This window comes from Eucalyptus grandis, chromosome 4 (genome assembly GCF_016545825.1).
Source record: "Eucalyptus grandis isolate ANBG69807.140 chromosome 4, ASM1654582v1, whole genome shotgun sequence".
NCBI lineage: Eukaryota > Viridiplantae > Streptophyta > Magnoliopsida > Myrtales > Myrtaceae > Eucalyptus > Eucalyptus grandis.
Window position 1 is genome coordinate 35,842,189 of NC_052615.1, and position 117,308 is coordinate 35,959,496.

The 117,308-nt window shown below is 41.4% G+C and overlaps 12 protein-coding genes and 1 non-coding gene across 24 annotated transcripts; 7 read left to right on the top strand and 6 right to left on the bottom strand.

Moving 5' to 3' along the window:
* Nucleotides 1-6,317: 6,317 nt before the first annotated feature.
* Nucleotides 6,318-9,141, top strand: LOC104442179. The gene is made up of 2 exons (XM_010055524.3): nt 6,318-7,278; nt 8,759-9,141. The coding sequence occupies exons 1-2, from the start codon at nt 6,565-6,567 to the stop codon at nt 8,918-8,920; spliced, it is 876 nt and encodes a 291-aa protein (XP_010053826.1). The 5' UTR covers nt 6,318-6,564; the 3' UTR covers nt 8,921-9,141.
* Nucleotides 9,142-10,867: 1,726 nt separating this feature from the next.
* Nucleotides 10,868-14,275, top strand: LOC104442181 (phosphatidylinositol 4-kinase gamma 4). The gene is made up of 2 exons (XM_010055525.3): nt 10,868-13,025; nt 13,644-14,275. Exons 1-2 carry the CDS (start codon nt 11,619-11,621, stop codon nt 14,040-14,042), a joined length of 1,806 nt encoding a protein of 601 aa, XP_010053827.2. The 5' UTR covers nt 10,868-11,618; the 3' UTR covers nt 14,043-14,275.
* Nucleotides 14,276-22,831: 8,556 nt separating this feature from the next.
* On the bottom strand, nt 22,832-28,431 carry LOC104442182. Its single transcript, XM_010055526.3, has 5 exons — nt 26,043-28,431; nt 25,139-25,782; nt 24,376-24,586; nt 24,037-24,254; nt 22,832-23,671 (listed from the first exon to the last, which is right to left on the bottom strand). The coding sequence occupies exons 1-3, from the start codon at nt 28,378-28,380 to the stop codon at nt 24,509-24,511; spliced, it is 3,060 nt and encodes a 1,019-aa protein (XP_010053828.2). The 5' UTR covers nt 28,381-28,431; the 3' UTR covers nt 22,832-23,671; nt 24,037-24,254; nt 24,376-24,508.
* A 23,820-nt stretch (nt 28,432-52,251) lies between these two features.
* LOC104442183 (isoleucine--tRNA ligase, chloroplastic/mitochondrial-like) lies at nt 52,252-54,724 on the bottom strand. Of its 4 annotated transcripts, none has more exons than XR_005550456.1 (4): nt 54,391-54,724; nt 53,488-53,642; nt 52,788-53,087; nt 52,252-52,620 (listed from the first exon to the last, which is right to left on the bottom strand). XR_005550456.1 is itself a non-coding variant. In XM_039311290.1 (4 exons), the coding sequence occupies exons 2-4, from the start codon at nt 53,840-53,842 to the stop codon at nt 52,447-52,449; spliced, it is 354 nt and encodes a 117-aa protein (XP_039167224.1). In that variant the 5' UTR covers nt 53,843-54,086; nt 54,391-54,724; the 3' UTR covers nt 52,252-52,446. The 4 variants fall into 4 exon arrangements, 3 of the variants coding, with proteins under 3 accessions (XP_039167224.1, XP_010053829.2, XP_010053831.2); XM_039311290.1 differs by lacking the exon at nt 52,788-53,087 and adding an exon at nt 53,818-54,086; XM_010055527.3 differs by lacking the exon at nt 52,788-53,087.
* A 9,671-nt stretch (nt 54,725-64,395) lies between these two features.
* On the bottom strand, nt 64,396-66,298 carry LOC104442184 (aspartyl protease family protein 2). The gene has a single exon (XM_010055530.3). The coding sequence runs from the start codon at nt 66,155-66,157 to the stop codon at nt 64,700-64,702; it is 1,458 nt and encodes a 485-aa protein (XP_010053832.1). The 5' UTR covers nt 66,158-66,298; the 3' UTR covers nt 64,396-64,699.
* Nucleotides 66,299-69,338: 3,040 nt separating this feature from the next.
* On the bottom strand, nt 69,339-71,167 carry LOC104443225 (cytochrome P450 703A2). The gene is made up of 2 exons (XM_010056561.3): nt 70,178-71,167; nt 69,339-70,106 (listed from the first exon to the last, which is right to left on the bottom strand). The coding sequence occupies exons 1-2, from the start codon at nt 71,165-71,167 to the stop codon at nt 69,444-69,446; spliced, it is 1,653 nt and encodes a 550-aa protein (XP_010054863.2). The 3' UTR covers nt 69,339-69,443.
* A 1,600-nt stretch (nt 71,168-72,767) lies between these two features.
* TRNAQ-CUG lies at nt 72,768-72,839 on the top strand. Its single transcript has one exon. It is a non-coding gene; the product is annotated as a tRNA-Gln (tRNA).
* A 1,439-nt stretch (nt 72,840-74,278) lies between these two features.
* LOC104442185 (exportin-2) lies at nt 74,279-78,812 on the top strand. Of its 2 annotated transcripts, none has more exons than XM_018872400.2 (3): nt 74,279-77,367; nt 78,259-78,325; nt 78,424-78,812. In XM_018872400.2, the coding sequence occupies exon 1, from the start codon at nt 74,412-74,414 to the stop codon at nt 77,361-77,363; it is 2,952 nt and encodes a 983-aa protein (XP_018727945.2). In that variant the 5' UTR covers nt 74,279-74,411; the 3' UTR covers nt 77,364-77,367; nt 78,259-78,325; nt 78,424-78,812. The 2 variants fall into 2 exon arrangements, with proteins under 2 accessions (XP_018727945.2, XP_010053833.2); XM_010055531.3 differs by having other exon boundaries at nt 78,436-78,812.
* Nucleotides 78,813-80,744: 1,932 nt separating this feature from the next.
* On the bottom strand, nt 80,745-84,717 carry LOC104442186. Of its 6 annotated transcripts, none has more exons than XM_010055537.3 (4): nt 84,381-84,717; nt 82,543-82,694; nt 81,802-82,292; nt 80,745-81,500 (listed from the first exon to the last, which is right to left on the bottom strand). In XM_010055537.3, exons 2-4 carry the CDS (start codon nt 82,663-82,665, stop codon nt 81,008-81,010), a joined length of 1,107 nt encoding a protein of 368 aa, XP_010053839.2. In that variant the 5' UTR covers nt 82,666-82,694; nt 84,381-84,717; the 3' UTR covers nt 80,745-81,007. The 6 variants fall into 6 exon arrangements, with proteins under 6 accessions (XP_010053839.2, XP_010053838.2, XP_010053834.2 ...); XM_010055536.3 differs by having other exon boundaries at nt 80,745-81,497; nt 82,396-82,694; nt 84,381-84,716; XM_010055532.3 differs by having other exon boundaries at nt 82,396-82,694; nt 84,381-84,716.
* A 3,634-nt stretch (nt 84,718-88,351) lies between these two features.
* LOC104442188 lies at nt 88,352-89,615 on the top strand. Its single transcript, XM_010055539.3, has 2 exons — nt 88,352-88,690; nt 89,257-89,615. Exons 1-2 carry the CDS (start codon nt 88,438-88,440, stop codon nt 89,292-89,294), a joined length of 291 nt encoding a protein of 96 aa, XP_010053841.2. The 5' UTR covers nt 88,352-88,437; the 3' UTR covers nt 89,295-89,615.
* A 1,685-nt stretch (nt 89,616-91,300) lies between these two features.
* LOC104443226 (probable alkaline/neutral invertase F) lies at nt 91,301-95,407 on the top strand. The gene is made up of 5 exons (XM_010056562.3): nt 91,301-91,392; nt 91,547-92,203; nt 92,987-93,424; nt 94,016-94,574; nt 94,776-95,407. Exons 2-5 carry the CDS (start codon nt 91,547-91,549, stop codon nt 95,066-95,068), a joined length of 1,947 nt encoding a protein of 648 aa, XP_010054864.2. The 5' UTR covers nt 91,301-91,392; the 3' UTR covers nt 95,069-95,407.
* Nucleotides 95,404-97,918, bottom strand: LOC104442189 (pyridoxine/pyridoxamine 5'-phosphate oxidase 2). 2 transcript variants are annotated; one of them, XM_010055542.3, is made up of 7 exons: nt 97,730-97,918; nt 97,580-97,629; nt 97,413-97,470; nt 97,191-97,223; nt 96,931-97,026; nt 96,305-96,472; nt 95,404-96,218 (listed from the first exon to the last, which is right to left on the bottom strand). In XM_010055542.3, exons 1-7 carry the CDS (start codon nt 97,868-97,870, stop codon nt 96,117-96,119), a joined length of 648 nt encoding a protein of 215 aa, XP_010053844.1. In that variant the 5' UTR covers nt 97,871-97,918; the 3' UTR covers nt 95,404-96,116. The 2 variants fall into 2 exon arrangements, with proteins under 2 accessions (XP_010053844.1, XP_010053845.1); XM_010055543.3 differs by having other exon boundaries at nt 97,726-97,869.
* A 12,580-nt stretch (nt 97,919-110,498) lies between these two features.
* Nucleotides 110,499-112,410, top strand: LOC120292443 (probable alkaline/neutral invertase F). Of its 2 annotated transcripts, none has more exons than XM_039310621.1 (2): nt 110,499-111,222; nt 111,323-112,410. In XM_039310621.1, the coding sequence occupies exons 1-2, from the start codon at nt 111,184-111,186 to the stop codon at nt 111,851-111,853; spliced, it is 570 nt and encodes a 189-aa protein (XP_039166555.1). In that variant the 5' UTR covers nt 110,499-111,183; the 3' UTR covers nt 111,854-112,410. The 2 variants fall into 2 exon arrangements, with proteins under 2 accessions (XP_039166555.1, XP_039166554.1); XM_039310620.1 differs by having other exon boundaries at nt 110,499-111,079.
* Nucleotides 112,411-117,308: the final 4,898 nt, after the last annotated feature.

Genomic DNA, 117,308 nt, shown 5'->3' on the forward strand with positions numbered 1-117,308 from the left:
CCAATTTCTTCTCCAGCGCTTTCAGTCCGTCCGTCGTCAGGCTTTTCCATGTTCTCCATACTGCGAGCAGGGAAATGGTGTTGGTGGAATAGGCAACCCGTGAATCTTGGATCCAAGATCCCCCCTTCATCGCATGGCGATCCTAATGACATTCAAAACCTCAGGCATGAATTATTTTGCGCAGAGTGCTAGTCCTCCAGCTTCTTGGCACCCTAAAAATATGTTCCTCGCCACTCTTTGCGTCAACCCTGACAATCCATCTGCTATTCTTAGTCTTTGCTGGCCCACCCTCTTCCGCTTCATGATCATTTCCTCCACCACTTCCGTCGTTCTTCTGTGGCTCGTCCGCCTTCTTTATCACAGTTACTTCCATGCCTTCCCCTATGGGATGTTTTGTTGACCTCACGGCAACTTTATTCGGCACTCCCTTTACGTGTCCCTCCAATCCTTTCGTTTTACCCACCAAGTTGTTTGCCACCACCACCGACTTGCTAGGATTGACGTCCAGCAACTTGAGCAAGTCAGCATTGTGCTCTGAGTTGCAATCGACAAGAGAGAAGTCGATGTTCTTGTATTTAGGGAGTAGCTCAAAGGGGTTCCCGGTTTTGAACTCGACCATGTCTTTGAGACCTGTATCTTTAATTACTCTCTTCGATTCGGCGAGCACCGGCTCTGGGACAATGCACACAAGCTTGCCACCAGTGTGTCGGGCAGCAGCTGCTAAAGCGATTGTGGACGGGGACACACCAGAGGCAACCTCCACCATGAGTTTTGCCTTCATTCCTGCTGCTAAGGCTGAAATAAATTCGGTGCTCCCAAGCTCCGGGGTAACTGGTCTCCAGGAATTGGATGGCCGTATTCTACGATCGCTACACTGCACATGGTTGTGCAAATTGAGTTAGCTCTAGCACAACGCTTAAGTTCACGACAACCCAAATTCCAAATTGGCGGTGATGTGGAATATCACGGCTAAGATTGAGCTCGGAAGGAAATGACATCAAAACATGGCTATTCACAAACTCTACGGTTGAGCGTTTCTTGGTTTTTCACCTTTTCATAAGACCAATTAGTTCTTGGCATTTTCTACATTTTCACAGAAAACTAAGAACTAATTTCCATTGGTTGTCTTCTGAATGGTTGAAGACCTACCTCAAAAAATTGAAAATCCAGAAAAACCCAGAAAAGAAACCTGAATGAGATTCTTCTACAAGACATTTGATCCCTCAATGGGATATCCCTCGTAAAGAATTCATGGATCCCAAATACTTGAGAAGTCGATTTTATCGAGCAACAATTATCTTATCTGATCGAATGACATGCACCTTTCTTTTTCCCAAGAAGCAAAAAATCAAACGATAATTCAAAGAGGGAAGGAAAATGAAAATACCAGCTTGATGGTGTCGAGAAAAGCTCCCTTAGCTGATGTTGCCGACCACTCCATCTCCAGGATTGTTCTTTGAACCTTCAAACGTCTTTCCAGGAAAGAGAAAGTGCATTTGCAAATACTGATGATGATATCAGGATTGAGACCACTGAATTTATTTCTGAGTCCTGGGAAAAAATTCGACGCTGCTAAGGATTTCTCTCCTACCTCGTTTTTCTGGGAATTTTTTTTCCCTGTTTTATAGGGAGTTGGTCTTGTCTCTTGGGAGACCAAACAGCAAATGCAGATAGATCTCGTTACCGCTCTCGGTTCGCTTGGTTTTAACGGCAACACGGATCCAGCATAATACGTCAGTTAAAACCGTGGCCACATTGAAGGAAACAAACTCTATATTTGGCATTACTCAAATTACAGTTGTGAGAAAAAACTAATTGCCGTTCCAATGTCTATTCTGTTGCTGAAAGGATAACAGCACCCCCGTTGGGGCCGGATAAGATGAGAACCAGTCCTACGTCGTCAGTTATTTTACACTTTTTACACGTTTGTTGACCGGCAATGCCGTGGTCTCATCTCGGGTAATTCGGGAATTCTTGTTACGGGTAATGTTCATGACTACGACAACGTTATGTTGTTCCTCCGGCTCGTCCCCTTTCTAAGACAGCATCCTTAGTGAGCTTGAGCGCTTCCACGATGTCATCGCACAGCCGATGAGGATCGGGTATGGTGCCTTCATCGGCCGATACTACGAAAGTCATCTTGTTCGCATAACTTTGGAAGTTTACCATCAAGCCCTGCAATATAGGGACATCCGGACTGATGTATTCATGCTTTTTACGAACTAATTTCATGACAGAAAGCAACCATGACTGGATGGACGTGCATTGGAAATCTATAAGATCATGACATATGGAAAAATATGGAGGGTTGATAATAATGATATGAAAATCTCTTGGGGCGACAGAAGTACGCACGTGTGGTTGACCATAACAACCCGGCGCGAGGTAAGCCAATGGATGTCCATAGAAGCCTATTTCCTCCAGAGGTCCGACTAGATTTGAGAAGCACATTGTTGTATGAGTAATAACCCTGTGAGAGAGAGCGCTTGCTGCCTGCCCAACATGTGAAGCTAAATTTACACTCGGAAGCAATTAAGGCGACTTCGGAACAAGAAATAGATGGAAACTGGTCTGAACATTAGCAACTCCTATATTTTTGTGACAATACCTTAATGCCAGAAAAGCTTGAGAACCACCTCGGCAATGGAGTGAGTAAATATAGCTTCAAGAGAGTGCTTCTTCCTATTGATGGTAGCCTTGGCTTCACGGACATAATCCAAAGGATTGCTATGCAATGCAATGGTGATGGGGACGAGGACATAGCCAATCCTATTTCCCCACTTGACTTCGGTGTCCTTCTTCATCATAGCAGCTAAACCCTGCAAATTTAGTCTTGCCACAACAGATGAAACTGCTATTTTTGAGAAAAGCCGAGTTATAATGGTATCTGACAAACTAACGTCGGCTGGGAAAAGAAGATGCAGTAACCTGGATTCCTATGGATGGCCTCAAATTAATGAGCAGAGTCGACCTCAGGCGAAGATTCTTTGGAAGGTCATTTCTGATCTTGGTTGCTCCGTGCCTCTTCTTGGTCTCAGCTGCTCAATGCAAGCTTATGATAAAACAAATTTTTCTTCAAACATAAAGGCGTCACACAGATATTTTGTCCTACTTAACTAAGGATACTTTTATGGTTAAATAGACCAATCTCAATGGAAATACGAATAATTACACTTAGGAAGTGATAATATTTGCCTCTTGCTTAAGATTAAATGCAGATTACAATATGATGACTATAGTTCTTAGTCAGGGAGGCTGACCATATCGCAAGTGGAGATACTGGGATAAACCTGCCTGAGTAACTCCCAATGCAACGTCATTCACTGTCTGCAAAATCGAAATTCATGATTAGGGGATGTACAATTCTCCACCTCCTTCAGTCTACAAAGAGTATGGGCAGTGTGGGATCAGAGTCAAGCTCCTAGAACTCACAGCATTCAAAGCATTCTTCACCATCTTTATATCCTCTAAACTCACAGTCCTGTACACAAACCGTCGAGGCATAAGTTCAACGCCTGGGGGGCCCTTAATAGGACTCTCGCTGTCCTTCAAGAACAGCACAGTTGCCCCAAACATGATAGTGTCAACCGCAGTATTCCACAACAGCACCAAGAACCAGCATACCCCTAGCAACCACCCCCAAATCCTGCCATAATCTCTCTTTTCCTTACTCTTCTTCACTGGGATTGTAGGCAAAGCCTCTGGATCAGAGATTTTACGAGTACAAGCAAGCAATAAAGACATGAGAGAAGTCCCATCTCCGAGCGAGTGGTGGATCCTAAAAACTCCAACTGCCTCGGCATCAGAGGTTTTAACATTGAGGATGTGGATGTCCCACAGAGGCTGTGTCTTGCATATGGTGGTTTTGCTGAGATTGGAGACATAATCCTCGATGAACCGTTCAGGTGAATCCATTCCTGGCTTAATCTTTGGAACTATAATGTGCTTTTCCAAGTCCACATTTGTTGGAATCCATCTGAACTTCCCTTTTTCCTTTTCATCCTCAACCTGTGGTTTTTTCGGAATTCTTAATCAATAATTACTCAAACTACTTGAGTGTTAAATCTTGATCTAAAATGCAAGAACTAGAAACTCATCATGTATCGCTAATGCACGTTGAGACTCTGAGAGAGAGACAGAGACAGAGACAGAGTTCTCATAAAGCATGTTGCGGAGTAAAGATTGAGCATCCCTGATGAAAATATATTTTCTTTTACTGGTGCTTGTTATCACGAAGCCGAAAATACTAGGAAGAACTTATTTTGAATAATACTGTCCATAAATGATGAATCAGTGATTTTTATGTCAAGAACTTGGAATTTAGAATATAGATAACTTGCATACTTATAATAAATACTTTTCATGCGTGATAATACAATGTGAGGAAGTCACCTGCAGACTGGAGAAGCGGGGGTGTTTGAGCAAAGTGTGGACGAGGTTAGACTTGATGACAGGGAGGTCGATTGGAGTTTTGCAGCCCATGACGGCTACTATGTACACATTGAAGTTTGGTTCATGGAACATCTGAGCTGATGGGCTCAAAGGCTCTCCCTCCTCCACAACTCCACCGCTTCCTTCATCTCCTTGTGTCTCGTCCCATCTCCTAGTCGTTTCAACCGGCTTAAGATTGGGTTCCACTTTCCTCTTCCACGTAAAACCTTCTCTAGGAGACATTTTGGGACCAAAAAACTAGCTGTTTTCCTCTGTGATATGTTCAGCAAAACAAGAAAGTGCGCACTTTGATCTTCGGAGAAGACCCTGCAAGGTTACTGTTGAATGGTGAGAGGCTAAATCTTCCTAGTTCTTGAAGAAGTTTCTCTTCCTGCTCCTGAGTCTTGGCATATGCATGTGGGAACAGCTTGTGCAAATATCATTTCGATGAGTGACATTTTGTGTGTCACTGGCAGATTAGAGCTGACACCTCATTACAAAATGGTGCCACCACAGCACCCCGACCGAGCACCGCTCTGCATGATCTGCTTGGCGTCTCTCTCTCTCTCTCTCTCTCTCACGCGCGCGCGCAAAATGCCAGCCTCAGCTCTTCCTTTTCTTCTGACTCGCGCTGCAGCAATTTTGGTTGGATTGGACATCAAGTGGGGGCATGCAGCGAGTGCTTAAAGCTCCAACCCAGAGTCCATCAGAGGCTCAAAGATGAAACTGTATCATACTCAACATTCTTCATTCAGTGACAAACAGCACGTATCTGCTCACTTTCAATAAAAGACGTAATCAAGAAATAATTTTCGATGCATTTAGCTCAGTTATGGGCCGGGGCAGAAATCCTTCTGGAGCATTTCTACTTTCTTGGCAAATGATAATTACATAAGCTGTGGTCTGATAAGAATTTCTTTTTGAAGTCTTGGTCTGGCATCAGCCTTGCCATGTCCAACGTGAACTTACGATAAATTGAAGCTGCTGGCACAGTCCAAAATTGAGAAAATGCAGAGTACAGTCCATTCTCATCCAGCCAATCATCTGTCTAGTGAATAATGATCTAGTCTCAGATCTAATTGGACTTGCGTTTGGTTTTTATTCAAAGTAATGACTTAAATTGGCTTTACAATATCGATTCACCTGATGTGCTAAAATTAGTGATCTTATTCGCGCATGCAACAAGAGTTTATGAAATCAATTGACAATTCAATTTTCGTGAACTTGTATTAATACCTTCATCAGAATCATCTATGAATTTGACAGTGGGATCCTACCGTGGGGCTCAAGTGATTGTGGAAAAGCAAACCAAGATCTGAATAGATAAAAGTTAGGTTCTTGAACAGATTTGGTCCCCACTCTCATAAGGCCAAAAATACCAACTACCCCATCTACAATTATCCGGAAAATGATGCAAATGATATCTGTGACTCCTAAATTTTTTATTTATTTAATATGATCTCTAAACTTTAGCTTAATTACAGTATAGTCTTTGAACTTTTGATCCCTAAACTTTTGGTACATATTCAAATATTCATGATCTTAAATTAATGAAAGAATTACATTGAACATTTTTTTATACTTCAATGACTACAATGAACATGTATTTTAAAGACCCTGTTAAACAAATTAAAAGTTTAATGACCACGTTGAACATTAAATTAAAATTTAGAAATCACATGACATATTACGTCAAAGTTTAGAAACATTTGTTTCATTAACCCCCAGATTTACCTTGGGCAAGCATTCCGCCGGATGGAGGATCCAACGAATCACTCACTAATCAAATATGAAATGGAGTGGTTTGTCCAGGAATCTAGCCAAGAATTTCCCTACTGGAATATATACTCGTCTTAGTTTATGAATGTCGACCGCCAATGGGAACGGTCCACTCGGACTTGGGCACAAGGGTAACATCCTGAAGCATATTCCTTCACCGAAAATATGCATCATTCCCAGCTTTTCTTCATCACGGCGATGGCGTACCCTTCATGCCACTTTCTACTCCCGGGCCGATCTCGTTCCTCGGCAGGCGCAGAAATGGGAGGCGCGTAGATTCGGCTTCCCGGCGATGGTGTAAGGTCGTGCCTTGTCTGAGATGCTAATTGAACTCCAGAGCAGAAGGCCCTTCTTATGGAGACCGCCGGCGTCCTGTTCAGACCGTCGTTGTTCACGCCTTTCACCTTCAATGCCGTGAGCGCTGTCCGGAAGCCACTCGGTCCGAGGAGCCGCTCATTCACTAGTTGCAGGAGACCCAGGATCTCTTCTGTCTCCGTTTCTTGTAAATCTCCTCCGGACGAAGGAAGTTCCGATTTTGATGGCAATAACACGAGTTCCCCGTTGAAACCCACCTGGGTTTCGGTCAGAGCCTTCAGAAGGATCAAAGACTTTGCGTATTCGTGCACCCGGAAGCTGGTTTCTAGTGGGCAAGAACGTGGGGAGCCGGAGGAGGTTGCGGACGGTTGCGGTGGTTGTGGATATTTACAGAATGGAGGGATAGGGATTGTTTTGCTGACTTTGACTTACAGTGCGAAGGTCAAGATCAGTCCTTTCGTCGCGACATTGGCCGCGAACCCGACTTTTGTTTCGGGTCTGTTGGCTTGGTTTTTCGCTCAATCGGTGAAGGTGGTACTGAATTTCTTTGTGGAGAGGATATGGGATTTGAGGTTTTTGTTTGCCTGTGGAGGCATGCCCTCTTCTCACTCGGCTTTGTGTACTGCTTTAACTACTTCGGTGGCGCTGTGTCATGGCATGGCGGATTCATTGTTTCCAGTTTGCTTGGGGTTCAGCTTGATTGTTATGTATGATGCCATTGGTGTACGGCGACATGCTGGCATGCAAGCTGAGGTGAAGTGTCTTTCTTGTTCTCTCTGTTCTTTGGGTCTACTTGCGGTACGGTTATTTAGTGAAGAGGTTCTAGTCTTGAATCTTGATAGCAGTGTGGATATTTGGAAATTCTACCTTTGTATGTTCGAGTTTCTTTTTTGCAAGACTCTTCTTCCATTGATCGATCCATCGAATGTGTTGCTTTTATGAGGAAATTGCTTAATCCAACCTTTGCCAGGACTTTTGTTGTCTTTTGGTGTAGAAATTTCCGCCATTGCCTCTCTATGTGATTTTCTTGGGTGTTTACCTCATTGTACATAATTATTGCATAGCTTTTCTCAAGCTTAATCTTCATAAAAAATGCTTTTTGGTGCTCTGTGCTCGTCGCATAACCAGGAATTATATCAGAAGTCCATTTTTCTTCTTGCTTAACCAATGTAGTGATAGGCTTCTCGTAGTGAATAATCTGGAAATGTTAAATGAAATGGGACATCATATGGTCTTTTTGTAGCATTCACTTGGTTTTCCAAGATAAAAGATCGGAGGTTATAAGAAAAAATTTCATCTGCTGTTTTTCACCTTTTTATCTGTGTACACTGGTAGTTCATTGCGCTTTTTAATTCTGCGGTACAATGTTTGATGAGGTTATAAAAGTGCAACAAATTGGCTGAGGTCTACTAATCCATGAGACATAAAACCTTATCACGATGGTTCTCAAGCCTAGGCCAATGGAAGAGAAGTGAGTGATTGATTATTTGCTGGCTAGAATTAGAAATATAGCAGCTCAGGCTGAACTCAGTTTTTGGGTCTTCAACACCTGATGCCGTTATGGCATCCATTGAGCATTTTTTTGGTCAAGTATCAGCAAGTCTATAGGTTCTATTAGTTGAAGTTGAACAATAGCTTCGTGCTCTTTCATTGCATTAAGGGCTTATGTTATCCACTGCTGTCTGGTGGATTATACAGCATGTGGCCTTGGAGCATTACTGCTTCATAGGTAGATTTAGATTAGGAGTCCTTGTGAATATTTCATTTTCTTGCCACCAAAGAGTGGTGGAGTGCGCAAATTTGCTTGTACATAAAGATGCATATCTTTAGTTAGATTGATGGTACCTGCTATGGTCATGTTTGCTTTCAACGCTGCATACAATCTGAATGCTTGAACTGAGAGGAGGATCTCTTGCTTAGCTACATATAAATTATGAAAGCATTCATTTGTACCGTGGCACTGCACCGTTTCATCTGATTCACTGCTTAAAAATTAAAAATTGCAAACCAATTTCCTCCCTATGTGGCATTTCTCTTTTAACAATCCACTAACATGCAGATCTCATCAGAAAGATCTTGCTGGCATGCACGAAATGATTGTTTGGTTGCACAATCTCTGTGATGCTTTAAATTGATGCTTCGGCAGGTTTCACTGATGGGTGACATCGTAGGTGCTCACTGATGAATTTGGTATTATCCTGTCAGCTGATCACTTTGTCCCGTGTTGTTACAGGTTCTGAACATGATAGTCGAGGATTTATTTCAAGGGCATCCTATTCGTAAACGAAAGCTCAAGGAGCTATTAGGCCACACACCATCACAGGTTGTCGCTGGAGCTCTGCTCGGCTTCGTGGTTGCCTGTACCTGTCATTGGGCATGCTCGGTTGCAGCCTGATCCATCGGAGAGCAACTTCAGTGTGATATAAATTTTGATTGATTGATGGTTAGCGATCAGTTTGTGTACTCGGCTCCTCTTCATGTTCCATCAGGTCAAAGCAATATATCATACTTCATCAAAAAATCAAAATTTGATTCTTGTTTCCCCTCTTCCTTTGGCGAGACATTCTCCTGAACATTGATCAAGCAATTGAGCAAGTGAAGATGACTGTTCATAGAGGCATAGAAATGGGGCTTCTTTCTGTCTGTGAAGATGACTGTTCATAGAGGCATAGAAATGGGCTTCTTTCTGTCTGTCTTTTCTGCTTTGAACGTAGAAAATTCGGCCACGGACTGCTCGGCTCCACCAAAAACTATAGCCAAAACCGAACTAGTCCACAAACCAACAGCACTCCAAGCCCAGTTAGACATGATGTAACTGGTGACGTTTCCAAAACTAGAGTCACCCCAACATGTTCCACAATATGAAGGTCAATCTAAGCTGAATAACCAAAACCGAACTAGTCCACGAATCAACAGCACTCCAAGCCCAGTTAGACATGATGTTATTGGTGACGTTTCCAAAACTAGAGTCACCCCAGCAACACGTTCAACGATATGAAGGTCAATCTAAGCTGCTGCCTGATGGGTCTGCATGGTCCTCAGGACCACCGATTGCTTGTTCAAGAATCTCTGGTCTTGTACAATCTAGTTAACCATGCATTCCAAACCGGTGCAATATAATATTATCGTCGGCAAGTCGCTCTAATTTAGCCCCGACAGAAGGGAAAAGAACTTAAAAAAGGGGAATTTGCTCATTCTCTTGATACAGCAACCTCATCGTACGATTCACCATTAGGCCAAATCGAAAATTAGCAACTACCCATTGGGAGAAGATGTTTCACAAGCTGGGAAAGTTTTTCTTTTGGCTAGTCAAGGCTAATTAACAAGCAGCATCGAATCTGGTAGTGCGCAAGAATATACCTTCTCCTCATTTTAATAGCTTACGAACTTTCGAGCGACCTTCCCAATTTTTTTTCTTTTAATAATTGCTCATAAGAAAGGAGGAAAAGATGAAACAGTGCACGTGTGTCCACGTCAAGGTGGGCCCGCAAGACAGAACCGTAAGTTAAGATGCGTTTAAAGGTTTAAGATGCATTTGTTTGTTTTCATTAAAAAATTATTCCTATAACGAAATAAAAAAACTATTTTGTTTTAATAATTTTTTACTAGAAAAACGCGCGTTTAGTAAACTTGTTTCGAGAATAAAAAATAAATAGAAACATATTTGGTAAATTTATATTCTTTTTTTGTTTCTTTTAATTTTTTAAATATTTTTATTTTATTTTTCTTTCTTTTTTTTTCTTCTTTTTGGTAGACTCGCCTAGCCACGGAGGCGGCGCCGCCCTAGCGAGGCCGAGCGTTGTCGGCGTGGGTGAGGCTCGGCCCGCCTGGCGGGCGAGCTTGGCCTCGCCCGATCCAGCGAGGCCGAGCCTCGCCTTCGCCGGGGGCCGAGATTGGCCTGCCCGTCCGGTGAGGTCGTCGGCCCGACGGCGAGGCTCGCGGATTTGGGCATGGCCGAGGTTGGCGCAAGGTCACCAGGCCAAAGAAAAAGAAGAAGAAAAGAAGAAGAAAAGAAAAGAGAAGAGAGAGAGAATTTGTTCTTTAGAAATGTTTAGGAACAAAAAAAATAATTTTTTTTTTTCTTATTTTCGTTCCAATTTTGTTAGGAAACAAAAAAATAAATTTTGAACAAAAATGTAAACAAACATTTCTGTTTTTTTTTTGTTTTCGGGAACAAAAAAAATAAAATTTTTGTTCATAAATAAAAAAAAAGAACATAAACATGGACGCCCTTAGAGGGAGTATCGTCGTCATTCATTCCATCGGTGATGAAAAGTCTTGGTCAAAGGCACACAAAGTCTTTGCTCAAAAAAAATTAAGGCACACAAAGTCTGCATCTTTCAACGCGTGTATTCTCCTGCTAAGGCCGCCACCTCCTGCTGCACGCTTCCCTCTCTCTCTCTTTCTCTCTTACCCTCCTCTGGTGTCGGAGATCATCGCAACCCCCATCTTTATTTTTGGGTGGGGACCGGGATAAGGCAGTCAACACGAAACATCCAAAATCGCTTGTGGTTCTTTGCTAAAATTGGCGTGTGATTTAAGCAGAGGTCCCGTGTTGCTTCTCCCTTCGGTTCTTCCTGTCCGGTGAGAATCCTCCTCGTGCCTTTCCAGTGCTAGGTCTCGATTCGTGCCCGACATCGTGCGTGCCCGGTGGGTTCGTTCGTGTCTCTGATTTTCTTGATCTTTAGCTACTTGCCGGAGGTTTCGGGGGCATGTCCATTGCGATTCTGCCGTAGAATGAAGCCCTGAAGGTTGAAATTCCCTTCTCTTTCGTGGGTTCCGCGAAAGTTTTCGTTTTTCTGCGTCTTTTTCTCATTGATGATCTGCCCTTTTGGCGACTACACATCCGATGGATTAACAATGAAACTTTGGATAGATTGTAGCAACCTCCTTTGCCTCTTTTCTTTTGTCCTAGTTCTTGTGTAGGTTTTTAGGCTCGAATTTCCTCGATATTTTGATCATCTGGGCTTAATCGGATGATCAGATTATAATTATGGCGATTCGATGGATTTATAAGGGAGAAGTGTTGTAAGTCGATTTAAAGCGGGAAGCTTTATTTAGGCTCTTCAAACCGTAGGCGAAGGGTTTGCAAAATGTCATCCGCCGGTGTTGCTGTGAGTCTTATCCGCAATGACTCTTTCGTCTTCCCGAGTCTGTTTGATCACCAATCGTGTGCATCCACCAAAGAACCGATATTGATTTACATCACCTGTCCTGGGTTGATAACGCCATTGCGAGTGCGAGAGACCGATTCGATTGAGTCCGTGAAACTGCAGATCCAGAGCTGTAGAGGTTTTGTCACGAGAAATCAAAAGTTGGTCTGTAGGGGCCGAGAACTCTCGAGGAATAATTCTCTAGTTCGGGACTATGGTGTGGAGGATGGAAATGTGCTGCACTTGGTGCTCAGGCTTTCGGATCTCCAGGTCATCCATGTAAGGACGACATGTGGGAAGGAATTCACTTTCCATGTGGAGCGGAACAAGGATGTTGGGTACGTCAAGCAACAGATTGCTAAGAAAGGGAGAGGTATCATTGACTCTGATGAGCAAGAAGTTGTTTGCAATGGAGAGAGAATCGAAGATCAGAGACTTATTGAGGATCTTTCTAAGCAAACCGGTGCGGTGATACATTTGCTGGTTCGGAAACCTGCTAAGGTTAGACCTAGGCCTGTTGATAAGAACTTTGAATTGTCTATTGTAGCAACAGAATTGAATGATAGTAGAAAGTATGATGCTGGCAAAGAGAATGACCAGCGACAAGGTGGTGTTTGGGAAGAGTGCAACAGGAAAGAGGGTGAATTTGATGGACACTTGGTCAATGGGAAGCCTCCAGAGAAAAAAATCTGCTTGGAGCCAATTCTTGTTAACCCTACAATTAAATTGTCTACTTTCATGTGGGATATGATCAATTCGTCCTTTGAGGGAATGGAATGTGGTTATCAGCCAGTAAGGTCCATGGAGGGTACAGGAGGAGCTTATTTCATGCAAGATTCATTTGGGCAGAAGTATATTTCTGTTTTTAAGCCAATTGATGAGGAACCCATGGCTATCAACAACCCTAATGGTTTGCCTATGTCTGAAAATGGTGAAGGACTTAAAAAGGGTACAAAGGTTGGAGAAGGAGCCTTTAGAGAAGTTGCGGCTTACCTTTTGGATCATCCAAAGACTCGGCGTCGGTGCCCTACATTTTATGGCATTGCAGAAGGTTTTGCTGGAGTTCCGCCTACTGTAATGGTTAAGTGCTTGAATACAGGTTTTAACCATGCAAACAATGTAAGTAAGAAGATTGGGTCTTTGCAAATGTTCGTGGAGAATGAGGGCAGTTGTGAGGACATGGGACCTGGGTCCTTTCCTGTGAATGAAGTGCACAAAATCTCTGTCTTGGACATAAGATTGGCTAATGCAGATCGGCATGCTGGAAATATTCTCTTGAGTAAAGAGGGAGACAGGGGCCAACCAGTCTTGATTCCAATTGATCACGGATACTGCTTGCCTGAAAGTGTAAGTGCTCTCAACCTCTTTCATCCTTTAAGCTTCCATCTAATTTCAATAATACGCACTTGGCTATCTGGTTCCTTTTTTCATATGCCGCTATGTTAAGATGCAATAGATAGGTGCTTGTGCTTGACATCCATTGAACCAAGTTACCATGTACCAGTTGATAAAAGAGACGGATAGATTAACATCTAGATGAAATTAATCAGATATTTTAGTAATAGTCTGGGTACTAACGTTCAACTAAGATTTGTTGCTACTTGTGGTTCTGCAAATGATGCTTGAGACTCAAGTGCCTTCTGGAACATAAAATCACTCCAAGTATTAATTCACTCACAATCATTATTATTATTATTTTTAACTTGTTTAATTTGTTTCTTTTGCAAATATTGGGTGTATTCTTACGAGATCCTAAATTTGAATAGTAGTAGTTCTTAACCTGTATTCACTGGAGCTTGCCCGGTAGTTTTGTCTATCAGTGTAATATATAAAGAAAGAGCAAGTACTTTATGCTATCACCTTGGTAGCCTAAATGGATTAATTGAATTCATAGCCTTCTTTAAATAAGCTAATCCATCTTTCTTGTTCACTCACTCATATATAATTTTTTGCCTCCACCTACAGTTTGAAGATTGCACATTTGATTGGCTGTACTGGCCACAAGCTCGCCAGCCTTACTCACCTGAGACAATTGACTACATAAGATCTTTGGATGCTGAAGAAGATATTGCCCTTTTGAAATTCCATGGCTGGGACCTTCCCCTTAAATGTGCCCGTGTGCTCCGCATATCAACGATGCTGCTGAAGAAGGGAGTAAAAAGAGGCCTCACTCCCTTTGCAATTGGGAGCATCATGTGCAGAGAGACCTTGAACAGGTGGTCCACAATTGAGGAGATTGTGCAGGAAGCAGAAGAATCTTTGCTCCCTGATAGCAGCGAATCTGCATTTCTTGATGCTGTATCCCAAGTGATGGATAGCTACCTCGATGAGATTGCCGGTCACCATCCTGGATACTCAAAGTAGTTGTTGATATGTACTGACCATATGGCGTTGTACATATGTATATGTACATGAGGACAAGCGGGTCCTTTTATCGTTTTCTTATAACCGTTTGTTTCACGGTTCTTTCGTACTTCTTTATTTCACTCTAAGTGCACACAGTTCGTGTCCTTAACTGTAGTTGTTTAGGTGCTGATTAAGATTCTTTGTCGTACATTTATTAATTGATTTCTGGATTTATGTTGATTCTCTCTTAATTTTGGCCAATATCGACTATCATTTGGATAGTTTTTCGGCGAAAGCCACTGACATGTGTCACGGGTCGGTCGATTACGATCTATCAGAACACCGTGCAGTCTTAGGATTATCGATCCCAAGTCAGCCTTACACATGCACAAACACAAGGGTTGGATGAGCAAAGAGAAAGTATGTTCACTTGTGAATGAGCTAGTTACAATGAGGGAGAGGGATCCCTATTTATACAAAGGTAGGGTTGTATAACAGCCATTGATCATCCCTTCGATCCAACGGTGAAGTTTGAATTTGTATCATCATTATAAGGCTATACAATAGGTGATTCAATGGCTGTAGCCCTTGGGAAGTCCATAGGCGTGTGTCAAAAGCAAGATCAAGATGAAGGCAGGAGGCAGGAGAGCCGCTTGACACAAGAGTAGTTGAACGGTTGCAGGCTGCATGTGGGTTGGCCGAACATTGCTCACGGGTCATCCATGGGTCATGCATGGGCCTTTCTCCGCATCGCGCAGGGTTTGTGCGCGGATCGGGATTGTTCGTTGTTGTGGGCTGTTCTTCGGTTGCGTGGGTTGTTCTTGGATCATGCTGTGCGCGGATCGGGGATTGTTCGTGGGTCGGTTGTGGGTTGTTCTTGGACAGGCCCTTGTGCGTGACACAGCCTATCACAGACGTCTTGGATCATGCTTTGTCTGTGGGCCGTGTCATTCTCCTCCACTTAATTAGGCGATGCCCTCATTGCGTTTGTGACATGGAAAGTTTCAATGTGTTTCTTGAACTGCCATAGACCATCGGAGGGTTCCCAATTTGCTTCACTCTCGGGAAGGCCCGATATTCCTTCTTTGGCCCACAATATCTCTTTTGTATGGTCCGCCATGATACATTCAATGTCCCAATCGTAGGAGGTTTTTGCTCCAAGGGGCGCTCGCTGTGATTCGCCTTGATCCAAATCATCCTCGTCCACATGGAAAGGCTTCAGCATCCTCATATGGAACATAGGGTGTACCTTGAGTTTAGCCGGCAAGTTCAGCTTGTGTGCCACCTTCCCAATCAATTACAACACTCGAGAATGGGCCTTTTAGTGACGGATCGGCCCTTTATGCACATCACGGTACGAAAGAACCAAGTGCAATTTGGTCAACATCAAGTCCCCGACTTGAAACTCTATGTGCTGTCGCTTCTTGTCGGTCCACTTCTTCGTGCACTTTGTGGCTCTATTCAAGCACGCTCGCACCAAGTCTACACTTTCATCTCATTTCTCGATGAACTTGTGTCATACCCCAAGGTGATCGCGCTCGATGTAAGCGGTTGTTGCTTGGTCACAATCTTGCACGGGCTCTGGTTCGTGGACTCGCTTTGCTACAAGTTGTGGGAGAATTAGGCCACGTCGATTAGCCATGCCTAATTCACTTGCGTGTTGCTCACGTAGTGCCAGAGGTAGATTTCTAGCAATGCATTCACCTGCTTCATCTGTCCATCGGTTTGGGTATGCATGCTTGTGGAGAAGTCAAGGTTCATCCCCAGCAACTTGAAGAGCTCAATCCAAAACTGCCTAGTGAATTGAGGATCGTGATTGCTCACGATTGTGTGTGGAACGCCCCAATACTTCACGACGTGCTTGAGTAATAGCTTGGCTGCTTGCTTGGCTGGGCGATCTTTTGTGGTTAACACGAACATCACATACTTAGAGAATCGATCTACCATGACCATGAAGGTACAATGCTCTTCGGACTTCGGCAAGTTGACGATGAAGTCCATGGAAACGCTCTCCCATGGACGTTCCGGGATAGGCAACGATTCAAGGAGCCTCGCTGGTGACCGTTGCTCTATCTTGTCTTGTTAGCACACAAGACATGTCCGCAAATAGGCTTCATTGTCGTCTTGCATGTACAGCCAATAGTTTTGATCCTCGACGAGTGCTTGGTGGATTCCTGGATGACTCGCCCATTTAGAATCATAGCACTCGTGAAGGACTTCCTTCCGAAGTTTCCCGTGGAGCGACACATAGAGTCATTGTCCTTTGGTGTAGAGGAGATCGTCCTCATACCAGAACCGCCTTGTCTTGCCCTCTTGCGCGTATCAAAGGAGGGCTTGGGCTGTTTGATTGTGCTTCAGCCCCTCCTTGATACGGTCGATCTATGGACAATCGGGTTGACTCATCACGTTGGCCAGCTCCATCTTCCTGCTTAAGGCATTAGTGACGGAATTGGATTTTTAAGCTTGTATTCCAGCACATAATCAAACTCGGCCAGGAAGTCTTGCCACCAAGCTTATTTCGAGCTGAGCTTCTTCTAAGTTTGGAAGTAGCTCGTAGCCACATTGTTGGTCCTCACAACAAACCGTGATCCCAAGAGGTAGTGCCTTCACGTACGAAGACAATGCACCACTGCGGTCATTTCCTTCTCTTGGACCGTGTATCGTCACTTGGTATTGTTCAATTTCCGTGACTTAGAGGCAACCAGGTGCCCCTCTTGCATCAAGACACCACCGATAGCAAAATTAGAAGTATCGGTTTCTACCTTGTACGGTTTGGTGTGGTTGGGCAACACTAGCACCGGTTCTTCAGTCATAGCCCGCTTCAACCGATCAAACACATCTTGACACCGATTCGTCCACTTCAACGGCCTTTTCTTCTTCAACATATTCGTGAGTGGCACGGTGAGGCTCGAATATCCCGGATGAAGCACCGATAGTAGTTTGTGAGACCAAGGAAGGATCTCAGCTTGTCACCTTGGTTGGCGGTTCACATTCAATGATGGCACGAATCTTGACCGCGTCCATCCGCACTCGTTCGCCCTCGACGATGTGCTCAAGGAATGAGACTTCCTTTTGCGCGAAAGCGCATTTCTCACACTTCACATATAGATCATTTTCTGGTAGGAGCATGAAGACTCGTGTCAAGTGATCAACATGTTCCTCGAGCGTCTACAACGATGTCATCAAGGTAAACCACAACGAACCAATCAAGGAATGGGTGAAGTACCTTGTTCATAAGAGTGCAAAATGTGGCTGGCGCGTTGGTCAAGCGAAAGGCATGACGAGGAACTCGTACGATCCATAGTGGGTCATGCACGCGGTTTTCGGCTCATCCGTCGGCAATCTGGACTTGGTAGTACCCCGATTGAAGATCTAGCTTGGAGAACCAACGGGCTTCCCCAAGCTGGTCAAACAAGTCTGCAATGAGAGGAATCGGGTATTTATTATTGATGGTGAGCTTGTTCAGTGCCCAATAGTCGATGCACATGCGGAGGGATTCGTCATGCTTTTGGGAACAAAACTGGAGCACCGAATGGAGTCTTGGAGGCTCGAATATACCCCGCATCAAGCAACTCTTTGAGTTGTTTTCGTAGCTCTTCCAACTCGGGTGGAGCCATGCGATAGGGTGCCATGGCCGGCGGTTGAGCATCGGGCATGAGCTCGATCCGGTAGTCTACTTCTCTCGTAGGAGGCAGCTTCTTGGGTAGCTTGGGCGGCATCACATCTTGGAAGGCATCGAGGGACTCGGGTCACCTCTCCCGGTACCTCACTTTCTTCCGCGCCCTCATCCTTTAATGCTGCCAAGAAGGTTACCTCGCCTTTCCGTAACCCCTTTGTCAGCTACATGGCCGATAGCATCTTCCCATTGTGTCCCAACTCGCGGTAGATCGGATCATGCATCGGCATCGCTTATCTAGGATGCAAATACAATCCGCCAAGGGCATAACACCCGCATTGATCCGATCGAGGAACACTAAACCAAGCACGAAATCATAGTTGTCAAAGGGGATTACCTCGATATCCTCTTTATTGGTCCATGGACCAAGGTGCAGCTCCACGTCCCTAGCCATGCCGCTAGTCAGGACTTTCTTGGAGTTCACCGTTTTGAGCCAACCGGCGTCACTTGTCTCAACCCAAAGATTTAGCTTCTTCATGGCCTCTTTGGATATGAAGAGGTCGGATGCCCTAGTATCCACGAGCGTACTCATCGTGGTACTACCGATCTTCACATCCACGAACATCATCTCTTTGGGTTCCTTAGTCTTCTTGGCCTTGATCGACCCAAGGATTTGCAACAATCCCAATTGTGCCTCCTCTCGCGGTCCATCCTCTTTGCACAAGGCCGCCGGCTTTTTTTCTTTTCAGGCAATCTCAGGCCATGAGTGGCATGTCGCAAAAGAAGCACTTGTAGGTGCGTACCTTGCGATGATATCCTCCGTTACTTGACTTAGATTGAGTCCTATGAGGGACCGAAGGTGGTTTGCCTCCATTCGGACGGTTGTACCGACTCCGATCTCCCCCACCATTGGCCCTTTTCCATTGGCCCTATTTTCTCGGCTTAATTAAAAGTAAAAGGGACTCTATCATGAGGACGATGGTTTGTATTCCACGAGGGACTCGGCCACGAAAGTAGCCGTTTGAGATCCATTACATTGCATTGTTTGAGCTCTTGCTTGACCCATGATTTGAGTTTGCTCATAAACTGATGGAATGCCTCCATCTCGGTCATGGATGGGATTTGGAGCAGTAGCTCCGAGAATCGCTTCACGTAATCGCGGACTCCACCTTTTGTTCTAGGCACTTGAGTTCCCCGTGAGCTTCCTCCTCCGCATAAGCGGGATAGTAAGTTCGCCGAAATTCCTCGACGAACTGAGCCCATGTCATGATAGGGTCGTCATTCCTATCATTCGACCTACAACGCCACCACAATAACATGTCATCAACTAAATACATGGCTACGAGATTTACCCGAATCATGTCGTCGGTCATCCCCATGGTCTGGAAGTAGCATTCTAGGCACCACAGGAAGTTGTCCACGTCCTTTGCCATTCGTGAGCCCTTCAACTCTTTCGGCTTGGGCGCATCGGCGCGCGGTTGCATAGTAATCACCCCATTCACGCGTGCAGCTTTAAGCTCGGCCATCTCCGTGTGCATGGCCACCATCGCGGCCTCACAAGTCTTGTCCTACTACTATAACTCGTGTGTGAGGGATCCCAACTCCTCGACACGAAGCTTTCCCATGCTGGCTTGGAGTTCTTGCATTTCGGCCAAGAACTCCTCCCTACTGACTGCCGCTCCTTTGATAGTCCGGTGCAAGTTGTTCATTAATGCTTGGACGTCTATGACGGTCTCTTCTAAGACCGTCATTCGGTTCTCTAGATCCCCCTTCGAATCCTCCAAGCTCGAGACAACACGGTTCTTCTTCAACCAAGTGGCCTTCTTGGCTGGATGCCCATGATCTTCTCGATCATCGCCTTGAACAACGGGGACATCGACACGAGGATCATCCATTGTGCATGGAATGAAGGCTCTGATATCACTTGTCACGGGTCGGTCAATTACAATCGATCACAATACCGTGCAGCCTTAGGATTATCGATCTCAACGGGTCGATCAATTATGATCGATCACAACACCGTGCGACCTTAGGATTATTGATCCCAAGTCAGCCTTACATACACACGCACGAACACAAGGGTCAAATAAGCAAGAAGAGAGTATATTCACTTGTGAATGAGCTAGTTACAATTAGGGGGAGGGACCCCTATTTATACAAAGTTCAGGTCGTATCACAACCGTTGATTGTCCCTCCGATCCAATGGTGGAGTTTGAATCCGTATCATCATTACAAGGTTATATAGTAGACCACTCAATGGTTGTAGCCCTTGGGAAGCCCATGGGTGTATGCTAGAAGCAAGATCAATTTTGATTTTCAACATAAAACGGTGACATCCAAGCCTAACATGAGAACAAAAATTCAGTAGCAATCAATGAATGGTCGTAGGTTGCATGTGGGCTGGCCGACATACATTGCTCAAAATATCACAAGTCGCACAAACAAATCAAATGAGGTGAAATGAGGCACCATCCACGGTTCCGGTCCGGTTCCGGGCGGTGGGTCGTGCATGGGCCTTTCTCCATATCGCACTTGGGTTGGCCGTGCGCAAATTGAGGATTGTTCATGGGTTGGTCGTCGGCTGTTCTTGAATAGGCCCTTGTGTGTGACACAACCTATCACGGATGGTCTTGGATCATGTTTTGTCCATGGGCTGTGTCACATGTGTCCAAGTCTGGCATGGAACTGTGTTTTCAAGATGGCCGATTGTATTAAAATGTGGTCATTGCTGTTTTGTGTAGTGCTGAATCAGCATGTTACGTCTTATTCCTATTGTCACTCCGTGCTGGCAATTGAAACGTCATAAACTATCCATATCTAGGGGTGAGCGGTTTCCGGTTCTTTACAGGTTCCGCTTGGAACTTGGAACCTACGCTCGGGTACAGGTTCCTCATTTTTTGGAACTTGGAACCTACCTGTTAGAACCAAGAACCTGGAACTTATCTTGTCACAGGTTCCAAGGTCGGTTCCAGGTTCCAACAGGTTTCAATAGGTTCTTTATTTTATTTTTTTCATTTTTAGTTAAAAAAATGGAAATGAATGCAGCAATAATAACGATATAGCCATGAATCTTGCAACCTAATGATAGAACACACTTCACATGCTAAACCGACTTGAAGCTACTGAAGATGCCTAATAAACTGATGATTACTCTCATTTAGACATTGCAAATAGCAAACCAGCTGGTAGGCAAAATTGGGCACTTACATCATTACTGCATACATACCACATAAGTTAAAATTCCTCAGAATTGACACAACTAAAAGCTCCCCAATGTCTGGAAGGAAGACCACTAATAATCACTACCACACTATGAGAACAAGCACCGTGACCTCAACAAGCACTGGACAGGAAAAGCAGGTCCAACACAAGCCTATAAGTCTCATCTAAATAAGAAGATAAGGCCAATCATTACGTTGAACACAATGTGTTGTAACAACGACAAGCTTAACAAGACATAAAGTTGAAGCAACATTAAAATTCACTAAAATCCCATCCCTAATACTATCAAAACCACATGAAGCAACAGAAACTACCACAATTCGCAGATCATCAGATATAAAAAATGCTCGTGCTCGAGAGTAACAAAGCAGCACAGCTATTTGCTTTCTTAAAAGTTTTCAATTCGCTTAAAAGCAATAATTAGAAAAGCATCGAGAGGTCTCTTTCGCAACAACTAAAAAACTCTAACCCAAAGCAAAAGCACCTCCTCCCATGAAAACACCTCAGAACCCTAGCTTGATGCGGCGCCAGTGCATGCGCTTTGCGTTGTACCTGAACGATTTTGGCGACAAAAATTAGGCCACAAAAAAATAAAATAAAATAAAAGACAGCTTTTTGGGACAAAACGTGAAGGAATTGGATACGAACCGATGGTGTTGTCGGTCTCGCATGCGAATCCAGTGAGGGATGGGTCTGTTCGCCTCATCTTCTTCGCCAGCTTCTTCTTGATCTGGCGACGGCGAGCACGCGGCGACGGTGGCACGACGGCGACGAAGGCATGAGTCTCACGGCACCAACGGCGGCATGAACGGCGCACCAAAGACGGCGGCGGTCGCGGCTCAACCCACGGCCAAGGGGGAAGAACTCAATTCGGGCGGAGGTGGTGACAGTTTGGAGCAACGACGGCCCAAACGGCCGAGCAAGCGGCAGCAAGAGGTGGTGACGGTGGCTTGGGGACGGCGGCGGTACCTCACGGTGGCGCGGACGGCGAGACAGCTCGTCGAGCTCAACGGCGAGACGGCTCGTCGGACGAGCAGTGGGTGGTGGGGGTTTGGTGGCCAAGAGGTGGTGGTGAGTAGGGCGTGGGGCGGCGGTGTGGTGGTGGGTGAAGCAGCAGCCGGTGAGAGGAAGGAAGAAGAAGAATAAGAAGGGGGAGGGGGGTTCGACCGAGAGAGGGAGAAAGAGAAGAGAGAGAGAGAGAGAGGAAAAGAAAAAGTGGGGGCAGGAAGTGACGTGAGGAGGAAAAAGGGGAGAAAAGAGAGAGAGAAAAAGAGAAAAAGGGGAGAAAAGAGAGAGAGAGAAAAAGAAAAGAAAGGGGAAAATTGAACAGGGGGGAATCGCGTGGAAGGGATTAGGTTTTTTTTTTTTTTAAAACTTGGCCGTTCCAATTCCCGGAAAAAGAGAACCGGGAACCGGAACCGGAACTAGTCCCCTTAGAACCGGGAACTGAACCGGAACCTTGGGTTCGGTTCTCCGGTTTCCGGTTCTATCCGGGAACCACGCTCACCCCTATCCATATCGTGTTCAAACCCATCTTAGTTCGTCAGTTTTACTGCTAGTTTTATGATATTAAAGGGTAGCGATGCTACTCGACAGCATTGGGTCTGCGTGTCACCATTTCACTTATTTTTAATTGCCACTTGGTATTTGGTCGTCTATCATGCCCTATAAATTGGAGAGCAGAGGTGTTCAGACAGTCGACTCCCCATCCTTGGAAAGCATATGAATTACAGCCTATCCCCTTTGTAGCGTGTAAACACACAATGATCGCAAGGATAAATTTCTCATTTTGAAGATTCAGAAAAGGTTTTAGTCATGAATTATAGGTCTTTAGAAGGAACCGAGAGCAGCATGACATCCCCTTTTAACTACAGCTTCGTATAAATCTCCAGGAGGCATTATTGTGAAGATATCTCAAAATTGACCAAATCATATGTCAGACCTCCTGGAATGAAACGAGCACATTAAGTTCAGAAAATGAATGACTTCGCTTCACGCATGAAGGAGAGTGACACCAACAATCTAGAAACTCAATAAATAGATCGTGTGGTTATACAGTCAGCTCTACAAGAAAGTAGTGTTCTCGCAGGTACACTCGAACTTGGCCAAAAGGCTGAGAAAGTATGGTTATGTTCAGGCAGCTAGTTAGTCTACACTGGCTATGTTCTGGCTCAAACGGCAAAATTGCACTGCAAGGCGGGATCTTCTTCTCTTCATGATGAATCCGGCGGATCCAACCAAACGAAATGCCGTTGAAAAAAAGGGATATAGAACCCACGCCTACATAAGGTCCACAAAGTCTAGACTTCACCTTATCCAAATAACACTATTCAGCATCCAACGGTGGTGACCCAATATTTTGAGCTATCAACATGTGGTAATTGATATAACTCCAAGCCAACAGCATGAGAATCTTCTTTTAAGGATGCAGAGTCGATGCTAGTTTCAGTCAGATACCATCTTCAAAGCAGGATAGCTGCAGTCATAACTTCACATGAATCAGGCCTCTGATTCAGAGGAAGCATGCGTGTGCAAAAGCAACCAATTTTGCACTTAAATTAGCAAAGTTTGCACAAACAAATAATAGACTGGTTAGCAGATTAGCTGGGTCTTGATGAGGTGGCTCAGGAATGACTGATGCGACATCCTGAAATAAACACAGAATTCTGGGTAGCCACAACCCTGCAAATGAGCTGTAGCGGCTGTGGATTCCATGAATTAATAGTCATGGTCATTATCTGTAGAATAAGCAGTTCACTTTGTTTTCCTATTACGGCTCGGTTTCTTTCTTGCCCGCTTTAATCTTCTCCTGAAAAAGGAAATAAGAATCAAACATGAACTGCTTCAAAAAACATGATATTTATCAGATTGTGCGTGTGGTAATAAAAAAATTTATGAGGTGAACCAACTGTACTGCTCAATATTCTATATAGGACCAAAAGGACTACGAAACCTTCAAAAGCTGAATGTAATTGAAGTAGCAGTGCCTCAATGCCAAACATGCGAAACTACGTTTGCAAACATGCGTAACGTTGCAAACATGTAACGTTTGCAAACATGTGCATAACGTTGCAAACATGCGTAATGTTTGCAAACATGCGTAACGTTGCAAACATGCGTAATGTTTGCAAACATGCGTAACCTTTGCAAACATGCGTAACAAACAGAAATTACCTCTTAGAGGGATTACTGTTGGCACCAAACACGCCCGTCATCAATGCACCTATATCCACAGAACGTTCTTGCATGATCTTATCATGGTATATTTTGCTCCCAATCTCAGTAATTTGTTCTTCTACTTCCTCCAGTGGTTGATCCACATTTAACTGGATCTCTCCCTTTCTGACAACAGTTACCCCGAAGCCATTTGCTTTGGCTTCTCGAAAAGCATCCTGAAAATGTAAAAGAGTTCCAGTTCCTCAACAGATGATGATGCCACACACCTCAAAATGGTTCAAATAAACGGATAAACTTTGTTATTATATTTGGAATACACAAAAAGAAGAAAGTGACCTTGGGTGGGAGAGGAACAATGAATGCTTGACCATTTTCTAGCATGTCCATGTGAGCTTGAATAATGTAGCACAGGTTCTTGCAATCACCAGCATCTTCAAAAGCAATTACATGATGTGGCTTTGGTTCCAATTCAAGATCTGCAGCCATCTCCAGTGAGTAGAACCCAACTTTCTGCTCCCCATTTTAGATGCGTATACAATTCGATGCACTGAAAAAACAAGCAGAGAAAAGCACTTTCATTACTTAATACATCCTGCCAAAAATGAAAGAGAACCATATATAATTTTATGGAGGGTTCTTTGTCCCCCCTCAAAAAAGATTAATCTTCAATATAATAAAATAAAGGAACAGCAACATCTTGTGACACATATATTCCAAAAATCATCAAAAGTAAACTCTGTTTACAGGCAAAACAAAATCTCATCACAGATATCCCGAATTAAGGTTCAATGTTCTAAATCTGGTATACCAACTTACTGATATTGTAAAAGATAATTAGTGCTGGTTTTTGAAAGTATCCATTCATAGATTTCCACAGATTCATTAAACAACTGGGATTTATGTGGACTGTGGAACTCAATTTTTTCGCATATCACAGGCTATTAATTAGCTATACAACAGTGGAATGAAAGTAACAAAATGACACCGTGTGGAGAATCGGTATGCTCCACTCCGCAAAGACTCACATCATCCTGTATAACATTCTAAGGATTGGCAGCACATATACAATTGGAAAGCAATAGGAGAATTTGAGTCCTACCAATACATGCGGAAGATCTAGCCACCATAAGTAATCTTCGTCCTTGTCTTCTGCATACTCTCGATATTTGCTTACTACAGCTTGAGGTCCAAACAATTCCATCTCTCTTTTGAGTTTGTTAAGTTTTTTCCCTATATATTCCTTATTTCTCTCAGGTAATTTATCCATTAGTTCAGCAGCTTCCTGTATTTCCTTTTCAGTGATCCACCGATCCAGATCCTTCCCTATATCCTTCATGACAGATTTAACTTCTGGGTCCGTCTCTGCATTGTAAGAATCCAAAAATCCTCGAGACCACTTTTTTGTATGTTGCCAGTACTCCTTTCCTGATTTTTTACCAGTTCTAACAGAACCATCACTGCCTTCTATGAGGATCTTGGTCTTTTTTGGATCCTTACTCTGGATGTTATTTACACTGTTGACTGTTAAGGAAGATGTGGCATTCCCATTCCCTTGGGATCCAGCAGAATTATCAACTGAATTCTTTTCATCCTTCTTCATAAGAGGTGATACTTGAGTTTCTCCAGTCATTGATGCCTTCTTTTCCTTCAGATGTCCATTGACAAAGTCGGGTTTCCTTTCCACTGGAGGTTCTTTCCAGCGAGGAATAATCTTTTCCACTGGATCATATATGCTGATGCCATCTAAGAAAGAGGTAGAAAGAAGTTATCATCCAAACTTAAATATGTGTTAATAGTATCGATGGCAACAGTCAATAAAGCCCTAACAGTTTTATGGAAAACCAATACAGGATTTTCTCTTATGTTTTTTCGAAAAAAGATGCAAAGGTACTACTCTAAGGCTCTCACGAATGCTAATGTTGCATGCTCATAAATTATCTCTGATAGTCCTCTTCATAAGATAGATGTACAATGGAAAAGCTGAAATGTAGACCAATGACTACCTGCTCCATAGTCAAGATTTTCAATATTGGAATGGAGGTACTCATGCACTTTTAATAGCTCTTCATTCACTTTCTCAACTTTCTTCTCAAGACCCGCAAAGAAAGCACGCTTATCTTCAGCGTCCATGGAATAAAATGGATCCTTTCCTGTCAACTCATTTTCCCGAACTTGAAAAACAATTTCCCGAAGATTATCATCTTTCATCCACTCGAGTTCACCATTATCTTCAATGAGGTGAAGCTCAGTCAAGTCGATACTGGCATCTAAATGCTGATTTACTTTTTCTCTTGCAGTCACGTAATTATTCCTAAATCCATCCCCAATCTTTCCCAGGATGGGTTCAACCACATTAAAATTTTCCTCGATCCAGTTTTGAGATTTTTCCGATGTATCAGCCTCAGAAGTCAAGCCATTAGCTTCGTGTTTCTGACAAGTCAGGGAATTGCGGACATCATAAGCTCCACGTTCTTCACCATGGCTTGCCATATTATCAACCATTTCTGGAATAGATTGTGATTCCTCAGTAATCATATCTCCGTGGATGTTAGCTTTCACCATGGAATCTGGTGTTTCTCCAGACATGCCAACTCTAGCTGATTGCTCACTGATGTTGGTTGTCTCTCTTAAACTGCTGTTAATCTCACTTTCTCCCAGATCCTTCTCTTTAACATCCTCACCTTCTTGTATACCGAATTTGTTGGAAAGATACTCCGTAGCTTCTGTCACTGACCGTATGATCTTTGGTTTCCTTCTGACAGCATTTTCTCGGTGTACTTCACCACCAAGAGCATCTAAGGACTGGATTTTGCGTGCACTGGTCAGATCTGATATGCACTCAGTAGCTTTGTCTTGCCTGCAGCTTCCAGTATCATTATAATCTCCCATGGCTGAAACATTAGAAGCTATGATGTCTCCATTTCTTTCTGCCAATGATCCATTATGGGATCCATCGATATTTCTTTTTGGTTCAGCTGTTGATATCACATAGGATTCATTAGCTGGCATGCTCCCTCTGGCATGTGCATGATGGTTAACTGGAGAACTTACTCCATCTTCATCATGCTGCTTGATCGACTCCTTTACACTGGATAACAACTCTTTTCCCTGCTTCTCTCGTTCATAACCTCCAATTACAGAACTCTCTCGACCCTCAGTTTCCCTAGCTCTTTTAGCCAGTTCTCTTATTTCCTTGATTTTACCATCAAATCCAACAGCTAACCCATCCACAAGATTAGAACAGTCCTGCTTGTGCTCAGCCAATTCACCGCTTGAAGTTTTTGCTTGCCGGATACTGGCTGCAAGCCCGTGCTTATCTAGATGCGGCCTTTGCATTAGAATATTTGGCGTTTCTGAAGCTTCTCTAACGATCTTCAAATGCCCCTTCTCCAAACTTTCCCTCTCCTTTCTCGCCTTCATCTTCCTCCTCATCATTTCCTTCTCCAGTTGTGTGAACTGCACCTCTCTCTTGCGCAAAGCGAAAAACCACTTGACAGTGCTTAACACAAAGACACCACACAACACCATGGTCCCAGCTCCCAACACTTTAGCCCTTAAAGCAGAATGCAATGGAGGATTCGGAACGGTGCTAACAAAACCAGATTCTGCATCCGCAACAACGAATTTAGCCACCGAGCTGTTCCTTGGAATCACATTGCTCCCGCTCTCCATCTCCCTAGCTAAACCCCTAGCACGGGCGATCTTCGAATTCCCTTCACTCGAGCCCTCGTGCTCGGGCAAGACCACTCTGCTTCTCCTCAATATCTCGTCCCCATCAACCGCGACACGCTTAACATTCCCATCGGAATCTTGAAACACCGTAAATATAGGAGTCGAACCGACCCCCCACAGGTCAAGATCGTTCTTATACTGATCGACCCAGTTCTCCAATCTACTCCACAAAACCGACTCACCCAACACCCCGCGTTTCGATTCCACTAGACCCGCAACTCCGTCGCCGCAATCAAAAGGAACGTCTTCCCGAGAACCGCTCTCGAGGAGAGTGTCACTCTCGAGAATGCCGTCAAAAGTGAGGTCGGGACGACGCACCTTTTGGTCGTGGAGGAGCTTCTCCCTGAGGTGGTTCCGGCGCCGCTTAGCTCGACGGTCCGACAGGGCCGCGACCGCGACCGGCAGGCGTCGGGAACTAGAGAAGGGTAGGCAGAGCGGCGGCGGAGAGGAGGGGGCTCTGCCGATGAACCGGGAGCTGGGGACTCGGAGAGTGCGCGGCGGGCGGCGGTTCCAGCTCGCGATGGACGATTTGGGGACGAAGAGGAGCGGCGCCGCCGCGGAGGAAGCGGCGGCGGCGGGAGTTCTGAGGAACGGAAATGGAGAGTCCATCGACGCCGCCGTGAAGGGTTTTGCGGGACGGGATGGATGGAGGGAGGGAGGGAGGGAGGGAACCGCTAAACCCCGCTACTGCTGATGAGTCGGTTGGATGACGATGATGATGCCGCCGAGGCCCGCCGGAATCTGTCCTTTGGCCTTTTTTTTTTTTTTTTTCAACCAATAAAATTTACATAAAAAATGGGGGAAATTTCCAAAAAAATGAACTCGAAATGTTATCATTTATTTCAAATAAAAGTTTTAAGTGAATCTTATTTTAAATAAGAACTTGGAGTACCATTACTTTCTCAAATAAATGCTTGAAATGAATTTTATTTTAAATAAGAACTATGAAATTATTATATTTATTTCAAATAAGAATCTAAAGTGATTATGTCTTTCGATGATCAAGGAAATTTTCATCATTTATCGTGTTCTTTTTTTTTTCCCTAGTTACTCTTCCTTCTTCGGGCGAGGGTCAACCCCACTCGATTCGATGAGGGCCGTTGGCCACGGGCGAGAGATGGCCTCACCTAGGCGAGGCAACCTTTGCGTTGGAGAGGTCACCCCTCACTACCATTCGTGAGGTCAACCCTCACCCACTTTAGGTGAGGTTGACCCTTAAGATCTCGTGAGAGCTAGGGGTGTGCAATCGGACCGGATATACTCGGGAACCGGACCGGTCCACTCGGAAAACAGGGTCGGGAACCGGTTCTCGTTGAAATCAGTCCGGGAACCGATTCCCAAAATTCAGAACCGGTTTAAATCGGTCCGGGAACAGGTTCCGAGTAATTACCCACCCAAAAACAGGCTCCCGAACCGGTTTTGTAAGTAGAGGTCCAAAATCATTTTATTTCCCCCGATTTTTATTCATACTCCCGCAATCACATGATGTTCTTCCTCTTCACTCTCTCAAAAATGCACAGCACTCCTCCTTTGTCGTTCATTTTCCTCACTTGCTTACCTCTCTCATAGGCTCCCTCTCACACTATTCGATGGATGGATGGTGTTTGTCGCCGCCAAATTTTTCTGTATCACATGGATTGGCCTACCTAATTTATGTTTGCATAAATAAATAATTTCATGTAGTAGTTGTGGGAATAAGACTAATATTAGACCCATGTTTATTACTAATTATTTGCCTTATGATTTTATTTAATATAATTAGCATTGTGGATCATTAATTTTTCGTTTAGTAAAAAAGTTCAGGCATTTATCTATTACAAGTGCTTAATATTTCAATACAAATTAGGAATATTACGTTATTTTCTCTCATATTAATATAAAATTCGAAATCATATGGGATATTGGGAGATTGCAAAACAAATTTCAGTGAAAACATGGTTGACCATAGAACAAAACCGGAAAAATAGGGTAAGTTGGGTATAGGGTCCAAAACAAATAGGGTCGGGTATATGATCCAGAAAATGGGAATCGGTTATAACAGGGTCGAATACAGGGTCCAGGTCTAGACACTACCCACCCTTAACTCGATCACCCCTAGTGAGAGTGGCCTCACCTGCTGCCAACGAGTGCTTGTAGGCTCTTATATGCCCTTCTTAGTAGCCGATGAGGTCACTGAGCCCTTACCGACCTTTGCTAGCAGCCATCAGTTGACACTGGAAAAGGAAAAAGAAGAAAAGAGAAAAAAAAAAAAAAGAAAATTTGGTCGAAAACACCTTTCATAGATTGGAAAATTTAGCCATCGATCGGCGAGATCAGACTTTTATTTGAAATAACTATGGCTACTTCAAGCCATTATTTAAAACAAAATCCTCTTCAAGCCATTATCCGTAAATGTTAGTACGGTTTACTATTTGATAAAATTTTATTAAAAAACAATGAAAGGGGAAAAAAGAAATAATAAAGAAAATAATATAAAAAAGAGGAAAATAAAATAAAAATAAATTAAGGAATAATGTTATGAGAGATTTTCATCATCTTCGTTTATGAACATTTAGGTTTATTTATAATGATATGCCGTTTATATAAAAAAAAAAAAAATGTAAATAATATGATGTGAATATATCCGACTTTAATACTACGATTCATCAAATAATGAATAAGATATATAAAAAAAAAAATCATAAGATTTCATATCCTATCTTATCTAGTCCTATCCTGATTAGAAATCCGGACGACCAAACGTAACCTTTGGGTTTTTTTTTTTTTAAATTTCCCAAAAATGGGGCATTTATAATCTAAAAAATTTACTTTTAAAGAAAAAATAGAAGTTAATACCACAAAAAAAATAAACTATGCTGATTGTAACACAAATATCTCAAACTTTTTTGTGTCTCTGAAAACCCTAAACTTGTCATTATGACACAAATATCCTAAATTCATTTTTTGTATCATAAAAGCTGGACTTACACTAGTGGATAAATATATCTTAGATGAGATTATATATATGTCACATATGTAAAAGTTTGGGTTTCTTCTTAGCACGAAATTTTTTTTGGAAATATTCATGTCACAATGGGCAATTTAGAGTTTTAGTGACATAAAAAAAGTTGAAAGTATCCATGGGCATAGTTGGAGAATTTTAATGATATTTGCCGGCGTGAGGTCGACCTCGCAGGGGGGCCGGCGACGCTCTGGCGAGGTCGCCGACCATGGCCAAGGCCCGCGACTGGCCAAAGAAAAAAGAAGAAGAAAAGAAAGAGAAGGAAAAAATAGGAAAGAGAAAAATTGTTTCTCGGAAGTGTTCCTGGGAATAAGAAATAAGTTTTTCTTATTTTTTATTTATGTTCCAAATTTGTTCTCGAGGACAAAAGTGTAAACAAACGTGTTTATGTTCTTTTTTTCTCCCCGAAACAAAAACAAAAGAACAAAAATTGTGTTCCGAGGAACAAAAACAACCCAAACAAACAGGCCCTTAATAACTTAATAACCGAGGTGGCAAAATGGGTCAATGATTTCTTTCTGACTCATCTTTTATAGCAATGGGTTGCATGTAGGTTATATTGACATAAAGGCCCATCTAAAATGGGTCAAAAAAGTTTTAAGTTGAGTTATATGGGTGAAAAATGGGTTAGAATGCCTAACCCATTTTCGACATTAAGTGGGTAACCTAATAAAGGGTGGCAAAATGGGTCCATGATCCACTTTCTAAATTATATTTTGTATTAATGGGTTCCATACTAGTTATAAAGACATAAAAGTCCATCTAAAATGAGTTCAAAAAGTTTCAAACTAAATTATATGAGTCGAAAATGGATCAAAATGTCTAACCCATTTTTCAACATTAGGTGTGTAATTTAATAACTAGGAGTAGCAAAATGGATCATGACTCACTTTCTAACTCATATTTTATATTGGTGGGTTGCATGTATGTTATAAAGATATAAAGGCCCATCTAAAATAGATTCAAAAAGTTTTAAACTAAGTTATATAAGTCAAAAATGGGTCAGAATATCTAACCCATCTTCAATATTAAATGGGTAAAGGGGTGACAAAATGGGTTTATGATTCACTTTATGACTCATATTTTATATTAATGGATCACATGTGGGTTATAAAGATATATAGTCCCATCTAAAATGAGTCCAATAATTTTTAAGCTTCTAACCCATTTTCAACATTATTTGGATAACCTAATAAACAAGGGTGGCACAATAGATCCATGATCCACTTTCTGATTCATATTTTGTATTAATGATTGCATGTAGGTTATAAAGATATAAAGACCCATCTAAAATAGATTCAAAAAGTTTTAAGCTAAGTTATATTGGTAAAAAATTTGACCCATTTTCTACAGTAAGTGGATAACCTAATAACTAGAGGTAGCAAAATGGTTCCATAACCCACTTTCTGACTCATATTTTATATTAATAGATTGCATGTGGATCATAAAGATATAAAAATCCATTTAAAATAAGTCTAAAAAATTTTAAGCTGAATTATATGGATCGAAAATGAGTCAGAACGATTGACCCATTTTCAATATTAAGTAGGTAATCTAATAACCGAGAGTAGCAAATTGGGTCTATGACTCATTTTCTGACTCATATTTTGTATTACGAGTTGTGTGTGGGTTATAAAGATATATAGGTCAATCTAAAATGGGTCCAAAAAATTTTAAGTTAAGTTATATAGGTCGAAAATGAGTCAGAACGTCTAATCCATTTTCGATATTAAGTGGGTAACCTAATAACAAGGGGTGACAAAATGGGCCCATGACTTACTTTCTAACTCATATTTTGTATTAATGGGTTGCATATGAATTATAAAGATATAAAAGCCAATCTAAAATGAGTCCAAAATTTTTTAAATTGAGTTATATGGGTTGAAAATGAGTCAGAACATCTGACCCATTTTTGACATTAAGTGAATAACCTGATAATCAAGGGTGACAAAATGGGTCCATGACCCACTTTCTAACTCATGTTGTATTAATGAGTTGCATATGAGTTATAAAGATATATAGATCCATCTAAAACGAGTCTAAAAATTTTTAAGCTAAGTTATATGAATTAAAAATCGATCAAAACATCTAACTCATTTTCGACATTAAGTGGGTAACCTAATAACTAAGGGTGGCGAAATTGGTCAATGACCCACTTTTTGACTCATGTTTTGTATCAATGATTGCATGTAAGTTATAAAGATATAAAGACCATCTAAAATGGGTCCGAAAAGTTTTAAGCTGAGTTATATGGGTCGAAAATTTCACCCATTTTTGACATTAAGTGGGCAACCTAATAAACTAGAGGTGGCAAAATGGGTTCATGACCCATTTTCTAACTCATATTTTGTATTAATGGGTTTTATGTGGGTTATAAAGATATAAAAATCGATCTAAAATGAGTCCAAAAAGTTTTAAATTGAGTTATATGGGACATTAAGTGGGTAATCTAATAACACAAAGTTTCCTCAACTCATAGAATCCACTCGATGGCAACACTTCATTGCTCGCTTCTGTCGCCGGCCTTTGCCGCTCGCCTCTCTTCTCCTCGTTGAGGTCTAATATTAGTACACCATTTCCATCTCTCTGTCTTCGTTTCTTTCCTTGTCTCAATCTTCACTAAGAGAATTTTTGGGTCATGGAGCAAGTAACTGCGTGAGCAATGGGGTGTTTGCTCAAAAAATGTCAAAGCGTCCGAGTTACCTTCTATGTTTTGGAATTTCATATTCGTTTTTTGGGAATCGTGCGCTTTGCATTCGTGAGTTTATGCCGGTCACTCTCACTGATGATTGTGTCTTGAATTCTGACTCATATCTTGTATTAATGGTGAAGGCTTTATTAGTATTGGGCTTAAGGCCCGTCCGCCCAAGTTGGCCCAGAAAGCCCGGCCCACGGGAATAGGGCCCGTGGAAGGAGAGAGGTATAAAAGGGAGGAGAGAGAGAGAGATGGCACCTGTTGGAAACAAAACGTACGTACGATTTTCTCCCACGCTCTCTCTCTCTCTCTTCAAAAGACAAAAAGAAAAACAGTAAGGCTTCGGCAATTTTTCTTCCCTTCATTGCTTCATCGGATCGAACAGGCCAGATTTTCTTCCTCCTATTGGCGTCGGTGTCTAATCTGTGGTTTAAAAGGTACGCTCGAATCCGTGGTGTGCTTTAGGATCGGTGATACGTGTTGTTTTCCCGGGCTCGTCTTCCGCATTGATTTAGGGGTTTGATTTAGTGTCGAATCCGGTTTTCGATGATCCGTTATTCCCAACATTGGTATCAGAGCTCTAGTTCATGTTTTCCCAACCTGTTTGACGTTTTTTTGATTGATTTTTCGCAAAAGCAATTCGGCCATACGGATCGGGCGAGAAATCCCGACACCCGAGCGCTGTTCGGCCATTTTTCCGAGTTTTCGTAAGTCGAAATCGCATTCTAATGGCATAGGAAGGAAGGCGATGTCGAGACGAGTCTGGTGATACGTCGAGCGCCGCCGGGAGACGCCGCACGCGCCCGGAAGCGCTGGCTCGCCCAGCGCGTGCGACACACGCGCCGGTCGGCGAACCGGCGCGTGCTCGCCGCCGGCCGGTGAACCGGCACGCGCCGGTCTGCGGACCGACGCGTGCTGATGTCACCCAAAGGTCAGTAACCGCTAAGGTGACGTCATCGATGACGTCAGCACGACGACGTTTCGCCGGGCAGTCACCGGCCGGCAACCTGACCCGAGGACGCCGGCACGCGCGCGGCACGTGCCGGATGACATCTGCGTGACGTCATCCCGCGTACGCATGTGGCACGTGCCGTCGGTTCGCCTGAACCGGTCCGACCGGTCCGACGACCGACGACCGTTGACCGTTGACCACCATTGACCGTTGACGATCGTTGACCGTTGACCGTTGACCAAAAAAAAAAAAGGAAAAGAATGTGTTTCTTTTTCAATTAAGTCTATGTGGATTATAATGTGATCCCTTATTTGTTTTGCATTTGTTGCGGGAACAATGCCTCCCGAGATTGCGCACACCTATTAGCGCGATTCCGATGAACAAAAGGATATCTTTGTCTAAGTTGATAGATGAGCGCCGATCATCAATGGGAGAGTGGAGACTTAATTGATCATGTCCTTGAGGTCAATGGGAAGATTCAACAGGTCATATGGAATGGTCGTCTTATGCCACAGTCAGAGATGGTGCGATTTTTCATAAATACTCTTCCACCTGAATGGCAAGATATGTTGAATCGCATATGGGATGTCAACGGAGCTGCTTCCTATAAGAAAATTGTGATGGATTTTGTAAAAGAATATTACTGTATTGTTACAAGGGAAAAGATCAAGAAATTGAACAAAAGAGGATCTTTCCCAGTTCGTGTGCTGGCTTGGTGTTAGATGTATTGGCTGTTATCTTAGTTAAGTGTGCTTTGTGGACATTTTATGTATTTTTTTACTACCTAATTGTGTTAATTGAAAGCATTATTGTTTTATTGAATGTCTATTATATGTTGCTTTATGTTATTGCTGGTTGCTGTAGGTAATTAGTTGTGGGTAGTTTTAGAAGTTTTTTATAACTTCATAGAATTGATTTTGCATAAAACAATCATATTAATGATAGTTTTAAGTTAGGATTTTTTGGAGGATGATTGGAAACATAGTAACCTTTTGATTCTGAAGTCTTACTTGAAATTATTCATTAATATGATGGGTCTATGCAAATAGGGATGCATAAATGATAGGCATTAATAATTTGTGCATATATGTCTGATGTGTTCAGATCAATGGCTTCAGCCACGAAGAGTATAGTTGCCGAGCTGAACAAAGGTGAAAAGCTCAATGGTGACAACTATGAGATATGGCACATGAAAATCAATATGTCTTTGGAAGAGCAAGAGGCACTTGAGGCTCTTAAACGACCATGGTAGAACCGAAGAAGGAAATACTGCACAAAGCACAAAAGAGATAAGGAAGCTTTTGCTACATGGAAACGAAAGAACTCTCTTGCTCGCATCACGTTCTTTGGCGAGCATGGAAAATGACGTCATGCGAGAGTTTCGGCGTTTTGACAATGCCAAGGAAATGTGGGAGGCATTGGCAGCTAGATTTGGTCATACTTCGGTGACTAGACTAAGGCAGCTCACTATCAGGTTTGACTCTTATAAGAAGCCTCATGGTTAGACCATGAAGCAACATCTTAGAAAGATGTCAAACATGATAACCGAGCTGAAAGATGCTGGCCATGTCCTCACGGATGAGCAGCAAGTGCAAGCGGTGATTCGTTCCTTGCCTCGAGTTGGGAGCATATGAAGGTGCACCCGACTCATAATGAAAATATCAAAACCTTTGAGGATGCAATGCGTCATCTTGAGCTGGAAGAGGACCGCCCTTTGTTGGCGGTTAAGCCGGATCTTGAACTCTATCATGCTAGTTCTAGCTCAAATGGAGCTTCGAGCTCCAAGCGCAAGCGCCCTAACTGGTTTGATAAGGGGAAAAGCAAGGAAGAAGCAGGTCCTTCAAGGAAGAAACCCAAGTTTAACCAACATGAAAGAGGGAAGCGTTCTCGCATGAAAAAGCTTGCAAGGGTGAAATGCTACAACTGTGACAAGAAGGGTCACTATGCTCGGGACTGTCGTGAGCCAAAGAAGGTATGCACCCCTTGTACTTTTCAGAATTTTGCTTTTGTGTCGAGTTATGTGTTCTTAACTGAGTCTAATCCTTTGTGGACTGTGGATTCAGGAGCGACGGACCATGTAGCGAAGGATAGAGGATCCTTCATAGAATTCCGACGAGTACCTACTGGAACTAAGTGGATCTATGTGGGAAACAACTCCAGAGCTGAAGTGAAAGGAATTGACACCTGCCAACTGAACATGCGTGGTGGACGCACTTTGTTCCTTCATGATGTGTTGTAGCTCCGGAGATTCGTCGGAATTTAATGTCTGTTTTAGTGTTGGTTAGACTAGGTTTTAATATGAACTTCTATAATAGAGGTGTGGATTTGTTTTTAGATACAAATTACTATGGTCGTGGTTATTTTCTGGATGGTTTTATTGTATTAGATATTGATTATGTTAATGCTAATGTTTGTTATTCCCTTCTCACGTCTCCTAATAAATATGATAATGATGTGAATGTGTGGCATGCTAGACTTGGTCACATTGGCCAACAGCGTATGAATAGACTAGCCAAAGAGGGCTTGTTGGATAATATTGAAAAAGTCGATTTGTTCATATGTAAGCATTGCCTAGAAGGGAAAACGACAAGGAAACCATTTGGAAAAGGAAAAAGAGCTGAATTTCCTCTGCATTTAATCCATTCGATGTCTGTGGTCCAATGAATGTGAAAGGAAGGCATGGGGCTGTTTATTTCATCACTTTTATTGATGATTATACTCGATTCAGATATGTCTATTTGATTTCTCATAAATCTGAAGCAATAAGTTGTTTTAAAAGGTTTATGAACCTGGTAGAGAATCAATTAGACAAGAAAATAAAAGCATTGAGATCCGATCGAGGTCAAGAATATTTATCTAATGAGTTCAGAAAATTATGTGATGAAAAAGGAATAGAAAGACAGTTGTCTATTCCATATACTCCTCAACAAAATGGTGTTGCGGAGAGAAGAAACAGAACCCTTTGGAAATGGTTAGGTTCATGATGGCGCATGCTAACTTACCTATTACCTTTTGGAGTGATGCGTTGTTAATCGCTGCCTATATACTTAACCGTGTGCCTTCCAAATCAGTTACTTCCACTCCATATGAGTTATGGACAGGTAGAAAACCGGACTTAAGTTTTCTTAAGCCATGGGGTTGTGCCGCCTATACACATGAGTCATCTCACAAATTTGGGAAATTGGGTTCTAGAGGAAAGAAGAGTATTTTCATAAGGTACTCTGAACACTCGAAAGGATATGTGTTCATAGGTGAGCAGGAAAGTGGGATTATAACTGAGTTTGAATCACGAGATGTCACATTCTTAGAGGATGAATTTCCTAAGAAGGGCGAAATATGGGAAGATTGTTCCCTATTTGAGACCTTGGATCAAGATAATGATGTTAGTGGAGTTCGTCCAAGTGGGAGTAATATGAGAAGTGATGAATTAAATTCAACTCATTCTCAATTGCAACCACATGATGAGACGACATCATCATTACCTAATCCAAGTGGGAGCATGATGGGGGATGATGTGCAAAGTGTACAATCTCCCATACGGCGAACAAGTCGCCAAAGTATTCCCTATCAACGTTTTGACATTGAAGGGGAAACTTTTATGGTTGCTCCACAAGATGAGGATGAGCCAAGAAATATTAATGAGGCTCTGAATTGCCCTAGTAAGGAAAAATGGATTAATGCAATGGAAAAGAAAATAGAGTCAATGAAATCAAACCAAGTCTGGGAACTGGTTGATCTTCCAAAAGGACGCAGAGCTATTGGGAACAAGTGGGTTCTCAAAATAAAGCGAAAGGCTGATGGCTCGATTGAAAGGCATAAGGCTCGCCTTGTGGCGAAGGGATATAATCAACAGGAAGGAATTGATTATGAAGATACGTTTTCTCCTATAGTGAGATTTACCTCGATTCGCATTATTCGGCAATAGTGGCTAGTCCGGATCTTGAGTTACATCAAATGGATGTAAAGACTGATTTCCTCAATAGAGAATTAGAGGAAGAAATATATATGGAACAACCCGCTGGTTTCATAGTGAAATGCCAAGAAGAAAAAAGTATGTCGACTTTTGAGGTCGATATATGGTCTTAAGCGATCATCAAGACAATGGTATATACGTCTTCATAATGCCATAATGGCATATGATTTTACGATGATTGATGAGGATCATTGTGTATATATCAAAAGATCCAAGGATCAATTTGTGATCATATCATTATATGTTGATGATATACTAATTGCCGGAAGCAATATGGAGTTTGTTAAGACTGTCAAGAGTTGGTTGTCTTCCAACTTTGAGATGAAGGACATGGGGTGAGGCTGCATACATTCTTGGAGTTAAGATTTCAAGAGATCGTTCGAAGAGATCATTGTCTCTTTCACAAGAAATCTATATAAATAAGGTTCTTGAACGATTTCGTATGCAAGATTGTAAACCCATAGACACTCCTATTGCGAAAGGTGAATGATTGAGCCATAGGCGTGTCCGAGGACTCCACAAGAGAAGGAACAAATGAAACATGTTCCTTATGCTAGTGCTGTTGGGAGCTTGATGTACGCTATGATGTGTACAAGACCCGACATATGTTTTGCTGTGGGAATGGTGAGCAGATACTAATCCAATCCAGGTCCAGCACATTGGAAGGCCGTTAAGAGAGTGCGAGGTATCGAAGGGAACTGCGATTACAAGTTGAATTATCAAGGAAAGGATCTCGCGACTTGAAGGCTATTCAAATGCTGATTGGGGAGGAGATTTAGATGAAAGGAAATCTACCTCAGATTTGCTTTCTTGCGAGCAATGGCGCCATATCATGGAGTAGTAAGAAGCAAACGTGCATAGCCTTATCCACGATGGAAGCGAGTTCGTGGCATTATCAGCAACGGTACAAGAAGCAGTTTGGCTTAAGAGATTCTTGGATCATTTAGGTGTTATTGAGAAAGCTGCAAATCAATTATTGGTTAACTGTGATAGCCAAGCAGCTATAGCATACACCAAAGATCCAAAGTATCATGGCAAGACCAAACATATAGATACAAAGTATAACTTTGTAAAAGATATGGTTGCACGAAAGGATGTGAACTTACAGTACATATCTACGCATAGAATAGTAGCAAATCCTATGACAAAGCCAATACCTAGAGATGTGTTTTGTGGTCATGTAAAATCTCTAGGATTGCGTAGAGTCTAATGTACTGGATTGTAATTTCCCTGAGTTGTTCACATTTATGAACTAGTGTTGTTTCATTATTAATGCCTATGAATCTTTGTTTGATCTGTATGCATCTTAATGCTCAGTGCATTACTTTATATTGAGAAAGTATGTTGGACAAATAAAAGATTAGCCCACTCACACGGGTAATCGCCTCTATTTATTGTGTGATAAATAGAGATGAGACTGTTTTTAAGCTTATTATCTAGGTGATAATCGAGAGCTCAAGCTTAAAATACGTATGTCGCCTTAACTGAGTGTTAAGATGAGGACATAATACTTACTATGTCCAAAAGTAAAATACCCCACATATTTTACTTTATCTATCTAAGATGCCAGATGTGAGTTCTGATGAATTTTGTGAATGAGTAGATACGTGAACTCAAGTTAGACATTGGGTATGTCCGGACTATCATCGTACGGTATTGAAAGGTGTAGACATACGCTCCATGGGAAAGGAGTTAATACCGTAATACGTATTTCATACTACGTATGCATGAGCCGACCAATAAGAGTGGCAAAAAGGTTTGATCTCAACTTTTATGACGTGTGAGACTCTTGAGGAAAAGAGTTCCTCAATTTTAGTGCCCTCATGACTTTTACTTATTCTCAATGTTTCTATTTAGTGTTTGCTATCTTAGGATGTTGCCAATTGTTATGAGTTGATTCGATCTAATGGGACATTTCTAGAAAAGCAAGCTGAACTGAAATTGAGAGTTTGAAGGAAAGAGGAAGATCGATTTTGGAGAATCACATTGTAGTTTTTGTATTCTTTGGTTGACCAATTATGATTGTCTTTGTGATAACTGTAATTGTGAATATAATATATATATATATATATATATATATATATATCATGTTTGAAAGAGATTAAGAGAGATATAAATGTGATCGATCGATCTAGGGTACGCATACTAAGTCTACTCGGAGTGTGACGCCCATTATGAGCTGCTATATATTCCTAACAGATGTATAGCAACGAGCTCTCAAAGTATGCTGGTCGCACGGATTATTCACCGGTATGAATGTTGAAAAGAGGTAAAGAGAATCCTATTCGGCCCACCATGTGCGAGTGGGAGATGAAGGCTTTATTAGTATTGGGCTTAAGGCCCGTCCGCCCAAGTTGGGCCCAGAAAGCCCGGCCCACGGGAATAGGGCCCGTGGATGGAGAGAGGTATAAAAGGGAGAGAGAGAGAGAGATGGCACTGTTGGAAACAAAACGTACGTACGCTTTTTCTCCCGCTCTCTCTCTCTCTTCAAAAGACAAAAGAAAAACAAGAAGGCTCGGCAATTTTTCTTCCCTTCATTGCTTCATCGGATCGAACAGGCCAGATTTTCTTCCTCCTATCGGCGTCGGTGTCTAATCTGTGGCTTAAAAGGTACGCTCGAATCCGTGATGTGCTTTAGGATCGGTGATACGTGTTGTTTTCCCGGGCTCGTCTTCCGCATTGATTTAGGGGTTTGATTTAGTGTCGAATCCGGTTTTCGGGAATCCGTTATTCCCAACAAATGGGTTTCATGTGGATTATCAAGATATAAAACCCATCTAAAATGAGTCCAAAAATATTTAAACTGAGTTATATGGATCGAAAATGGGTCGAGAATCATTTTCGACATTAAGTGGGTAACCTAATAACACAAAGCTTCCTCAACTCATATAATCCACCCCATGGCAACACTTCGTCGCCCGCCTCCGTTGCTGACCTTCGCCACTCACTTCTCTTCTCCTCACTGAGGTCTAATATGAGTAAGCCATTTCCATCTCTCTGTCTCCGTTTCTTTCTTTATCTCGGTTTTCCCTTAGAGAATTTTGGGTCATGGAGCAAGTAATTGCGTGAGCGATGGGTGTTTGCTCGAAAAATATCCAAGCGTCTGAGTTGCCTTCTATGTTTTAGAGTTTCATATCCATTTTTGGGAATTGTGCACTTTGCATTCGTGAGTTTATGCCGATCACTCTCACGATGATTGTGTCCTGAATTCTGATGCTTCGAATTCGCTACATCATGCGCTTCTCTTGGCTTTTGTAAAATTTTGAAGTGGGTTCGGTCTGCTTTGATTGTTGGCATGATATATTTTCATGGGTGCAATCTAATTCCCGAGTTTTCCTCTTGAGGTTTGCATTGCAATGCTCTTTGTGACTAAGCTATAGTTGTAGGACGCAAATTGCGTAACCCCAAAATCTCCATAACTAGAACAAGAACATGCATAATTGAGTAGAAAGATTAACGCACCTGTTTTGGGATCCATTGTTCTTGAAGCAGAAGCGAAAACACAATGTTCCACGTGCAAGTCATTCTCCTATATTGTCCTCTGTATCATTGACTCAATGAGGCGGCCCCCTCACGTGTAGCGTTAGGTAAACATCCATTAAGTGAGGATACATGTGAGAATTAAGGTTAGAGGAGAGACTTGAGCATTATTTATAGAGTTTCCAGCCAAGCCCCCTCATTACGGGCCAGGCTCAACTCAGCCCACACTAGCTAGTCCCATATTAGACTAATTAAGAAACCTTATATCTCACATTAGACCAGCCCTGTTTTACAGTAGCCGTAAAAACTCTTATATTCTCCCACTTGGACTATATTAATTGAAATCGTACCTTATGTGCGCACATTGGTCTAGAGATAACTCTTAATAGTCAATCATATCCTATAAAGTCTTAAACACCGAATCATGGCGGTAACTGCATGTATACACACAGAGCCTTCCATGGTCACGAGTGCTCTCAACTTTATTGATATGGATTCAATATGGTAGTGTGGCAAATGGATAATATTTCTCATAGAGAGATTCCATTTGTCAGTCACCATTCTCTTTCCTTAGGCGACACAATAATTTGTATCACTAGAGAATGCTTTATGATTCCAATGAACCCACATATGTCTTGTTCTTACGGTTAACCTTTATTTATTTATCACAAGACATATGCACAAGGCTAATAACCGGATGCCCGGATGCCCGGATGCCCTTAGCCTTCACTCAAGGCTTAAGCAATACCTTGAGACTTTCAACAATATATATATTCAATATAATAACAATCCATTCAAAAATATTTTATTGAATGCAAAAGTTGACACACACACACACACACACACACACACATATATATATAAATATATATATAAATATATATATATATATATATATATATATATCAAAGTGTTACTAAAGTGTAACAAAACATATGTAAACTTTATTCAAAAAATAAAATAAAACACAGTTCCCACTAAATAGCAGCATCCTAAGATACTCCTAGGCCCATACTAATGACATGTCGATCAAATACACATGGGCGTAAACCTTTACTTAGTGGATCTGCAACCATATCATCTGTAGAAATATAATCTATTGCGACGTCACCATTCTACACTGATTCCTTTATAGTCAAAAACTTGACTTCCATGTGTTTAGACCCCTTGAGACTTCTGTTGTTATTAATAAACAACACTGCAGAGTTATTTTCACAATATAACTGTATGGGGTCTATCCATAAAATCAAAAATTGATAACTCCCTAATGAGGTTTCGAAGCCAAATAGCTTGAGTAGCAGCTGAAAAACATGCTACAAACTCCGCTTGCATGGTAGAAGAAGATATGGATTTCTGTTTTTCGCTCTTCCATGATACTGCACCTCCTACCAACATGAATATGTATCCTGTCGTTGACTTCTTATCATCTTGACAACCAGCAAAATCTGCATCTGAATACCCTGCTAGTTGCAAGTTTGGAACATGTCTATAAATCAACATACAATCTTTTGTTCTCTTTAAGTACCTTAAAACCTTATTGGTAGAAACTCAGTGATCGCGTCATGGATTAGCATAAGATACGATATCTAGAAACTCAGTGATCGCCATGGATTAGATTGATATCTGCCTAGAAGCCTTGTTGCAAAAGCAATATCTGGCCTAGTGCAAACTTGAGCATACATGATACTTCTAAGCACACTAACATAAGGTACATTCTTCATTTGAGCTTTCTCAAAATCTAAATTAGGGCATTGTGAAAGACTCAATTTATCACCCTTGACAACGGGAGCAATACCTGGTTTGCAATCCTGCATACTGAATCTTTCTAAAATGCGATCAATATATGCCCTCTGAGACAAACCCAATGAACGGCGTGAGCGATCCTTATGGATCTCAATGCTAAGAACAAAAGACGTCTCACCAAGGTCTTTCATATCAAAAATTTTCGATAATCTCCGTTTTGTCTCATGCAGTAAACCAATGTCACTACTAGTAAGCAAGATATCATCTACATAAAGTATGAGAAAAATATATTTCCTCCCACTGACCTTTGTGTATATACACTGATCTACTTTGTTCTCAATAAATCCGAATGAAGTAACAACACTATGAAACTTGAAATACCACTGTCTAGAAGCCTGCTTAAGGTCATAAATAGACTTTTTCAATCTACAAATAAGCTTACCTGAGTCATTTGCTGCAAAACCTTCAGGTTGCACCATATAAACCTCTTTAGCAAGGTCTCAATTTAGAAAAAGCAGTCTTAACATCCATCTGGTGTAATTCCATATCGAAATGAGCTACCAATGCCAAGATCATTCTAAAAGAATCTTTAAAAGAAACTGGAGAAAATGTTGCTTCATACTCTATTCCTTCTCTTTGAGTGAAACCCTTAGCTACCAGTCTGGCTTTAAACTTTTTAATCTTTCCTTTGGTATCCCTTTTAGTCTTGAATACCCATTTGTAGCCAATAGGCTTACAACCTTTAGGTAATTCAACAAGCTTCCAAACACCATTATGTTTCATAGATTACATCTCATTTTTCATCGCATCTAGCCACAAATCTGATTGAGGACATGAGATGGCATCCGTATAAGTTACCGGATCAACGACACAACCACTATCATAATCATGTTCTCCTAGGTAGACAACATAGTCTAGTGGTATAGCTGAACGGCTTTCCCTAGTTAATCTTCTGAGTGGAGCTACATCAACCTCATTCTGAATTTGAGGAGCTTGAGGAATTTCATTAATAACTGTCTCAACAATAGGATCTTAGGCCACAACAGGCTCAATTTGTGGCGCAAAAGGCTCCATAATTGTCTGCACAGGATGAGACAGAGATCCAGTAATCCCCACCATACTATCATCTTCGATAGCTTGTGAGCAGCTACCATTTTCAGCTACATCAAATTCTAAAAATTTTGCAGTCTGAGATTCCATAATTCTTATACCTCTATTAGGGTTATAAAACCAATACCCTTTGAATGATCTGGGTAAGACACGAAGTAACACCGAGTAGTTTTGGAATCCAGCTTACTCAATGTTGGATTATATAACTTTACTTCTACTGGACATTCCCAAACTTTAAGATGATTCAAGCTAAGTTTACGTCTAGCCCACAACTCAAAATGAATCAATGGAACCGCTTTAATAGGAACGCGATTTAGAATATAAAGAGCTATTTTCAAAGCTTCACCCCATAGAAAATTAGGTAAATTGGTCCTACTAATCATACTTCTCATCATGTCCATAAGAGTACGATTGCACCTTTCAGCTACACCATTTTGTTCAGGACTTCCGGGCATAGTAAACTGACCTATTATCCCAAAATCCTCTAAGTATTTAGCAAACCGCCCTTTAAGTTGACCAGCATCACCGTGCCTATCAAAATACTCACCACCACGATCAGATCTGACAATCTTTATAACTTTTCCCAATTGTTTCTCCACTTCAGTCCGAAAAATCTTGAATTTATCAAGAGACTCAGACTTTTCTTTAATCAAGTATAAGTATCCATATCGGGAATAGTCGTCAATAAATGTGATGAAATAAAAATTTCTGCACAAAGTAGCCATGTATGATCCACTAATATCAATGTGAATAACCTCCAACAAGTCTGAACTTCGTACAGCAGATTTCTTCTTAATCTTAGTCATCTTACCTCTGCAATAGTCTACGCAAGTCTCATGATCACCTTTGAGAGTAGGCACGATATTAGCCTTTATAAGCCTTTCTACTCTTTCTTTAGAGATGTGACCAAGGCATTTATGCCACAATGCATAAGACTGTTCCTTAGGTAGAGGTCTTTTAGAAACAACTTTTCAACGTACATGTCGTTGGGAGATAAACTTAATCGATATAATCCATCGGATAAATTGCAACACCCATTCTTATTTGAATCATAAAACATGGAAATAGTACTACTCTTTATTTCAAAAGAGTATCCACACATGTCCAAACAAGACACAAAAACTAAATTCCGCCTAAAAGAAAGTATGTAAAAAGTGTTTATTAACACCATTCGAAAACCAGAATCTAAAATCAAAATAACATCTCCCACGAACTCGACGTCAACTCCAACGCTGTTTTCAACAGTGAGCTTTGATTCATCCTGATTTGGTGTCTATCGGTTTATGAACCCATGTATGGTAAATGCAACGTGATTAGTTGCACCACTATCTAGCCACCGGGAATTGGTCGGAACTTCAGATAAATTAGATTCATAAACAAATGCCAAAGAATCATTATCTTTAGGCTCACTCTTAGTTCTCTTAGACAACCAAGCCTTAAACTTGCTGCAACGTTTCTTTACATGTCCTCTCTCCCTACAAAAGTAGCAATAAACAACATCCTTCTTGATGAATGTTTTCTTGGGACCCAAACTGTTAGAAGGTCCAACATCTTCAGAATTTCCTTTATTGTTGGAAGGTCCAGTAACTTCATAATTGCCCTTATGAGTATAAGTTTTCACATTCTTTCCCTTATCACTGCTAGAGTTAGAAGCATAAAGGGCAACGTGTCATTTATCTTTCTTCAATTTTTCTTCCTCTGCCACCAGCCTTGCAATTAGGTCATTAACTGACCGGGTTTCATCTTGGGAACTATAAGTGGTCTTGATAATCCCAAAATCAGGAGGAAGTTTATTTAGAGCTTGATGCACAATGCAAGCAGTGGGAATAACAACATTGAGAGCCTTAAGCTTTGTCTGCAAATCTACCATCCTCATAACATAATCTCTTACTCCACCAGAACCATCATATTTCATAGTAAATAGTGTTTGCATGTGTATTCCTCTCTCAGCATTAGGTGAGACACGGTTTCTAGCCATTAAGGCTTCCATCATCTGCCTAGCAGTATAGTTTGCAGGCAAATCACTTTTCAAGTGTTTCTAAATGGAATGCTTTATCGACAGTAAGCAAATTCTATTGCTCTTTTCCCATACAGTAAAATGAGTTTTTTAAGCTTCTGTACTCTCAACAGTAAGATTTGCCGGCCGATCGACAGTAAGAGCCATATGAACATTTGTCATCTCCATATCAAACAAAAAATCTTCTCTCCATTTCTTAAAATTTGAACCAGCAAAAACCTCAATAGTGACGGAGTTACCGTTTATAGAAAATGTGACTGAAAGACAAGCAGTATATATAATTAGCATCATGTGAGCATTGTGTAACTTGACGTACAAATATACATCCAGAGAGTTACATGCAAAATCACATAATCACCTTTGGGCAGAATACATGACATGCAATTATACACTCACCACATGATAAGGGTTATGAGAATATATTCCAATCTTCGTGAATTCATCACCTTTGGGCATATGAATCATTAGGATCGATCACTCCTCCACCACACTATCATGTATCCCTCCATGAACTAATACACAATCACCTCCTTTGAGAGTATGACTATGCATTAGACCAGGAAACATCCCAATCAATATACGAGATCGAAATTTCTCAAACCCAATCAAGTGTGCCATTTTGGCGGTCACAACTCAATTGAATCTTTGAAACTCTCTCATACCAAGGATATAATCTTTACATCTTACATAAACCATATACATATGATTTAACTTTAGTGATAGGGGCATCATATCACTCAAATCACATGCTATGCTAATTACACTGCCTTATTCATTAATAAAATACAATAAAGTTTAATTTTTATTAATGAATTACACTTTTATAATGTTTATGTGATAACATATCAGTAACCCAACACATGTATTTCCATAAAAACACATAAAATACAAGAAAAATACATAAAAATACATTAGAAATTCACGTATTTAGGGCTTTGTATGTATTTTCACATCCATAAAATCATCAAATATATAAAATAAATATACCACAAGATAGCACATGGCAATCCGAATCCAACGCCACCAACCACGCACCGAACGGACCCTCCACGCACCCGCACGCGCTGCTTGAGTGCGTGGTGCGTGGAGCTCATGCGCGGCACGTGTTCGATGCCCAGGAGGCGCGTGGCCGTGCGTGGGGGCGCTTGCGGCCTCCTCCAGCGACGCGCCGCCTATGGTTCTCTTTGTCTCGTTGAGCCCAGTCCGAATATATAATTTAATTTAATTTTTATTAAATGAAAAATCTCGAAAATCTCAAATTATGGCAAAATCATTTGCGTTCGTGTTCTAGGGTTATGGAAGCTCTGATGCCACATGTAGGGCACAAATTGCATAACCCCAAGATCTCCATAACTAGAACAAGAACATGCATAATTGAGTAGAAAGATTAACGCACCTGTTTTGGGATTCATTGTTCTTGAAGCGGAAGCGGAAACACAATATTCCACGCGCAAGTTCTTCTCCTCTATTGCCCTTCGTATCATTGGCTCAATGAGGCGGCCCCTTCACACGTAGCGTTAGGTAAACATCCATTAGGTGAGGATACATGTGAGAATTAGGGTTAGAAGAGAGACTTGAACACTATTTATAGAGTTTCCAACCAGGCCCCCTCATTACGGGTCAGGCTCAACTCGGCCCACACTAGCCAGTCCTATATTAGACTAATTAAGAAACCTTATATCTCACATTAGACTAGCCTTGTTTTACGGAAGCCGTAAAAATAGTAAATTACAATAACAATTAATGTAGTCAACATTAAGAAAACTCCTACAATAGTTTTCCTAAGTTGTTAGGTTAATTGGGCATGGCCAAGATCTATGTAGCACGATGATTTTGCCAGTATGGGTCTCTCTTGTTCAGCGTAGCTAGTAATAATCTTTTATTTGAAAACAACTACTTGTGCAAGTTTACTATTTTATGAGATGGTGCATGATGTGTGCATTCATTTGGCTAATAAGGTATAAGGTATCATTGGCATCGGTTTGGTTACGCTACATTTGAGAGAAAAAAGAGGTATCTTGCTCTTGATTGACATTTTTGCAATATTGGGCTTGTGATAGTATCATGCAAAGGTTGAAGGAAGTGACTTCGATTTTACTTTTTGAAATCTATCACTTGGTTGTTGTTGTTCGTTTGGTTGCATGTTTTCTCTCCCTGTACTTTACTCTTAAAAAGGGAATAAAAGTTGGGGATGTTTGTTTTTGTTGTTTTACAAGAGCTCCCATCACTAAGTGTGGGGTTTGTTTTTGCTAGTTTGATTTAAAGTTAAACAGAAATATAATATGTCATCTTTTCTTTTGGTATTCATAACTTGTTCTAATTCACATTTTCTCTAACTAATTGGTTGAGATGTCAATATTTAATGAGGATCATGAAGAACATTCAACTATAGAATAATCCAAGAGACGTAGAGCCTGTTGGAGAAAACTTCCTTATCTGTTTTGAAGTTGACAAAACGTTTGCATTAGTCTAGTTTGAAGACTTGCAGACTCTATCATCAAAGTCTGAAGACCTCCAGACTCAAAATTTAAAATCTACCCTCACTGATAGTTTCCAAATCAATGAAGAAAATATTTATTTGATGAAGAAGACTTATCCAGATACAAGTATATCTTTAAGGATTTGGTTCGTACGGTTGAAGAATACCTCACGACTAGAGATAGCATCTTGTGATCAATTATTCTTATTGAAATCAATTTGAATAATTAGATTCGTTGATTGGCAAAGTAGACTTGGAAAGTTCTACTTATGGAAACCTAGATTCTAATTGTATGGCCAAGCAGGATTGGTGGGCTATCATCACATTCATTAAATAACTCGAGATCTTCCTAATTGACTCTGTCCAACAGGTAGATTGGAAGAACTCTTTTGGAAAGTGCCAACGATTATGATGACATGAAGGAGTATATAAGGAGGACGTTCAAGTTATTCGAGTGTGTGCATGAAAGAAAAATTCCAAAATCTGAAACTCTTAGTTCTTAGCTATTACAATTTGTCGAGCTTATACTTGTACTCAAAAAATAAATCAAATACTCGTGAGACCTTGAGGAAGTGTAGTAGAGTCTCTACACTGTGGAATCAAGGACGTGAGATTGTAAAATCTCTTTTGGTTCTTAGTGGAATCCAGCCAGTGGGTTGTCAGTGCGAGAAAGTGGATGTAGGCTTGGTCTAAGCCGAACCACTATAAACCTTGTATTTCAATTCTCTTTCCCTAATCTCTTTACTTAATGTACAGTCTTTTATATCTTCAATCTACTGTTTTCATATAAGTCAAATTAAGTTGTTAAGTCTTGCAAAAACTTCATTAACACCTATTCACCTCCCTCTAGGTGTTCATATTAGTGTTATCAGAGCCACATCCTTAGTTCATGAGGATGAGGCAAATAACTCTACTTACTCTAAATGATCAAAAAGATGCACTTTTGTTGTATGGTCTAAATTCAAAAAATTCATAGATGAGGATGGCAAGAAAAAAGTTAAGTGCGAGTGGTGTGAATTAACTTATATGGCTAGCCATGGGACAAAAAATTTGTTGCGCCATTTAAGGTACTTGTCCCAATCGAGAGGCCAATATTGATGATTCCCTGGAACAATTTGATCAAGCCGTGTTTAAAAGCAAGCTAGCAAAAGCAATACTCAAACACTATTACACCTACTCTTTTGTAGAGCATGAGGCTACTAGAGAGTTGCTTAGTTATCTAAATCCCAATGTAAAGCACATATCAAGAGATACAACAAGAAATGATGTGGTAAAAGTTTATGAGAATGATAAGAGAAATTTGAAATCAAATGTAGTGCCACTTTCTAGTAGAATATGTTTAACTTCTAACCTGTGGACTTCTGTGACAACTGATAATTATATGATTGTCACTGCTCATTACATTGATGAGAATCGGGAATTACATGCAAAAGGTTTGTACTTCTCCTACATGCCACCTCCATATGGTGATGCCATTTTATTGGAAAAATTGCTAACTTTGTTGAGAGAATGTGGCATTGAGAGGAAGATTTTCAGTATTACATTAGATAAAGCATCATACAATGACAGTGTGGTTGACATTGTGGTGCACATATTATGGATCTCATTGTACAAGAAGGTTTAAAGATGATTGATGGATCATTATAAAATATTAGGGAATTTGTCAAGTTTGTAAGAGCTGCACAAGTGAGGTGAGCAAAATTTGTTGTGTGTATATTACAATCATGCTTAAAGAGGGGTAAAAAAGTACATCAAGATATGGCTGCCAAATGGAACTCCACGTACCTACCTAATGCTTGAAGGTGCTTTGGTCTTTGAACATGCATTTTCCCATTTGAAGTTAATTGATTGTAACTTTCTCACATGTCCATCATTTAAGGATCGGTTTAGAGCCAAGAAAATTGCATTCTTGTTACAACCTTTCTATGATATTTCTACTCTCTTCTTGAGTGTTAGACATCTCATGGCGAATTTATATATTTATGGAGTATGGCAGATTCAGCTTCATTTGATAAAAGCGATGAATAGTGAGTATGTAGCTATTAGATCTATGGCTATGACAATGCTAAAAAAGTTTGAAAAATATTTGAAGTGTTATAGTGTTGTCTTATCTTTTGCTACTATATTAGATCCTCATTATAAGTTATAGTTGTTAGAATTTTGCTATTCGAAGTTGGAGATGGATGATCATGTGGAATTTGTACGAAGCATTCGAGAAAAACTTTTTATGTTTTTTGATGAATATGTGACTTTTATGTCAAAAGATTATCGCTTTACATCTTCAACTAGTCAAAATAACATTCCAATAAAAGACATTGTCGAAAACATAGGAGACAATCTTAATGAGTATGATGCATTTGAGAGTGAACACTTTGGCTTGTAATCTACTAAGTCACTTTTGGATTTGTATTTAGAGGAGAATAAGCTTGAAAGGAAAAAAAAATCTCGGATCTCAATATCCTTGATTTTTGTAAAACTCACTCACATCGGAATCTCATGTTGATATATTGAGCATTCATATCATTACCATTGCTTAGCTTTTAGCATTAGAGGACACATCCTAAATAAAAATTTGGGATAAGTGCTGTGGAAGTCTTAAAACTTGTCACGAAAATGCAATTGAATCCTAAGGATGCGTTTGGTTCGACATTTGGAAAGCTCATTGGAAAATGCAAAGCAATTTAGCCTAAAGGACTTTAGAGAAAATGCAAAGATTATTTGGTAAATTCTGCTTTGAAAAGCAACTTTGAGAGAAATGTTGTTTGGTAGAAAATAAATTTGCAAAGCCCCTTTGGTGATTAATCTAAATATTTTATTTTTTATTTGTTTAAAATTAAAAAAATAATGTTTGCAACTTTTTTAATATATATTTAACAACAATGTTAAAGATGTTGTGTAAATAATTTTATTTAAATTAAAATTCCTTTTTTTGCTAAAAAACATCAAATAAAAAAATTTACGTGCTTTTTTTTTTTTTTTTTCAATTACAAGAAAAATACTTTCATTACAATAAAAACATGATAACATATGTTTTGAGGAAAGAAGCTCATTATCCTTAAAAATTACAAATATCCTTAATTACTTCATAAATTCATAGCCATTTGATCGCGTAAGCGTGCCATATCAAATGCTACATCATCATTTGAATCATTACCCTCCCCATTTACATCATCAGAATCTATTGTACATAAATTGAGATATAAATCCACTCTAACAAAATGTGCATCATTCAGGGCATTTTTTTGTATATAATTGTGCAAAGTCATCGTTGCTATCACAATTTTCATTTGCTTTGTATATGAATAACTTGGCATACTCTTCAAAGTCTTCCACTTCTTCTTCATACTCAGGATCAAGAGTAAGGTAAGGGTTATTCCAGGCAGCCCACACCCCATATCGCTGCAAATATGACATAAGATACATTTCATGAAAAGATTCTCCCACAATTGTGCAATTTCCTTAAGAAAAAGTAGCTCATTTTCATCGAAACGTAAACTAGCTCCATCAGATAATGGATGAAGAATCACAGCAAGAATTAAGCAAGGACTGAGCATAAGGTTTCAGACCTTGAATGATGCCATCTAAGTTTTAACAGTGGACTTGGCAAATTTCTCTGCCTTTTCTCTCAACTTAATTGGAGTGAGGTCTTTCCTGGCATCTTTGTCTAATGACTGTAGCACTACGACGAAGGAATAAATGAATGCGTGTCACTAGTCAGAAGTATTTCACATACACAAATACAAGGTTGTGCTCCACAGATAACTGAAGTATACAGATATAACTTAAAAGTACATGCCTTTTAGTTCAATTGGTAGGCCATGTCAATCCTAACCAAGAACATAGTGTACTTTATAATTCTGAAGAAGCTGCAAAAGAAAACAAACAAAACTAAAATCATCACAGGTCCTATTGGAACAGAAATACAGGATCTTTGAACTTATGCAGAAACTAAAAGCAATGGGACGCAGAAGGTTGTTCTCTTTATTTTCTTGAGATAAGACCAACATATCCTTCCACTCAAAATGATCTGATCCATCATAACGAACCATCATTTACGATGAAGTACTCATTGCTCGTTTGATAAGACTAGTTAACTAGCCACCTAAAATGCTTTGTCAGAGAATCTCATTTATTTTCACTGTAATCTTTACTGGATGGGACCATCATGAAGCACAAAACTTTCCTAATAAGCAAGGAAAGGCAACCTAATAAGTAGATAATAGAAAAGGGAGGGAGAAACAATTCACGAGGAAGTATAGAACCCACCCCACTGTTTCTGCTGACAATCCTTTCAAACACCTGGTTTTCGTCCCACGATTTCTGTATTTCTGGCTCTCTAACAGAAGCATTTGCTCTCATCCCAAAACTTGTCCTAGGTAGAGCAACTGTGTGCTTGTATCTACCCTCATCTTGCTTACCCCCTAAAAGATTCCAATTGAGGAAGAATAATTATAACTTGGAGTTGTATCTCAAAACTCAATTAGCACAACTTAACAATCATGTGAAACTCGTCCAAAGACTGCATATCACAGACCAAATGTTCAAAATGATTTTCTGAGACAAATCAATCCCGCAAATTTAAAACGCTCCAAGTACCTTCAGCAGCATTCTTGGCTGCCATAACTGGCCCTCGAGACCTTCGTTTCGACGAAGGCACATTAGCACTTGAAAAACTACAAAATCTAAGCTTGCCCAACGACGAAAAATCTTCGAGAGAAGAGCTTCCCCTCAAATAAAACAATTTGTTGACCGAAGCCGTCTTCCCCAATCACCACAACTTCAACAGCGGAAGCGAACTCCCCATGGGCAAAACTCAGATAAGACTGGCAATTCTTGACAGGGCGATAAACGATACACGCATTATTCTATAAAAGCATTAAAAGAAGAAACTTCATCACCAAAATAGAAAATTTAATGAAAACCAACTGAACCCATCTCAGAAAGCAAGAAAAAGAACTCAATCCATCCAACAATTTCACCTAAAGAAACCATCTTTCAACATCCCCAGCCACTACATATAAAACCAAAAGCCGTGAACTCCAGACGGATCAAGCAATTCGCACAAGCAACGAAGATTTCAATATCCCCAGCCACTACATACAAAACCCGAATGCCACGAACTCTAGACGAACCAAGCAATTCGCACGAACAACGAAGAAAAGAACTGACCTTGTAAGGAGAAGCATGAATCATGACCATCTTGGGTGGCTCTCGAATTGGATAAAACGGAGTTGAAACGAGTGCTTCTAAAGCATTGAAGCATCGAAGCAAGACAGCCTTTCGGCTCTGGGATTGCGTCGAGGAAGAAGTGGATAAAATGCTTAACTCAAACCTCAGACGACGCCCCAGGACAGCGAAGAGCGCAATCGAGCAGCAAAAAGCATAATCGAGCAGCGAAGAGCGCAGTCGAGCTCGCAGTCTTCACGAGGGAGAGAGCGATGGGGAAGAGCACAGTTGAGCTCGCAGTCGTCACGAGGGAGAGAGCGATGGGGAAGGGTGGGGAAGGGTGGGGAAGGGTGCGGTTGAGCAGCGAAGAGCGCAATCGAGCTCGCAGTCATCGAGGGAGAGAGCGATGGGAAGGGTGCAGAGCGAATTTTCATTAAATGAGCCCTCAGCATTCCGGAAATGCTGAAAGCTCAAGGCTGGTCTCCACCTGCCTTAGCTTTCATCATTTCCAATGGTCCACTTTCAATTGAAAGACCCTTGAAAAATGGTTGCCAAACACCCAAATTTAGGGTGAAGGGTTTGGGGCAGAAGGGCGCTTTCTAAATGCTTTATCCAAACGTACCCTAAAACTTGCATAAAGTGCAATTAAGTCTTAAAATTTGTCAAAATGGTTCAATTGAGTCATAAAATTAACATCGTTAATCTTATTAACGGAAAATGTTGACGTGACACCGACATATTATTTTAAATGATTTTTATTTTCCAATTGGCTTTTTAAAATAATTTTTATTCAATTTTAAAAAATATATATTTTTAAAAACTGTAAAAAAAAAAAAGGGCAAGGAGGCAGTAGCCCATCGCCAAAGGGGCGGCGACGGTCATCACTCAACCAGGGCGAGGCCTCGCCGGCACCAATCGAGGGCGCCTAGATCTGGGTACGCCGACCCCTTGTGCCGACCCTCATGGGGGGCCGGCGACTGTCGCCCAAATTTGGGTGAGCCCCACCGGCCCTAGGCGAGGGGCCGAGGCCTCGCCGGGGCCGGTGACGATTGTTGGCCCCTAGGCAAGGTTCGCGAGGCCTCGCCCAAGGCGAGCGACGAACGCCGGCCCCCGTGAGGGCCGATGTGCCCAGATTTGGGCGCCCTTGCCTACGTCGGCGAGGGTCGCTAGCCCTCACACGGAGTCAAGTGGCAACCAGCAAATGATCGCCAGCCCCTCCGGCGATGGGCGGCGGGCGGCAAAAGTCCCTAACCCCTCCGGTGATGGGTGGCCGGCGATAGTTGCCGACCCCTTTAGCGATGGGGTCGCCTCCTCTGCCCTCTTTTTTTTTTTTTCTTTTTTAATAGTTTTTAAAAAAATGAATTTTAGTTTTTAAATATATATATTTTTAAAAAATTGAATAAAAATTTATTTTAAAAAGCAAGCTGGAAAATAAAAAATAATTTCAAATGCCACGTCGGCATTTTCCGTCAATAAAGCGACGGCGTTAACTTTAGGATTCAATTGAACCATTTTGAATAAATTTTAGAAATTGATTGAACTTTTAGAAATTTTATGACTCAATTGCATTTTGTAATAAGTTGTAGGACTTCCGTAACACTTATCTTTAAAAATTTGTAGTTCCCTTTTGCTTGAAAATATAGAGGCGAGTTGTGCATTAAAGATTGGTTATTTGGAGTTCAACTGAGGAAGATTTCGATGACGAGTCTCTCATTGTCGACTTTTAAGACCATTGCATTAGGTACTTTCTTTTATCTACTCTCATGATTATCTCACATGATTTAATGTACTTGATTGTGTAAAAGATATATGTGTATGTTGACACCTAATTTTTTTGCTAAAGATCATTTTCAAAAATGGGAGCTTATTTTTCCGCAAAATATTTCTTGTCAAATTATTGCATAAAGATTACTTAGGCATCTAGTATAATTTTTAAATGCATTTATTTTCTTGATATAAAAAAAAAAGATAAAAAATTAAAAAGAGAAAAAAAGTTGGAGATAATGATTTGAATGTGACTAGTCAAGTCCAAGAGGTCAGATTGGAATTAAACGGCAAGTTGGAGCCCAAATGTAATTTCCAAGAGTTGAGAGACCAATTCATAAATTTTGAAAAATTTCGGCCAAACCCTTAAATCAACATCTTGGGCCCCAATTAAGTTAAAATTGAACTTGGGTTAGATCTAATTAATCAAATCGGGCAAAAAGGACTAAATTGCATTGAATTGAGCATTCTCGGGGAAGAAGATGGCCAACTTTAAGGGACTTTCTTGCAAAATTGAGTGGGAACAATTGTGAAGATTGATCAAGATCTTAAATTACTATATATAAGCTTGCTAATTGATCAAGAATCACAGCTAAATTGATGGATTAAAACACTCAAACTAGCTGCTAAAACTCAGTTCACAAATTGGTCTCAATTCGAAGCTACTAAGTAAGCAACTTAGTGGTCCCACCATATCCTCCTTAGCTGCCTAATTGGCCGATCTCTACGCATGAGAGAAGACCATAATTAGGAGTGCAAGTGAATGAAAATTGGACAATGATAAGCTACTAAAGGCACATGAAAATCACAACAAAATCCGCATACTCGACAATTACAAAATTTGAAAATTTTGGCTAAATCAGAAAATGGGTAAACTAGCTCAGTTGGTAGGCTTAATATGGGGCAAAAATCAACCAAGAGATTGCTTAATTCAGTAGATAAGATCTATGAAGTAAGCTCTTTGAGGGATAAAAGGTAAGAGACAAGAAGCACTAGGGAGAGCTCACGGTCATTCTCCAAAAACACCCCCACAAACAACTCAAGAAAGAAAAACGCAGAAATTTCAAACTATCCCTTAAAAAGAAAAGTGAATTTTTCATGAACTTGCAACCAAAATTACCCAAAACCTTTAATTAAGGAGTGAAACTTCACTCAAAGATCTTTCCAACCATAGGTAGCATGTCCCAAATGAATATCGGGAAGGCCTCATAAAAACCCCGAAAGATACTCTCTTGGTGAGTGAAGAAAGTTTGCAAATTTTTTTGTGTTGGGCCTTATTGGTCACAGGGTGAGGAAAAGCGAGTATTTTTTAAAAAAGTGAGAGACAAATGAGGAAAACCATGCCTTGTATCTCAAACTAGAATACATATAGTTTGGCTCAGTGTTAATTTGACCAACAAAAGAGGTCTCTAAGTTTAATTTGGTAAACCAACAAAAAACTTAATTATCATTTTTTTCTTTGCAAATCTCATTTTTCAGTTTGAATGAGCCAACTTTCATGTGCCTCTGGAGGATAATTTCTTGATTGCCTTAGCTAAAAGCCACTTGCAAAAGAAACTAAGAAGCAATGTAAGAATCCTAGATGCATTTTTGGTCAAATTTGAATATGTTTTAAACATGAAAAAGTAAGAGGAAAATCCATCTAGAAAATTGATTTTGATGCTAGGTTTTTTTCTGAGTGTTGAAATCTCTCCAAGAGTGTTGCATGTTTGATTTGCTATGCCCCCTTTTCGTTCATTACTTATCTTCTTGACTTTGATGGATGTTATATGGGAGTACAAATTATGCTTAGATCGCCCGGTTTAGTCTTCATGAGATCATCTACAACTTGAATCAAACCAAGCCAATCCACATTGAGATATGGTTGGCCAACGTAGGTCATGCATGTATGCTTCTTGTAGAGTTCGTTTCGATGTGTACGGCTAATCGTTCTTTGTGATGTTTGTTGTATATGAAAGTCCATATTATCTATTTTTACTCAAATGAAGTGATGTTTCTTATGGATCCCGCATGTGATGAATGTCGGGGCTTGAATCTAGGCATACAACATGTTTATTTGATTTGATCTCAAACCCGGAATTGCAAAAAATAGCTCAAACCCGCACATTGGAGGCTAATTTTAGTTCGGTTATTGTGTATTTTAGGTTGTGATTTCTAACTAAACTTGTTCTTGGCATGTAATAGTATAATCTTGATACTTTAGTTCCATGCGAGATTACTTATGAGTCGAGATTAAAGGTCATGAACATGGCCCGATGAAGCTGCTTTGGGGTGATTGATGCACGTCAAGTGTTCAATAAAATGCTCAAACCAAGTTGCAAACTTGAGACGACTAATTTGAGCTCAATTATTGTGATATTCATATATTGAGTTGTTCCACATTAGTGTAAATCAGCATATATCGATTTAGGGTATTATTTTTAAATTTAAAAAAAACGAAAAAATTTCAAAATTTCAAAATATAAATATAAATGTTGGATGATATCAAATTAGGGTAGAAATAACATTTATGAAATTTTCTTAATTTTATAAGGTCATTTTTCCTAATTCAATGCTATTTTGATATTTTATAATTATTTTGGTAAATAATCCATATTGCATGGATTATCATTATTTAGAATAGTTTCATGTATTTAGAGTAATTTCATACACACTAAAATTCCCATTCGCTCATGGGGTTCCTATCCCAAGGCGTGATAACAAGGCCATATAATATTATTTGTCCGACTTGTATTGGCTTTTCCTTGTCCACATTTATTTTCAAGTCATTTCAATTTTTTGAATGTTTACTTACCGCACCGCTTCTCATTAATTTGAGTGTACATTTCTCTTCTAATTTAGGTTAGGATTAGTCTAGACATTAAGAAAAACAAACCTACAAAAACATTTGCATGGACCCTTAGTGGTTTCATAAGGATTATAATTGGTAATCAAGATTGTATGACCATTTAGATAAACACCATTTCAAATTAGTGGTACTTTGCAAGAGCGCTAATAGAATCATTGGCATAAATAAGTCCCCGTTCCAAGAAATCTCTGGTTGCATAGAAATCGAGACAACATTCCCATGTCTCAACTAGTTTCTAATCGACCCCAAGTAAATTAGTGGTGACTCCTAAAAATATTTAGGTTGTTAAGAATTGAAATATGAAATCTAACATCACGCGAGGTATGGGCTTGGGAGAGCTCGCACTTAATCCAAGGCTGTTGGTCCGCCTCTTTAGGCAATATCCTTAAACCTCTTCATTTTCTTCTAACGGCAAACTTTTAGTTTTTATAATTGATGATTCTCTCAAATTTTTAGTCTACAGCTCATATCAACGACGGACCTCCTCTCATGACAGCAAAGTGACATAACATAAAGTAAAGTTTCACGCCTAAATTATCATGTATATTATTCTTTGTTGAAACTGTCATTTTCTTGACAATGAATGTTGATCACTCGTGAAACTTCATACTTGTTTGATTCCTCATCTTTTAACAAAGTCGAGAAAGTAAAGCATGGGTTTGGTATGAAAGCTCCAAAAGTAGCTGATTATTGATTTGCACAATGAGCATTTTAGAATGCCCAAGTGATGCTATGATGCCATCAAGTTGTTCCTACGAGTATTCAGACTACTAGGAGTTCAACTTGAAGAAGTCTTGCAATGTGCTTGTCCATTTTACCATTTGACTTTCATGATTTAAGGGAGGTAGTCGTTTGAAGTAGGGGTGTCAGGAACCGAACCGAATCGAAAAAATCAGTTTTTTCAGCTCAATTCTCATTAAAAATCAAAATCTCTTTTATCGGTTCGGTTTTTATCGGTTAACCGAACCGAACTGAACCATGAACCGATAAAATCAAATCTTCAGTTTATTCTCTCCTGACTCTAGGTTTTATTCTCACCTGACTCTGGCCCTCTCCTCTCATCTCGTGTCTCCTCTTGGTCGGCTTGGAGGTGCAACGGCGACGGCGGCAGGGACGGCGACTGCGACGGCAACGGCAATCAATTGAGGGATAGAGCCCCTTTCTTTTGCAAGTCTCTCCTTCGTCCCTCTTCCTTCTGCGATGGCGACGGCACTGAGAAGAATTTGTAGCAAAGCATGTCCTGCGCGCACTCTGCTCTGGACTGGGGGCAGCCAAAGTCTCTCCTTCATCACTTTACACGTTGTTTGGCTAAGACCAGACAAAGAACCACGGTCTGAAGCAAATTTCTCGATGTTTCCTAGAGGCATTCTGGCTCGACGGCATTGACGTTTGTCCAAATCAACTGGAGTTGCTCTATGTTCGTCCAACTCAGGTATTGCGTTTTCTCACGCTCGACACGCATGCGCGATCGTTGTTGTCATTTCTTTTCGCATTGGGATGGGAAAAAAGTGAAAGATGGGTTGATACTGGTTGAAATTAGAACTTGGGTCTTTGGTGTTGTGACCACGAAACGTCACCCAAGGGAAGGAAATTGATCACCGCATGCTGCACCCAGGTGCTTGATGAAATTCCCGAGAAGGGTCTTGTTGTTCTTTGTGGCAGAGAGCTTCCTTACCCGTTTGGTTTGGTCCCCTGTCTTCTTAGCAGGAGTTCAACGATGGGTCTTGTGGTTTTTGCACTGAGATAAAAACCAAAAACCGAACCGAAATTTCAGTTCGGTTTGGTTCAGTTCGGAAAATTTTTCTAACGGTTCGGTTTGGTTTGGTTTTTCAAAAAAATCAAACCGAACCAAACCGTTGACACCCCTAGTTTGAAGCTTAATGTGAGTTTAGAACTTGAAGCTTAGACACGTCGCATGCCGTGTGCTATTTGTAGAGCTTAGAAATTCGGGGTTCCATTAAAATGGAATACATAGATATGACATCGGATGTTGGAGATCTATTTCTCCTGTTATACTTACTAGTTGCATTGTCTTTCATGTATTATTCTAATTCCATATGTATTGTGTTTGAATTCGACGTCTTTTTCTTCGCGTTTGCCCCTAATCTCGTGCATTTGCATAAAGTGCCATTTCATAGGATCTTATGATCATCAATTCGATCCTTGAAGACCTCCGAATTAGTCATAAAATTAGACCCCATCTTGAGTGGGTATTGGTTTTGAAAAACGGGCAAAATTATGAGTTACTAATGATCTATTTTTCTAGCTTTATTTTTTTTCTTAACTCATTTGTAACCCATTTAAAAATAGAAGAGCGACTCCCATGAAATTGGGCTCATTAAATCCAAGTTGCAAAATGGAATTATCAGCGTTCTTTATAAATATATATTATTGGCCAAATTCTTTATAAATATTTCAATTTATAGGTTTTTACATTTTTATTTTATCCAATTAGCATAAAGTTTAAAGTGGGTGTGGGTTTTCCTAGAATATTATTGGGTTTTAACAATATGGGTCGAGACAAGTATGGATTACTAGATTTATACTATAAATAGGTTAATATGGGTTGGACCATTTTCAACTCGATCCAAACTCAACCCACCCATTTGGTTTGGGCAGGCCAATCACCTGTTTATGGGGAGTCTTATGCCACTTAATATTAAGAAATATATTATATATGACAACAACAAGAAGACTAATAGCACGTAGAAATGGACAGTTAAACATTAAACACGTGTACCAACTAGTCGAGTATAGTGAAGGTGAGAATGTTCCATAGGATCATGTAAGGGTGAGTAACACCAGTCAAGCGAATTGCGAACCGTTCGGACAAGACCGAACCAGCTGGTTCTAGGTGGTTCCGCTAGGCAATTCTCGAGAATGCTTGTTTGGTTCAATAAAATTTAAACTAGTGATTTTCGATTCGATTCCCGATTTCAAGGAGGAATTGAACTAGATCAATTATTATTATTATTATTTTGAAGCTGTCCTAGAGCATGTAATAGGCAACAAACAAAAGTATGATCTGCTCAGTGATGGAAGAGTTTTCGACATGTTTCACGAGGGTTACATGAGCTTTGGATAAAAGAAAAGGAGAAGCACTGGAGGGAGTAATCGATCTGCTGACAAAGTTCTGGGTTAGAGAATAAAGCTGGTCTTTCAGGGCCGATGCTTTTGAAGTCTAAGAAAATCCGCATGGGTTAGACGGGGTCTAATGTCTTGTCTAGGTGTAGGAAGCTCACTTTGTCCACTTGTAAATGTCGAAGCGAGCTGGCAACATCCTAGAAACATTGGACTTACGTACTGACCCACCAATTTTCAAGCCGAGAGAGATAACAGGAATTATTGTGAATCCACTGCTCCATTGGGCGGCTCGACAACTGGATCGGATCTGGTCCCAGGACCAAGTGGTCCGATTCTTAGTTCCAGAAATTGAGAACCGATCCTACTAGTCCGATTGTTCATGGGAGACCGGATTAAATCAGAAACTGATCATCCCTAATCGGATGGACAGCGGAGCGAGGGAAGACAAGATTAGAGATGAATTGATTTTGGGTAGATATTGCTCGGCCTCGGGCCGAAGATCAGATGAGACGAAGCTTGTTTGCGATGATTTCGTCGCGTTGACAAGGCTTGACGTTGAGCGGTCCACCGTATCGTACCCACAAATGGGACAGAGACAAAGGAGCATGTACGGATCCGCACGAGACTTTCTCTCTTGCGAACAATGACCGGCGCCCCACATGCGAACTGCAACGCAAGGCCCGCTTTCCTCCTGGAATACCGTGGGGAAATCCCGATCCGTGTTTGTTTAAGATTGCTTCCCGAGGCCGCTTCTTTCACAAGCACGACAGCTTTCCGGTCTCCCATCGCAGAAAATGGGCGCTACGGCACACTTCACGTGACAAGATACTGTGTTTCTCCTCTCGGCTTAGATTATAAAACCGGGTTTGTCCAATGTAAACTCAGTCAAAAGTCATACTTGATGAGTAACCCCACATGAGAAATCCCTTAAGATATCAGTGTCACGGTTCCTTGCAGATCGGGTTATGGCAGGGAAGGTATTTTTAGCTCTCTCCACATGTGCGAGAATTAAGTTTTTAATGGAGTCAAAGTTCCACATGTCGGTCTCCTCCATTGATTGGCTCGGGTTTTGAGAGTTGGACATTTTAACCCCATATCATGACTAGTCTCTATCCAATTGACTTTGTGAATCTCGAGCACTAAGGCACACTTCATGTGACAAGATACTGTTTTTCATGCCTCCCCTTCCTCCTCTTGGCTTAGATTGTAAAACCAGGTTTAGCCAATGTAAACTCATCGAAAGTCAATATGTGATGAGTAACCCCACGTGAAAATCCCTTTAGACATCGACATCATGGTTCCTTGCAGATCGGGGCACGACGGGGAAGGTATTTTCAGCTCTCTCTACATGTGCGAGGATCAAGTTTTATTGATGTTAAAGTGCCACGTATCAAGATCCTCCATTGATTGGCTCAAGCTTTGAGAGTTAAACATTCTAACCCCGGTAGCATAACCTGCCCAACTAAATTCATGAATCTGATGTCTCCTTTCTTAATAAACAGACGATCTTTCCCTACTTTATCGACTTAAAACTTCATTATTCACCACCCAAATCACGAAACAAGGCGACAAGTCATTGAGATGAATGAGATGAGTAGCAGCATTTTGATTTCGTGGATTAAGCATCCATCACACAAATTTGTCGACCAAGCTCTCTCTGCTCATTACAGATGGGTGAGCATCATGATCCCTCGTCCTGCTCCTGGAGCAAAGGAAGAGGGATGATGCCTCTCATCATGACCGCACGACACCTCGCTCATGGCGCTCGAGGTCAACCGCAATGATGCGCATTTCCCCTAGACCCGGGAGCATCATCGCTCATCCCCGAACAAACAAACAAAAGCAAGAGGAAAAGCAGGAGCAACTAATCCTAATCATCCTCCGCAGAGCACTCCTAGAGTCCCGTCACAACTACCCAAATGAATTTTGCCGAACACCCGCGCCTAAGCCGTTTCCAAGTTCCAAGTCAATGGGCCAATCATCTCGTCCTCTCTACAGGTGGAGGAAGTACGCTGAAAAAACAGGGGGGCAAGCAGACAGAGCATGTCTTGTTTGATCCACGTGAGTGACCAGGAACGCATGCATCGCCTAGCGAATTGCGCTCTGCAACAGCAGCCTGCAAGGCGCGGTCGCTTTCGCTCGTTCGATTATTGCGTCCGTCGTCTAATAAAAAATCTACCCATTAGATCTAAATCTCGATGCGTCCCCGCGGCAATCGAGATTGACGAAATCGAGCTACTAAGTGCCGACAATCGAGTGGAAAGATTACGTTACTGCACACAGCCCGCATAATGAGAATGTTGCGAAAGACGAATTCTTGAGCAGGTCGGCGAAGGCCCGTCTTTGTAATTTCCAATATTTGCTTCGCCCAGCTTAATTTATATAATCATAACACGACAAACTAAAAACATTTTCTCGAAATAAAGAAAAAGAAAAGAGGAATAAAAGGGTGGAGGGCGAGAAAAGGGAAAAACTTTTCCTGCGTCCTGTTCCTGCTAAATTCCAACAGACATTTCTGCTTTTCCGGAAAAAAGGAAAGAAAAAAGAGAAAAAAAAAAAAGGACCGGGGGTGGGTGGGTCCCACGATTACCGACTCCGCACATGCGAGACAATCGCTCAGGCGCAACCACGTGGAGAGAACCCGACCCGGGAGCCCGCCAGGTCGAACACGACCCGGAATCCCTGCTGCTGGATGTTGCCGATGATTGACAGCCCGCTCATGGTGGCCGCGAACGCGAAGCAGAACGTCCCCTGGCTGTCCACCGGGATGAGGTAGTTCGACGCCGGGAGGGACACGTCGGCGCCCCGGAAGTGCAGCACCACCGTCGGCACCTTCACCTCCGTCTTCCCCGACAGGTCGAAGCACGTGTCGAAGAGGGAGAAGTCCGGGGCCCGCTTCAGGCCCGACGCCCCGGCCCGGAACGCGTCCCGGAGCGCGTTGTAGGCGGGCCGGGTCAGGCGGGTCACGGACGTGCCGGAGTCGACGATGAGCCCGCCGTTGCCCGCGGCGTCCAGCTTGAAGAGGGAGGCCGTGATGCCGCGGACGCGCGCGCCGCCGACGCTCATCCCGAGGAGCTCCACGTAGTAGAACGTGTCGAGCTTGGGGTTCGTCAGCAGCTTGGTGAACCGGGCGGGCCGGGACAGGGCGTTGTCGCCGAAGATGACGGAGGACGGCCGGGAGGAGGCGGACCGGTCCACGAGGCAGTAGGAGAACTTGTTGTTGAACCGGCGGCCGGCCTGCGCCGGGAAGGAGAGCCTCCCGCGGCCGAGGCCCAGCAGCCCAGCGGCGCCGATGAAGAGGCCCTCGTTGTCGTGGCCGCAGCCGAGGGCGACGCGGCCGACCCGGGTGCGGCGGAAGGTGAGGGTCTCGCTAGAGAACTCGCCGAGAGTGAAGGAGCCGTCGCCGTAGGCGACCTGGTACTGGCAGCGGCGGCGCTGGTTGCAGCCGGGGGAGTCGAGGCGGCGGCAGAGCGGGGAGGAGCAGGGGATGGCGGCGAAGGAGGTGGACTTGGAGGGGTCGAAGACGGGGTCGGTCTGGGAGTAGCATTTCCGGCAGGGGGCGCACTGGATCCACACGACGTCGCTGCCGGTGTCGAGGACCATGTAGACGTAGCGGGGCGGGGTGCCGACGCCGAGGCGGGTGAAGTACTCGCCGCTCCCCTGGGCGAGCCCGGACACGACGGAGCTGCTGAACCCCAGGCGAGGGCGGCTGACGTTGCCAGCGGGAGCGGCGGCGGCGGCGACGGCGAGGTCGGAGATGGACTGGACGCGGGAGGCGTCCCTCTGGAGGCGGAGGTGGAAGAGGGCCTGCGGGGTGAGGTTGAAGGACAGGGCGTCGACGTGCTGCAGCTCCACGGAGAGACTGGTGGTGGCGGCGGAGTCAGATTCGGCCTCGGTCTCGGACGACAAGGAGGCGGCGGCCTCGGACTCCGGCCACGAGGCGGGGGCGGGACGGGACGGGAGGGGGCGGAGGACGAGCGGCTGGAGCTGGGCGGGGGCGGAGAGGGCGGGGAGGAGGAGGGAGGCGGCGAAGATGGAGAGGAGGAGGAGCAGGGCGTTCTTGCCTCTTTCCATGGCTCTCCTCTTCGATCCCTCTGCCAAGCGGAAGAGGAAGGAGGGGCTTTGCAGAGATGGCGATAAGGAAGACCAGGGGAGCGAGAGTTAGTAATAAATAATGGAGGATGCAAAGGAGAATTTGAAAAGCGGGGGTTTTCTCCACCGCCTGGACTGGTGCATTTTTTCACGATCCATTCTTTTCCTTCTTATTTTATTATTAAAAAATTATCAACGGGTAATTATCGGACATCGAAGGGATGTTTTACCGAGGCACGTTTCTTCTGTCTTCTTTCGCAGTGGTCACCGTACGAGATGTGAGGAGAGGTGGTAACAGTCGTAATGGTATTTGTCCGAGGCGGAAGGGGCAATGCGGTCATTTTGCCTGCGATTTCAGAAACTCCAAGTCGACTAAATATAGACTGAATTATTATATGAATAAATTACATTAAGTAAAAATCAATTTTTTTACCACTATATATCATTACTCTCCATTACTTTCTTTTAAATTTTATTATTAAATTATTTTTTGGTAAATTTATTATTCAAATGTTAAGTTAGATAATATTTGATAGTTCGCAGATATATCAATTTGAGATTTTATATCTTTTGTGTTTGTTATAGATGTATCGGTTTTGTGATTTTTTATAGTATTAATCTAATTTAACAAAATATATATTAATCATAAATTTACCAATTTAAATGCAAATTTTCTTAAATTAGGTTAAATATAGAGATTTGGGATATAATTCAATATAATACGAGTCGAGCACGTGTCGCTAAATTAGTAGTGCATGAAATGGATTCCATTCGAGTCAGATCGTTTTCCATTTAATTCGATGCGACTCGATCCTTTCGTTGTTTGATGGATCTAACCTCAGATTGAGCAAGAGGAAAGAGAGTGTGTTGACATCAAACTTGAGGGCCTACTAATAATTACAAATCCAATATTGGGGTCGTAATTGTAAATATCGGATTCTTTTAAAGAACACTAGTTGTTGGGAGTTGGGAATGTCGGATGACGCAAAAGCCCTCGGTCGGGCTGACAAATATCCGCACCGGGCCTTTGCCCTTTTTTCTCATTTTTTTTCCTGTGCGGCGAGAGGTAGGTGGTGGGGGAGAGGTTATTATTAAATGCCCGGAAAATTAAATGCCGCAGCTGCAATTTCCGTCCGCGCACTGTTCGGATTGGGATCCCCTTCTCGATCGATATATTGACAGATAGAGAGAGGTGGTGGGGCCAAATCCATGTTCGGCCAATTCCGTATCACTTCGAGCCGTAGATTGATATGATGGCCTACTCGATTTATTAAATCTTCAATAATGCGCAAACCATGTTAGATAGCTAAAATCTCCGTACACGCCGTCTCCCTTTCCGGCGGGGCACCGCGAAAGCCGCGACCCCGACCACCCCCTCCTGTCACCGGTGCGCGGGGCTTTCGCTCCCCAGCTCGGATGCTTGCTATTGTGAAGAGTCATTTATTTTGAACACGGTGATATGACCTGGGGCATGTGCTCGATGTCATGAAAGACGGCGATTAGTGTCGATTAGCCTAAATTTTGTCACGAGGGAATGTGGTTTAAGGTCGCTGAATCGGGCCGCTGTGAGTAAATTGATGGGAACATGTGGCGCGTGCGATGTTCGGAACAGGGACGCGGCGGGTCGGGGCGTGCGGTCCCGGCCAGCACCGGATTTCCTGGTGATTTTGATGAGGGGCACGAGACGAGAGCAGACGGCAGATGTCTCGCCTGCTAATTCCCATGTTCTCATTGATTGCGATAGACGATGGGGGTGCGCCTAAAAGAAAAGGCGAGATTGGATAAAGTAAAGCACGAGGGGAGACGCAAGACTTTGGAAAGTAAGATGAGTAAATTGCAAACTTCATGCGCTTCCCGCATGCCCCTTTTCTTAGTTTATGCCATCCTTTTCTTTTGTCCCTTTCAAAACGTACGGTCCAAGGAGAAATTACGAGCCGACCTCGGCTCCACGCCGGTCCGGCGTGATCTGACGGTCGAGATCGACTGGGCTCACATGTTCCCGGGACCATGGGAGCATCGGTCTTGGCAGAGGTCCAAACGGGGGGGACATCCTTTGGGACTTGTTGGGTGCCTCCTTTTTCCATCGATTTTTATTCTTATCTTGGGGAGCGCCTTCGCTTCTTCCCAACCTTTTCCACTGCCCTTTATCCCTTTCTCTTTCTCTCTCTCGCCTCCTCCTCTTATTTTATTGATTCCCCCTTTCTCGTGATTTACTCGAACGGTTTTACGAAATTGTAAAATCGTCGCGCACGATTGAAATTAATCATACGCTCGAAAAAAGTCTCGAGCACTTCATCGTCAGTGGAAAGAACACGCACTCGCATTCAGGAGGACAGCTTGCTTGGATCCACAAAAAAGGCATCGACATGCCTAACGAAGAACCAATATGCGTCCCTTAATCAGTTCCCATGAAGAATTCAAAAGATTCGACAAAAGCAAAAAGTTTCCCTTCTATATATATATAATTGGAAAACATAATTTCATTAGAGAAGGAGATGGGTAGAGGATTTTGTTGCGTGGAGGACGGGATTGTAGTTTTGGTCACAATGATTGACTCCTATTAACACTAGATATCATTCGGTCAAGTCTAGTGAAAACTTTAAGGGATAATATTACGAAAAATCTGAAATTATGATATTTATGATAAATTTACTCTTAAACTTTCATTAGTTCCATGAAATTGGATTAACACCAAAATTCATAGTCGGTGTATACATGACAATAGATAATAAATCCTCAAATTGATATATTTGTCAACCGTCACATATTTTAAACTCAATAATTTGAGAGTAAAAATTAACAAAAATTCATAAAAAAATAAATTTGTTACATTAAATTAATTTAGGATATGTGTCAATTTTGATTTTTCGTAATGTTAATTTTTTATTTAAACACTCGATATCGTTAGGTCAAGTCCACTAAAAGCTGTAGTACCGTACCCACTAGTGTAAAAGTCCTTAATGGAAAGACTTTGCATGGAAAAAAATTCCCTTTGGCAAAGAGTCAAGATCGGCGGCGAGACAAGCGCGACCTCCATTGCGTTGCAGAGGGAGAAAGCTCTTCTCGAAAAGCGCGTAATAGCAGTATCGTCTTTTCACGCCAAAGGCGAGGAAGGGAAAGACATTTTACAGCTCGACGTGGGCCAAGCGCTCGTCGCAAAAAGTCACAATTTTCGCTGTAACTCGAGAAGAGATTTGAGAGAGAGAAAGAGCACTTGTCAAAGAGCAAGCAAGTGGACAAATTCTCACTTTGCTTCTTTATCACGACATTAGTGGTAAAGATGTTCGGCCAGGCGGGGCCGGGCGAGGGCCACCAGGGGCCGGGCCTTGGGCATGGTCATCCCATAGACCTCGGCCGTGTCGATGTCCTCGGGCCTCATCCCGCCGGGCGGGCTCCACTCAAAGCAGTGGAACAGCCGGGCCAGGGCCGTCAGGACCAGGGTGACGCCGAGCGGCGCCCCGGGGCACTTCCGCTTCCCGGCGCCGAAGGGCAGGATCCTGAAGTCAGGCCCGTGGCTTATTTCAACCCGGCCCACACCGTCCCCCTGCTCCCCCACCACCGCAGGCCAGTGCCTCTCAGGCCTGAACTCCTCGACATCATCGGCCCAGACGTCTGGGTTCCGGCCCAGCCCGTGGGTGTTGATGAAGACCCGCGTCCCGGCGGGGATGTGGTAGCCGTTGAGGGTGGTGGCCCGGACGGACTCGTGCGGGATGAGGAACGGGCCGGCCGGGTGCATCCTGAAGGTCTCCCGCACCACGCAGCGCAGGTAGTTGAGGTGCGCGAGGTCGGGTTCCGACACCATCCGGTCGCGCCCCACGACGGAGTCGAGCTCCTCCTGGATCCTGCGCTGGACCCGCGGGTGCCTTATCACCTCCGCCATGGCCCATTCGTTGGTCACGGCGGAGGTGTCGGTGGCGGCCGCGATCATATCCTGCGATGGAACATCAAATTCATGCGACGTCGGACGCTGATGCGCAAGAGAAGTGAGACAAGAATGGAGACCTGAATGAGAGCTTTGATCTCGACGTCGTCCATGCGGTCTCTTCCATCTTCGCCGGGCAAGGACAGCAGAACGTCCACGAAGTCCATGTCGGAATCGCCGGCGAGCACCGCCGCCGCTTTCGCCTCTCCGGCGGCGGCGGCTCTCCTGTGTTCTTCGATGATCTTGGTGTGGAAGTCGTCGACCCTCTTCTCGACCTCCCTCATCTTCTTCTCACAGCCATGGGGGTCGATCCACCTCCAGAACGGCAGGTAGTCACCCAGGTAGATCACCCCCAGGAGCCGGAAGAGCTGGTGGGTTACGTGCATGAACTCCATGGCTTCTTGCGGGCCCGAGGATCCTGCGCCGAAATACTGCTTCCCCAGCAGCATCCTCGTCACGTTGTTCATGGAGAACCCCCCCAGCACCTCCCTCATGTCGATCCCTGCCCGACCCCTGTCACGGCGGAGCCCGTAGACGTGCCGGACCAGGTGCTGGGCCTCGCAGGCCCGGTACCTTGCGAACGCCTCCAGGCGCCTCGTGGTCAGAAGGTGCTCCATGCAGATCCTCCTCATCCGCTTCCACCGCGGGCCCAGTGGGGCCAGGGCCACATCTCCGCAGTCATAGGCCAGGTGGACAGCGGCGAGGGTCCGGGGCCTGGAGGCAAAGACCTCGTCCTGCTGGAGGAGGATCTGGCGGATGACGGAAGGGTCGGAGGTGGTGATGGCATCGACGCTGCCAAGGCGGAGGTAGACGAGCGGGCCGTACTTCCGGCACAGGGAGGCCAGGTCCCTGTGAGGGAGGGGGCCCAGTTGGAGGAGGTTGCCGACGATGGGCCATCTCGGCGGGCCCGGAGGCAAATTCTTGGGTTCCAAGGCGGAGCGGCGGTGGAATATGATGCATGCAAACAGCGTAGAAGCGACGGCGGCGGCGGCAGAGAGGGAGTACAATTGTGCCAGCAGAAAGAGGGCAAAGGAGATGACTGATAAAATGAAGATGGATTGGTGCACCATCTTATCTTAGCTTTAGGGTTAAAGGGGGATTAAGATAGGTGCCTTTCTGTTCATGTAGATGTTTGATTTGATTAAAAGATGAGATAAGCAGGAGGAGATCAAGTAGGGCTTCTTTTCTTTGTCACTTTCTTGGCATGCTTGCATCTTGGTGAGGCACGCTGAGTGTGGGATTGGGTAAAATGGGATTCGCATGCCTTACCAACTTAGGATCAAATTCGTTTAGGAAATAAAAGAAAAAAAACTTACGGTCAAATTCATGGAGGTCCGACTAGAAGAAGCTTTAGAGTCTCCAAGCTAGAAAGTTAAGACGAATCAAACAATAGTAATGTCCGCTCTCGTCCTAACAAAAGCACGACAAACTTCATGGTAAAGAGCGTCTTGTAATATTCATATTATTAATTAATAAAAGAGAAACCGGTCTTTATGATATTGTTGCGCATGATATGAGAGTAGTAAGTGTCTTAAAAGTTGGAAAATTTTTTAATTTGAATTCTCGATCTTTGCTTTTTGACATAAATTTTATGATTAATAAAGACAATCGAATTAATATCAAAGAGAATCGTTGATCACAAATCCCTTGCCTTTCGGAGATTCTTAGTGAGAGCTTGTGTGCATGGCAAAATGTATATAAGCATTCTATGTTTGTCGAGTGCTTACCAATTCTTTGTAATTTAAGCATGACATTTTTCTTAATTTAACATTTATATGTGATGTGTAATAACTCGATCTATTTCATATTGTCATACCTAAAATAATGCTCTGAATAACTTTGCGAGGTGGTAACCATGTAGCACTTAATGGGGCCTTTCCCACAAGATAGGAGATTTTCGGAATGTCACAAAATCATTTGCATAAGTAACTCAAATTCTCATCAGCATTGGTTTGAATCGCCTAGCGATATTTGCTTTATTCACATGGACAAACTACGAAAGGAATCCTTGAAGTGACCATAGGATAATGACCATTTGGGTGTTTTTTTTTTAGTTTTATTCTATTCCTACACTACACTTACCCTTAGACTTTTGCCATGTCTCTTGCAGGGCGTGGGAGTCAAAATCCACTTCTAAAACTTATATGTCCCCATCCCATCCTCCCTGAGAATGTGAGAATTTGAACCCTTCACCTCCCCCTTTCATGTTGGAAGAGTGGCCACTGGGACGAATCCCACTGGTTTGTTAATTTGTAAGGCACTCGACATGGCCTCTTAAATTTAATTTAATACTTTGAAGCGTTACAGGGCAATTGCTATTATTTATAAGCAATACAATAAATCATGATGACTTAAGGGAGCAGGTGGTAAGACAAAAGTAGTTAGAAAATGAAATTATGCTGGGTTTTTATTTGCATCTCAAATTAGGGAATTGATTTCATTCAAGATCGGTTCTAGTCTATTTAATATATCGTTTTGTCTTAATAAATATCTCGATGCTCCTTGGAAGACAAATGACATTTAAAATAAATGATTTGAAAAACATTTTCCCGAAAAAGATCACCCTTGTCGTTTAAAATAATTAGTCAATGAAAATATTTTCCAAAGTATTTATTTTATTTTTAAAAATTTGGTTATTAATATTATGTTAGCACTCCCCTATCATCAAGCGGTTCCATGGTCTAGCGGTTAGGACATTGGACTCTGAATCCAGTAACCCGAGTTCAAGTCTCGGTGGAACCTTTTTGCCGCGTCCTTTTCAGTTGTTGCGAGGCTATGGATTCGCCCTTTTTCAGGAGAAAAGCTACACGAGCTTAGCTTTTTCTCATATATAATATAAACGACCGGATCATATGATATCTCAAGTCATATTTAACCACGTAATATTTTTTTTTATGACGCAATAAATCTTATAATATCTCGAGTCATATTTAGCCTCAGGATCCCTTCTTCTTTTTCTTCTTTCCACAGCAAGACAAATCTAATATTTTAATATGGGTCAAGAAACTAATAATGTGAATTAGAATCTAAAAAAAGAAAAAGACTCCTCAGAGGTGCCTCAATACACAACATGCCTCTTGACTATGATAAAATAACTCCTTTTTAAGATAATACCTTCCTATCGCATGATATACACAATAGAAATTTATAGAAAATTTGCTGCTTTGATGGGCCGAAAAATTTAATCTACATGAATTTTTCTCTATGTAACCAGGGTTTTGGGTCATTAACTTGCCCAATTAAGAATAATGTGAAGTAGAGAAATTGTGTATATTTTGATATATGTAAATAGTATGTGGAGAGCCTATTTATAGGTTTAGATAGAGGAAATTAAAGAAAATCAAATTAAATATGCATAATCAAAATTAATTTTGAAATAAGAGAAAATATCTTAATTATATCCAAAAAATATCTAAAAATCTTAACATTACTAACATCCTTAATATCTCTAACATGCCCATTCTAATGCAATTGTTGATAAGACTATGTCTTGTTAAAGGTTAATATTATGAAATATTTCAATTGATACACATGTGATAAATTTACTCTAAACTAATTTATTAACCACAAAAAATCTCAAATTGGTATACCTTGTGACAAAGTTCCCTCTTGTTAGTTTCTATTAAATTTTACTATAAAAAATATTACTGAGTTAGATAATATATGACAATTGATTAGTGTACTGATTTAGGATCACAGTTGTACTAATTTTGTGATTTTTTTTATATTAATCAAATTTAACATAGGACATATCTCTCGCAACTATATATGTTTTGGATAATTTTGTTACGAGTATACCACTTCGGGATTTTTTTATGTTCATTTGAAGTGAATTTGTCACTAATTTACTAATTTGAAGTTTTTCATGATTAAAAATTCAATTTTGAGAAAGTATATTCGCAAGGAATTTTCGTGGTATTAAACCTTTCATTAAAAAAAAAAAAAAAAAAAAAACATAATTCAATCGAATTTCCGCCCACCTCAAGCTTGCCATTATACTTCACCCGCTCCCCCAATTTGGGCCCACGAAGGTCGCGGCAGCCCAATCCCGTCCAGGCTTGCACGAAAATTCAAAACGCCGGGCCGAAACCGGGAAAACCAAAAAGCATCGCGCTCCAAAAAAAAAAAAATCCCAACTTTTTCGTCTTTTCCGTCTGTCACTGTCACCTAGTGCTTGAAGGTTCTTCTGCAACTCCAAATCCCTCATCGTCCTCTCGTCCCCTAACAAATTCAAAAATCTCGCCCTAAAACCCTAGCGGGCCCGAACGCCCGATCCGCCATCGGAGCTCCCGCTCGAGCTTTGCAGCTGTTGCCATGGAGTGGAACCAGGAGACGCTCCAGTTCCTCTCCCAGTGCTTCCTCCACACCCTCTCCCCCTCCCCGGCCCCGCGCCGCCAGGCCGAGTCCTCCCTCGCCGACGCCGCCGACCGCCCCAGCTTCGCCCTCGCCGTCCTCCGCCTCGTCGCCGAGCCCTCCGTCGACGAGCAGATCCGCCAGGCCGCCGCCGTCAACTTCAAGAACCACCTCCGCACCCGCTGGGCCCCCGCGTCCCCAGCCCCCGACGGCTCCGCGGCCGACGGCGCCGCTGCGGCGGCGGCGGCTCCGATCCCCGACCCCGAGAAGGAGCAGATCAAGGCCCTCATTGTCCCCCTGATGCTGTCCTCGTCGGCTCGCATCCAGAGCCAGCTCAGCGAAGCCCTAGCCGTGATCAGCAAGCACGATTTCCCCAAGCAGTGGCCCGCCTTGCTCCCCGATCTCGTGGCCAATCTCCAGAAGGCGTCGCAGGCCTCGGACTATGCCTCCGTCAACGGGATTCTCGGTACCGCGGATTCGATCTTTGGGAAGTTCCTTTACCAGTATAAGACCAATGATCTGTTGCTTGATTTGAAATATTGCTTGGATAATTTCGCTGCGCCTCTGTTGGAGATATTCCTGAGGACTGCTAAGCTAATTGACGAGACCGCGTCTTCTGGTCAAGCTGTAAATTTGCGTCCTTTGTTTGAGTCTCAGAGATTGTGCTGTCGGATTTTCTATTCTCTTAATGTGCAAGAGTTGCCGGAATTCTTTGAGGATCATATGCCGGAGTGGATGGGTGAGTTCCAAAAGTACCTTACTACTAGATATCCTGTACTCGAGAGCAGTGGCCCTGATGGGCTCGTGCTCGTGGACGAGCTTAGAGCCGCCGTGTGTGAGAATATCAGTCTTTATATGGAGAAGAATGAGGACGAGTTCAAAGATTATTTGGATAAATTTGCATCTGCTGTTTGGAGTTTACTCGGGGACGTGACGCAGTCCTCTAGCCGTGATAGGTTGGCCATTACGGCGATTAAGTTTTTGACGACTGTTAGTACGAGTGTGCACCATAAATTGTTTGAAGGTGAGGGCGTAATTCAGCAGATTTGTCAGAGCATCGTGATCCCTAATGTGCGTTTGAGGGAGGATGATGAGGAACTCTTTGAGATGAATTATGTTGAGTTCATTAGGAGGGACATGGAAGGTAGTGATCTTGATACTAGGAGAAGGATTGCATGCGAACTTCTCAAAGGGATTGCTACATATCATAAGGCAGAGGTTACCGCTATTGTGTCTGCTCAGATACAGAACCTGCTGAGTTCATATGCTGCAAACCCAGCTGCCAACTGGAAGGACAAAGATTGTGCCATATACCTGGTTGTTTCGCTGGCGACAAAGAAGGCTGGGAGTAATGCTGTTACTACTGATGTCGTCAACGTTGAGAGCTTCTTCACATCTGTTATAGTTCCAGAGTTGCAGAGTCAGAACGTGAATGAGTTTCCTATGCTAAAGGCAGGTGCTCTTAAGTTCTTCACATTGTTTCGGACTCAGATAGCAAAGGGCATTACCTTGCAGTTGTTTCCTGATTTGGTTAGGTATCTTACTTCGGAGTGCAATGTAGTTCATTCTTATGCTGCAAGTTGCATTGAAAAGCTTTTGCTGGTTAGGGATGAGGGTGGGAAGGCAAGATACACCTCTGCAGATATCAGCCCCTTTCTTATGGTGATGATGAACAACCTTTTCACAGCTTTGCGGTTTCCCGAATCTGAGGAGAACCCATACATTATGAAATGTATTATGCGAGTCCTTGGGGTTGCCGACATCTCCCAAGGGATTGCTGCACCCTGTATTGCTGGGTTGACCTCCATTCTGAATGAGGTTTGTAAAAACCCGAAAGATCCAGTTTTTAACCATTATTTATTTGAGTCAGTGGCTGTTCTTGTCAGGAGGGCTTGTGAGAAGGATGCCTCTTTAATATCATCCTTTGAAGGAAGCCTCTTTCCCAGCCTTCAGACAATATTGGCCAATGATGTTACCGAGTTCTTCCCCTATGCATTTCAGCTGTTGGCTCAGCTTGTTGAGTTGAACAGACCACCCATTCCAGCTAATTACATGCCGATTTTTGAGATTCTGTTGTCGCCTGATCTGTGGAATAGAGGTCCAAATGTTCCTGCGCTTGTGCGCCTGCTTCAGGCATTTCTTCAAAAGTCACCGAATGAATTGAGTCAGGGAGGTAGGCTAAGCCAGGTGCTTGGCATATTCAACAAACTAGTCCTGTCCGCAAGCACAGAGGAACAGGGCTTCTTTGTCCTCAACACTGTTATTGAGAATCTAGATTATAGTTTGATTGTGCCCTACATCCCCCACATCTGGCATGCCTTGTTTACACGTCTCCAGAATAGACGGACTATGAAGTTTGTGAAGTCTCTTTTGATATTTATGTCACTGTTTCTGGTCAAGCATGGTCCTTCCAACCTTGTTGACTCAATGAATGCTGTTCAGCCCAACATTTTTGTCATGATTTTGGAGCAGATTTGGATACCAAATCTAAGGTTAATCGCTGGGAATGTTGAACGTAAATTAACTGTGGTGGCTTCGACGAGGCTGCTCTGTGAAAGTCCGCTTCTTTTAGATGCAGCAGCTAGTAGACACTGGGGGAAGATGCTAGACAGCATTATGACCTTGCTTTCACGCCCTGAGGAGGATACGCTTGCGGAAGAGGCAGATGCTCCAGATGTAGCTGAAAATGTGGGCTATACTGCCACTTTTGTTAATCTCCACCATGCTGGAAGGAAGGAAGAGGACCCTCTAAAGGATATAAGGGAACCAAGAGAATTTTTGGTGACTTCTCTGGCAAGGCTGTCTGCCCTGTCTCCTGGGAAGTATCCTCAGATCATCAGTGAGAATCTGGATCCAGCAAACCAGAATGCATTACTTCAGCTCTGCACCACTTATAACTGCCCTATTGTTTGAGAAGGTACTAAACGGATTTTGCAAGTCTGCGTCTCAACTATTTCTTTCATTTCGCTATGCAAGACCTATGTCTTTGTTTTTCCATTCTGGAGTATGTCTGGCAACTCACGGAACATCAACGCATTAGAATTGGCAACTAATTATTAAGAATAAAATGGACTTAGCATGTATTTATTTGTATTTTTGAAGGCCTTATGTTGTAATAAAATTTGGAGCATATTTCATCGTTCATTTTTAGCAATAGGTTGCAAAATGCGTGGCCATTTCCGGAGTTGCTTTGGGGGTATAAGTTGGATTACCATTATTTCGTACACTTTTATATCCCGCCTTTAGCCCTCCCTTTTTCTTTATCAAGCAGATGAGATAAAGTGGCTGAACTAGTCATTTTTTAAATTATGGAATAGTTTGGTGATGAGATTTCTCTATTACGCACTTTATATAGTCTCCCTCGCATACCCTACATGGTGGGACGTCTAATAACACATCTCAGGGAACTTTATTGAGTTTAGGTAAGCATTTGTATATCATTTGTACTTCTGGAGTCCCCTTGTGTCACCGTGGGTATGTCACCTCACTTCTATATGAAGGCAGTGCTTTACTCGGATGCATAGATCAGTCAACTTACTATTTTGTGGCTTGGTGCCATTTCAAAAGCTTATTTAAGGACATTGTATCCGTGTATTCAGGAAAGTCTTCTTTCAATTATCTAATAACCCATGGTTATGTTGGTTGTGGGAGACACTGTGCATGTCAATAGACGACTCTTCTTGATGCTTGTGTTTAATATCTGATTGTGTTTACGGTTCTCGCTGTTTAATTTTGAGTGTTTGATACCTGATGTATGACTTGTTTACCTGATACTTATGTGATGAGATCTGATTGGTGAGTTTTATAGGAAAAACCTTGGCAGTTAAAACTTAAAATGCCGGTTGCTGATCCTGCTTGTTCCAGAGTTGTTTATGGTAAGTCCAGACTCTTTGCAGTTGCTGAACAATAACACTGCGCATTTTGTTGATTATTTGTGATGTGAATAATAGTCACGAGGTCTTCTCATTATCAGTATCTTTTGCAGATATGAGGGCTGATTTGGGGGTTCTTTTTGCAAGTTGCATGCTGCTTAAAGTCGCGAGCAAATGGAACTTCGACTTCCAAGTGGCACTGTTGTCTCGCTTAGGGGCTGGGTTTCACGAAGTATTTTACATGATAATTGCATCGAAGCTTTACACAGTTTTGAGTCCTAAGGTCCTTTGGTCGTAATTTGGAATTTTTTAATTTCAGGTTGTATAAATCTTGATTTTGTTGTTAATCATCCCCGAGTCTTGCTTAAAAATGCGGCAGCGACTGTAATCTTGTTCAACTATCCCTGAGTCTTGTTTAAAATGTGGATGTGGCTTTCATCCTGGTCAAGATCATTAGTTGTATTGCAAACTATTTGCCCCCTTTTCGGTTCGTTCGTTCGTTTCTTTCATCTTCAATTCGCTGAAAATGAGTCGCTTCTTGTGTGATTTGTCATTGACAACCACAAAATTAGTAGGGGTGAGCATCGGTCCAGGATCAATCCTGTACTAATCCTGGACTGGCCCAACCTTGCCGGTTCTCGTTCGGTTCCTAAGGAGATTGGGTCAGTCCTTGGTCCTAAAATTCTTGGACCTACGGGTTGGTCCTCGGTTCTGAAGGTTGGTCCAATTCGGATTAATCTTGACTATATATATATATATATATTTAATGTATTATTTATATTTTTTATATAGAAAAACCTTAAAATAAATGGCGTTGACAACATTAAACAATTCTTTAGTAATGAGTTCAAGTTAGATTTTTAATGTCTTTTACGACATTAGAGGAAAATGTTTTTGTGAGGAGTCTTCACGGTGTCTAAAAAGGCATAAAAAAACTCTTTATGATATCTTTAGTATTTGTTCTCTGTCTTATTTGCCATTTTAGTTTTTAATTTGCTAAAATTGAAAGAAACAACTTCTTCGCTCGCCACTCGACATCGAAAGAAACAATTTCTCCGCTCGTCACTCGACACTTGCCTTGCTTGTTTCATGTCGCTCGTGCTGTTCGCCGTTCGATGCTTGCTTAATTTGTTACTTCTCGTTCGACATTCAATGCTTATTATGTTCAACGTTCACCCTCATTTGACCTTCACTGCTTCCCTTTCTTAGCTGACCTCGCTCATCATCGAATCCATTAGATCGGTACGGTCTTCGTTTTTTTTCAAGGAGTACAAAAAATGAAATAAAAAATTATTGGTTGGTGAAACCGGACCAAACCTATTGGGTCAGTTTGGTCTTTAATCGCTTTTTTAAAAAGTACAAAAACTGAAATAAAAATTATTTGTTTAGTTAGGGTTTACTCAAACCTTAGGATTGAACTCATTAGGTCGATTCGGTCCTTAATCGCTATTTTAAGGAGTACAAAAAATGAAATAAAAAATTATTAGTTAGTCTCGAATTGACCTTAAAACTGGACCAAACTCATTAGGTCGGTCCGATCCTCAATCTCAAGCTCAATGGGATCTGTTCTCAATCCAAAAAATTGAGGATTAGCACTGCGGGGTTAGTCTTAGGATTATGGGGCGGACCGGCTCAACCTGAACCATACTTACCCCTAAAAATTAGTATTTTTCTGAGCTAAGCGAAGCTTTGATCAACCTATTGTCTCTTCGGATGGCTAAGGATGCGTTTAATAACTATTATGTTTTTGGAAATAATTTTGAAGAGAAATAATATTTTTTATTCTGTTCTCAAGAATAATTTTAAGTATTTGAAGGCATTTAGTAATTATGGAAAATTTATACTCTTGGAATAAAATTGCGTGTTGGATCGTTTTCAGAATTTCTATTCTAAATTATTTTCTTTTAATTTTTTAGTAATTTAATACTTTTTTTTTTTTTTTGCTTTCTCTTATTCTTCAAACTTTGACCAGTCATCCGCCTTAGTGAGGTCGAGCCTCGTCGGGCCATCGTGAGGTCGGTCTCGCCAAATTTAGGCAAGCTCAACTTTGCCCAACCAAGGCTCGTTGGTGGCTAGGAGAGGCCCAAGTGAGGCTTGCTTAGCTATCGTCGAGCTTGTTGGACTTCACCCAACTAATTGTTGACGACCTGTGGCGGTGGATGGCGGTGACAGTGGAAGAAGAAGAGAAGAGGAGGAGGAAGAACAAGAAGAAAAGAAGAAGAGAAAAAAAAAAAAAAAAAAAAAAAATTTGGGTTAATTGAATTATGAAATTATTCTCGAGAATAAAGAAGTAATTTTTATACTCCTCGATTCCGTTCCAAATCTATTCCAAGAACAGATTGTTCTTGGGAACAAAAGAACGGAAGCAATCACTATTTGGCAGCTCACTAAATGCGCCCTAAGTGTCTCATGGACTTCTAGCAGAAAGCTAACTTTTCCTCTTCATGACCTCAAAACGTATTTGAAGATAAATCTAGCAGGTGGTCGTATTGAGTACAGGCCTATATATACATCTACAACACAATCGCACATTCGCCGAAGATGGGGAAAGCTACATTGATTTGAGAAACTACTGATGACCAGAAAATTTTACACACTGGCAAAACTAATTCCCTGGCAACCGATCGTGCTCGCGCTTCAGAAAGCAGCAGAGAAGGTTGACTTCGCGCAGCCACGTCCATTGTCTTAAAAAGGAGGCAATAACCACCCAACTGTCCATCCCACAAACAAACCAGCACCCACAAGGCTAAAACCTAATGCCACGGTGAGCGCATACTTGGTAATGTCTAGCCACAGCGGTCCTCGTTTCTCCCGTCTAGTATTGGCATTCTTACGAGGTTTTTTCCATGCTATTATACCTTTGTGAGGCGTCCAAGGATGGATGGCAGGGACAGGTGTGGCAATTGGTTGATCAGTGTTCTCAGCTTGCAAGTCGAATGCTTTTAGTTGCCATTGATGAAACCACTGCTTGTAGGCAAAAAGTTGAGAAGCTTGCCTGAAGAAGAGCCCGATGATGTGCTCCTTCTCTTCATGAGCTTGCTTTGCTGCCTTCTCTGCTTCTCTGGCCCGTGTTTGAGAATGCCGGAGTGCTTCCAAAAGCCGAGACTTGCAAGGATCACCATCAGGAACTTCATATGCTTCCTTAATATGTGCAGTGCCACCATTGTAAGTATTCCTGCTGCAAGTTTCCAAAGTACAATGAAGCACTTGAATTTGGAGCAGAAAACTAGTATAGCATCGCATGTATTTTAAAACTTTCGTTCAGAACTTGTGCTAGACAGATCTGGATCAGCATCTATAAAAACGGCGATGGTGATCATTACATTGCAAAGGTGCTTTTTCCTCCCTATCTATTTCAAGGACTAAAGATAATAACAAGTGGATGTTTGTTACCTATTTAAGCAGTATAATTTCTTTGAAGAAGAAGCTACCCTATCTAGCAACCAAAGATGATGTTACTCAAGTGTATCGAGAAGTACCTGCGCAACTCGCTGGGCACATTTTCTTCTAATGAAGCCGCACATGTTCCAACTGTTTCATCGGGATCAAAATCATGTGACCAAAAAGGTGGTCTCGAAAGAGTCTGTGACTGCAGTTTCCCGTGAGAAGGAATTCCTTGATCAGAGCATCGAATTTTTGAGCAGGCGTGTTGCTTAACATGAAGTTTCTGAGGCGGAGGAAGATCACAATTATCAACACGGTCAAGCGACTTCCTAGCAACCAAGGAGGCTACTTCATCCTTATCCATTGCACGCCACCATGGGTCAGTCTTTGCATTACTAATCCATGGGGAATACGGCTCAAAATCATGTTCAGTAAGTTGCTTGGAAATTGATGAGCCAAAATCATCTATTTGCATGCAGTCATAGCCACCTCCCATACTGATATCCTTGATATCTTTGGCCTCCTCACTTTCTTTGGCTTCCAACTCTCGTTCTCTACCATCAAAATCCTCACCATCTTCTTCATCCTGCAAGACCATCTTATGTGACTCAGAATATAAATTTCCCAAGCCTGTTTTCGAACTTTCCATTTCAACATCAAGGAATTCTATCTTTTTCACTCATTAAAACCTTTTGGAACCCACGGATTGGCTGGAGATGAAGCCACCATCTCGTGTCATCACAAAGATCAGAAAACAAAGGCTTCCCATTAGAAGGCAGGAATCCTATATCTGGTTGGTCACCCTCATCAGCCGTGTTGGTTGGTCCAGCATCTACCTGTTTAGATGTCAATGATGATGATTGGCAGCAAGCTAATTTGGGGGCTCTTTTTGCATCCTCCTGTACAAAATAACGGTTTATCGTTCTCTGCCATACAGCTCTGGCTTCAGCTGCTGCCATCACTCTCTGAGCCTTTCAGACATTTCTCTCTGTCCAGATAGAGGAGCAAGTGATTCCTCTTTTTTTTTTCAACAGCATGTAAACCAATTACAATACAGTTTATGATCCATAAATTATGACATCGGACAGCATCTTTATACATGAGACAAGATAAAAGAAATAAAAGGCAAATACAACAGTCGCGCTAACATCAGCATAAATATTTTCAACTCTTCCTGAATTCTAATAAAACACAAGCTATGTAGAAAACTCCAAACGACCTTTCAGAGAGAAACAAGAGGAAGTTTAATAACAAATAGAGGTATAAGGCAGGTGCTAGCAATGGCTACTAAATGCCTTTTAAGTAGTCAACCAATAATTTATTGCGAGTATTATTGTGTTCTTGAGCTTCCGACCAACATTCAGTAACCAATCATACCTCACTTGCACATGTTCTCTGCCCAAGTGTTTTTTTGCTCTGCATTTTCAGCTCCATTCACAGTATGCTAACAAGGTGTCGCACAACCAACTATACTTGTTTGCTAAAATGTGATTATGAAAACTGAATACACAATTGAATATGCAATCCATCTGAATTTGTCATGTGTGCATTTGACAGAAAGCTTTCTTGTGCTTAAACTCCTTAGCAAAGAATCGACCCTGCTTTCATGGAATTTGGATGGACAAAAAGACTAAAGTATAATAAGAATTCTTATTCCAATGTCTTTGTCAATGAAAATCAGTCAATTCACCTTGCTTTGATGGAACAATTGAATGTACAAAAACGATAGTCCCATAAAAATTCTTACTTCAATAGTCTCACAGATAAGGATACTCACACCTTAGTCAGGCAAAAACTCAATTTCAGCATATGTCACTCGTACAAGCAAATAACAGACACTAGAATTGATCAAGTTTGTTTGCAGGTAATATACCATGGGTAAGGCTATAGAAACATCAGCCATTTGCATAACTAGGAAGTCTTGGCTATCAAAAACTCAAGCAAATTAAGATGCCACGAGTTCAATTGTTTTGGCAATTACTTTTCCTGATGCTCACTACATAGGAATTTCTCCGCCCACTAGAGTCCCAACTCAGGCCAAGTTCTATCAAATCTATCGACCATGAGGGACAAGAATCACAACAGAGCTCTCAGTAAAAGCATGGGACTAGGAACAACTTTAAGGTTCGATGGGTCATTAGAGAATCATATCACTACAGAACGGATGAGCTTATTTGAGCCCAACACTTGCAAGATTCCTTTCTGAAAGATCAGTGGAACTCTAGAGGTCATGAGGTAAAAGAAATGTCATAATGCAGATAAAAATAGACCCTTTTTTGGCTTCTTCTAGCAGACAAGTACCAACAAGCATGTTCTAATCAATCACGGAACCTCAACAAGCTCCATGAATGCAGACTCATGTCCCTTCAAAGGAGGAGAGCTTGAATATCCAGAGAAACACAATCTTCTAATTTCGCCGCAACCAATCAAACAGGAAACGCCCGCAAACACAACAATTCAGACCCAGATCATTAATCATCAGAAAGGTTCCATCTTTAAGCAGGAGGCGGCGAAATTCGACGCAACAAAGCAAGAAAAGCACCATCGCCACAACACCATTAGGATGGTACAACCGGACCACCAATCAGCGAGGACGATAAACTCAAAAGCAAAAGCAAAAAGAAAGGAACTGGGAAGTGAAAAAGCAAAGGCGAGAGAGAGAGAGAGAGAGTACCGGAAAACCATGCATCCACCGCAGAAGGGCAGTGGCCAGCCCTTCTTGCTCGAGGCTTCTTGCACAGGAGCGAGGGCGAGAACCCAATCTGGCAAAAGGGCAACGAATGAGGAAAGAAAGGGAAGGAGAGGCTTGGGTTTTGCTCAGTAACAGTCAATGGGTTCGATGCCGCATCCTGTCGGTTTGCTCGTCCCCGAGCCTAACTTTTTCCTTGCGATAATATCAAGAAAATCGAATGATGGGATGACTGGAGCGCTACACGACACCGTCGGTTGTCGGCTCGCGACAGGACGTTGCGAGAGGGCCAAAAACAATGGGCGGCCCCGTCTGGTCCCACGACGACGGTGGCGTGGCGCGGCCCGGCCGTGCGCCGCCGCCGCTCGGTTTCGGTAGGATAAAGGGGAAATCGGTCCCTCGCGTCCCTGTCCAACCAACTACTCCCGCCGGATTTTCCCATGAGATATGGATATGCGCTGTCGTAATAGTCGAGCCGATGGCTAGAGATGTGCGCACGCTTGAAAGAGACCCCAAACTTTTTTTTACGCAACCCGGCCGGCGGGAGAATTATCAAACAAAGCCATAAGCTTTTTTTTTTTTGATTGATTCACTCCTAAACTTTTTGTGTTTATATTAATTCGATTCGTTCAGCCATTTTGATAAGCTACTGCTAGATTTGTCATACGGGTGAGCTAATCATGTTTGGGACATGTCATATATGATTCAATCCAAATTGATTAATTAATCGATTTATGACTTATTTATTAGTAATGTCTATTTATTAGCACGTAGGCTAGCTCCAATCGATGCTAAAGTGAATTATATTTTAAATAATATTACTTTTTTTATTTTTCTCTTTTTTCTTCCTCCTTTTCCTTGCTTGGGCTGGCAAGGCTGACCTCACTAATGGTTGGCGGGGGCAAACCTCCCCAGCCCTCGCAAGGAAGGAGGAAAAAAAAAAAGAAAGGAAAAAATAAAAATGTAATAAAAAATTCGAAATAAAAATCTGAACAGATTGAGTTGACATAAATGTAAAATGTTTTAGATTAAATTAACATAATTAAAATATATTTTAATTTTTTTTGGTAATTTTCATTGGGCTCACAAGACTGATCAACAGCCCTGGCATACGCGTGCTCTTCAAGCTTGAGGGTCCGGAGGTGCCGCATGATGTCTATGTCCGTCCGTATTCGAAATTGCACATTAGATCGAGTCGAATTTGGTCCCTTTCAACGTAGGTGGTTGCCAAAAAAGCCTGCTCGTTTGTCCTTCTGGGCAATATTTGGACACGGGAAATTCAAAATGAAATCGATAAAAAAAAGGAATTTGAGGAGAGATTTTTAAGCGTGTTAGTAAATTACGAACATGGGCAAAACTTGAATTCATTGATCAAATCCTTACTTCAGGAAATTTGACAAAATTCCATGTTAACGGACTAGACAACATCACAACAAAGCAATTGCTAGATAATTGTGTAAATCTTTTTCGGGTTTTAGACTTAATTTGTTTCATGGAAAATGAATGGTTTGAAAAAAATCTTCCTAAAAATGATATTTTAACATCACTCAAAAAAATAAATAAACAGAAAATGTTTTATTATCCTCAAAAGTATTTAGACGTATATAGTTGTTAAAAATGAAAATATTTTCTGTTAACTACTTATTTCAAGCGATGCAAGCAATTATCGTTAAGAAAATTATTTTTTAAATTATTTATTCTTATAATAATTCTCATCATGTTTTTACCACGAAGTTCTCTAACCTTTAGTAAAGAAAAAAACAAACAGCCATCAAATCCAAGTATCAAAATAACTACATATTTTTTAGTGCTTTGTGCAAGAAAACAATGAAAAATTACACTTAAATTTGGGTTTAATGTATAACGTAATCCTTGAATTTTAACTTGTTCAATGTAATCCTAAACTTTAAACAAATATACAATGTAGTTCTTGAATTTTTAAATTATTCATTGTGATCTTTCGAATTTTGGTATATATTTAATTTAATCCTTACATTATATATAACCGTTCAATATCGTCCTTAAACTTGAATCAATTTCTCATAAATTGAATCGAACATGTATAAAAAATTTGGAGATTACATTAATTATATTAAAAGTTTAAAGATCATATTAATCTTGAGATAAAATTCAAGAATCGCATTGAATATATGAAAAAGTTTAAAGAATCATATTATAAATTGAGTCGAATTTCATGATTATTTACGTTAACATCCCTTCTCGTGCGCACAAGGCTCGTTTTCAGGAGGCGACGGGTTTGCTATGACGAGTTAAAAAGCCCTAAAAGGGGTTTTAGGACTGCGGAGGAAGGAGGAACTTTTCGAGTCCAGCAGGCGGAAAGTGCAGAGCTCGACAATTTGCAAAACGGAGCTCCAGCTTCACCTTCACCTTCACCTTCAGTCCACCAGCATCTGCATCGACCGCCCCGTAACTCTCTCTCTCTCTATCGCGTTGGTATTGCTGTATGAAAATTCGTGATGGGCTCATTCCCCTCTGTCCAATTCGTCTTTTTTTCCATGCTTTCTTGAGCTTGTAATCGCGGGTAGGTGCCGATTCATCGCCGCTCGGACCATTCGTGTCGTGGTTCCGCCCTTAGAAATCGTGGGTCCATGGCGGGATTATCCGCCGTCGCCCGAATCGAAACTGGCTTTCATTGCTGGGCTGTAGAAAGTTCGTCAGTTGAAATGCAAGATGTGGGTTCCCCTTTGATTGCCTGCTTTCGCCGCGTATCTATCGTGCCGGTCTCGGGCAGTGTTGTTGGCATTGGATTGGTCATAAGGGCCAGCGAAACGTTTCTGATCACGGGGAGCTTATGGTTGCCATTTGACGCGGCTAATGTGAATGTTATTGTTCATAGGTTGCGTGCCATTTAGCCTGCGGGGCGCGGGTTGATTTTGTTAAAATGCGCTTGGTCGTTGACTATGATCGGGTGATTGTTTTGACTTCCGTTGGGGCGTGCTTGGATGAAGTTCTTTTTTGGCTCTAAGGTGAATGTTGTCATCATCAGGAAACTACTGTGCCCCACGAAATGGATAGTCTAGGATGATTTCATATTCTCCTCTCGTGTTGTAGGTATGGTATTGCCTTCGTATGCTCATGGTGAAATAAATGATATGTGCATTGCAGGAAGAAAGATAGCCTCAAAGCAAATCGAATTTATACTTGAGACGTGTGTGTATTCTGCCCAGTAAAAGATTGACCTGCTCTCGTTGTTATAAATCAGATAGCATGAAAGTCAGAGCTTGAATCGTGCTAGATTGAAATTGTGGACTGCATAGGCTACCTCTTCTGATCCCTTTCCATGCTGAGGCAGCGTCATGTTGGCCAAAGGCCAAGATTGGGGATGCTATGTTTGAAATTTGGATGTCCTTGCCTACTTGGATTTGAAGATTGTGACTATGATTTCCTTCATAATTTGAATATGCTAAAGGTTTATTTTTGCAAAATATTTACTGCGCTTCTGTGTTTACCTTATTTAGGCTTTGGAATTAGGATTATCTATTCGTGCATACTCCTTGTGACTGGTGACTAAAATATATCATTTTTTCTTAGTATGGTTGTTTGGATTCCGAGTTCGTGAGACATTTCACTGAGAGTAGTATCAGAATTAGTTGCTGAAAGCTTATGGTCACTTGCTGGCCATCATGGCTTTATTTGCAGCTTTTAGCTTCAGTGGAACAAGTTCTCGAAAGAACGAAAATTCTGGTATGCATTATTTCACAGAAGCTGTGGTCTGTGAAGATTTACTTCTCATTTACAACATCTATTTGTTGTTTACAAGCTGACATGGTCTTTCTACTCATTCCAAGGATTGTTTAGAATAGGTGCTTCGCTGTACGGTAGCAGCCTATCTTTACCCATGTGTTTCAAATGCAAGTATTATGATTCATAATTGCTTAAAATACATCTTTTTCATTTGGGGAAATTTATCAGTTCCCTTTTTTTGCCTGCAGGCTTTTTATTATCATCCTGCATATATAGTATGTGCGATCAGTCGGTTTAAATTTTCAAAGTTGATTCCGTTTTGAACTAGTATTCAGTAATGGGTACTGAAGAGTCGAAAGATCCTTTCAAAGGGGTGGACTGGAAAGCCGTTGGCAGTGACATACAAAAGGATCCCGCTGCTAAACCAATTGTAAAGAAGCGGTTGCCTAAAAAGATTAGACAAATACCAGAATATTACTTCCTTCCTCGAAGATCTTTGACCTCGACTCTTGCTTTTTACGGGGCATGCATTGCCGGTGGAATTGGTGCTGGAATGCTGTTGGAGATTTGGATAAATAAGAAAGTCAAAGGTGAGAAAATATCTTATATCATCTTCTTAGGTATCACACAGGAGCTTGGCTTCATTGTCCCTATCTGCACATTTGCACAGTTGATGACAGTAAAGTGTCCTCTAAGGAAATCATCAACCCATGCCACACTGATCTTAGAATCTAGTCTAGGGCCTTGTTATGTTGATGTTTTCTTCCTTTGCCCTTACTACATGTGAAAATGAACAAATGAGTTGGTTCACTCATATGTATTTAATAATTTGAAACAAGAAAAGGACTGGTGAGGCAAAGCCAAAGATGAAGAATGACATGGATTTGCTGTCATGTTGTTTTATCACATTAAAGATATCTAGCTAGAACAGAGTCTCGAAATTGACAAGACTTTGCAGTCGTTTAGACTTCATAGAAACAGTTACCGAAGATGTGCTGCTTTCATGTTCTCGAAGGAGTTTAAGTTATGAATCGTGTTCTGTACGCATTTACTCGTGATACTATCTGTCCTCTTCTTGTCTATCTGGTGAATTGATCTTTCCCTCCGCCAAATACATGTCCTATGATATAATAGATGTTTTTCCTTGACATTGCAGAGGATGGAGGAGGCGTCGTATGGGAGTTCGACAAGTAGATGAGATATGAATTTTCTTGATTGGAAACAAGTAGACAAGTAGATACAACAATATTCCGTGATCTTCTGATGTAAGTTTCGCCGTTTTGAATTGGCTGTGACTATGCATTGATGAACACTGGTAGCCGGTCGATCGACGAAAGCGAGGGTTCGGTGTTATCGGAGGCAGTCTTCATGGTGGTGGTAGCTGGTGCAGAGAGTCCTGCAGCATAGCAAAACTCTTTTGCTCAGTCACCACACCGTTTTGCTTGATTGAAATTTACACATTACTAATTGTGGGAATGAGAACCCAAGTTTCATTATTAGCCTTTCATTTGCTTCTCCGCCTTTCCGGCCCTCGTCATCTCGAGTTATGTCTCGCTGATCCTCTAGATTTTGCTTTCAATTAACCAATTATTACAGAAGAAACGAAGCTCAATGATTTCAGCTGAAGACAACATGCAGATTTTAATTTCATAATTTGAGATCACACGCTAATGCAAGAAGCCGAACCGTATCATTTGCGGTATTGGTCCTCCGAATCGCATTTTCTTTTCATTTGATTTAAATTTTTTTAAGAACTAAAGGCGCATGCGTTTCGTGGAAAATGAGTGATTTAGAAATTACTTTTCAAAAATCATTACTTGTAGCTCTTACAAAAATAACAAAAAATCATTACTTGTGGCTCTTACAAAAATAACAAAAATAAACGAAATGGAGAACTTTTTTCTTTTTTTGTCCTCCACCACAATAGTTATTTATGATGAAAATATTTTTTGTTGATTAATTTTTTTTAAACGACATAAGCAATCATTTTTAGGTGGGTTGGTTCGGATCACAAATGATCCAATTTAAATTGTTTTTTTTTTTTTTCGCAATGTAAATTTATCTATCATTTAGCGAAATCCAGGAAAGCTTGTTTCTTATGCATTTTTTTAAATAAATGATATTACTAAAATACTTTCATACGATACAAATTTAATGGATAATTTTGATTTTTTTTTTAAATTGAGGCTCTATTTGCTTTTTGAAAAATATTTTCTAGAAATATAATAATATTTTTGATGTTTGCTTGAATTCGAAACTAAATTAGAAATCTTTTTCTGTCATTGAAAAGCAAAATGTGATTTGATTTTCCTCCATATACTCCTTTTAAAATATATTTTTCATTTTTTAATTGGACTTTTAAATTTACATTTTATTTTATTAATCCTTCTTTGATCAATCAATCGGCAACTAGATATAGAGAAGTTTGAGCTTTGTTAAATTTGACAAGGTTGACTTGAGGCTAGTGAGCTCAAGCCTCACTAGATGTTGGCAAGGTCGAGCTTGTCTGAGGGTGGTGAGCTCGAGCTTTGCCCAATTGACAATCTTGAGTTTGGCCAACCTCTAGCAAGCACGTCTCTCGCCCAGCCAATTGCTAAATCACTCAATTTTTTTTTTATTTTTGGCAAAACGAACGCATTCCGAGAGACCGAGAAATCTACGATATCCCGGAGCTGACATTACAAAGCGGGTCGATGGTCGATGGCGCGGAACTCCATCGAAGCAAAAGGGAGGGCGCCACGTGGATAGTCTAGTCTAGTCTACTATGCAGCCACCGTCCTGCTTATTATTATAGCAGCTGCAGCAATTCGTTCACAAGAAAAAGGGACCTCCAATATTCCCAAAACGCCCCCGCGCGTGGACGCGAGTCCCTCCCCCCATGCATCATCGACTCGGGGGGTCACGGGGTCAGTGGGAAAAAATATTGGGGCCCACTTTTCTGACGCTCTCTCTCCTCTTTCTCTCTTTTGTCCCCCTCCCCTCCTATGTGGCGCCGTGTGAGTGGTCCGGGACCACGCTGACGTGGCGGTCCCGGACCACCCAATATTTTCTCGGGTCAGTGGTGGCAACCCCCCCTCGTAAATTCCCGCGTGAACCAGACCCACTTTGCTTAAATAAAGTCGACATAACCGCCTCAACAGAAAAAAGACCAGCCCACGCTTTTCTCGCTCCCCGCCCGCCGCCTCCCTCCCCCGCCCGCCCTCCTCCTCCTCCTCCTCAGCCCTTCCGGCCGCCGCCATTGTTACGCTGCAACTCTCTCTCGCTCTTCCCTTCCCACCGCATTCTCAAAAAGGTACCTCTCCTCCTTCATCATCATCATCTTCTCTTTCTTCTTCGTCTTCTTCGCGTTTTCGGCCGCGGCGTGCGCGAGCGGAGATGGCGGCTTCTCGCGTGGCGCGCGCGCGCGCGTGGGTTTTCATGCCTTTCGAACTCTTTCTTTCTTTCAGATGCACGAGTCGCTCGGAGAACCGCTCCCCGACGAAACCGAGCCCAATCCGGCCGCTCCTCCGAAGAGCTCCACCGCCGGCGCCGACAAGAAATCCCCGCCCGAACCCGTACCGGTCGCCGGTGTCGGAGGCGAAGGCGTGCCGTCGGCCTCACCTGAGAATGCGGGCTCTCTCGCTCCTCTCCCGGATCCTGCTCCGGCCGTCGCGACGTCAGCGGCGACGGCGGCCTCTCCGGGGCCTCGAGATACTGAAGCCGCTTTGAAGTCGCGGACCGAGTCTGGAGAGATCGAGACGCCCGAGCAGAATCGGGATTCTTCGGATTCTGCGAAAGACGGAGATGCGGAGGCGATGGAGAAATCATCAGGGGTGGTTGAAGAGGAAGAGGAAGGGTCTCCGGAGAAACCGAGTAGGAAGGCGAGTTTCGGCCACGACATCTCGGACAACGTGAAGGCCACGATCAGGCCGTGCCCCAGCCTGAGCGCCAACCTCAACAACTACGACTCCGTAGTGGAGGATGCCTCGCAGCGCGCCGGCGGCAGCCCGGTGATGGAGGAAGCGTGGGAGAGGCTCAACAAGTCGTACATCTTCTACAAGGGCAAGCCCGTGGGAACTCTCGCCGCTATGGATCCGAACGCCGACATGCTGAACTATAATCAGGTAATGTAAGTGCAGTCGGATTCATCTGTCCTGCTTGTTCATGCATATTACTGTTCAGATAGATTAGTGGCTCTGGTTCATTCTTTATGGTGAATATGCATGTGTCTTTTGTTTCCTTGTTCTTGAATTGTTTCATCCGCTCAAGAGCAATCTCTTGCTTTCACCCCCTATTTTATGGTGTGACTTTCAACATGAACTTCTCTAGGTTTGAATTCAGTGATGACCAAGTTACTGGGTATCATTTAGGTGTAATTTGTTGCAGATTCGAACTCATAATGAGGGACTCTTTCTTCGGCAGGATCAGACTCTGTTTCTCTTCATGTTGCAGTTACATGGGCAACGCTTATTTCTAAAACTATCCAGTGCAGAAATTCTATTCTTAGTCCTAACCTTCATTGCCCTTCTTCATCTTCACATCATATTCTAAGCACATACTGAGAATCAGTTGCATCTAATCCGTATTTGGAAGAATAGGGTCTACCCTGCTTTATCCAAGAAAGACTATTGCTACCTTGGAATAGTAATCGTGTGGACAACAATTTTATCCAACTTTGTTTCTGATCTTGGTATTTTCATGGGTATAAAGATTATTTCAAATAGGTACCCAAGCCATGCTTTTACATCTTATACACAACTGATTTGGCATGACAGCTCCCCTTGAATCTGTTCCATTCGGCTTCTTGTTTGGTCTTTGCTGCCATCAGCCGATTTTTTCATCGGCACTTTTGCATTTGTCTCTGGAGCGTGGTTTCTTGTTGATATTTCTTGATGTATGAACTTCAGGTCTTTGTTAGAGATTTTGTCCCTAGTGGATTGGCTTGCCTGATGAAAAAAGAGATGGAACCAGAAATTGTGAAGAACTTCCTGTTAAAGACCCTTCATCTCCAAGGCTGGGAAAAGAGAATCGATAACTTCACTCTTGGAGAAGGAGTTATGCCTGCGAGCTTCAAAGTCGGTTTTGACTTGCAAGACAAAAAGGAGAGACTAGTCGCAGATTTTGGCGGTAGCGCGATAGGAAGAGTTGCGCCTGTTGATTCAGGGTTCTGGTGGATCATACTGCTGAGGTCATATACAAAGTGCACGCATGATTATTCCCTTGCGGACCTGCCAGTTGTGCAGAAAGGAATGAAGCTGATACTTAACCTTTGCCTATCTGATGGATTTGACACTTTCCCAACACTACTTTGCGCAGATGGTTGTAGCATGATTGACAGAAGAATGGTGAGTTTTCTCATCATTCTTTTTCTTGATTATCGAGCTAAAACTTGTGAAAATGGCTTGGCACATGCTTGGCATATCTGAGAATTTTAGAATCTACTTTTGTAGTTGGTTCAAGAACTGTTGTATTAACACTGCATCCCTACCTCTCTAAATATCATCTGATGCTGGCTACAGAAGATCATTATCTGCTGATAAGGTTTCTGTCCCCACTAGCCTTCAGAGCACACCAATACCGATTGCACCTTTCAATGGCTGTAGTCATGCTTAAGCAACGCAACCTAAATGATAGATTTTTTAGCAAGTCTTAAGTCACATCTACTCTGTAAAGCAACATGTAATGGTGATAGATAAGACATGTGAAGGCCAATTTTTCTCTAGTTTCTCTCTAAAAGTAGCATCGGTTTCTTTTCCACCAAATGATGAAGTATTACACCAGGGTATAGCTCAATGAGAGGTATGGGATGGCAAAAAAGGTGTTCTTAGGTGGTAGATGACTTCAGATTTTCCTAAGGAGCTCCTAGCTCCAAACACCGCTCTAGTCTCAAGACACAAACAATGATGGTCACTAAAAACTTGTTGCTTTTTGAACAGGGTGTCTATGGCTATCCAATTGAAATCCAGGCTCTCTTCTATTTTGCGCTAAGGTGTGCACAGCAGTTGCTGAAACCCGAGCGTGATGGCAAGGAACTTATTGAGCGAATTGACAAACGGATAATGGCTCTTAGTTTTCACTTTAGGAAGTACTACTGGATGGATCATACCCAGTTGAATATCATCTATCGTTACAAAACGGAGGAGTATTCTGATACTGCTGTCAATAAGTTCAATGTGATACCGGAATCGATTCCTGACTGGGTGTTTGATTTTATGCCACTTCGGGGAGGATATTTCATCGGAAATGTTAGCCCAGCCCGAATGGACTTCAGGTGGTTCTTAGTTGGGAACTGCATTGCCATTTTGAGTTCTCTGGCTACACCAGCCCAAGCAACAGCAATCATGGAACTAATTGAGGACCGGTGGGAGGACTTGATAGGGGAGATGCCTTTGAAGATCACTTACCCTGCGCTCGAGGGACATGAATGGAAAATAGTTACTGGATGTGATCCAAAGAACACAAGATGGAGCTACCATAATGGCGGATCTTGGCCAGGTAAACTGCAGTTATTGCCACTGTCATCTTCTTCTGATAAAGAGCATTGAAAAATTACTCTCTTTACCATCATCAGGCCATTCTTCAATTCTTACTAACTTATACAATACAATTGATCTGAAGACCCAATATGTGAGTTATGTGAAAGACAAATCCAATTGACACAGTTATTTTTCTTGTGTGGTGGTTATTATTTCACAGTGCTACTATGGCTGCTGACTGCAGCTTGTATCAAGACCGGTAGGCCTCAGACTGCAAAGCGAGCGATTGAGTTGGTCGAGAAGCGCCTCGCGAAAGATGGTTGGCCTGAATATTATGACGGAAGGTCAGGGCGATACATTGGGAAGCAAGCTAGGAAGTACCAGACATGGAGCATTTCTGGCTACCTGATCGCAAAGCTGATGATTGAGAATCCGGCCAACATATCCATCATCTCTTTTGAAGAAGACAAGAAGATATCCAAGCCAAGGCTCACTCGCTCCACCTCATTCTAAATCGATGCAGTTGTTATTTTGTTTCCCCTTCTTAGAGGAAAGGGATGTAAATGCCGTATACACAAATTAGGAAAAATTGTCCAGTATATCTGGTGCGTTGGGCTAACGCCATCAAAGGCTTCAACCCTTTAGGAAGATGACACTGCATAGGTACATATAGAACACTAGAGAATTTGAACTTTCTTGAAGGTTTCTTTGTTCACGATACTTCCAATTTTACTAGAACAAGAAAACTTGTAGTTTGACTGGGTTAGACTCTTAACACGTTGATACAGAACCCATTTCTCAAAATTATAAGAAATTGATGTCTTTGATTTCGAAATTTGAGGACCCAATTCAATATTACAAGACAGCATATATCTATTCCATCAATTGTGATTTTAGTCATATGATAGATCCTCGATGCACCTAGTCAAGCCTAACCGGACATTCTGCATGGATTTTCCATCAACATATAAGTTCCCGAGTCCTCAGAACACTGTTGAACGGCATACATTCAGACAGCAGCTAACCTATAGACCATATGCCAGAAAATTTTGCAGTTGGATGCATCCAGGTTCTCGATGACCCTGTCCTGGCAGAACATAGTCCTTTAATAGAATGACCACACTTTCTTGATCAAGTATGGCGCATAGTGGTCTTTGGACAATGAAATAGTTATGATTCATCAAGCGCAAATACCTGTGACTCTCTTATATTCTCTTGACCATGAACAATACCTTTAATAATGGCAACATGCCATATGGAGGATAGCAAATGTTCTTCAAGACATCAAAGCAACTGAACAGTGGCCAAGTATGCCTCCAATTTCTTCAGTCTTTGTGCATGTTAAAGTATGCATACACATGCATCTGCTTGCTCCTCTGGATACATCAAAGAAAATTTCAGACTTGGCTTACTAATCCCAGGTGAATAGGCTTACCTTTTAAGCATGCTGCTGAAAAATTGAGAGACTATATGCAGATCACACCAACTGGAAATGTTGGCGATAAAAAAACCACTAGAAATGCTCTGAATTGGCCATTTTATCTAAGTAGAATTGTGAAGATCATGGATTAATCCTCTCCAAAGCCCAACATTTCTCTTGAGAATCACTTTGTGTTGATGTAAAAGTCATCCTCTGGTTACTCTTCAAATTCAAATAATCAACCTACATGAGAAAGGAAAAACATAAGGATGTTATCCTGGTTAAAGATTAACAAAGCAAAATAAGTTCAAGGCACGAAAAAAATCAACCTGATCTGGATCCATAATCAGCAGACAAAAAGAGTCGACAGGGCTGGTTGAAGAATCTAAAGAATTTTCATCCGTTAAATGTTCGCCTATGTAGGGGAGGCCAGGAGTAGGTCCCAAGTACTGTAGTCTGGATTTCACAGAACAAGCATGCCAAGCTTTCTCTCGTTGCTGCACTTAGATTAGAAGTAATAAATTCATCTAAGGTTCATCTAAATAAGAAATGTGATGCAGTGACTGCTTGCCCCAACATTGGCATTATTACACCATAGCTCATTTCTTGATTAAGCCCAGTTTGCATATGGTATTGCCCATCTCCACATTGTGTCTTTATATGCAGTACTATGAGCTTTGTGGTATCATGCTTATTCACAAAGAATAAGCGATATTGACATGATATATTAAAACTTCGAATCATTTCGCAATTGTTTGCTTGATCAGTTAAAAGCTTCCGGAGCTCATTTAATGACCTCATGGATGTATGCAGATTACACACTCAGTGAAATCCAAACCCACAAGAACCCAAAGACAACTCTAAAAAATTGCTTACTAGTACCAACACCAATCATACAAGAAATGCACATGAAGCTACATGGAATGATAATGAACATTCAATAAGAAATATGCACCTGAAGCTTCAGGCTATCAGGATTCGAATGATCAATCATCTCGACTATCCCGCTGATCCGAAACTGCTCCCAAGAGTCGGTGAAGTACCAACATATCTAGAGAGGGGAAATCAAGTTCTTTCATTAATAGACCATAAGGAGATCACAGAAATCTTAAAACCCCATCAATTATATCTAAGCAAGTCAGCAGTAGTTTTGTTGCACTGATAAAAGCTCCCGAATATATTATGACATAGCGTATACCCTCTAATAATGATTACCTCAGCTAGTGGATTGTGCTTGAGCTCTTCAATCTGCAGAATTCAAAGTCAGATATGAACAAGCACTTGCAGAGATGAAAGTTAAAACCAGGCATTGCTGCGTCTGCTCAAGCAGAATGTTCAGTCGTCAAAAACATAAGACCGAGAGCAATGGATGGATACCCATTTCAGAACCGACCAACCCACTGCTCAGACAGTAAAGAAGCGAAGAAAGCAAAGAACCTTGCGACTGCGGGAATCGGTATGAATTTGGATCTTATCGCTGCCCTCCTGAAACCCCCTGCAAAATCAATCAAAGAGCGCCTCAATTGCCTGCTTTAGCAACCGCAGAATACGAATCTACTGCATTCGCTGAGACAATCGCGGGTATGGGAATCCAGAGCAGAGACCGGAAGACGACGGTCCGATTGGCGGGTCTTCCATTGGATCCGACAGTCGCCTGACACCAAGAAAACAGGGCAAGCAAATTGTCAAGAGGGGCGCCTTAAAAATCGAAACTTTTTGACATCAAAGAGCGAGGCGCGAAAAGGGGTACGAGCTGGAAGAAGGAGGAGTGCTTGAGACTGGAGTTGGAGCGCAGCGCGTCGAGGAGAAGCTGTTTCCATGGCGCCGTCGCCGTTGGACTGCCCATCTTTCTGATTCTTCCACTCTGCTTTGGGGATAACTGGACAACAATGCATACGTTTCTTCTTGTTTTGGAATGAAATTTACGTTTCTCCAACATATTTTCTTGATTTTAACGAAACTATTGTTTTGTTTTTTTTTTTTAATTTCTTTTTGCGATAAGAAGATTCATTCACGTCTCACATACAAAAGTCATTCGATTTTCACGTTTGGCTCTCCGTCTATGTGATCATGGACCATGATAAACGTCCTTTATATACAAAACAGGGAAAAAACTATTAGTGAAGTCTTAATTTATAATATTTGTGCCAATTTAATTATAAATATTTTTATTTGGTGTTGAAAGATTTATGATTTTTATTATTTTTCTTATGTGATATCGCCATCCAATAAAAATAATAAAATTTTCAATAAAAAAGGTAATTTGGATAGACTACCTCTTCTCGCTTATGTTATTCATTTTTGGGTTAAAAAAATAAACATTGTTTTGTGGGAGAATCAAAAGGAGGTTCAGTTTCTATTTCCTAGATTGTTAAATATCAAAAATCGTTTTTTTGCTCTTTATTTCTTAACAGATCTTCATAGTGGGTGGCACTTAGATCTGTGCCAAGGTTTAAGGCAAAAAGGAAATAAGATTTTTATTTGAATACTGTCTGTCAACCGATGATATAAATAATTTTTAATAATATTTTGATAATATCTTGATTTTTTTATTATTTTCTCTTTTTTTCTCTCTCCTTTTTTCTTCCTTTTGCCGCTAGCGAAATTATTTAAAATTGGATACCACGTAAATCGATCAATATCCACATCTGTAATATACATCTAAAATTAGTTGAAAAAATTAAATTAGAACCAAATTAATAGGTACATGACTAAGTTGACACCATTAAAATATTTAAATTAAATTGACACAAATGTAATATATTTATAGTTTTTTTGACACTTTTTTTCGACAAAATAGTCGATGGCATCATAATACTTATTGGAAAGCCCTTGTGATGTTTTGAAAGTAATATAATAATCAAAATCTGTTAATGTGTGCATTATTGGTCGACAGATGTGCAGGTCATATGTGGATGCTCCAACAGTTTCTTTAAAGCAAGAATTGCTCTGCCACCATCGAGGGAACAAGAAATTGGAGGTCGACGTGGCTGAAATCTTGGACTGAGTAGAGCTTGAACGAGTCAACTAAAATGAGAAGTTCATGAGAACTTGGACGGATCGAGAAAAAGTGAACAGTTGAGTGGAACCAGTGCTGCCATATTTGTTTGGATTGTTTGGAAGGGTCAAAGATAAGAGGTGAACAAACGTTTCGGCGAGAAAAGCGAGAATACAAATGGTCAAAGTAGTTCGAAGATGTGCCGCGTGCTTCCATCACTTTGAACTCCTCTTGGATGGATTCGGAATACAAATTAGTGGTTAATGACCAGGTTCAGAGTTTGGAAGTGACCGTAGAAAATCCAAAAAACCTAGAGTCAGCATTTTGTGCGAGCAATCATGGAGTCGATTGAGAGATAAGTTGTCAATCGACTCTATGATTGCTCGCACAAAATGCTGACTCTGGATTTTCTGTGTTTTCTGGGTTTTCTGCTGTCACTTCCAAACTCTGAACCTGGTTATTAAACGCTAATTTAAATTCCAAATCCATCCAAGCGTAGTTCAAAGTGATGGAAGCACGCGGCACATCTTCGAACTACTTTGACCATTTGTATTCTCGCTTTTCTCGCCGAAACGTTTATTCACCTCCTATCTTTGACCTTCCAAACAATCTGAACAATATGGCGGCACTGGTTCCACTCAACTGTTCACTTTTTTCTCGATTCGTCCAAGTTCTCACGAACTTCTCATTTTATTTGACTCGTTCAAGCTCTACTCAGTCCAAGCTTTCAGACACGTCGACCTCCAATTTCTTGTTCCCTCGATGGTGGCAGAGCAATTCTTGCTTAAAAAACTGTTGGAGCAAGATCTACATATGACCTGCACATCTGTCGACCAATAATGCACACATTAATAGATTTTGATTATTATATCATTTTCAAAACATCACAAGGATTTTCCAATAAGTTTTTATTAAAATTAAAGAAATGATTTTCTTTATTTTATTCTCTCAACGAATTTTTAAGTATTTGAAAGCATTTGTTTGGTAACTATCTAAAATCTTTATTTCCGGAATAAAAATTTATTTGATATGATCCTTAAATTTTTTGTGACTTAAATTTCTTTTAATTTTTCCAATATTTTTATTATATTTTCTCTTTTTCTTTTTCTTCTCTCTTCTTCTTCTTCCTAGCTAGTTATCTGTGATTGGTTAGGCGAGGTTTGTGAACTCATTGGAGCCTCACTAGGCCGGTGAGGTTGAGCATTGCGGATGGTTGGGCAATGCTCAACCTTACGTAACCACCGTGAAGCTCAGCCTCGCCAGGCCAGGGCAAGGTGACCTTGCCTAGCCGATTGCCAGCAACAGGTTGAGAGAAGGAAGAAAAGAAAAGGAAGTAAAAGGAAAATAAGAAAAGAAAAGAGAAAAAAAAAGTTTAGCTTGATTTTAGAATTATTCTCAAGAACAAAGAAATAACCTTTTTTTGTTTCTTGATTTTGTTCCAAATCTATTCCTTGGGAACAAAAAAGTTATCTAATGGATTTCTATTCATTTTTATTCCAAAAAACAAAAGAATAGAGTGATGCACTATTTGGCACATTATTAAATAGGTCTTAATTGTCTTGATTTCTCTTATTGCTCCTAAAATGTTTAATTTCTTGTAATCCGATTCTCTATGTGAAAATAGGCTTTCGTGTTTCGTAATCACTTATTATAGAGCATTCAAGAATGATAGAGGTGCTCATGTTTGGTAGAGTCATTTATAAGCTTTGCATAGAATCAACACCTGCTACTATCCGTAACTTTCTGAAGATTGCTAGTGAATAATAGTCCGGTTCTTGATTGTTAATCCAAGAGAGCAGATGTAGGCTTGGTAATAAGCCGAATCATTACAACTTCCTAACAAAATGTCCTATCTTTTGATCTCATTTACTTATGTATATGATAGAAACACCGGCTCTTATTAAACTCTTTCTAGTTTTTGCGTCCATTAAAGTTTACTCGCAAGCATTCCGTGAAATGTTTTAAATTTGTTTAAAACAACCTACTGATCTCCTCCAGGTTGTTGTGTCGGTATTAACAATTAGTATCATATCTCCATCGCTTATTTTCCGAAGTCTTGTATTTCGAGTCATAAGATCTTTAGAAATGGCTAACGTCATTGGAGCCTCAGCTACCGAGAGTCAGCCCATCTTGAGGCCTCCAATGTTTGATGGAATTAACTGATCATTATTGGAAATGCCGAATGAAAATGTTACATCCAAACGATTGATTATGAGCTGCTCCTATCAATAGAGTGCCGCCAGCAGCAGCAATCCCTCCAGAAGAATAGACAAAAGGACTCGCTTCAAAAGCTCAAAACTCTTCATATTTTTGAGGGAAAATTCCAAAAATGAACTCAAAGTGTTCTCTTTTTCTCAAATAAGGATATAAAGTGCCATTACTTTCTTAAATAAAGACTGAAGTGACGTTGTTTCAAATGAGGACATGAAGTAGTTATGTTTGTTTCAAATAAGAATCCAAAGTGAAATATATCTGTTGCAAATAAAGACTCGACTTTCCGATGGTCAAGAGTATTTTCGTCATTTGTCATTTTTTCCCTTTTTTTTCTTCCTTTTTCCTTTTTTTTTTTTTTTTTCTTTTGGCTCTTCTTCTTCCTCTTCGCTGGTGGCGGAGGGCCATCGGCGATGCCCAAGGGCTGGGCGAGGGTCGCCCTAGGCTGGCAAGGGCCACTCACGTCGGCCACAAGTGAGGGACAGCCTCGTGTGGGGGCCATTTGCGAGGTTGGTCCGTGCTAGCCCTAAGTGAGGCGACCCTCGCCAAATCTGGCGAGGATCAGTTGTGTGTGAGGCTGACCCTCGCCAAATCTGGAGAGGGTGGCCTCACTAAACCTTACCAAGGGTCGGCGAGGTCGCCTAGCCCTCGCTGGCCACGAGCGAGGTTTGGTGAGGGTCAACCTTGCTTGGGGCTGGCAAGGGTCGATCTCACGGATGGCCCCTGGGCGAGGGTTGCCATGCTCGGGTGAGGTTGTCCCTCCCATGTGGTTGGCATGGATGGCCCTCGTCGCCCTTTGTGGGCATTGCTGGTGGCCGGCCACCGGCTAAGAGAAAGAAGAAGAACCAAAAAAAAAAGAAGAAGGGAAATGCCAAATGACAAAATTACTCTTGATCGGTTGGTAAATTTAGTCGGCCGGCGACCAGCGAGGTCGGGTTCTTGTTTGAAACAACCACAACCACTTGAGGCCCTTATTTGAAACAATCAAAATCATTTTAGATCTTTGTTTAAAACAAAGTCCATTTCGAGTTCTTATTTGAGGAAAATAGATCACTTCGGGTTCTTTTTTGAAATTTTCTCTGTTTCTTATTTTGTCCCCTCTCGTCGTCTAGTTTTTCTTCCTGTGGTCCAGCGGACGGAATATGACATAGACTCGAAGTCACCTTTGAAGTGATGACAGAGTGAGACCAAAATGAGCACCATCTTAGGAAGTTGTGACATATTCATGATGAAGCAAGATGAAAGGACCATTCGAATGTACATGAGGTACGCTGACACAATCGATGGTCTCACCAGTCAAAGCAAGACTTGTGCAAATGCTGAGAATGTTAATAAATTGATACACACTCTTCTCACGGCCGATAAATTGATGCGTTCCAGTAGGGTTGTGGCTCATCCATGAGCAAGTGATCCTTCCGCTTTCCGAAATCCTAGGTCTTCTTGAGTGTTCTAAAATACCCCTTGAAAAGGACAATGCACCTATGTAATGATTGTGGGAGATTGAAACCTCACCGTCAAATCAAAGAGAAATTTATGGTTATGATTAGTCCCATACTTGTATATATAGATGTTTCCTCCCTTGAATTATATCATCTCATTTACAATTGAAAATACACTACTGAGTTTCTCTCTTTAGAGATTTTCTCTACGATGCTTATGAGTCAAATGTGAGTATGGTTGACTCGAGAGAAATCCTAAGACTGCATGAGCTAGGAAATGCTTGATCGACCGACCCATGACACTCTTTCAAAGGAATGGAGTCCTGTCAAGGCTTTTAATTCGTGTCAACCCCTTATTAGTGGATGGGATGATGGGCACTCTACTAGGGCTGTGAGGGGAGCTAGAAAATGATGAGCACAGCGTGAAAAGCAAAGTTGGATTCACCCTCACAGAAGGATGAAGACGGGAGATGAAGACGCATCGTTGTAAACGAGGGGATTCAAGAATCTTACGAGAAAAGGGAAAATATTCAATGGAAAAAGGTCAATGAGGTCAGCTAACCAAAAAGGAGATTTCGGGAAAACAAAGATGATGTTAAAAGGTGAAAAAAAATTACCTGCTTCGAATGCAATAGGCCAGGTTAGACAAAGGGGATTGTCCACTACTTAGAGAAAGGGCCAATTTCATAAAAAAAAACACGAATTTTAAGTGTGGTCCCAAATCTGGCCCAAACTTTATTTTGTCTAAAAAAAGCACGAACTTTAGGTGTTGTTCCAAATATGGCCCGAACTTTATTTTGTCTAAAAAAAAAAGCACGAACATTAGGTGTTGTCCCAAACCTGGCTTGAACTTTATTTGAGACAAAATAAAGTAAGTCTATTACAAATAGGCTTCACATCTCTATTTAACTACAAGATGCACACGCTTTTAATATCTCACTTTAAGGCAATGTAATCTTCTGCTTCCAACACAGCTTCTGACATTGCAAACAGCTTGACAATTGTTAATTGATCTAATGGCCCTAGCTATGTGCCTTGTTCCCTAAAATTGAAGTTGCTGAATTATTTTTCTCATGAGAATCATCTATAAAATTCACCTCATTGGAGGGCATACTTAAATTTAACACTTCTTCCAAACACTTGAATGCATCATCGTTTTGCTGTGTTGGATATTATTGCTGACGTGGAAATGTCACATCGAATGACTGTGGGATGAGGGTTAATGGAGGGCCAGACTTGGGACACAAGTGAAAGTTCGTGCTTTTTTGCGACAAAATAAAGTTCGGGCCAAATTTGGGACAATACTTAAAGTTCGTACTTTTTTTTTTAGACAAAATAAAGTTTAGGTTAGATTTGAGACAACACCTAAAGTTCGTGCTTTTTATGGAATTGGCCCCTTAGAGAAAAAGCAATGATAGTTTAAAAAGAAGAAGAAAGCCTCAATTGAGTGACTTGGAGCGACACTCAATGTGAATCGCACGACGATGACATGGCGGCAAGCGCACCTCTCATTGATGGTCCAACTACAAGTCGAAGAAGACGAGGCAGATGCCTTGGAACTTTCTTAAGATGAGATCATTAATTATTAAATGATGTTTTTTTATAAGTACATAATAATTTGTAGAGAAAATCCTTGAGCTAAAGAAAGAAGCTCCTGAACTGAAGCAGAAGATAGGAATTGTACAAAGATGAGCTTGTGTTGCTGCTCAAGGAACTTCGCATTTGTTTAGATAGAGCAAGACGTGCAAAGGAAAGCAACTCTTGTTTGCTTTTGTCAAGGCTGGATCTTGTGATATGTGCAACAAATTTTCTTTGGGCTAAGAAACTCTCGAGAATTGTCTCACCGGTTTTGATCTATGAAAAATCTTTCACCAAAGGCTGCATTTTGATTTTATTAGAGGAGAGTCAGGTTTTGAGTTTGGATAGAAAATGTCAAATGTAAGGATGAGTTTTATTTATCAGCTTGTATTTACAGCCTTGACAATCAATATTAGGGTGACTTAAAGACTAGGGTCCATTTTGTTCGGCTTTGGGCAAATGTCATTGGGAAAATGCAAATACCTTTGAGCTAAAGGGGTTTGTGAAAATACAAATAGCATTTAGTAAATTGTAGTTTTAAAGTGCATTGTGAAAGGACCTTAACTTAAACATCGTTTGGTAAAAATTACATTTTGTAAAAGATTTTTGCTAAGTTTTATGTATAATTTTTTTTTTTAATATAGCCACCGGCGGTCGGATCCGGCTATCGAACAGCCTCACCTAAGGTCGTGACCCAAGCGGATGTTTGGGTTGGCGACCTCGGCGAGGTCGCTTGTTGTTGTCGGACCTTAGGTGCCGTTGCCTGAGTTGAGCGGCCGTCGCTTGGGTCGCGCAACCCAAGTGCTGCACTGGTGTGCGACCCGGGCGACGACCGCTGGGTCGCGAACCTAGGCGCCATCACCGGGTCGCGCGACCCGGCGTCGTCACGAGGTTTGGTGACCTCAAGCCTCCATTGCCTAGGTCGTGCGAACCCGGGCGACCACCACTTGAGGTTGCTGGACCTCGGGCGACGCCTAGGTCGCGCAACCCAAACGCCTGAGATCGCCGAATGGCCGCAACCCCCAGGCGATGGTCGGCTGGCACGGGCAACTCTTTGGCTAGCAATCATCGGCCTTCGTTCGTTTCTCCGAAGAAGATGAATAGTATCGTGGGACTTGCATTCCAAAGATGTAACTTTCCAAAGTACCTCTAGAGCTACATTGGGTTAAAAGCCTTTAGAGCCATTTGGAGATATAATTGCATCTTGCTAAAGTCGCCCAAAAAATCGAACTAAACGCGTTTGCATTTGGCCAAGGGACTTTAGAGTCCCAAAGCCCCTACCAAATGCCAAACCAAACGGGGCCTAACCACTACTGAGTGTAAATCACACCATAATTTAATCAATGATATAATCTGGACACTAGGAACTGGATAGTTTGTGCTCTCGAACTCAAATTATGTCGGAATTCAATCAACGACACAGCCTGTTTTAGGCGTAAGGCTAGAATCTAATCAACAATAATACATTTGGATAGAAAACACAATGCTGGAATTCAATCAATAACGCTGGGCTTATGGAACAACACCAGAATTTAATTGACGATGCTGGATCAAATAGAAATGCACGCTGGAATTTAATCAACAAAGAAAATCCTGGAAACTGTAACTAAAATGCGATAAAGTAAAGATAATTGTTGTGTTGTTCAGGGAAGCTTTTCAATGGTAGGGCTATAGTATTTATGGAGTGGACCGATGTTCCCCAGTCGGTTGCTTTTCCTCGGGTGCTACTCTTCACATTCTTCACGTTTTTCATTTCTTCTCAACGACCTTATCCCTTAACAATCGCTTCTTGATCCGTCAACGACGTTCATGCAACTTGCCTATCAAACAAATAACTACTCCTGCATTTTCCGTAACAATTATTCTCGCTTGAGTTCTAATGCTAATTTTGCTCTATCTTCAAATCTAGTGTACTATCCTCGTAGTGTGACACGTGGCAATCAATCACCTAGCTATTGACTCTAGAGTTGGCTTCTAAAATTCCATTGAGGCTTCGCTTAAGTAGCCTCCACGAAAGCTATTTTACCCTTAACTTTGTGATTCAAAATGAAGCGTTTTACTCAATGTTCTTCTCGTGATTGGCACGTGGTTTCAAGAGTAATTTTAGATGTCAACAAGAATATTTTGTCAATTTGAATTTCTTATAATGACAAATTAGATTTGAGTTATGATCACGAAAATGAGTTCAAAACCCTTTTTGAATTAATGAAGTAACTTGAGTAAATATTTTTTAAAAGTAATGACATTTATCTGATTAATTAAAAAATTGTGAAATCACAGTGATCGGGCTTAAGAAATTTTTTATAATTAGTAATCTCATTTTTCCATTTAAATGTTATATTGGTCGAAAAGTTAAGGCCTATTTGACCAATTACCCATTCATTTAAGGAGTGTATTTTCAACTTTATCCTCCCACCAAGAAAAGGAGTTACGCAACCAAAAAACTCTATTGAAGAATCTTCCAAATATTTAATAAAATATAATCTATGGAGTCATCAGAATATTAGGAAGTGATACATAACTGCCTTCGATATCTGGTAACATTCTTTCACTGTAAAATTATGAGTTAAATCATTCTAATTTATACTAAATTAAATGAATGATGGTCAGTTTTTTCTTAAATTTGAGGACTCTACTTCATTTTCATTAAAGCAATTTACTCATAATTAAATGATTCGGGAGTGTGATAGACATGTTACTTTAGCTTGTGAAGTAAATGGAAGCACCCTACCCAATGAACACTACGTTAGATAAAATTTATGAGGAGTTACAAAATACAGAGCAGCAGATAAATCCTTTTCCTCTTTCTTTAAATTAGAAAATGCTTCGCCGTCCTTAATTCCTACGATCAATCCAATCATTCTCTTCTTTCCAGTTTCCACGGTCTCTCTAAAAAAAAAAAAACTTGAGGAATCTATCATAAACATAAAAAATAATCACCCTAGAAAACCCTAAAAAGTCAACAAAAATATGGCGAAAAAGTGTTTGCACGTCTCCTTTTTCAATAAACATTCATGTTAGTGGGTGGGACTACTAATCATCCCCCACTGGTGTGATTAATTAACTAACTAGTGAAGCACTTAGCAATTTCGTCTTAATCCCTCCACTGCTATAAGCTATTTTCAAGGTCACGTGCGCTTATGCAGCCCAAGACAAGGAATTAGACAATCAAAATAGAAATACTTTTATTACTAGGGATTGATTCCTCCATTCATTATAACATCACTTTTTCTACTCTTTTGTTAGAAAATGTTTAATAGTTGTGACATGTGAAAGTCACATTCGACAGTCTAACTAAATGAGAGAATATTCTGGACCTCGTGGACAGGAAATTAAAAAATAAATATATTAGTTAATATTAAACAAGCCAACTATCGAAGGGGTTAGTATCACCAAAAGAAAAAAATTCAAACCGTGCATTCACGCTACTTCATAGTAATATTTTTGTCATAAAAAATTTCAAACTGGTACACTGTGATATCTACTCAAGTCTTAAGGCAAATTTAGGGTAAAATTAGGAATTAATAGATTTTTCGAAACATGAGGGAACTCTTAGGGTAACATTTGCAAATTTAGTAGATTTTTTAACTTCCTTAAAACGAAATTGCTTAGGAGACTCATTTATATTGAATTTCTATGTCGGGTCCAAGTCTGTGCCAATCACCTTGTTTGAGACGCGTGTTTCCTGCCACTAATTTGATGAGGATATTGTATGGAAGTTAATAGAAGATAGATTTGTCATGGGCGTACTGATTTGAGATTTTTGTGACACGAAAGTAAGTTCGGGAAAACATGGCATGGGAGCACCGGCATGGGATTTCTTTTGCAGTTTGGAAATTAATGCCTAATAAACATGGCACAAGCAAACCGGTTTAAGATTTCTTGTGATGCTAAGTTTTGTACAAGGAGGTGAGGAGCTTGTGGCAATGCCTCTTTTTCTTCCTTTCTCACAGGCCATGGAGTCTCTGCATTCTAGCCTGACGTCGATTACTTCCATGTCGGCCGATTAGGGTGCATTTGTTTGTGTTTCTGTTAAAAAATTATTCCAGGGAACGGAAATAGAAAAAACTATTTCTGTTCCGGGGAACAATTTTGACCAGAAAACGCGTTTGGTAAACTTGTTTCAGGAATAAAAAAGAACCGAAACACGTTTGGTAAATTTGTGTTTTTTTTTTTTTGTTTCTTTTAATTTTTAAATTTTATTTTATTTTCCTTTTTTTCTTTCTTTTTCTTTTTTTTTCTTCTTTTGGCCGGTCGCCGGCCTCGGCCATGGCTGGCGACCGGCCGACGAGGGCCGGCGTCCTCGCCCAGCCACTGCGATGCTCCGGTGAGGTTGCTGGCCCTCGATGGTGTCGCCGAGGCCCTCGACAGCCGGTCGCCGGTCATGGCGAGGCCGGCGACCGGCCAAAGAAAAAGGAAGAAGAAAAGAAAGAAGAGAGAGAAAATTTATTACTCCAAATTGTTCTAGAAACAAGAAGCAAGTTTTTTTTTTTTTTTTTATTTATGTTCCAAATGTGTTAAAGGAACAGAAAAATAGATTTGAAACAAAAATGCAAACAAATGCGTTTTTGTTCTTTTTTTGTTCCCCGAAACAAAACAAAAAAAAAAGGATTTTGCTTATAAACAGAAAAAAGAAATACAAACAACCAGCCCCTTAGTGATCGAGATTAATCAATTAAATCAAGGTCGCGGAGGGGGCCAGTCTAGTGGTTGGGACTATGTGATATCTGCGTCATCCCCCTCGCCCCGACATCGTCTTTACGGCGTGCTGTTCCTGTTTTTCTGTTACTACGTTTTTTTTTTGTCTTGACCTCATTCCGTCATCTACCAAGGAATGCGGACCATAAGTTGGTCACGAGCTCAGCTAACCACGGCCGAGAAAAGAAAGGGGAAAATGATGCAGACACCCTGATCATTATCGTTGTCGATGATTGGAGCTTGGACCCTTCTGCTCCAGCATCAATAATTACAAACTTTTGTATAGCCTGAACCAGGCACTGGTTGCCCTTCTCGATGAGCAGTGCTGAGGATCCAAATGTTTGAGGGAACGTTAATCAGTTGATTAGTGTGCGAGGTGCTCTTTGGTTAGATGAGGGTGCGCATGCGCAACATGTGAGAGGGGTTTGATCAGTTGTTTAGACCATAGGAGATATCCAAGACGGATGCCGTAGATGATGTTGTCCAATTCGTCCGAGAAATAAACACGTGCTTGCGTACAAATGCAAGCATGTTTTCAAAACCGTCTTCGTGAAAAGACAAGTTCTCATACCGACTTGATTGACAATTTCAAAAATCTTGATGTTTTAGCTACTGGCATTAGCCATCTACCATAAAAATCACAATCCCGTTGTGAAATGTTCAAGTTGAGCCATGATTACTTGGAATCGAGTCATGATTACTTTGGATTGAGGCACATGGTTAGCAAGCACGTCATTGCATCCCCACCGAGACACTAGCAATTAGGTTTTCTATTCATTCCTTAGTCGAGGAAGTGGATGTGGCATGTGAATAAGATCATAAACGAAGTCATTCGGGGTAATGATGAAGCAGAAAATATAGACTTTGCATGAGTGCGAGAACTTGGGATTGTTCTTCTCTCTATTCATTGCTTTCGGCTAGGAAACGAGGAAACGATTTCTAGGCATGAATGCTTCTATCCACACACGCTTAGATAACTAGACTTACGGTGCACGCAAAGGTTAATGTAATTGTAGCATGTAGAAGATGACATAAAATAGCATTTGATTACCAAATCAGAATCAGAATGAACCTAATCAAACAAAAAATTATGATCTCCTAATTGGTTATATTCATCGGCGCGAGCAAGAGTAGAAGTGAACATCATATAAAATGAATTTGAATAGAATTGAAATGCGCTAGTTCATTTTATTGTAGCGAGACTACTTGGATAGCTCGTGTAAAATGATGTTTTGACTTTGTACCGAGGGTGTTTCGCTATGAACTAGTCGTCTACTGAGTATGACATTGCCTTGAGAGAGTTCATCATAGGATTTAGAGAAAAGTGTGAAAGTTATAAGGATAGACATCATATACATTTAACAAAACCCTAGAAAGTACACCCCGCCCCAGGGCCCCGGGTGGGGGGATGGAAAATCTACAAGAGGTGCCCGTTCTCAGAATTTGAGAACTTACAAAGGCATCCAAGGTCCCCGAGTTTGGCTGGCAGGTAAGCACGTGTTTTGTGGATCTAAGATTCAAAACCACAGTGTAAACCTAAACACCCATTTGATTTTGACATGCGTGGCCTGCATGGCTTGAAACATCTCTCTCTCTCTCTCTCTCTCTCTCTCTCCCTCTCTCTCACATCAGCAACGACTCAGCAAAAGAGTCCAGCTGAACAAGATAATCCTCCGTCCTCAGAAGCTGCAGATATTCCTCTTAGAGCTTCTCGAGCGTCCCGTTCTGGTCTTTTGCTGGTTCTTTTTCGGGTGGGTACTCAGGACAATGAGGGTTGGCAGTACTGTCGTCATTTGCCCCGTTAAAAAATTAATGGTGACCGCGATCTTGCGGATCTCCAACAAAGAAGCCGTATAGCCCAGCAGTTTCATCTGACCTAACATGAGCCACTTCCCTGCCAAGTAACCCTCCTTGACTGGAGGACCAGCTAATCGCAGTGTTGCAGTCGAAACTGTAGTTTCTAGGTAACGGGAAGGACGTGGTAACCCCAATGGCCTTGGGAAGATGAACTATGGGCCTCTCCATGGCCTCCGCGGATGCTTTATTAGGGCTCTTCTAGTTGTTGTGCTTCGATTTCTTGGTGCTCTCTTTAGTGGATTTGGCGGTCGTTTTCCTCCTCTTAGTGCGGGTGAACGATGCGCCGGGCGGGTGTCTTGACTTCTCAGGAGCCTTTTGCTGAGGTGGGTGTTCCAGTAATTCTTGCTCTCGTTATCGGTTCGACTGAGGAGCCTACTGGCAATGAGACACCAGCGGTTGCCAAGAAGGGAGTGCAATCTGATTTGGCATGACAGCTCCCCTTGAATCTGTTCCATTCGGCTTCTCGGTTTGGTCTACGCTGCCATCAGCCGATTTTTTCATCGCACTTTTGCATTTGTCTCTGGAGTGTGGTTTCTTGCTGATATTTTTTTATGTATGAATTTCAGGTCTTTGTTAGAGATTTTGTACCTAGTGGATTGGCTTGCCTGATGAAAAAAGAGATGGAACCAGAAATTGTGAAGAACTTCCTGTTAAGGACCCTTCATCCCAAGGCTGGGAAAAGAGAATCGATAACTTCACTCTTGGAGAAGGAGTCATGCCTGAGAGCTTCAAAGTCGGTTTTGACTTGCAAGACAAAAAAGGAGAGACTAGTGGCGGATTTTGGCGGCAGTGCGATAGGAAGAGTCGCACCTGTTGATTCAGGGTTCTGGTGGATCATACTTACAAAGTGCGCGCATGATTATTCCCTTGCAGACCTGCCAGTTGTGCAGAAAGGAATGAAGCTGATACTTATCCTTTGCCTATCTTATGGATTTGACACATTCCCAACGCTTCTTTGCGCAGATGGTTGTAGCATGATTGAAAAAGAATGGCGAGTTTTCTCATCGTTCTTTTTCTTGAGTTTTATTGAGCTAAAACTTGTCAAAATGGCTGCGCGCATGCTTGGCATATCCGAGGAATTAAGAATTCACTTTTAGTTTGTTTAGTTACTGTTGTATCGAGAGTTGAATCCTACCTCTCAGAGCATCATCTGATGCAGGCTAGAGAAGATCATTACGTGGCGCTAAGGTTTCTATCCCCAGTAGCCTTCAGAGCAAACCAATACCAATTGCATTTTTTAATGGCTGCAGCCATGCTTAAGCAACGCAACGCAACCTAAATTATTAATTTTGTAGCTAGTCTATCTTACGTCTACTCCGTAAAGCAACATGTGATGGTGATGGATAAAAAGTGCAAATGGGAGCTAGAGACCGGAAGACGACGGTCCGATTGGCGGGTCTTCCATTGGATCCGACAGTCGCCTGACACCAAGAAAGCAGAGGAAGCATCGCCTTAAAAATCGGAACTTTTTTTCCTCAAAGAGCGAGGTGCGCGAAGTGATACGAGCTGGAAGGAGTGCTTGAGGCTGGAGTTGGAGCGCAGCGCGTCGAGGAGAAGCTGTTCCCATGGTGCCGTCGCCGTTGGACTGGCCATGTTTCTGATTCTTCCACTCTGCTTTGGGGATAACTGGACAACAATTCATATGTTTCTTCTTGTTTTGGAATAAAATTTATGTTTCCCCAACATATTTTCTTAATTTTTACCAAAATATAGTTATGCTTTTTTTTTTGGCAACAAGAAGATTTGTGCACGTCTAAGTTACATATAAAAGAAGTTTGATTTTCATTTTTGGCTCTCCTGCAATCATGTCATTTATATACAAAATGGGGAAAATTGTTAGATAAGCTCCAAACCTGTTGCATTGGTGTCAATTTAGTCATAATTTTTTAACTTGGTATCAATTTAGTTATTCTAACTAATTTTAACTAGACATTACTGATGTGAATGCTGGTCGGCTTAGGTGATATCACCAACTATTTTTAATAACATTTTAATAGTTTTTAATTTTCTCTCCTTCTTCTTCTTCCTTTTATTGGTGAGAAGAAAGGAGAGAAAAATTAAAAAAATAAAAATTATTAAAATATATCCACATTAGTGTTGCCGATTCCACGTAAACCGGCTAATATCTATGTCAACAATATCTGACCAAAATTAGTTGGAATGATTGAATTGACATCAAGTTAAAATGTTTAAGACTAAATTGACACAAATGCAATAGGTTTATGACTGTTTTGATACTTTCCCTACAAAGCGATAAAAACTTATTGGAAAACCCTGGCGATTCTACTAATGTGTGTATTATTGGTCGATAGATGTGCAAGTAATATGTAATTCATGATCCAACAAATCCGTTAAAGTAAGGATTGCTCTGCCACCATCAAGGGCGAGCAAGGTATTGGAGGCCAATGTGTCTGAAAGCTGGCTGGACTAAGTAGAGCTTGAACAAATATAATAAAATGAGAAATTTGTGAGGACTTGGATGAATCAAGGAAAAGTGAACAGTTGAGTGGAACCAGCATCGCCAATATGTTTGCAAGAACCGAAGATAGTAGGTGAACAGTTGTTTCGGTGAAAAAAGCAAAAATACAACGGGTTGAAGGAGTCGAAGTTGTGTGATGTGCTTTTATTATCTAAATAGAATTAATACCCTGAAAAATCCTAAATTGGTACAGCTGTGACAAATTTATCCTAAATTATTTTTTGATCATGAAAAACCTAAACTGTTATACTTATGACAAATTTATCCCGATTGACCATAAAAAAACCCTAAACTGATACATTTATGACAAATTTACCCAAAACTAATTTATTCGACCGCAAAAAACCATAAACTGGTAAATTTGTAATAAATATACCATCCGCTAAATTGGATTAATACTACAAAAAAAATCACAAAAATTGTAAACTGTGACAAATGATGGTATATCAGTCAACTGCATGTGTCATTTAACTTAATAATTTGACTGTAAAATTTAACAAAAACTAATAGAGGATAAATTTGTCACAAGTGACCAGTTTGGGTAAAATTTATCAAATGTATATTAGTTTGGGGTTTTTGGTGATCGAAAAAATAGTTTAGGGTAAATTTGTCATAGGTGTACCAGTTTGGGGTTTTTAGGATATTAATTCATCTAAATAAGAAGACTAGAAGCTCTCTTGGATAGATTTGAAATTCAAATTAGCGGTTAATAACCAGGTTCAGGGTCTAGAAGTTGCAGCAGAAAATCAACAGTCGCATTTTCTGCAAGCAGTTAAACAGTCAATTCACAACTTGATAGAGGTAGACAGACTCCATTTCAGGAAACCTCCTTTGTGCCTAGCAATAATAGTTTGTATGAGGAGACTGCAGGCCGGTAAAGGTGATCTTCTGTCCAACGACTAATTCAAGCTTGGGAGAATATGAAAATGATTTAAATAAAGACTGCTGAAGGACCTGGCGGAATTGAGGAAGCTTCAACTCCCTAAAATGTTAACTGCCTGTAATCTGCTTGGGATAGACCGTTTAAGAGTGATAGAGGTGCTTGTGTTTGGTAGAGTGATTCATAAGCTTTGTGTAGAATCAACACCTGCTACTATCCGTAACTTTCTGAAGATTGCTAGCAAATTCCAGTCTGATTCTTGACTGTTAATCTAAGTGAGTAGATGTAGGCTTGATTATAAGTTCAATCATTACAATTTCCTCTTAAAATGTTCTATCCTTTAAACTCATTTACTTGCGTATCCGATAGAAGTACCGGCTCTTATTAAACTCTTTCTAGTTTTTTACTTCTATTAAAGTTTACTTGCAAACATTTCGTGAAATGTTTTAAATTTATTTAAAACAACCTGTTGATCCCCTCTAGGTTGTTGTGTCGGCATTAACAATTAGTATCATAACTCAATTGCTTATTTTTTGAAGGGTCCTATTTCAAAGCATAAAGATCTTTTGAAATGGCTAACATCATTGGACCCTCAGCTGTTAAGTGTCAACCCATCTTGAGGCCTCCAGTGTTTCAAGGAATTGACTTGATGATTATTGGAAATGCCGAATGAAAATGTTACATCCAAACGATTGATTACGAGCAGCTCCTATCAATAGAGTACCGCCAGCAGCAGCAATCCCCTAGAAGAATAGACAAAAGGACTTACTTTAAAAGCTCAAAACTCTTCATATTTTTATTTTATTTTATTTTTTCCTCTTCGTCATCTAGTTTTTCTCCCTGTGGTCCAGCGAACGGAATATGAAATAGACACGAAGTCACTTTTGAAGAGATGATAGAGTGAGACCAAAATGAACACCATCTTAGGAAGCTATCACATATTCGTGATGAGTTATAATGAAAGGACCATTCGAATGTACACGAGGTACGTTGACGTAATCGATGGTCTTGCTAGTCAAAGTAAGATTTGTGCAAATCTAGAGAATGTTGACAAATTGATACATGCTCTTGTCATGGCTTGATAAATTGATGTGTTCCAGAAGGATTGTGGCTCATCTATGAGTAATCGATTCTTCAATTTCACGAAACCATTAGTGTTCTAAAATACTCATCGGAAAGGGATAATGCACCTACGTAATGACTACAGAGATTTAAACTCTGTTGTTAGACTAAAGAGGAGATCTATAATTATGGTTAGCCTCATACTTGTATATATAGGGAGATTTCCTCCCGAATTGTATCATCTCATTCACAAGTAAAAAATATACTAATGAGCTTCTCTCTTTAAAAAATCTTTTTACGATTCCTGTTAGTGAGTCAAGTGTGATTATGATTGACTTGGGAGAAATCTTAAAGCCGTATGAGTTAAGGAACACTAGATTGATCAACCCGTGACACTCTTTCAAAGAAATAGAGTCATGTTAAGGCTTTAATTCGTGTCAACCCACTAGTAATGGATGGGATGATGGGCACTCTACCGGGGCTGTAAGGTGAGCTGGAAAGTGATGAGCGCAGCATGAAAAGCAAAGTTGGATTCAAGAATCTTACGAGAAAAGGGAAAAAAATTCATGGAAAAAGGTCGATGAGGACGGCTAACCAAAAAGGAGATTTCGTGAAAACAAAGATGATGTTAAAAGGTGAAGAAGAATTACCTGCTTTGAACGCAAAAGGCCAAGTCAGATAAAGGTGGATTGTCCACTGCTCAAGAGAAAGGAAGTAGAGTTCAAAGAGAGGAAGAAAGCCTCAATTGAATGACTTGAAGTGACACTCACTGTGAATCAAGCGACGAAGATATAACAGAGCAAGCGCATCTCTCTTTGATGGTCCAACTGCCAGTCGAAGAGGACGAGGTAGATGCCTCTTAATTTTCTTAAGACGAGATCATAAATTGTTAAATGATGTTTTTTTTAATAACTACATAATAATTTGTAGAGAAAATCGCCGAGCTAAAAAAGAGGTTCCTGAACTGAAGCAGAAGATATGTATTGCACAAAGATGAGCTTGAGTTGCTGCTCATGGAGCTTCGCATTTGTTAAGATAGAGGAAGACGTGCGAAGGAAAGCAACTCTCGTTTCCTTCTGTCAAGGCTGAATCTTGTGACACGTGCAACAAATTTTCTTTGGGCTAAGAAACTCTCGATAATATTTTGTCAATTTGAATTTCTTATAATGACAAATTAGATTTGAGTTACGATCATGAAAAAACCCTTTTGGATTAATGAAGTAATTCGAGTAAATAATTTTTAAAAGTAATTATATTTATGTGATCAATTAAAAAGTTGCGAGATCACAATGATTGGGTTTAAGAAATTTTCGATAATTATTAGTATCATTTTTCCTTTAAATTTTATATTAGTTGAAAAGTTAAGCCTGTCTGATCAACTACCCATTCATTTAAGGAGGGTCTTTTCAACCTTATCCTTCCACCAAGAAAAGGAGTAACGCAACTGAAAAACTCTATTGAAGAAGTGATATACGCCTACTTTTGATATCCACTAACATTCTTTCACCGTAAAATTATGAGTTAAATCGTTTCAATTTGTACTAAATTAAATGAATGATGGTCAATTTATCTTAAATTTAAGGACTACTTCATTTTCAATAAATAATTTACTTAGATTCAAATGATTCAGTGTAACAGACATATTACTTTAGCTTGTGAAGTAAATGGAAGCATGAATTATGACTTTCGAAATATTTTTCTACCTTTATTCACTATTCCCATTTCTCCAACGATTAATTCTTAATTCATCCATTATATGAAACACCCTGCCCAATGAACACTAATTTAGATAAAATTTATGAGAAGTTACAAAATACAGAGCAGCAGATAAATCTTTTTCTTCTTTCTTTTGATTAGAAAATGCTTCGCCATCATTAATTTCTACAGTCAATCCAATCAGTCTCTCCTTTCCAGTTTCCACGGTCTCTCTAGAAAAAAAAAAAACTTGAGGAATCTATCATACACATAAAAAATAATCAACCTAGGAAACCCTAAAGTCAACAAAAATATGACGAAAAAGTGTTTGCACGTCTCCTTTTCCAATAAACATTCATGTTAGTGGGTGGGACTACGAATCATCTCCCACTGGTGTGATTAATTAACTAATTAGTGAAGCACTTAGCAATTTTGT

Excerpts from the sequence above, each read along its gene's own strand:
- LOC104442186 (XM_010055532.3), bottom strand. The coding sequence starts at position 82,665 with ATGGCAGCAGCTGAAGCCAGAGCTGTATGGCAGAGAACGATAAACCGT. Across the intron at positions 82,293-82,395 it reads CAATCCGTGGGTTCCAAAAG|GATGAAGAAGATGGTGAGGA; the intron begins GTTTTAATGAGT and ends ATGGTCTTGCAG. Across the intron at positions 81,501-81,801 it reads GTGCCCAGCGAGTTGCGCAG|CAGGAATACTTACAATGGTG; the intron begins GTACTTCTCGAT and ends GGAAACTTGCAG.
- LOC104443226 (XM_010056562.3), top strand. The coding sequence starts at position 91,547 with ATGCACGAGTCGCTCGGAGAACCGCTCCCCGACGAAACCGAGCCCAAT. Across the intron at positions 93,425-94,015 it reads GCATGATTGACAGAAGAATG|GGTGTCTATGGCTATCCAAT; the intron begins GTGAGTTTTCTC and ends CTTTTTGAACAG. Across the intron at positions 94,575-94,775 it reads TAATGGCGGATCTTGGCCAG|TGCTACTATGGCTGCTGACT; the intron begins GTAAACTGCAGT and ends ATTATTTCACAG.
- LOC104442189 (XM_010055542.3), bottom strand. The coding sequence starts at position 97,870 with ATGCATTGTTGTCCAGTTATCCCCAAAGCAGAGTGGAAGAATCAGAAA. Across the intron at positions 97,630-97,729 it reads AAGCACTCCTCCTTCTTCCA|GCGACTGTCGGATCCAATGG; the intron begins GCTCGTACCCCT and ends TCTTGGTGTCAG. Across the intron at positions 96,473-96,930 it reads CTGATAGCCTGAAGCTTCAG|CAACGAGAGAAAGCTTGGCA; the intron begins GTGCATATTTCT and ends ATCTAAGTGCAG.
- LOC104442179 (XM_010055524.3), top strand. The coding sequence starts at position 6,565 with ATGGAGACCGCCGGCGTCCTGTTCAGACCGTCGTTGTTCACGCCTTTC. Across the intron at positions 7,279-8,758 it reads ATGCTGGCATGCAAGCTGAG|GTTCTGAACATGATAGTCGA; the intron begins GTGAAGTGTCTT and ends GTGTTGTTACAG.
- LOC104442182 (XM_010055526.3), bottom strand. The coding sequence starts at position 28,380 with ATGGACTCTCCATTTCCGTTCCTCAGAACTCCCGCCGCCGCCGCTTCC. Across the intron at positions 25,783-26,042 it reads AAATCTTGACTATGGAGCAG|ATGGCATCAGCATATATGAT; the intron begins GTAGTCATTGGT and ends CCTCTTTCTTAG. Across the intron at positions 24,587-25,138 it reads TAGATCTTCCGCATGTATTG|TGCATCGAATTGTATACGCA; the intron begins GTAGGACTCAAA and ends TTGTTTTTTCAG.
- LOC104442184 (XM_010055530.3), bottom strand. The coding sequence starts at position 66,157 with ATGGAAAGAGGCAAGAACGCCCTGCTCCTCCTCCTCTCCATCTTCGCC.
- LOC104443225 (XM_010056561.3), bottom strand. The coding sequence starts at position 71,167 with ATGGTGCACCAATCCATCTTCATTTTATCAGTCATCTCCTTTGCCCTC. Across the intron at positions 70,107-70,177 it reads AGATCAAAGCTCTCATTCAG|GATATGATCGCGGCCGCCAC; the intron begins GTCTCCATTCTT and ends GTTCCATCGCAG.
- LOC120292443 (XM_039310620.1), top strand. The coding sequence starts at position 111,035 with ATGCGCCGGGCGGGTGTCTTGACTTCTCAGGAGCCTTTTGCTGAG. Across the intron at positions 111,080-111,322 it reads CTCAGGAGCCTTTTGCTGAG|GTCTTTGTTAGAGATTTTGT; the intron begins GTGGGTGTTCCA and ends TATGAATTTCAG.
- LOC104442188 (XM_010055539.3), top strand. The coding sequence starts at position 88,438 with ATGGGTACTGAAGAGTCGAAAGATCCTTTCAAAGGGGTGGACTGGAAA. Across the intron at positions 88,691-89,256 it reads GATAAATAAGAAAGTCAAAG|AGGATGGAGGAGGCGTCGTA; the intron begins GTGAGAAAATAT and ends TTGACATTGCAG.
- LOC104442181 (XM_010055525.3), top strand. The coding sequence starts at position 11,619 with ATGTCATCCGCCGGTGTTGCTGTGAGTCTTATCCGCAATGACTCTTTC. Across the intron at positions 13,026-13,643 it reads GATACTGCTTGCCTGAAAGT|TTTGAAGATTGCACATTTGA; the intron begins GTAAGTGCTCTC and ends CTCCACCTACAG.
- LOC104442185 (XM_018872400.2), top strand. The coding sequence starts at position 74,412 with ATGGAGTGGAACCAGGAGACGCTCCAGTTCCTCTCCCAGTGCTTCCTC.
- LOC104442183 (XM_010055527.3), bottom strand. The coding sequence starts at position 54,484 with ATGCTTCAATGCTTTAGAAGCACTCGTTTCAACTCCGTTTTATCCAAT. Across the intron at positions 53,643-54,390 it reads TTCATGCTTCTCCTTACAAG|GGGGTAAGCAAGATGAGGGT; the intron begins GTCAGTTCTTTT and ends GGAATCTTTTAG. Across the intron at positions 52,621-53,487 it reads TTGTCAGCAGAAACAGTGGG|CGATATGGGGTGTGGGCTGC; the intron begins GTGGGTTCTATA and ends TCATATTTGCAG.